Raw genomic sequence first — 144,179 nt, forward strand, 5'->3', positions numbered from 1 at the left:
GGAGATTGTCTTGACCGGGACCACACCCCTAAATGCATTGAAGCAACTGCCATGTGATTAGTTGATTAAATAACTGCATTAATGAGAAATTGAACAGGTGTTCCTAATAATCCTTTAGGTGAGTGTATATACAACTGACACACTACAGCAAAAGATAAATATAATTGACTTAAAACCTTTCTTTATTTAGCTAGGGAAAATACTAAGGTTCTAATAATTTTGGCCACCACTATATAATCTCTTTCCTTTCAGGTTTCTAGATAGCTCATCGGAAGAATCAGGAAGGCAGATGTAAAATAGTTTTAAACGTCTGCTGTAAGTACTTTATTACAACTTTGAAAATAATCAAGTTCTACTTTCCCAAGAATATTCACTCAAGATTTAATTATTTATACCATAGGTGAAATTTTCACACCAATAAAAAATAACAAATGCAACTAGGTTGAGCAATGCAGATACCGTATGTAGGTCTGTAGTTTGAGAAGAAGCCTTTTTGTAGACAGTCCATTAGACTTGTAGTGTAAGACCGTAGTATTTCTGTTTGGCAAGAGGTCCTGGTTGCCTGCAAAATTCCCTCATGGCATGATTATGTCTTCTAAAACATCAGATGCAAAACACATGCTTTTACAGAATCACCATCCCGCATTAAAGCAGCCCTGTGAGACATTGTACTGTCACATCTCTAAATCAAAACATTATATATATATATATATATATATATATATTTATTTATAATTACATTTATATATTTTTTTTCTCACTCCGGTCTACTAAGGATGTGCACCTCAATGCAACTCTTCATGTATTGGCTCATTTAATTTTAATTTTAATTGTTGAGCTGTACGGCCATTTGCCAAATTGTCCCCAGTGTCAAGGTCCTGAATTCAAACACTTCATCTAACTCATTTCTTTTGATCCACGTGGCTTGTGCTTATTAATTTCAAAAGAATCACTTTGAGGTGTCATTTCGCTGAATTGTTAATATCAATGTATTAATCTTTCCAGCTGAGAACCCCGATTTTAATCACGAATGGAATACCCTGTCATTGTGAGATGTAATCAAGGTTCACCTCTGGAGTAATCATAGGGTGCTCCCTGACACTGAGTGAAGGGAAAACCAACGTCTGCAGTGGATGAATGCTCAGAGACTTCAATGCATTCTATTTCAGTCCTGCACATAGCATCATTTGCAGCAGTACACATGAGAAGCCTGGGTAGTTAATTGTGTCTGCTTTGCCCTTTGACATTTTCTCTCAGGTTTAATTAGTTTAGAGTATACTTTTCAATCAGTCCCTGCCTTTCACTACTGAGAGTCAGTTAGAAAGCTTCTCTTCTCTTTCTCTTTCTTTTTCTGTTTTTATTTTTTTAAGCTTGCGTTTTTCTGATTAAAGTATTAAAGTCTCTCTGCTTAATTAACAAGATGTGCTGGTGTGTAGATTTGTGTGGACAGATCTAGCACAGTACTGATCCACTTGTTCTGGTCTTTTCACTATCCTTGAGTGCATGAGTCCAATCAACCGGAGGTCTTTTGTTAACCTCTGTGAATAAACAAATGCAAAACACCCATATTGTCCAGACATGCAGTATAATGTGCCCCATTTACATCAAAAATAGTGTAATCCACTAGGATTTGTGTTTGTCTTTGATGGCTGAGTTAAAAAGTAAGCCGACTTTCTCTGCAATAAGCAAATCACTAATTCACCCCTAATTCAGTGCAAGATTGTAAACATTTCAGCAAGTTATTTGTTTGTTTATTAGCTTCATCATTCTGGTCCAGTGCATTTGTCCGTGTCTAATACTTGTATTTTCAGAGTAAGTGTTTTTTTTTTTTATAACAACAGTAAATTCGCAACAAAGCCTAACACAGCAAAGTGCCACTTATAAAAGCTTAGACAGAAATAGTTTTAAGGCTAACCATATTCTAATCATCTTTTAATAAAGCAGATCTTTTCAGAACAATTCTACTTCCGTTTCAATCTGTCGTTTAGTGTGGTACAATATTTATGCTAGTCTGTTTCATTTCACCCTGTCTGCTCCTCCTGCTGTCCATCCACTCTCTCAGCTCTCAGACTGATTACTATTTTACTCATTGGCATTACACTGATCATGAAAAATGGATGGTACTATCAAAGAGAGTGCAGGGGATTGGGGGGGGGGGGGGTGGTGACATCTAAACAACACCTTAAGTTAATGCATCATCGCTGAATAAAGTGCTTACCTTGCACATTTGGAAACGGATGATAAAACATAGGCTAATATTTATGTATTATTTATTTGATTTAGCAAGTAATGAGTAAATGAGATTTTGAGGCTCTTCAGGAATGCACTCACCTCAGCCTTCTCTTTGCTTTCATATAAAGACATGCAATAAACTTCAATATGTGCTCTTAACATTGAACTTTGTTTCTGAAAGAAATCTCTTTCACTCATCACGACTGTATTTATTTGATCAAATACAGTATATTTTGAATTATTATAGTTTTCTATTTATATATGCTTTAAATTGTAATTTATTCCTTATACTGTGTATGTATGTATATGTATATATATATATATATATATATATATATATATATATATATATATATATATATATATATATACATATATATATATATACACACACACACACACATATTTGTTCTAGCGAATACATTCTTAGGGGATGCATTTGAATTGTGTGTGCGTGTGTATCTATATTCGATGTTTTTAATTTGTTTATTTCTTTGTTACAAAAAGGTGGGATGACGTACAGTAAACTGGGTAGTCGTCTAGAGTTATTGACCGACTGACTGTACATATGATCTTATTTAGTATATATAATATAAATAACCTAAGAACTGGTAAGTGCTTTATACTGGAAGTGCATGTTGTATTACGGTGGTATAATTCGTACTAATGTGGTTTCATACTACGCAGACAAGGATTCTGGTAAAGACTAACTGGGCTCTGGCTCAAAAAAGCATCTAGCACTCAATTCTTGGCATTTGGTCAATACCTAATTTGATCAGCTGTGGCTGGTCTCGGGAATGTTGTACTCTCTTTTTTCTTTGGATGTCTGCGAGAAGACTTAGTTGACACTAAGCTGACCCAACTTCCACAAAGGCAGAGATGTGAAATGGTTTGCGGTTGATTGTGCACCCTCGTCTTATCATTAACAGTGCCTGAGCTCTTGAAATGGGGTAGGTACTGTGGCGAAGAGCCTCTGACCAGAACTCATTGATTTTCTACATACGGCGCTTGCAAAAGAGGTTTTGCCTTCTATCTGATTCTCTGCAGGAGCACTAGCCTCGAAGTGCTTTCATATTTCTCTACTGCTGTATAATTCATCAGCTTGACATTTCTCGCCATCCAGAGCTGAGTTGTTGATGTTAATGGCTGTTTAGTCAGAGGACTGACCACAGCTTTGATCACTTCGTGTGATGTATTGTTCACTTGCAACGTTTGAAAAGTAACTTTCTCCTTGCAATATTTAATTGCAAAAATTATCCTGAGTAAACTAAAAGTAAAGTGTAAAACCAGCAAATAATAATTGCATTCTGGTGATAGACTTTTCCCAAAGATCGTTTTGTTGTTTATTGCCCACCATCAATGCCTGTCCTCATTCAGTCATGTCCATTTCATTTTCATCAGGGTTGCTTTAATTAGCACCATCAGGCCTATCTGAATTTCTGATGAATATGCATGAATATGCCATCAGTGCCTTACAGACCAGTAACGCCATTTTGTCACTTTAAATCATCATTCAGTTTTGACCTGGATAAATGTCCGTGATCCATCAAGAGTTACTGTGAACTTGCTATCACAAAGTGAAAAAAATAAATAAATCATCTCATGAATATGCTAAAAATATGAAGGAGATGATGTATACAAACCAGGACACTTGAAATGTGTCTGAGTCATATCCAAGGTCTCCCAAATGAAAGCTCATGTCTGTGGGAGGATGGAGATGAACTTAGAAAGTCCAAGGAAGATGTAGACAGAGAGAGAATTATGAAACATTTTTTTTTCTTGTCTGGAACTGGAACTAAATAAATTAGCTGCCAAACATGCAGCTCTTTTTAGAAATTTGCCAAACTTGAAGTTTAATTTGTTTTGGATTAGTGAAGTGACATTCGGCCAAGTATGGTGACCCATACTCAGAATTTGTGCTCTGCATTTAACCCATCCGAAGTGCACACACACAGAGCAGTGAACACACACACACACACACTGTGAGCACACACCCGGAGCAGTGGGCAGCCATTTATGCTGCGGCGCCCGGGAAGCAGTTGGGGGTTCGGTGCCTTGCTCAAGGGCACCTCAGTCGTGGTATTGAGGGTGGTGAGAGAACTGTACATGCACTCCCCCCACCCACAATTCCTGCCAGCCCGGGACTCAAACCCACAACCCTTCGATTGGGAGTCCAACTCTCTAACCACCAGGCCACGACTTCCCGAAGCAGATAACTAAATCAGACTTAGCAGATAACTAAACCTTGAAAAGGTTTTCATTTCTCAGTTTTCAGCAAGGAGGCAATTTATTAATACTAGAAAAATAGAGTTATAAATAGAATTGTATAATATTGTAACTTATGAAATGAATAAAAAAAAAGTTTGCAAAGTATTTTTGGTCATGGTACAGTTTGGTCATGGAAACATATGTGGAAGCATCGTTCTTCGTCCTCACATTTTCTGATATTGCTGGCACTTTTGAAACTTTTGCCATGAATCAGTAACTTAGATCAGCACATGGTTCAAAGACATTTTATGTAGGATCAGATGATAAATCCTCTGTGGCATATCAGAAGTTTGAAAGTTGTCAACAATATTAATACGCATGTCAGGGTGGTCATATGGTGCCTGTGTATTTCCACTGCTTCAGTGATCTGTGGGAGAGGCAGAGTAATGGCCCTTTCCAACTCGCTTGACTTCTATAAAGATGTCCTTTTAATGGGGACATATGCCATTTTCCAATTTATTACCTAGTCTGCATAGAAAATGCCAAGGATGAATCTGCAGAGAGTACATCCGAAGTCATACAGTATTACCCACTTAAATTAAATGATTTTTAATTGACCAGCCTGGTCCTCATGCACAGAACAGAAAATAGAGCAGAATTAAAACTGGAATGTGTGGACAGTTTGTACTTGTCTCTAACTTACTCTACTTTCTAACCTATAAAACTCAAATGTGGCTTCCCAGCAATTTAATATTTTTATTTTTATTTTTTTTTTACTACATACTTATCCCTCTCACTTTCTCTCCTTGCTAAATTCTCACTTAATAAATGGAAAGAGAGAGAGTGAGAGAGAGAGAGAGAGAGAGAGAGAGAAAGAGAGAGAGAAAGAGAGTACCTTCAACAGCCTGAGGTTCAGTGCCAGGCTTAAGGGAACAACAGTTAAAGCCACTAACCAAAATGTTGGTTGCACTTTATTTTACAGTACGTGTACTAACATGTACTTATAGTGTACTTACAGTGTATTTATCTAAGAAAGTTCTGGTAATACAAGGTAACTACATGGGGTAGGGTTAGGTTTAGGGGTAGGTTCAGGGTTAGTACCTAGTTATTACATAGTTATTGTAATCACTTTAATAAGTACATAGTATGTACATGAGGAACAGGACTGTAAAATAAAGTGCTACCAAAATTTGGAATGAATACCGCACCGTTATTTTTTTTCTTTTGATTCAGTTTTATTAAAAACTCATTAACCAAACAGTGCTTTTACGTATATGTATTTTCTTTTCTTTCCAGTAAATCTGTGTCTGAATCTACTTGAGGATTACAACAACATTCCAATATTGAGTTTGATGTTATAATTTTAACCCAGGGAATAAAAGTAAAAGAAGAAGAAGAATGCATACAAATAGGGTACAGATGAGTTGAGTTGAGCACAGTAATCTTGTATGGATGTGTTTTTTAGTTGTTTATAGTTTCAGTATAACAAATAATAAATCCACCCCAGCACAGTAATTGACAAGATCATGAGCTTTTTGTTATTCATGAAAACAATCTAATATCAGATAGGTTAGAGGATAAATTCAAATCTTTCAAAGGGAATAGAGAAAAGGGGGAGCGGATTATCATAAGCCTCCACTTTGTTAGAAAACACTGGAGGGGACCGATAATTAAAATCTATCAGCATCCCTCACAAAGGATTTCAGTCTGACAGTAAAGCTACTTTTTAATACATATACACATATACACACTTCCTTCATATATATATATATATATATATATATATATATATATATATATATATATATATATAGATATATATGAAGGAAGTAACTGATGCCAATCAAAAAAAAAAAGATTCAGAGACTGTATTAGGTCAAGGGATGAATGCAAGAAATATAGATCAATACAGGAAACTGGAGGTTTGGTACACAAAAGCACACGAGGCAATAAATGCATACATTTTTAGCACAATATTCCTAACTCTGGTATAAAGCTTATACTCAGTTGTTTTTATGTAGGGCTGTCAATGTAATATTACTTTTATACAGGCTATTATTTATAAAATAGATGCACAAAATGCAGCTTGCCTTGCCAAACCACACTTACCAAGAGTAGATAGGACAAAATGAGTAGGGAGCCAGTCAAACAGGACATGCCGCTGTCTTCAAAAACAGCTAAAAGGAGTGCAACTTGATGCAGTGTTTTAAGAACAAAGTGCTCATGGCATGAGATGCTTAAAATAACCCAGCTAGAATGGGCAAAAAAGCTTGTTTAGTGTTTTCATAGTCAACAATTGCAAAATTACAACACATTCTGAGTGAATGTCTAGGTTTACCTTAAAAAAACGGACAAACTAGATTGCATTGAATACTGCTAGCTGTAGAAGGTGATGGGATTATGTTCAATTAAACAGAAATCCAACAAACTCAAATTCAAGGCTTTGGTCGTCCTCCAGAAGAAAAATAAAAAAACAAAATAAAAAATAAATCTGTGAAAAATCTGTGAATTTGATGGGGTTTCTTAGAAAAAAAATATACATGTGCTTCATTTCGTTCATTATTCAGCATCTTGCATAATCAATTTGTTTGGTTTCAAATTCTTAACTGACAACCCCCAAATGGGAGAATAGTTTTTAATAAAAGCAAAAAAAAGCAAGAAAGAGATCTCAAGTACAGGGATCAGGACCCGTGACATACTTGGCTTAAGAAATGTTACACCCACAAGTATTTATAAAAATATATTTCACAAAGTAGGAAACAATACATGGATATCTTAGAGTACAATACAGAGAGTAGCTAATTAAACATACAAGTGTATGAGCATTAAAGCACAGTAGAAAATATGATTTGCATGAAAGACTATTTTATATTTTCGTATGTCTGTCCAAGAGAACTGCCACTTATCGCATCAATACAAACAGAATATGCACGTAGCTTCAGTGCCAGATTCCCATGTGCAATAGCTAACGTGCATAAACATAACCTATCACTTCAAAGAAAAGCTAAGAGAATCAGCAATGACTATGTACAACCTTTTTTTTTTTTTTTTTTTTTGCTCTAATATCATACAGTGCAGCACAATACGCATGTCTGATTCTGTATTTCTTTACTCGATGGATTCAGATTTTTTGATTTTAAAAATGGCAGGGGTCAAATATAAACATGGACTAGATGTTCTCAACTATTGTGCTTAGAATGATCACTGATATCACTGGGTATAGTATGTGAATATATACACACACACACACACACACGCGCGCGCACACACACACACACACACACACACACATACCTACTTAACCACAATGTGAGGACGTATGACTGGAAACCCTACCTTTAGGGACACCCCTTTCTGAAGGGTCTAGAGACTAAAGAAAGATATGACTGCACTTCTGGAGAAGCTGTCATCACAAATATCACTTGATTTTATCAATAAAAGCCTTCCTTAAAGACCTGACATTTTACCTTCACTTTAGGGACATTATTTTATATGTCCATTTTGGGGACATTAAACACAAACTCTGATCAAGTCATACTTTGAGGACCATGGTGATACACAAACTCTGGTTAAGGTATACTTTCAGGACATTGTTGAGATGGTATATATTATTTATCCTAAGAAGACAGAAGTAGAATATTACAATTCACAGTTCCAATACTGGACAGTGAAATCAAGCTAGTGCAAAGATACAGGTGTGAGAGAGTAAACTGGGTTTCTTCTTTTCAGCAAGATCACTGTAAATGGGTAGCCTACATGTTTTGTCTGATTTGTAGCTTGAGATCAAGTGCCTTTGGCTGCTCAGTTGGGGAATGACAATTAACATTCAGAAATATTATTGATTTGACTGATTGACTATCAGAAGCAAAAGATGAACAGAATTGAGCTGAATAATAACACTATTGTCTTTAATTTCAACTGCAAAACAGCTCTACATTAGTCATTTCATAATTGTTGACATTTGCAAGTTATTTTATGTGTGTGAAGCTCCTTTGAAACCATCTGTATTGTATCATGCGCTATAGAAATAAAACGGACTTCACTTCATGGCAGAGAACCTTTCACTGACCGAATCTGCATCCCTCCCATAGTTAATTTGGCATCGACTGTAAACTAATCATTATCACAAAAACATCTTAAGGAGTTTTCCTCACCAGAGTCATCTTTGGCTACACACTGGGGTTATAAGACATTAGGCATGTTCTTCTGTAGTAATTGTCAAAAAAAACTCTATACAAATAAAAATAGTGATACACACACTCCGCTTAAATGACCCTTTGGGGACTCGAGTGACACACACACTCCGATTAAATGACTCTTTGGGGACTCGAGTGACACACACACTCCGCTTAAATGACCCTTTGGGGACTCGAGTGACACACACACTCCGCTTAAATGACCCTTTGGGGACTCGAGTGACACACACACTCCGCTTAAATGACCCTTTGGGGACTCGAGTGACACACACACTCCGCTTAAATGACCCTTTGGGGACTCGAGTGACACACACACTCCGATTAAATGACTCTTTGGGGACTCGAGTGACACACACACTCCGATTAAATGACTCTTTGGGGACTCAAGTGACACACACTCCGATTAAATGCCTCTTTGGGGACTCAAGTGACACACACACACACTCCAATTGAACGACTCTATGGGGACTCAGGTGACACACACTCCGATTAAATGACTCTTTAATATTAACAGTCTTGGACACATTGTGTTGAAAGTGCACATTGCAGTTAATGACAGAACTTCAAAAAAAAAATTTTTTAAAGAACAACAATGAAAAATCAATTAACTTGGAGGTGGGAATGATTCTCAGTGCCCAACTATCCTCTGTACTTCCTCCATCCACCCTTCTTCAAAATCTCTCTACTTCCTCCTTTACATTCTCTCCTCCCTCTTTAACTCTACTCATCCCTCTTTTTACCCTCTTTACTCCTCCCTCTCTTTATCCTCTTTAACTCTACTCCTCACTCTTTTTACCCTCTTTACTCCTCCCTCTCTTTATCCTCTTTAACTCTACTCCTCACTCTTTTTACCCGCTTACACCTCCCTCTTTTCATCCTCTTTACTTTTACTCCCTCTATTCATCCCTTATATTAGCTGTGCTGGACATGGGCTGTGGCTGGATGTAACCGATTGGTGAGAGTTGCCGTGTGCAGACGAGAGAAGCTGAAAACTGAGATGTGATGTCAGACACTTTCTGCTTCCTGTAGTGACGCTCAGGCTAAGTTTTCATACTTTACCACAGCTGAAGTGGAATAAACGCATTATTTTCCAAATACAGATATTTCAGAGACATTTTCATTCAATACATGCACTACTGTTTGTACAAGAATAAAGTTCAAAGTAAGCCTAAATACCAGTGAAGTGGGGTCTACATTGTTTTATTTTGATAAACATTTATCGCAACTACATGAAAAGAGCTTTTACTGTTATAAAGAACAGATGTGATCCTTAGTGGAACTGAAGGTGTGAGAAGAAACATGAAACACACGTGATCGTTGTCAAGCGGTGTACTCTGCCAATCGTGGATTAGCTGTGTCATCATCAGAGCTTGTGAGTCGCTCTAGAGAATCTGCTCTGGCTGAGTCCTCCTGCTCTCCAATCACTCTAGTTGTACTCTGTTGCCTTATGGCACAGTCACGGGCGTCGCTGTCTGAAGTCGGACACAAGTTCTAACCGTCAAGAACTGCTCAAGTTAGCCGCTGATCGTTCTGCAGCGCTGCATGAAGTCCAACAAGCCTAATGCTCTCCTCCCCTCCCTCTTTACCTCCCCTTTACATTCTCTCCTCCCTCTTTACCTCCCCTTTACATTCTCTCCTCCCTCTTTACGTCCCCTTTACATTCTCTCCTCCCTCTTTACGTCCCCTTTACATTCTCTCCTCCCTCTTTACGCCCCCTTTACATTCTCTCCTCCCTCTTTATGTCCCCTTTACATTCTCTCCTCCCTCTTTATGTCCCCTTTACATTCTCTCCTCCCTCTTTACGTCCCCTTTACATTCTCTCCTCCCTCTTTACGTCCCCTTTACATTCTCTCCTCCCGCTTTACGCCCCCTTTACATTCTCTCCTCCCGCTTTACGTCGCCTTTACATTCTCTCCTCCCTCTTTACGTCCCCTTTACATTCTCTCCTCCCTCTTTACGCCCCCTTTACATTCTCTCCTCCCGCTTTACGTCGCCTTTACATTCTCTCCTCCCTCTTTACGTCCCCTTTACATTCTCTCCTCCCTCTTTACGTCCCCTTTACATACTCTCCTACTTTACGTCCTTTACGTCCCCCTTTACATGCTCTCCTCCCTCTTTACGTCCCCTTTACATTCTCTCCCTCTTTACGTCCCCTTTACATTCTCTCCTCCCTCTTTACGTCCCCGTTAAATTCTCTCCTCCCTCTTTACGTCCCCTTTACATACTCTCCTCCCTCTTTAAGTCCCCTTTACATACTCTCCTCCCTCTTTACGTCCCCTTTACATTCTCTCCTCCCTCTTTACGTCCCCTTTACATTCTCTCCTCCCTCTTTACGTCCCCTTTACATTCTCTCCTCCCTCTTTACGTCCCCTTTACATTCTCTCCTCCCTCTTTACGTCCCCTTTACATTCTCTCCTCCCTCTTTACGTCCCCTTTACATTCTCTCCTCCCTCTTTACGTCCCCTTTACATACTCTCCTACTTTATGTCCTTTACGTCCCCCTTTACATGCTCTCCTCCCTCTTTACGTCCCCTTTACATTCTCTCCTCCCTCTTTACGTCCCCTTTACATTCTCTCCTCCCTCTTTACGTCCCCTTTACATTCTCTCCTCCCTCTTTACGTCCCCTTTACATTCTCTCCTCCCTCTTTACGTCCCCATTACATTCTCTTCTCCCTCTTTACGTCCCCGTTACATTCTCTCCTCCCTCTTTACGTCCCCTTTACATGCTCCTACTTTACGTCCCCCTTTACATTCTCTCCTCCCTCTTTACGTCCCCTTTACATTCTCTCCTCCCTCTTTACGTCCCCTTTACATGCTCTCCTACTTTACGTCCTTTACGTCCCCTTTACATTCTCTCCTCCCTCTTTACGTTGGTATTTAGGCTTATGTTGAACTTTATTCTTGTACAAACAGACACTGTATTAAGCAGTGCATGTATTGAATGAAAATGTCTCTGAAATATCTGTGTATTTGGAAAATAATGCATTTTTTCTACTTCAGCTGTGGTAAAGTATGCAAACAGCGCGAGCGTCTCTTAATTTTAATGTCTACACCTTTATCTTCATTTCTTTTAATTTAGCTCAATTTCTTACGAAAAGAGCATAATGTGCAAAGTGTTGAAGTGTTTGTGTCTCCCTACAAACCACCCTTTCTTTTAAGAGTCGTGATCCTGTTCCGCACGTAATTTTTCACACCAGTCCATGTTTGCTGCTTCAAAGCTTCTGGCTCTGCATCACTACGGGAAGCAGAAAGTGTCTGACATCACATCTCAGTTTTTAGCTTCTCTCGTCTGCACACGGCAACTCTCACCAATCGGTTACATCCAGCCACAGCTATTCACTCTTCCCTTTTTATCATCTTTACATTCTCCCCTCCCTCTATGACAGAAATATCAAAAAGTTTAACATGACATTTCATCCAACTTCATTGAAACTGAACAAAGAAAATTGACTCTTACTATCCTCTACTTCTTCATTAGCCTTCTTATACTCTTACTTTTCACTTTATATTCTGTTTCATTCCATCCACAAAATATTTCTACACCTTTATCCTCATTTCTTTTAATTTAGCTCCATTTCCTACAAAAAGAGCATAATGTGCAAAGTGTTGAAGTGTTTGTGCCTCCCTACAAACCACCCTTTCTTTTAAGAGTCGTGATCTTGTTCCGCACATAATTTTTCACACCAGTCCATGTTCGCTGCTTCAAAGCTTCTGGCTCTGCGTGAATGCATCTTTCACAGTCTTGCTTACCAGGAACTTTGCATGTCTTGATGAAACTCATCATGTGTCTCTCTACTGCTTTTACCTCACTGTCCTCCCATTTCTTTTTTGGAGCATTTGAAGAACCTATGAAATAATTAAAAAGTAAATTCTCATTACACATTCTCATTACAACTAAATCGGTGAGTAAAGAGCAAATCAAGACTGTCCTAATGCATAACTTTTTTTTTAATTTGTCTGGATATTGCTGCATGGAGCTAATTCATGTTTATTTGATTATTGTTGTTTGTGCAATGTAGAGATTTTTCTTACCTTGATCCTCCTGTGAAACAGCTTGATCAGATTGAACGGGTTGATCAGTCTTTACTGGTGCTGTTGACTGAGATAGGTCACTGGAATCCTCCTCATCACTTGACATGGAATCACCTTGGGCCTCAAGTTGCTCTTAATAATTAATTAACAAAAAATGAACACTTTATTGCTTATACCTAGTATCTGTGACATGAATATATACATTGTTTTGCAAATATGTACAGCAGAGATACACACAGAGCAAGTATACTCATACCATTTGGGTCGATTTCAATGTCATCAAGTTTCTTTCCTTTGTAGTCAGACAGTGTTCCTTTCTCCATGGCCATTAGGACTTTACTCATTTTTGCCAGCTGCAGTGTTCCCTCTGGTAACCGATAATACTGTCTGTGGATTCTGATATCATGACCAAGGAAATCAGCCAGTTGGTCTGCTTCATTCTCATTAAGGTTTAGAATTTTAGACATGGTTGCTATGTGTTTCCTGAGCCTAGTTGATGACAGTGCTTCAGGGTTCTTTATGCCACATTCGCAAGCAGCTTTGTTGATGCACTCTCCTCCTCTGTAGGCAGACATTGCTCCACACCTAGCAAACATAAAGGGATTCTCTGCTGGAACACAACAAAGCTCACGCGTTTCAACAAGCAGCTCCATGGCAGAAACCATGGAAGGCTTGAGGAGCACAGGAACCTTTCTCCCTCGTTTACCACGGATCTCAACTCTTGAGAAGTGCAGACACAGCTTCCTCTCAAACTCAGACAGACAGATGGCAATGTCTTCGTGTAGCTCAGAAGTATCCCTGCTTTTAAAAGCTGACAAAAGCATCCGGGATACCTCACCTTCTCTCCTTCGGTTGAACAGGATGACCTGGGACAGCGTGACCTTGGCTAGAGCAGCGTAGCTGTCAGCAGAAGGGCAAGATCTGAGCTTACTTAGGAGCTCATTGTGTTTCTTTTCAAGATGTGTGTGCAGGACTTTGACATCCTGAGTGAAAGGAATGATCTGTGGTGTGTTCCACTTGGCTTCTTTCAATGTAGTTATAGCACCAGCAGAAATGTACTCATTCCACCTTGCCTGGTGTATTTTCCTGAAGTCTCGGGCACACTCAGCACGCTCATGATCTCCATACATCATGGCATTGCTCTCAACAATGCTAGATATCTTGTTTAAAGAATGCCCAAGTTTGAGAGCTAAAGAAGGAATGCGGTAGGAGTTTTTCTCTTCATCATAGCCAGATACAACTTTAACAGCTGCTATGACATGTTTGAAGTTAGTTGGTATGATGAAGTCTACCATTGTTCTCAGTGGGGTAATCTTCCTTGCTTCAAGAAGAAGTCTGCCTACTTCTCTCATCTTCTGTCTGATGTAGTCATGTTTGGTCACATCAGACCCCATCCTGTTGAACATGTGCTCCCCCAGCTGCATGATGCATCTGTCAGTATGAACTACACGCGAAACTTCATCATAGTTCATAAAGGAGAGTACTTTCTTAAATCCTTTGCTCACTTCTAAGCCGACTGGTGTGTTTAGAGCACACAGGGATCGAACTCTTTTCCTGCCCTGGGCATCCTCATTTTTTGGTTTCAGGGGACAGTTTTTGATATGTTTCCAAAGGCTACGCTTGTTATAAAGCCCTTGGCAGTAAATGCAGTGAATAAATTCATTGGCTCTTTGTCTATTTTTTGGACGGTAGCAGGCAATCATCTCCCCATGTCCTTGTCTCACCACATCGGTGTTGTGGGCAAAGTTGCCCCTTTTTCTAAGGAGGTTTAACTGGACTCGTCTTTCTTTGGAATGTTTTGGAAATGCTACTGCCTTTACAACCCCCACTTCATTGCGATGGACAAATTCAAGGTGTCTGGCCATTTTTGAATATGGCTTAAAGCAATAAAGGCAATACTGCTTTTTGTTGTACGTCTTGTGTTCCTGCTTTGGTGATGGCATTGACTGAATAAAAGTCTTTGTCTCTTTAGATTGGCATTTCATCTTTTTAGGTGATGGTGTGGTCATACATTGATCAGATAAACTGCCTGCCTCTTTGGGAGATGTTGGATGTATCAAAGCACTTTTGACCATGTCATGTCCAGAAGAACTACCATCCGAATCATCTGAGCTGATTTTTGGTATGTAGTCAACATCGCTGTAGTCTGTGACATCGCTGTAGTCTGTATCACAGACGGCACTTCCTGAATACTGAATGAGAGAATTTAACACTTACTCAAATAGTACAAAATGGTTTGGTTTTTTTTCAATTATATATTTTAGTGATCACACGAGTACACCACTGCCAGAATCTAATAGAACAGGTAGTATTTGGGCATAGTGGGTATGGCAGTGGATCATGTAACATTACGTTTCATCATTTGCCGATACTGGCAAGCAAAGCCATAATTATGCAAAAAATAGAGCGTATAAGTGATCACATGGCAAGTCACATACCTGTCTTTTTCTTGATGGCCTTAAAGAGGATATCTGGAAGAGGAGAAATACAAACAAATATAAATAATATATAATTTCATATAATTTATTGTAAGATCTACCAGTCCAAAAATGAATCTACCCACCTCCCTTAATGAGAGGGTCTCAGACGCCTGTGATGAATGAACCACAGGTGTTGATGCAGCACAGGGTGAAGATAAGGGTGGAGCAGGAGAAGATGAGGACGATGAGGGCTGCGCATGAGAAGGTGATGAGGGCTGCACAGGCGAGGATGATGAGGGCTGCACAGGCGACGATGATGAGGGCTGCACAGGCGAGGATGATGAGGGCTGCACATGAGAAGGTGATGAGGGCTGCACAGGCGAGGATGATGAGGGCTGCACATGAGAAGGCGATGAGGGCTGCACAGACGACGATGATGAGGGCTGCACAGGCGAGGATGATGAGGGCTGCACAGGCGAGGATGATGAGGGCTGCACATGAGAAGGCGATGAGGGCTGCACAGGCGAGGATGATGAGGGCTGCACAGGCGAGGATGATGAGGGCTGCACATGAGAAGGCGATGAGGGCTGCACAGGCGAGGATGATGAGGGCTGCACATGAGAAGGCGATGAGGGCTGCACAGACGACGATGATGAGGGCTGCACAGGCGAGGATGATGAGGGCTGCACAGACGACGATGATGAGGGCTGCACAGGCGAGGATGATGAGGGCTGCACAGGCGAGGATGATGAGGGCTGCACATGAGAAGGCGATGAGGGCTGCACAGGCGAGGATGATGAGGGCTGCACAGGCGACGATGATGAGGGCTGCACAGGCGAGGATGATGAGGGCTGCACATGAGAAGGCGATGAGGGCTGCACAGGCGACGATGATGAGGGCTGCACAGGCGAGGTTGAAGGTGACGTGGGTGGCGCAGGAGGTGTTGACGGTGATGAGGACAGGGCAGGAGGGCATGAGGTTGATAAGGCCATTATAGAGGTGAACAAAGCACAGGGTGCCGATGAAGAGGGTGCATCAGATGTGGATGCGACTGAGGATGACTGTAACAGTCTTGATTGAAACTGCTTCTGCAGATATAATAAGAGGAATTTAGCTTAAACAAGAATAAAATGTACTTTAACAATATTGAAAACTGTGGCATCCATATAAGACAAGAACAAACACACTGTAGGGGTGATCAAAAAATAAAAAAACGTTCTGCACATTTCAAAGCAAAGATCATTAATAAAATAAAAAAACTCTAACCAAACATTTATACAAACTTTACATACAAATTGTGACAAAAGTCACATTAATAGTTACATTGGTTCAGACATTAAAACACTGAACCAATAACTAGTTAAAGGATTAGTTCACTTCATAATTAATTTCCTGATAGTTTACTCTCCTCCACGTCAACCAAGATGTTCATGTCTGTCTCTCTTTAGCGGAAAGGAAATTAAGATTTTTGAGTAAAACATTCCAGGATTTTTCACCATATAGTGACTTCAATGGGGTCCAACGGGTCGAAGGTCCAAATGTGAGTTTTAGTGCAGCTTCAAAGTCTCGAAACGATCCCAGTGGGGTGGGTAGTAAGGTGCTAAATTTATTCCATATCATTTAAAGCTGCTTTCCATAACTTTTTTGGGTTAAAAATGATCCAAAATGAATGTTTGAGCAAATACATAACCAGCCAGTGTTCAAAACTATCTGCTTGCCTTAGCTCGATTCAAAACAGTAAGCATGTAATAATATTTTTAATTCCAGTGGTACTGGTGGATTTCCGCGGGAATTTCAAGCATTTTTTGCGTCATTACGTCACTTCTGTACACATAGAGGAGGAGTTTCGGCTTGTTGGATATATTGCATGTGAGGATGTTGGAGGTGGAGATTTATATCCATTTCTCACAGCACTTGATATAATTAAACGTATTAATTTGATGGTAGATCCAGAAAGGTTCAATCCCTAACTGAGATTCACCCGTTGTAAAATGCAAAAGACTTGGACTTTGGAGTGGCTACAGAAAAAAAGAGACTGGCCGCCTGGCCCACACGAAAACAAGGATAAATATCTGAAGGGCCTTAAATGTAGTCACACAATGCTGATGTTGTTAACATTAACAATTTGAGAACAAAGTATAGTTTGCATGGTTTGATGTGATATGATAATATGATAATAAGAAAGTGATTGTTAGATTAAAGGTGGGGTTTGTAATTCTCTTTTTTGTCCATTTTTTCAAAATCACTTGAAATCCTATTCCTAACCCACTTACAGCCACTGAGTTAGAGGCACTGAAATGAAAATTAAGCAATTTAATCATCTGTGGAACGGGCAGGACTCGAAAAACTCCAGCCAATCATTTCCAAGACCACCTAGAATCATTAGACAGTAACTGCGTCAATCAAACGGTTGTACCATACCCCCTCCCCCATCATGTCCATGTTCTTCGAATGGGTGGAGTCAAAGGAAAGAAGGTAAGACCATTTGAGTTGTGTATTTTCAAAATCTGCCGGCCGTTTTGCAAATCACATACCCCACCTTTAATCAGCGCGATTTACTGCAATGCTTTTTTTTCCCTTAGTTGGTCAGAACAAAAGTGGATGTTACTTGTTCAGGTGTCATTTTCCGGTGAACATTCTTCTGTTGGTCATGACTCATACTTCCAAAAAGTATAATCTGTGATTGCAAATGACAGTATCCACACCGACGCGATGTGATTGACAGCAGCGCGTTCTCCTCAAAACATTGGATTCATTCGCGCTGTGCCGTGTCAAAGCACAACCCATGTAAAGTTGATAATTCCACGAATGACTGCAATTGCAGATTTCGAACAGAAATGGCGACAAAGACGAAAAACTAGGACTGCAGCTTTAAATAATTTCTTGTTTGTTTTTTTAATTGTGAGTACATTTAAGTGTGGGTACATAAATACATTTCAAATGACACGGATGCTGGATGAAGTGGATATGCACCTACAAATCAACTAAAACCAAACCATTCTATGGTTTGCCAGCAATAAAGAAATTTTTTATTTGAACACCTGAGCACCAGCTAATAGTGGTTGACTGTGTTGCGTGTTCATTATTTTGGGGGCGGAGCAATGAAGGGAGGGGTGTGTTTGTTTGGGTGTCGATTTCAAATATTAAGTGTTTCTCAGAAATCACTTACTGCATTTTTAACTAGCTGGCAGTAAACATCAGTAGATAGTTGCTGCATGTTTAAGATGGTTACCGTTTTATTCCTTGATGTTCTTGCTTTGCCTGACTGCTTATGAGGACCATTGCTGTTTACCTTGTCCAGTTCCGGAGAGGAAACAGAAGCTGCACAATGGGACTAGATGTCAGAAAAGAAACCAGTGAATATCAAAATATCAGAATATTTGTAAAGGACAAAAAAACTTGTTAATGTTCATTCCTCTAGCTGTCCTATACTTTATATATCATTCCACACACAACTCTATGCTGAGAGAGTCAATAATATAGAATAATGATACAGATGTTTTAAAGTGGACTTACGGATTTATGCAGGCGCAAACTGCTGGCTGGCTTTTTATCAGTGGATTCTGCTGATGCTTTATTCAAAGGCTTGAGAAATATGAGACCACAATCACATGGTAACTAATCAGAATTAGAGTAAAAAATTATCATGAATTACTGATCAATCTCTTTAGCATTTTATTGGTAGTACCTTGACTCGCCATGGCCAATCTGAGTCTCCATAATTGTAAGTGATTTCCTCTCCTGGTAGAATGTCTCGTACAGCAAACAGACACAGGTGAGGTTTTCTGCTCACTTCAACGGTTCTCATTTTGCAAGTAGGATTTCTGGTCTCATCGTTTGCAAGTCTTCCCAAAGACGAGTCTTCTTTAGATGCATCCATGCTATAAAACATAAAATGAACACTCAATACTTATAATCTTGTGAAAATATGCTAGACATGTAGAGTTATTTTTACAAGTGGTTCTGAACCCCAGTCCTGGGAACCCACCGCTCTGCATATGCTGTATGTCTCGTGTTTTAATCCACCTGATTGAGATGAGGAGTTCATCATCAGAACATGGCTCTATGAACTCATCTGAGTGCATCAGGTGAAGGAGACATACAGAATCTGCAGAGGAGGGTCTCAGAACCACTGATCTATATGATAGTGTACTGCAACATCCTCTCAGCTCTCAGATAAAAGCATCTAAAAGTTACCATGTTGTTCTCTTTAGGGAATACAGGGGGAATTTTTTTTGATGACTCAAAGAAACTACACTCCGTACTCTATGTCAGTTCATGGTGAATTTGAAGTATTAGGGTGTGTTCACATCTGGCATGTTTTTTAGACTGTTTAGAATGTGGTTCATTTGAATAAATGTGAAAGCTGCCATTTGAAACCTGGTGCGACCAAACAAGCAGACTGAGACGCTGAAAAGAAGGGTCTCAGTTGGCTTCCAAATGAACTCTGGTGCAGTTCAAATGAAATAGGAACATAACATGGACCAGAGTCATGTAAATCAACCAAAAACAGGAAGATGTGACCCTAAAAAGGACAGACTGGTCAAGCATAACTTAGGTTCAACGATAGAAATGCCAATCTGAACACTAAGCGTATCCGGACCAAAAGAAACGAGCGAACAGAACTACAGGCATGAACTAAGTATCTTACAGTTCCAGATATTTTAGCATACCTACTACATCAATCCAACAGTTCTGTACTCACCACCAATTTTTGCCATGCCACTGAAAATCAAACAGGAACGTGTTCTCAGCTTCAGTGTAGTGTTCAGTTCGGTCCAGACTCTCCTGTGAACTCAGAAGTTCACCTCTGTATTCAAGAACAAAATCACCTCTGAAAAAAGCTCCAGTGGTGAAAACTCCACGCCCTGAAGAGGAGAAATACATTAGCTTCAGTTTCTTTAATGTCAAATATTATTTTGATTATTACTAAAAGTTCTCTACCATATGATGTACATTATATGATGTAGAAGGGAAATTACTGAAGGAAAATAGTCAGCCAGGCTAATCTCAAAGCATGCTTTGCTTTTCATACTTTTAAGTCTTAAAATTATACAGTTAAAATTACATACATTTTCTTACACAAACAATATTATCATGGCTATATATTGTTTAGAACAAAGTGCCGCAGTGATGATGTATTTTTGCAGGCCAACCCGGTAGTTCACCTCACCTAGTTCCCTCCACAAAAACCTTATAGGATTTTAGAACCCTATAGAAAATCCATATCCTTGTGTAATATATATAATGTTTCTACATTCTTGTAATGTATGTTTGACTGATTGTGTGCCATGTACATCCCTAAGGCCGTGTGTCCACCAAAGCGTTTTAGCCAGCTGAAAATGCTAGGCACTCTGCTGAAAACGCCTAGCTGTGGGCGCTTGAGCATTTTGGCAGCACAGCGTTTTATTCAGTTGAGACGCTTCATTGCTATGATACAGAATATCCACGGCATAGTTTACTTGTAACTGATTTCACAGATAATATGTTCGGAGACCAGCAATATAAATTTTTCATCCATTTTGTTCGATTAGCTTTGCTGGTTGATGTTGTGCAGAAAGAATGTTGTGACAGTTGGCCAGTGTGGTATTAGTCCCGCCGCTCCTCCACTGTGATTGACGGTTGGGTAAAAAGTGACAAAAAAAAAAAATAACATTCTTCAACTCTCGTTGACCAGTAAAAAAAAAAAATGGCAGGTGCTCAGCGCTTCAGAGTGAAAAAAAACACTCAGCACCTCGTACACTCATGGCGTTACTTACTTAGTTACCACCCCCTTAGTTACTCTCACTATGTCCGACAAGCTACGCTGCTCTCACGCTCACGCATGCTCTTATGCCACATGTCGACTAATCGATAAAATAATCGCCAGACTAATCGTTTAATTAATAATCGTTTACCCCAGCCCTACTAACCATGGACCTTATTTCAGGATTTTAACCAAAACCCATTGATCATGTCTACATGCACACCGATAACAAAAATGATCTGATAACCTTATTGAAATAATCCATTGTCCTGGTTTACATGCAAACCAATAACCACGTAAACCACTAGACTTTATAAGTAAATCAGGTTAATGACGTCAAAACCAAACCATATGTGTATCTGACTTTGTGTATTTCATATGTCATGTCAGTTGTGATGTTAAATAAAGCCCAAGAAAATTCCAGAATATCAGTGGGAAACTTACAGACTCATTCTCCTCTCATCCAGTATCGGATGCAGGATTTTGACTGTACGACCTCTGCATGAGATGAGAACACATTTTAAGAGTTTCTTGGGTAGAGAAAACGCTTGCTCTCTCTGGATGTGCTTAAATCCACAATAAGGACACTTTCCTGTCACACATCACACATGCTCACTTCAATAAGCCACAGGACACAGGTTAAAGGGATAGTTCACCCAAAAATGAAATTTCTGTCAGTAATTACTCACCCTCATGTTGTTCCAAACCCGTAAGACCTTCGTTCATCTTCGGAATACAAATTAAGATATTTTTGATGAAATCTGAGAGCTGTCTCACTCCTCCATACGCTTCCAAGGGACTGAAACTTGTTGGCCCAGAAAAGTTATTAAAGAGATCGTTAATATAGTCCAAGTGACTACAGTGGCTCAATCTTAAGTTTATCAAGCGACGAGAATACTTTTTGTGCGCAAAAAATAAATAAAAATTATGACTTTATTCCACTATTCATTTCCTTCTCTCTGGGCCTAGAGTGAGTTCACGTAGTAAAACTGTGCAGTGCGTCTGTGTTGCACGTCACACGCATCACACACATGACCAGCGTCGGCCAATAGTGAGCCTACGTGGTGACGTGTAACACAGACCCACTGCGCCACTTCTCTCTGGGCCACTGAAAAAACTTGTGGCCCAGAGAGAAGGAAATGAATAGTGGAATAAAGTCGTTATTTTTGTTGTTTTTTGCGCACAAAAAGTATTCTCGTCGCTTGATAAACTTAAGATTGAGCCACTGTAGTCACTTGGACTATATTAACGATCTCTTTTATAACTTTTCTGGGACAACAAGTTTCAGTCCCTTGGAAGCGTATGGAGGAGTGAGACAGCTCTCAGATTTCATAAAAAATATCCTAATTTGTGTTCCGAAGATGAACGAAGGTCTTACGCGGTTGGAACAACATGAGGGTGAGTAATTACTGAAAGAAGTTTCATTTTTGGGTGAACTAACCCTTTAATGTGTTTACATGCCGGGCAAATCTGGAATAAGGGGCAAAAATCTAGCTGTGTCGATTGGTTTATGCTTATGCCGTTTATGATTACCTTAGTCTGCGTTTACATGACCACAAGAACTGTCGGCTTATTATGCATAATTGGGTTATGTATGTGCAAATAAACACTGACTTTGGTTTGATGGAACCAGAAGTGCAAAAATGCAATTGCTTTGTTTTACTGTACGACGTACACACCTCCGCCGACTTGAGCTTCCAAAGTTACCGGAACTCATTCATTTTCAATGGAAGCTGGCTTCTCTCAGCTGCAAGGAGCATCAAATTCCTTGGCATGGCGTTTTGAGCGACTAGAGCGTCAATCTGAAAGTTGAAAGTAGCTCAACTTTATGGTAATGAGCTATGTTCAGCGGCAAGCAGCAGCAAAGCGTCAGCAACCAATCGGAATATAGACGTCCTTCGCGCTGGCTGATTCCGGAGAAACATACGATGTAAACTTTCGTTCCTACCAAAACATTAGTTCTATCAACACGCTATCAAACTGTGTCCAGCCTGAAGTTCCGCTGGACGTACCTCTCGTCATCGAGCCGCAGCTGCTGCACCAGCCGGTGATACTCTCTGAATTGATAACGGTCCTGGAGGGTGTCATGAACCCGAAATCTCCGAGTCCGACGTCTTCTCAAGCAGCACCAAACACAACAACTTCGCGATTATCCGACAGTGATACACATTTGAGAATGAGCTCAACTTTTATTTGAAATATTTACGAGCGCTCGTTTTAAGCGGGAATGCAATTTGCTCACAGTAACACCAATTTGACCAATTACATTAATGTAAATATAATATTAATATAATAATAATAGCTAATTATTATTTTTTTCCCAACCAAATGTGACCACAACGTTTATAATAATGCTGTCATTATAAAAGGTTTCTTCAGTGTATTGCTTGTTTTTTCTGTTTATTACATTTTATGTTGTGACACTTCTCTTCTTCGTGCTACGTCAGAGCGGCCAAAGCGTCAACAAGCTTCCCCGTACTTTTTGACAAGCGTCCTTGACCGGGCGGCCAGAGCTTCTTTGCAGCTCAAGTCGGCGGCGGTGTGTACGTAAAGTTAGGGCTCATGCCAGCAGAACTCTATTCAGGAATCTGGACTGCATAATAAAAAATATATATATTTATAAAGTACTGTTTAACTTGTGGCCTAACAACCATATGACTTGCCTTACATTAAATTCTCAGTTTTGTAGATTAACATTATTACTAGGGCTGGGCGATAAAATGATAATGATAATTATTACAATATAATTTCTCGATTAAACGATATCCAGAGTTCGATAAATATTCGATAATGTTTATGCGCCAAAAGCGGAACCAAACTCATTTGACCCGCGCGCCACACGGACCCGTTTATCCGCTCGGCTCAAAGTCCAAACGGCAGCGCAGCATGACTCGCGAGCTCACTAGAGCAGATGCGTTTACTCTGATCGGTCTCGGTCATCAGATCCAGTGAGAAGTGCTTGAATTCAGCGAAGAACACACGTCTCAGTGATTTAAACCAGTTTAAAGGCCGATTAAACCGCGCTGACAAACAGGAGAAACACTGTGGTCAGTCAGAAGGCTTCTTTGTCTACAAATTCCCACCATTTACCACGGATTTACTGTAACGTTAGCCTAATAATATTAACTGCACCATGAAATGTGGGATATACATATTAAATTGTTTTATGTTATTAATGTAGACAATGTATTAAAGGACTAATGAAATAGTTACAGTATTTGGTTTTGTGGTTATCATGATCTAAATGCATGATACTGGATGACCAATGGTTAATTTTAATAAAACTCAAACAGTCAGAATATTACATTTTACCAAATAAAATTGAGGTCGTTTTAAAAGATGTTACTGTTTTTGTTAATGAACATAAATTTTACATAGTAAATCTGCTCCTAACTGAATCTAATACTACTGCAAATCATTGTCAAATATGCATTTCGAGACAAAATATATCTAATATTAATATTGCTGCCTGCACTGTAAACTGTGCTGAAGATCTGTGCCATCAAAGTCAGGCAACACAAACCTGTTTCAAGACTTGAAACAATATCCCCCATTAGCACATGCAGGAACTAAGAAATACATTTTCCAATAAATATATTTATTTTGTTAAGGAAAAATGACAAATGTTTGAATGTTCTACCTCAGATTTGTGAAATGTTCACCTGTTTGGCAAGTGTTTGTCATGATATGTTCTGACAATAAAGAGTAGTTTAAAACCACAATTAATGCTCTGGTTTCTACAACTTTCACTTAGGAGCAAAAATCTGCCTTTAAACTTGAAAGAAATAAAGATTTGACATTTATCGTGATAATTATCGATATCGACTAATATAAAACAATTACCGTGATAATTTTTTTTGCCATATCCCCCAGCCCTAGTTATTAGTTACTAAACTGCTTAGTCATTTATACTTGCCTTTATATTTGCTGATGAACTGCTCTCGAAGCCCAGGCTTGTCAGTTTTACAGGTAATGTGATGCTCAGCGTCCTGCAGAGGTTTCCTCCGTCTTTTATTTCCCAGCATGGCGACTTTCTTTCTTGAAATGACTGGAAAAAATAAATATAAGGTGAATGAAATAAACAAGCATATTTTAAAAAATCCTGTTGATCTTACTGGAATTGTTCACCAAAAACACACATAATTATCATACTAACCCTCATGTCCAAACCTGTGTTGTGTTTTTCTGTGGAACACATCTTTATATTATATTATAGATTTTTTTTAAAAAATGGAAATGTCATTGATGCCAATAACCATTGGTTCTTGTGTGTCTTGTAACCACAATTAATGTCAATCTATATTTTATTTAAGAGCTAAAGTATATGGGAGATTTTCAGTCAATAACCAGCTAGATTTATATGGACTATTTTTAATGTGCTTTTTGTCTGCTTTGGAGCTTGAAACAAAATAAAAATATTATAAAGTATCAATGCATGGTCAGTGTGCAAAAAAATCTCTGTGAAGATAAATTATTAAAATAAAACATTCCACAAAAAAAAAAAACAATTCGGGGGCAAATAATGTAATAATGTATTACATAAAATATAATATATAAAATAATGATATTAAAAAAAAGAGAATGAATTATTTCAAATTACTGTTGATATTTTACAACACTTTTGAGAAAAACAATGATTTAGTAAACTACCATTGGCTCGGTTGTTTTGATTAATTTGTAGAACCTAAAGTACCATTATATGAAAAATAACAAAATTATATTTAATAGTCAATTTTATATATAAAATTAGTTTTCATTATAGCAACAAATCATCAAGTGAGACAGGCTAAGACGCAAACTCAAATACAATCGAGAAGTAAATAAAACCCTATAACAAAAAATAATTAAACCACTAAAATAAACATACATCTTACTATATTTCATATTACACAATGTATTTAGTTATCATGCATTTTCAGGACAAGTCTTGATCTCACCTTTCCTCGTGGTGGGTTATTGGTCGTCTGTTTCGCGTTCCATCGTCACGTGTCTGCATTTCCCGGGAAAACACCACGGTCGCTGACTTGCGTAAATGACGTAGTTACGTATTTGGATTTCACGTTGAAATTGTGACTACATTTATTTGGCCTAATAGAAAATTATCTGATGGCAAGGATATTTGTTTTAACCACAGTACTGTTTCTTCAAACTTAAAAAAAATGTGGTGAAGTTAGTCTTTCTAGTGGACAGAGCACATGATCACTTTTTAACGAGCACCCGCCTCAAACTACGAACCAGTGCGCATGTCCGTACAAGCACTGGTTTAAAAGAGCAAAAAGTACCCGATGTGCACTTATTTTTATAAAATAACACCACATCATAAAGCTTTTAAGAGGATTACAAATAAGGATATTCAAAACGTGCAGGTCTGCTGTAAACAAAAGCTCACAAGACAGTCAATTGAAGTCTGCAAACCCACAGCAGGGCTGATATGCAAGCTGGTATATGTCTCCATTTCTGCACGAGTCTGTGTTGTCGTGTTTCATCTCATCTGCATCGAGTCAGTCAGAGACAATGCTGTGGGGGAAGGGCGCGCGCGCGATCAGAGAGTGCTGTGGGGGAGGGGCGGCTGATCACAGTATGAGCAGCAGAAGCAGATCTCAGCTAGGGCTATAGTTTAAAATCAAAGTAAGAACAAATAGATCTGTAAACAAACATTTAAACGTGCCAGCTTAATTCATGATTCTTTTAAACACTTTTTGTATGACTATAACTGCTCTCTCTCTCTCTCTATATATATATATATATATAGAGAGAGAGAGAGAGATACATAGATATATAATTTCTTGAATCATTCTTAAGATTTGCAAACCAGTAAGTGCACTGGTTTGTAAAAGAGCAAAAAGTACCCGATGTGCACTTAATTTTCTGAAATAACACCACATCATAAAGCTTTTAAGAGGATTACAAATACGAATATTCAAAACGTGCAGGTCTGCTGTAAACAAGAGCTCACAACTGTCTAAATTAGCAACCTAGATCTCTTGAACAGACATCTTATTTTCTATTAATAGCATTTATTAATCAAAACAGTCAATTGAAGTCTGCAAACCCACAGCAGGGCTGATATGCAAGCTGGTATATGTCTCTATTTCTGCACGAGTCTGTGTTGTCGTCTTTTTTTATCAGTGTCCCACAACTACTTCAGAATTTAAGGCAAATATTTGAGTTAAGATGGGAGGGGTGTGGCTTGTTTTGAGGCTCTAAATTAAACTTTAACATGTACATTAACAGCATTATCTATATAGTGGTATTTTACATTAAATATAGTGAAAGACGTGACATTCAGCCAAGTATGGTGACCCATACTCAGAATTTGTGCTCTGCATTTAACCCATCCAAAGTGCACAAACACAGAGCAGTGAACACACACACACACAAACTGTGAACACACACCCGGAGCAGTGGGCAGCCATTTATGCTGCGGCACCCAGGGAGCAGTTGGGGGTTCAATGCCTTGCTCAAGGGCACCTAAGTCGTGGTATTGAGGGTGGAGAGAGAACTGTACATGCACTCCCCCCACCCACAATTCCTGCCAGCCCGGGACTCGAACTCACAACCTTTCGATTGGGAGTCTGACTCTCTAACCATTAGGCCACGACTTCCCCATAATATAAAGGGCGGATAACCTGCTAGACCTTGTTAAGGTTCTTTAAAAAACACATAACCACAATAGATTTACATCTTTTCAGTAGCACTTCTGATTACATCTCTATGTCATTCATCAGCCTGTTAGTTCATTCATCTCTTGGTTCTGTGTCTTTTCCTGCAGCAAGATTCTTTTGGTCTTCTTTATTTGGTGATATCGCTTGGGTTAAAGCATGGAAATTACCAAATAAGTTTTGTGTCAATAACAAAATTAAAGAAGTGTCTTACAAAATACAAAAAAACTGCTAAGCATGTTTTGGATTCAAGCTTAATATTTTCATATACTTGTGAATTTTGTGCACTAGAGAAAAGAAACGATTTTGCATATGTTTATTCACTGCATTTACTCAAAATTATTTTGGAAAGATTTAGAAACCTTTATTAATAGGAAACTGAAGTGTACGATGGAAATTTGTGTTTTTGATGTGCTTTTTTATACTCAGAAAGACAATTTGGAATGTAAAGAACAGCATATTATACCGTTTTTTATTTTATTAGGAAAATATCATATTCATAAAAAGAAGTGGGCTCAAGATAAACCAAATTTTCCACATTTTATAAATGACTTTAAATTATATGTACATCTTTTGGAACAAACTAAAAACAAAAAAGCAATGAAAACACGTAATGCTTTGAAAGCACTGGATTTTATGTAAAAAATATATATTTTATTGTATTTTTTTCTGACAGTTAATGTATGTAATATTGTGAACATGTGATACCTCTTGTTCTTGTGGCATTAAAAAAAGTTCATTCATCTCATCTGCAGTGAGTCAGTCAGACTCAGAGACAATGCTGTGGGGGAAGGGCGCGCGCGCGATCAGAGAGTGCTGTGGGGGAAGGGCGGCTGATCACAGTATGAGCAGCAGAAGCAGATCTCAGCTAGGGCTAGGGCTATAAAATCAAAGTAAGAACAAATAAATATGTTAACAAACATTTAAACGTGCCAGCTTAATTCATGATTCTTTTAAAAACTTTTTGTTCTTTTGTATGACTATAACTGCTCTCTCTCTCTCTCTCTCTCTCTCTCTATATATATATATATATATATATATATATATATATATCATTTCATGAATAATTCTTAAGATTTGCAAACCAGTAAGTGCATTTTTTCAAAACAATTCGTACAAACAGCAAAACACAAGATCAAAAGCCTGTAACTTGCTCAATATCCTTAGTACAATATCAATGAACATCAGTGCCATCAGAATGACAAGCCCTTGTGTCATTGTTTACAAACATGATAGTCAAAATGCTTTGTCATGTTGTCAATATAACAGTGAACTATCAGTATACTGAAGTAACCTTTGGCTACGATTTTGATGACAATGATTGAAAATACAAAATACTGCACTTTATCTGTATGACATATAGGCCTACACATTTCAACAGTACACATGTACGCATTACTCGACACTGGACAGGATTTACTGTGAGTGTTTTGTACATTTACATTTATGCATTTTGGCAGACGCTTTTATCCAAAGCGACTTACATTGCATTTCAAGGTACACATTTTACATTCTTATCAGTTCTTGCTTTCCCTGGGAATCAAACCCCGAAATTATTTGAATTATGTTTCAAATAATGCCAGTACAATTTCATTCATTTTATCCATCAGGATTTAATTGGATTGTATTTGGAGTGGACATATTAGTATATAATTATCATTCCGATATAAAGAAAAAGACAAGACACACACACAATGTGAATTTTTGAATTCCATTCAAAAAGTGAAACTTGTATAAGTGAGTGAGTGAGTAAGTGAGTGAAGTGACATTCAGCCAAGTACGGTGACCCATACTCAGAATTTGTGCTCTGCATTTAACCCATCCGAAATGCACACACACAGAGCAGTGAACACACACACACACTGTGAGCACACACCCGGAGCAGTGGGCAGCCATTTATGCTGCGGCGCCCGGGGAGCAGTTGGGGGTTCGATGCCTTGCTCAAGGGCACCTAAGTCGTGGTATTGAAGGTGGAGAGAGAACTGTACATGCACTCCCCCCACCCACAATTCCTGCCAGCCCGGGACTCGAACTCACAACCTTTCGATTGGGAGTCCGACTCTCTAACCATTAGGCCACGACTTCCCATGGAAATATATTATATTCATTCATTACAACACAGACTGATATATTTCAAATATGTTTCTTTTAATTTTGATGATTATAACTGACAACTACGTAAAATCCCAAATTCACTATCTCAGAAAATTTGAATATTACTTAAGACCAATACAAAGAAAGGATTTTGAGAAATGCTGGCCAACTGAAAGGTATGAGCATGAAAAGTATGAGCATGTACAACACTCAATACTTAGTTGAGGCTCCTTTTGCCTGAATTACTGCAGCAATGCGGCGTGGCATGGAGTCGATCAGTCTGTGGCACTGCTCAGGTGTTATGAGAGCACAGGTTGCTCTGATAGTGGCCTTCAGCTCTTCTGCATTGTTGGGTCTGGGATATCACATCTTCCTCTTCACAATACCCCATAGAAGGCAAGTTTGCTGGCCAATTAAGAACAGGGATACAATGGTCCTTAAACCAGGTACTGGTTGCTTTGGAAGTGTGTGCAGGTGCCACATCCTGTTGGAAAATGAAATCTGCATCTCCATAAAGTTGGTCAGCAGCAGGAAGCATGAAGTGCTCTAAAACTTCCTGGTATACGGCTGCATTGACCTTGGACCTCCGAAAACACAGTGGACCAACACCAGCAGATGACATGGCACCCCAAACAATCACTGACTGTGGAAACTACACTGGACTTCAAGCAACGTGGATTGTGTGCCTCTCCATTCTTCCTCCAGACTCTGGGACCTTGGTTTCCAAAGGAAATGCAAAAGTTACTTTCATTAGAGAACATAACTTTGGACCACTCAGCAGCAGTCCAGTCCTTTTTGTCTTTAGCCCAGGCGAGACGCTTCTGACGCTGTGTCTTGTTCAAGAGTGGCTTGACACAAGGAGTGCGACAGCTGAAACCCATGTCTTGCATACGTCTGTGCGTGGTGGTTCTTGAAGCACTGACTCCAGCTGCAGTCCACTCTTTGTGGATCTCCCCCATAGTTTTGAATGGGTTTTGTTTCACTATCCTCTCCAGGATGTGGTTATCCCTATAGAGCTGGTAAGTCCCGCCCCCTCCGTAAAACCCCGCTGGACCTCAAAGTTGAAAAACCGTCAATGCAAGTGAATGGGAGAAAATAATTATTTTCTGGTCCCCTTTGAATTGTGCCATGAATGTGAACATATGTTGTCTGTGAATTTTTTATATAATCTTTCGTGTGAAGAATGCTACAATTTAGCTTGTAGAAGTTTGATAGGGGTAGACTTTTTGTGACAGCACTTTGTGGACTACAACTCTTCGCTGCTTTCGATGCTTTCGACGTCAACAACACTAGCACACGGCTCTAGCTCACAGATCCCACTAAACATGGCTGTGTCTTTGGTGCACTTCACCACCTTCTTTCAGGGAGAGGACAAAAAATCGTTGAGGTTGGCGAAAACCACGGGTAAGTCAACTTTATGGGGTGACGTCACATAGGCGACATGTAGTCTTTCTCGTTATGTCTTTTCCACAACTGCTAGCTGACGAATCATACCATATACTGTCAAACTGGAGGGCCACTGTCCTGCAGAGTTGAGCTCCATCCCTAATTAAACACACATGAACAAGGCAATCAATGTTTTCAGGATTACTAGATATATATAGGCAGGTGAGTTTTTATCTGGGCTGGAGCTAAACTCTGCAGGACAGTGGCCCTCCAGGACCGGAGTTGCCAATGTAAAATGCAAGTAGACTGCTGTAATATATAATGTAAATATGCTGTATTGCACGACTACAGTATAGTGAACACTGTGTGATTGCACACCTGTTCAAGGACTATGCATTAATTGTGACAGGAGAGAAACAGTAGAGCATATATTAATAGAATGTGAAGCATACAGAACAGAACGAATCATACTGTTAGAACAAGTTAAAGAATTACGTTACACACATTTATCAGTAGAGGGTTTACTTTCCTTTTCTGCATCAAAACCATCAGCATGGCCAGCATGAGATACCTTAAAGAAACAGACTTATTTGATCGAATTTAAGAATAACCAAGAATATATATATCATTATTATTATTATTATTATTATTTTTTTTTAAATACATGTTAGTAGAAATCCGCATTGAAGCTCCACACCCCAAACAGTTGGTGGCGGTAATGCACCAAATTGGTATGCCAACCACCAATAAAAGAAGAAGAAGAAGCACACCTGTTCAAATGTTTGAATGACTGAGGACACACACGGTTGTTCTCCCAACATTCGGCTCACCTTTTCACCCGCCTCGGCCATAAGGTCATGATATTGAGAACATGATAGTTGCCCTTATTTCTTCAGAATCTTGTCCTCTTCTACCTCTTCCTCTGTTTTACCTCTGTATTCTTCCACCACACATACTTACTTCTTCTTCCATGCTGTTCACCCTGTTTGTACCTTGTTGTTCTTTCATTGCCAGAGTATGTAACACTGTGTTGTGTTGTCTTGTGTTGTGTTGTGCTCTGTCTGTATGCTTCCCAGATGAAGCTTAATGAGATGCACTCTGAGCTATTTTAGAGAACTGGTGGATTATTGGTTGATCGAATGCTTTACATTCCCTTATATTAGTGAAAATCTAAATTCACCTCTGCAATTCAACAATTCAGGACAAAAAATGTCTAATAAAAGTGTATAGAAAATTTGCTTGACAGTTTATGACAACTACTATTCTGCATTTAATGACTTACGGAATTAATACCTAGATGTTTTGGGGAGTAAGACTTGGGAGTATTCAGCAGAGAACCATACATTTTGATCAACATGGCATAAGCAATTGATAATGTAAGAAACAGATAACACTTGTACATAATCAATTGCATTTGTAATTTGTTCAAATGATGAGAAATTGCTTTTATGAGGTGCACAAGTAACTAGATAATGTGGAGGTTGAATAAGAATTTTAGTCGTGATCTGAGAAATGCCCCAAGTCGACTAAGAAAAACTTCAAATATAATTAATAGAATATAAAATAAAAAGATGTTTGCTGTAACTTCTTTCCTCTATATAAAAATATAATATAAAGTAATATAATGCAATGTAATGTCATATAATATAATTATATAATAAATTAATGAATATAATGTAATGTAATATAATAATATATTATTAAATAACATAAAGAGAATGTTTGCTTGTTTGCTGTAAGTGAATGTGTTGCTCTGGTTACAGACGCGCGTGCTCTGGGTGGGGGAGGGGCCTGGCTGCGGCTGTCAGGGAAATGGCAGGACGCAAAGTTGGAGAAAACACTTAAAACAAATAATATCCCTTATAAAAGCAAGCGAATATGCCTGTTTTCACATCTTTTAATTGCTTGTATATTTTTTATTGAATAAACTCAGATGTATATCACCACACCCACAATAACAGATTTAAACAGTTGCCCCTCCGCTTTTGGAAGGAAATATGTTACTTTTCAAATTCACATGATGTAATGTGTCTGTCCCTTCCCGCGTCAAACTCGTTCCTACAGCATTAATAAAATCCGATGTAAGTCCTGTAGTCACGGTGACGCGGGGCAGCGCGATCTTTACACACACACACAGAGCAGACTCTGATGCCAGAGAAAAACGCGAGGATTAAAAGTTTTAAAACATGCTAATATGAATCGCGAGAGCTCCTGCTGCTCAATGCACATTGGTCTAATCTTATTTAATACTAATTATTGGGAATTTATCTGTAATTTAATGTGGATTATCTGTCAATTCATTCACAATCAACATGTTTTTTCCTCCGCCATCTTTATTGATGACGTATTGGCCTCTGATTGGTCAGATCACCAAGTCCCGCTCCCATAGCGGCTTCCTGCGCTCTGATTGGCCAGAATCCCCAAAGTGTGTATCTTTTCCGGAAGTGCAGTACTCCTAGAGGGCGCTGTGTTATACACACTTTAGTGGGGGGGCATACACACTTCAGGTACACAAATCAGTTAAAAGTGATTTTTTGGGACAAGTTAGATTTTAAGCCTGGACACCATTTTAGAGCATGCTGAATGCCACTGTATAGTCAAACAAATGAGGACATACAAAATGTCCTAAATTTTTTGGGTGGTCCTCAGTTTACTGGTGTGTATTCTGGTGAATGTACCCAAAAGCGATATAAGTAAGTGCACACACGCACAAACACACACGCACACACACACACACACACACACACACACACACACACACACATGCACACAGTGTCAATAAAATATTGACTTATCTTTCCTGGTCAAGAACAAATCTTTTGTGGATTTCACAGTTCAGTGTAATTAACAAATCTCACTTTGTGAATTTCAGAAAATATTTCAAAAATGAAAATGAAATAAAATAATTAATAATTATAATAATAATAATAATAATAATAATAATAAAATAAAAAATGTGATGCTCCAAAATATAACTAAGCTGAAGAAGAAAAGCTTGAAACGTTACATTAAAAATAAATAAATAAAAAGTACATATATACTCAAACCTGCAGCACAAAACAGACGACTGGCGATGAATATTTATAGATTTATATAAAACATACACAATGAAGAAACACCGTCAATGTTCCAAAAAAACATTGGAATACAACTGTATTTAATGCTTGCTTTTGAAGAACGAAGGCCTCATTGTTTCCACAATTCTCTTGTTGTCCTCAACGCAGTCTTACACAGTCTAATCATCTTAGCGTGTGAACCACACATAAAGCATATGAATACAAAGGGTTGTATAAAGCAAGCCTCAAGGCTTTTCCAGTTTACTCAAGAAATCTGGCCACGAAGTATCAAAGGGTCAAACGTTATCTCAGCAGGCAGATCCTAAAGCCAGTGTGACGTATTTTCATTGCGCTCGCATTTGTTAAACCACACATACATTCATAATTAATGTAGACAACATATTGCTATTTAGTTTACCTTCTTTTTTAAATGTTCCTTTATCTGATTGGCTCAATGACGGCAAGAGATCTGTTGTCGCTGGGGAGCGGTGTCATTTTGAGTTCTCTGCAGTCCTTTTTCTCCTGCCAAGCACAGCGGGCTACAAGGTGTCCGAAAGTCCTCTTTTCATCCAGTCCTTTCAAGCGACTACCAAGAATCAAGGTTCTGATGCCTCTGGTGGTCACAGTGAACAACAAATACCCAAAATACTGCTAGACACTCAGTGACGGTAATCTAAACTCACACTCCACAAGAATCATTGACCTCCTACTATAGACACTGGTAAGTTCTGAAGTTACGATGCACTCTGATGTGGTAGATGACTAATGCTATTAGGTCTCTCTAAGAAGATTTAAAAAAGGTGCCCCCACCCCCTTTTAAACAGCCGTGTGTCTAACATCCCCGTAGCATAATACACAAGTTATGTGGACAGAAGCAAAAGGTCCGTAGCGCTTGGAGGTCAAGTCTCTTTGTCGCTCTCGCCCACAGAATAGAGCTCGCCCAGTCTTCTGAAGCGCGGCCCCCACTCTCTAAGGTAGTCATAGTTCTGGTCCGAGTCCGAGGAGGCCGTTTCGAGGGAACTCAGGGAGCCCGCGATGGAGCCCCTGCCCTCGTAGCCATAGATTTGGATGGAGTCGTACGGTGGAGCCGTGGGGTCGTTGTCTGCCTCATGAAGCCGTACGTTGATGAATTCATCCACGTCTACTCCGTTCGGACCCGAGTGCTGACCCTGTCTGGGCATGAACTGCAGGTCAGGCTTGATGTCCTTCCTGGGCAGATACCCGTTGATGCCATCTGGGTTCTGCAGGGTGGCGATGTCAAAGGCCTCCGTATCCTCCTCCCCGCCTCCCTCGTCATCGTAACGGATGATGTTCTCCCTCACGTCCTCGTCGTCTTTGATGATTAGAGGCTCATTCTTGTGTCTCCTCAGTGTCACAAACAAGACCAAGATAACTGAAAGGCACAAGAACATCCACTTAGTGAGCTCTACCTTGGCCTTGTGCAGTTCAAAGTTAGGATTTTTCATTCGTTTACCTAAGTGCCTTTTCGATTCACATTTTACATGCACATCGCAAAGTGGATTTTAAATCTTTAAAAAATGAGTAAGGACTAACAGAGGCAGCTGAAATGACCTACCGAGAAGTAGAATTATACAAGCTAGAATAGCAATCAGAGCTCCCATGCTGAGACCAATGGGTAGAACAAAAGCCTCGACGTTACACGACTGCACAATGCCGTCCCTGCTGCAGCCGCACACCCGGATAGTTAAAGTGTTCGTGCTGCTCATTGGAGGCTCGCCGTCGTCAGTCACGATGATGGGAAGGAGGTACGTCTCCTGTTTCTGTCGCCGAAAGGAATCGTGCTTGGCAAGAACGCTGATTGAGTTATCTGGGGAGAGATAAAGTTTGGCTGTGATGTATGAAATCAAAGACAATTCATGCAAGTAAATGGTAGGGAAATGACACGCTATTAAATTTGCGACAAGACAATGTCTATTCCGCCGATAAATAAATAGATGGATATAAATAGGTTCATCTCTGCAGTCAATCTTTTGCAAAGCAACGGGAGTAGTGGAAGCATCTCAGGGAGGCAGACAAAGAAACCGAGCAAAGTATTGGAGCTTCCACTGGAGCCTCTTTTCAGAAGTTATAACTTCATTATCTGCCCCCTCATACCCCAAGCATATGTTGAGGCTCTCCAGTGTCTCAAGGAGCTCTTTCGGTTGATACGCTGCACAATGTGTCCCTTAAAGCCTTCAATTTTTATTTCAAGAAAATAAATAAATAAATAAAATCAGCTACTGAGTGAAAGGTTTAGATAATACCTCAAGACGGATACAACAGAATAGTTACGGGAAAAGCTTTATCACTTAATAGAGTCCAGGGAGAAACCAAGGCAATGTTAATGTATATATGTATTTATTCATTGCTTCTCATGAGGGTGAACAGGAAGTTCATCATTTAAAACTATGGAATAAAAGGACATCACTAAACTCACTGGAACAAATAATGGCAAACTAAACAGGGACGGGGTTCAATTTCCGCTCATAAACATGCTAATGAAAAATGTAAACATGGCTTTCTTTTTGTTTCCCTGAGATCACAAAGCAATCATCTGCAAAAGTTGTGAGCTGATTTATCAATGTAATTAAAGTTCCATATTTGTTATGTGTCATTATGTGTAAAGTAGATTCTCCTTAACTTATGTATCTTATTAATTCGCAGGGGTATATTTGTAGCAATAGCCAAAAGAAAAAACAAAAAAAAACACTTGTATGGGTCACAATTATCGACTTTTCTTTTATGCCAAAAATCATTAGGATATTAAGTAAAGATCATGGTCCATGAAGATATTTTATAAATTCCCTACAGTAATAATATCAGAGAGTGAGAAAAAATATATATTTGTAGTTTATATATATATATATATATATATATATATATATATATATATATATATATATATATATATATATAACTATATATAACTATCTTCTGCTGAGATCTTGAGACATTTAATGTCTTCTTTTATTTCAGTTGATTTAATCTTTGCCTGTGGCTGAAGTCAGATGTAGTTCTTGTGTTTCTCTGTCATTCTGTGATTCTGCTTGTTAACAGCAGGTTCATCATTAATGGTTAATTATCACTTAATTATCTTCTTAACTCCAACACTGCTTCAATGCTACTTTAAATTTAGAAAGAAACATTTATTTTATTTATTTATTTATTATTATTATTTATTAGATTTTTTTTAGTCTAGCTGAGGAAATTCTGTCAGTTCCTAGCTGGCAATTACAGTTACCATCAAAAAACAAACCTCCTCAGATATTTATATATATATATATATATATATATATATATATATATATATATATATATATATATATATATATATATATATTATTTATTTTATTTTATTTTTTTTATGGGCAAAAAACGTTTTTTCAAAAAAATCTTGTGTTTCACAAAGTCAAGAAAGGCATAAAGGTTTGGAATGACATGAGGCTGAGTAAATGATGACAGCATTTTCATATTTGAGTGAACTCTCTTTTTAAGGGATTCTAACAATACACTACACTGCACTTTTTAATCATGAATCACAAGTAACAACACATACTATGATGAAAAGCACTAGGATATAGCACAACTTTGGACATGCTGTCAAATTGCGGCACACGTTTTGATGCCAAGCGCGATCAAACACACATGCACGCTCACTCACACACACACACACACTCATACACACACAGCAGAAGAGATGAGAAAGCGGCCTTAGTGCACCAGACGCCTCAGGCTGTGCATCAAAGCCTGGTGTCCTTACAGAGCTTTCTCCTGTCTCCGTGATGGAGTGGCCATCTTTAACCTGAACTCACTCAGGCTGACTCATAATACATGCTGCCTCTCAAGATATCACTGAGATTGTCACTAATGACATTCCGCCTGTCTGCTTCATCTTACAGTTCTCAAGGTCTGTCTTTGTCTTAGTAGTCCATTGTACAACACTTTTCCTATCAGTATTGTTTCATCTTTCTTTTTTCTTTTTCTTTTTGAAACAGCTTTTTATATATATATATATATATATATATATATATATATATATATATCGATCCTCTTTGTGGGTTTCTTGTTCATTGTATTAACAGATATAAAACTGTATAGTTAGAACTAGCTACAACATTACTGAAATTACTAAAGACAGTGAACACATTTAAGAAATATTTATGAGCTCAACAGCATTGTTTATTATATATTTTCTTTTACTACTTTCAATTTATTTTATAATAATGTACTGATAATTTATTTTTTTATTTATCTACATAATGTAAAGAGGAAGAATTTTATAATATTATAAAAGCCAGTACATTCATACTAGACATATTTGAAAATTGTGCATTTGATCACTTTATTCAACCCAGCAAATGCAATTGTATATCAACAACAGAAAAAAATTCTCCCTATCATAAACCTGTTTTATGTTTATGTTATCATTACCGTCTACCTTTTATCACAGCACATAAACAGAGAGAAGACTAAACAATTAAAAAAATACCACAATAATCCGCTTTGTATATTAACATTCATTTTAATCACAACTTCTTTAGCACAATTGATACTAGTTCTTTGATGTGCTACTCTTGAATTCTGAAATTCCTATTTCATACCTGGAACTATGGTTTTCTTTTAAAAAACAAAAATAAAGTATAGTTAAAAGTGTACAATTGTTATTTTTTAAACACTGTTTTCTCTTCAGTCTTTTGAGGCTATGTTTTTATGTTTAAATTAAACCTATGGTGGTAAAAAAAAATACTTAGAAACTGCTAGTAACTTTTAACAAATAATTACAGGGAAAAAGAAAATAGCAAACACATGGAATTAAACATGGCATTTTTATGTAAAATTAAAATTTACTTAAATTATCTTATTTTTATTTAACTTAATATTTACATAATGCATAGCACTAACAATAAAATAATATTTGTTATTATTATGATTGTTTTTTTATCTATTTTTTTTTCTTTAGATTTACGTATTGGCTTTCATGGCCACTCTTTACAGAGACTAGGGGGATACACAATTTCTTTCCCTTTCACACGCTTCCTTACTCTTATATTAACTTAAATCATGACTGTCCCTTGGAAGGCAGAGCTCTTTTGAAATAACGTCTGGTTCAAAAATATCACGTTTCCTCTTTTTGGTGAGCAGCCAAAACAACAGCTCCTTCAACGGTCAGCCATACGACCACATGCCAAATGGAACTAGATCAATACAGTTCTCCCTCAAGTCTTCGAAAGCATAGTGCAATACTAGGCTGTGCAGCGGGAACAGCAGGAGCGCAGTGTGAAAAAGAAGGTCGGATAGGTTATACAAAAAAGAAAGAAAAAAAAAATCAGTGTATTTAGCAAACAAATTTAGAACCATCTGCTGCACAGCCTCAGCTTTGAGTAAGTCACCCTACATCGAGTTGCATCGCTAAACCTCGGCTTGGATTCTGTTCATTTGCTTTCTTTCAAAATGCACTGGGGAGTACAAAATAGCTGATGTCCAGACAATTGTGCATCTGCTAACTTTTGGGTACACTAATTCCACCAGATTTCCCCTTCAAATGCATGCCTCCGGACTGCGCTTGACACACAATGTTTGCGTGTACAGATGCCTCTCTCTCATTCTTAATTCACTGCTGTGTTCCATAGTCATATTTCAGTCTTACCTAAATGTTATTATTATATTTTATTTAATTTAAAAAAAAAAAAAATTTAATTTAAAAAAAAAAAAAAAATTTTTGGGGGGGGGGGATGCAAAATATGCAAAAATATGCACCAAAACTATTTACAACAACATCAGAGTTTAAAAGATATACAACCGAAGACATGGTAAATACAGTTTCCAATAATATTTTGTAATTTGTGAATTTCTTTCCAAAGAACTTAATGATTGCCCAATCCCAATATGTGTGCATCACAGTACTGGTGGCTAAAACATTAAATTGGGAGAAAAGATAAACATACCTAAATTGTTTTTGATGGTGAAATTGGGATTGTTGAGCATCTCCAGGCGGTAGTGGAAAGTGTGTCCCTGGGAAGGATTGTCTTTGTCCACAGCGCTGATGGTTTGAATCACCTGTGGACACAGACACAAAGACATGACCAGCCATCCATTACTCTACTTTTGACATCATATGAGGCCAGACACTGACAGCAGCCAACACGGGATGAAAAATCTGTCCCATTCACTCATAAAAGTAGAGACCCTAAGCTAAGGGGGCACAGGCTTTGGCAGCCCACTTTTCTGTACCAAGTCCATCTATATATCTGCCACCCCTGTTCAAGACATGTTCTTTTTCTTTATGATTTACAACTAGCTGAAAAGCAGGACCCAGCCGTCCCGGTCATTTTTCCCCCACATGGATGGAGAATGTTCTTGCAGTGACTGTGTTAGAGGGCGGAGGGTGAGGAAGTACATACTGATACTGTTAGTCACAGACACTGCATGTCGGCTAGAGAGATGCAGGCTCTGACTGAGCCTGAATGGATCTGATTGTTTTCATTTTCTGCAGAGGGAGAGAGAGAGAGAGAGTGAGTGGCTAAAAAAGGCCACCCAGGTGTCTCTTACTTCTCTCTCTTAAATCAATTGGCTGTAATTTACCGCGGCTGATCGTTACGGAGGAGCTGTGAGAGGGAGATGCTGCTGGCGGGTCTGATTCATGCCCTCTTACCTGTCCAGGTTTGCCGTTTTCACAAAGGAATGCTTCGTATTCGGTGGCAAACTCAGGGGCGTTGTCGTTTATGTCCAGCACTTTGATCGCCACTATTGCTCTGGAAATCTGGCTGTGGTTTCCTAATATGAAAAGAGACAAGCTATTAAAACACTGAAAACAGAAGTGCAGTGGCCAAATATAGAAGGGAGCTATTGCAAATCCCAGGTAAATACAATGACCCAGTTATTTTCGGTCTCTTTCTGCCTCACAACTATTCCGTTTTCTCTCTTCCTCTCCCATTTTCTCTCCTCTGGGTTGATGGAGAGACAGATGAGACGCAGCATCAGTCTGAGCTTTAGACATTATCAAGTATGCAAAACAGGATTACGGTGAGAGAGAGAGAGAGAGAGAAAAAAACACATTCAAAGTGCTTTTGAAATCCTCTGTACAGGTGCATGTTTTATACATGAAGTTTAAAAAAATGAATATTAATAAAATGGTGGCAGCTGAAGTCTTGAAGACAATAAAGGCCAATTTAATTAGATTAACTTTTCATTGGAATTATTCACTGGCGGTAATTCACAGTCCCTTTTGAGGACCCATGTAAATGATTGTATTTAATTAGGGTTGCAACCGCTGACTTTTAAAACAATTATCTATTCGTTTGGCTTTAGCACATGACATGGTACCTTAACATCGTACGGGTAATTCAGGGCATACTTCTGTAATGTGTGACACTTAGAACAGCAAACAGCATTTGAAATGCATTTGACCTGTCAGTTGATTTTGCTCTTTGATCGCCTTACTTAAAAGCTTATGAGCCTTGACCAGACGTTTCAACATAATGAAATAGCACAGACTCATATCCATAGCCATGCTGTACAGATATTTCTGTTCAAATTCTCTCTCACCAGAGGCATCAGCCAAAAACACACAAAAAAAAAAATCCAGGTTTGTTGGTCATCGTATTAAAACACTGAGAAAGATGAACATTTTGCACGCTTAACTTCACATGCAATGTTGCTATGTGAGGAGCCCTTAAGTAATTCAGTTTATTCAGCTCTTTGAGCTCAGAGACATCTTATGTTAATTGTATATGACAATATCAGTATTTTTTCCTCCTCCAGGGAAAGATTTTTGGCTCCAGTATCTGAAAAATGTAGCTGTACATGCCAATCAAAATGAATCTCGAGGTTTATGGATGGCTTGTGCAATGTTTATTTCTGGTCCACAGCTTGTGTTTAATAAGTTCTTTATCCAGTCAACAGATGTTCTTTTATCTGTTATGTACAGCAAACAGCTCTGGCGTGAGTAGAAATTACTCATTATATGTCCATGAAATTAACTGCTGAGCTGTTAAATTCAGTACAATTTCTGTCTTCAGTTTCTGAGAGGAAACTTTAGCACTTTAAAATCTGTTGATGGTAAATTAATACCTGAGGTGTAAGGTAAAGCTTCTATTACATTAGCTGTTATGGTTCATTTCTAGTTTTTGGCCTTTTTATCTTAGTGCCTTTATGAACCTGCATTTGTTTCTCCATTGTAAATCCTGTTACATAATTAACAAAGATGTTAACTGTGATGTGAATTTTTTATTGGTCTGAAGTGCCTCTACACAGATTTTAATGATCTCTTTGCACATTACTATAACAACCTCTTTGATATTGTTATACAATCATTTTAAAACATAAAACATTTAATGTTTCAATTGAGAAGAGGAAGAAAGGGAAATAGTACTTACGAACTTCGGTGGCTGTCACTGTGATATTGTGCCACATATCCGTCTCTCTATCCAGAGGTTTAGCTAATGTGATCTTCCCGTCATCAACATTAATGTTAAACTGCCTCTCTAAATCTGTGTGTCTATCAATAAAATACCTGTAGAGGAAAAACAAAGAGAGAAAGAGAGAGAGAGAGAGAGAGAGAGAGAGAGAGAGAGAGACAGAATAAAACCATTTTAGTACAAGAGGTAAAATGGTACAAAAGGTTATCTGTTGAGACTGTAGAGGAAAAACAAAGAAATAGAGAGAAATTCTTTAGAAACACGAAATAAAATAATTATATATATATATATATATATATATATATATATATATATATATATGCACACACACACACACACACACACACACACACTGTATACGGAAGTTAGTGGCTGATATAAAAAAAATAGTTTCAATTATTTTTCTGAAGACATACTTTTGATCATAGTTTAGAAAATCTGGCATTCCACACAGAAATGTATAACATTTATATTCAACCTAGTTTATATGCACCTATAATTTACTAATCTTGGAATAACCAGGGTAAAGTCTACTTGGGCATTCTCAAACATGAGTGTGAAGTATAACATGTAAGAAGGCCCCAGTGGATGAGGAATGAGTTGTAAAATAAATTAATAAATAAAGTAAAAAAAAAAAAAAACAAAGCAAGGAAATGAAAGGAAATAATTAATTGGCCAGGATAGTGAACGTGAGGAACATTTTCAGCCATAGTAGAGATCCTGAGACTGAGGGTGGAAGTCCAGGAGGAGTGCTCTACTGCTGTGCAGGCAGCCAGACAGAATTCCCTCCTGGGACAGTCTCCAGGAGGCTGAGTGGATTTCAGTCAAGCTCTGACAGCTCCACGTACCACAGAGAGACAGACCCTGAAATGTTCTGCTATGTGTCAATCAAACTGACAAAGTTACAGTGGGGAATGTAGTAAGAGAAAAAAAAAAGGAAGAAAAAAAACCGAAACAAACAATCAAATCTGTAATTAATTATTCCATGGGATTTTTTCACAGTGATAAATACAACTCACATCTGAAAAAAAAAAAAAAAAAAAAAAAAATATATATATATATATATATATATATATATATATATATATATATATATATATATATATATATATATATATATATATATATATATATATATATATATATTATAGGCTGATTAAAATACCTTGTTTTCATAGACACATTCCTGAATAACAAACATATATTGTTATTTTTGCATTTATTATGTTTATATGAAGTGTATGTTGTCGATTAGTATTACTCAGCAGCCCTATTTGCTTATGCAATTATACTGCAACCTGTGGACTCTAATGTAAAGTGTTACCATTTCATTAAATTACATAAGAAATGAAAATGACTGAAGAAGAAGAAGAAGAAGAAGAAGAAGAAGAAGAAGAAGAAGAAGAAGAATTAGCATGATCTTTGTGATGGCATTAGTTTCTAATAATACTATTTTTAATTAGAAAATCTTTTTTTCACACAAAAAAGCACAGGATAGAACATGTTCCCTAGGCCTTTTGCCATGTAGTTATTATGTCGGGTAAAAGAGTAATTAAGAGGACTTTCACAGAAACTACTGTACCAAATATTTTCCAGTAGGCTGCACCCTGTAAATGTACAGTAACCAAATCAAATGTCTATGCCTCCTCTATAAGTACAGTGTACATCGGTATAAAACAATTGCCTTCAAGAGCAGGCACCATGTATTAGCATATGTTAGATATCAGGTGCCATAACAAGATCTGGAGCCAGAGGGACTTCTGTCAGAGAAGGTTAAAAGATCTCCACTGATTACACCCACACTTTGTTTGACAGATAGACAATACTTCTAACAGGGCTAATTTGAACTTGGACACAGCTTGGCACCATTTGATGCACGTCAGTTTCACAATAACTAGAGAAATCCTGCAATCTTAAAAGTGGAGAGAGAGAGAGAGAGAGAGAGAGAGAGAGATGGCAAGGCTGAAGGTAGGAATGGTCTGAGAGGTCAGACTGATGTGAAACAATGTTTATGTGTATTACTGTTTCCATGTCGAGCTGCGATTTAAACTGACATTTTCATTTAACCAGAGTCCTTTAAAAGCCCCAGTTACACCATTTTTTTTTTTATTCTTGCCCGTTACACCTTGATTGCTAGTCATATTGATGTGACAACCACACCGATATGCACAATTAGCTGTATTCAAGCAGAAATTTTGTCATTTGAGGTGAGGTCTGGTTGTCTTATTTCTCTATGTAATTCTGCATGGGCTATTGGCTAAATAAAGTCAGTCATCTTTTTTTTTTTTTTTTTTTTTTTAATCTGGTTTCTCATTTCCTAAGAGGCTTTTAGCTTTTAAAACTACTTCAACCCTTCAGCTCTGCTTAGGAAGACATGCAACTTTACCACTTTATGGTTCAAAATTCAGCAAAAAGTCAAACAACCAAAAATCATTTGATCACATTAAAAAAGATCATTCATCTCTTAATGCTTAAAACAACCTTGTGTTGCTTAGCTTTACACAATCTACTCAATGGCCTCAGGATAGAAGTAATTCATCTTTCACATAACACAAACGCATCAAAACGAAAAGCCTGCATGTCAGACCAGTCAGATCAATCCAGTTAGGATATAAGAAAGAAGTAAAAAACAACAACAAAATCTCACCTTGGCAACAGCAAATGCCAAATATTTTCTTCCTAATATGTCACAGCTTGGAACATTTAAATCACTCCTAAATGATTATATCTCATATTTTCAAAGCGACAGTTAAAGAAATTACTATGCAATATAAAACAACATACACAAGTACACTACAATGTAGAACAAACAGTATTGCGCAAAAGAGAGACATTAACTTTTGAGGACATAATCGACAGTATATAAAATAAGAATGATTAAAATCAAACATACTCGTAATGCTAACCATCCTTTTAGGGCTGAACAATTTGGGAAGCAATTGGGTGTTCACACTCTTTACAGTTTGATACTGGGTTTATCACAAGCCACATTACCACTATTTTGATCCATTCAATATGAATATAAATCAAATGTTGCAGATCAGCATTTACTGTGAACTGAGCTGGTCTGAGATGCTAAAACACACAGAATCATGAGTTGCTTATATATAAAATAACATAGCGGCAAACTTCACTCTGAAACACACAGTGCATACCTGTATATTTAATTAAAACATTTGCAATTAAAAAATAAAAATAAATAATAATAATAAAAATCCCACTAAGCCATTTCAATTTTATTTTGATATATTGCACAGCCTTGGAATAAATATATCACACACGAGAATGCTCACTTGGTGTAAACTCCATTGCAGCGTTGAAACCCAATCTCTGATTTCTCCCCTGCTCCCAGTTCCCCGTGTAATTACACAACCTGTTGCATGTTGTCCCTAAAACATCGTTTCGAGTCACTGGAGAATTAATGAAATGCTAGGTTGGACTGAGAGAAATTGGCTGTATAACCTATACTGAAGGTGCCCTTGTAATTTTCAAGTAGGAAGTCACAGAAGTGAAATACATCAGTGAGAGGAAGGGGAGGAATCTTATTGTGCCACTGTCCTATCTCTCTCCCTCTCTCTTTTCCCAGTACAACCAATTCTGTGGAGGTGAGAGCTCCATTTAGTCTGAATGCAAATGCACCTCTACAGGCAATTTCAGCGGCAGCATTTAATGGCTGGTAGGATGCAGTGGTGAAGGAGAACTTGGATATTAGATTGATGCAGAAGCTTGAGCTTGAACTTCTCTTGGCTTAATGAAGAAGTTTTTTTTTTTTGGCCTAATTTCGCCAAGGAGGACAACAGAGTCGACGTGGGCTATAAATGATTGCCTTTACCTGACTTGGCTGTGTGTGGCGTCCTGGTCTCTCGCCGTTACCGCTCCTATGACTGTGTTGATTGCAGCATTTTCATGCACATCGAAGAGATAAGCAGACTTTGTGAACACAGGGGGTTCATCTGCATCCTCAACGGTGATTTTGACAGTGGCCTGGTCCATGTAGGGCCCACCCGTAACCGAATCGGCACGTATGTTGGTCGCCACCACTGTTAGATTGTAGGATTTTTTGGACTCAAAGTCCAGAGGCTGGGAAACATAGAAAAAGGGATGAAAGAGGGATGTTTATTATTAATGGGCACAAAACAAAGACAAACGGTTTCCTGGTTTTAGCGGACTTGCAGGACTGACTGTAATTGCACCGACTTCCTCCCACCTTGCAACGGATAAGATTTAAGCTGCTGCGAGCCCACTAGCAGGGTGAACAAAAATAATATTTAGTAGCAATAACCACACTTTCACCTGGAGCGTGGGATGTGTTATTAATTTGTGGCGGAGACAGCATGTGTTTGGGATTTAAATGAGGCTGCAAATAAGGTTAATCTAATGGAAACACAAGGACTGCATTGGAAATTGTTAAGAAATCATGAAAAATACAATTTGTGTGTTTGTGTTGTCTGAAAACAAAATTAATCCTTGCCCACAATACCATGACGTTAACATTGTTAATGTATTCTCCGAGGCAATTATCCAATGGTAAGGTATTATTGAAGTAGCAGATAAAATACAATTTGGGAATTATTTGTACTCCAGGATAAATATTTGTGATTTCAGTGTATGAAGAAAGGCCCCATGTTCACCCCACCTGAGTACGTACATGCCACAGTGAAGAGAACTTGACACAGAGCGCAGTTTTATATTTTCATCTAGAAAAAAAATCATGGTTTTTCCATTGTGTTCTGAATCACATCTCTCCCTACCTTATTTGAAGTCGAAAAAGGGCTCAAGTCCCCCCTTTGCTCTTTTATTGACAGAAACTAAACTAGACCTGACTGCTGAAGTACACATGAAAAGAAACAGGCTATAGGAATGAGCTGAAGTAGTAGAATGAAGAATTTGCTTATGTTATCAAAAAAAAAAAAAGCCTCCGTCCCATAAGGGAGGTCAGGCGGACACTGGAGCCGGGCCGAGAGCAGCCCCAGCTGGGAGAGAAGAGCAGCTGGAGTTCCTCTATCAGCACACTTTGAAGTCAATGTGGCTGACAGCAGGGCACCCGGATGAGAACAGCCCATGTACTTCTGTCTACTGTTAAAAGAAAGCCATTTATTTAAAATATAAATATTTTGAAATACTACTGATATCTTTACCGTTTTATATATATATATAAAAAATCTTTAAAAATCAGATTTTTTTTTTTCCCTCATCTCGTTGCTTTCACTATTATTAGGCTTTCTGGCAAACTCCAGATGTGCTTTCACAAAGTACTTCTTTTTTGTCATCCTCTCGTACACTACAGCATAATACAGAACTCTTGATATGGTTGACTGGTGCCCCTTTACTTCATTCTCTACTCCTTAGCTCCGTCAAAGCTATTCACAAAGAATTCTGAAACAGTATGACCCTTCGCATCAGTCCTCTCTATTCCAATAGATTCCTGTCTTTTTTTCATTACTATTTCTAATATAAATGTAAATGTAAATATATATAGCAATTAAAACTTATCTTTTTTTTTTTTTTTATACCAAAAAAAAAAAAAAAAAAAAAAGTTAGGTTGTGCAAAAAACCAGGGGGTAAACATCTTTTTTTTCAGCCTGGTTCTTATATGAGAACCTGGAGATTTTGTTTGGTTCTCACAAGGCATGTAGTGTGACGCATCAAATATAACTATGAAAAATAAATTAATAATAGCAATATTATTATTCCAATTTATTTAGTTATTATGTATTTATTTATAAAACAATAAACTAAAAAGGGAGTATTAAATACAAATAAAATAATTTTATTGTAAACTTTAAAATAAAATGCTATTATTATTATTATTTTATTTGAACTTTCATCATTTTCAAACTGAAAATCAGCAAGCTTTTATTTGGCGGCAAGTAAGTATATGCATCTGTAGAGCGTCAGTGAATGAAATGTCACAATTTTGCACTGTGCTTTGAAAACGGTAGCGGGTAACCTAGATTTATGCTTTCAGTTCAAACAGAAATCTTATACAGTACAGTTTGTCGATCTAAAATGGTAATTGTGCATTAACAGCCATGTCGGTACGCAAATGTGCGCTCTGAACTTATTTACACAACGCATTTCTTATTTTGGTCGCTCATGGGGACCTGCAGTCCACTTATGTGCACCCCTGCAAATAGCACTGCACCATTCAGTAGGACTTCACAAGCAGAACTTTCCCTATGATGTAAAAATCAGAAGAAGCTGCAGTCTGGCACCTTGCTTGCTTTTGAAAAGGTCAGTGCTGTTTGGGACTATTGAATTTTGGTGACAGTTCATAGAGTTTTATGTCTTAAATATATATAAAAATGGCTAAATAAAACAGCATATACAAAAAGGAAGAAAGAAAGAAAAGTTATCTCTTTTACCATTCAACATGCTTGAAATGTTACCATTTAAATGTAGCTGAGATTTTTGAGAACACCATTCAAATGCAGCTTTGCATATTGGCAAGACTGAAACTAGCTCCTCTCATCTCAGACACTGCGAATCTGTTCCATCTAAAAATACCATGCCAACACCTCATTCTTTTTGTAGTCATGCATGCCATTTGACTCTCTACAGTGAGATTGGCACTTCTGCATCCCTCTGGGTATCGCTTTTGGCACTCATTGTGCGGAAAGGCCTGAATATGACTACGGCTGTCAATTGACCTCCGTCATTTCCAGATGATGCAATTCAGGCTTTCATGTGGCCTGAACGCACACTGAACCGCATGGCTGTGACTGATTTCCCCACATATATATGTGCCTGTTTGAAAGCACCTAGCATGGTGTGAGGGTGTATGTATACAGGGACATTTAGAAGCATCAAAGATCAGCAGTGGGGGAGCTACAGCAACCCTCACCACCACCAGCACAGCGTAAAGCATGCATCCTTTTACAACAAAGCAGTATCTTGACTGTCTGAGCCTGTGGCATCTCACTCAGATTAATGTTTAACCTCGCTACAAAGGCTCTTTGGTCATGACCATTCAATATTTAGCAGAAATTAAATACAATTTTAATTGTTGGTGAGGGCTGCATCGGACAACTTGCTGCGCATAATAGTTGGCGCACGTCGGCTCAGCACCAATGCCTGGGGAAAATGTGTATCTGTTCACAGTGGCAGGTGCAAAAGATTGAAGAAAAATAAGGGTTGTGTGCTTTACAAGCTTGTTCTGCTCTCTTGAACTCAGGCACCGTCTGGAGGTATAGAGGTTAGCGGGGAGTGGGCTGTTGATTGCCTGTTTTTCTCATGCAATACCATCCATCATGCTATTAGTAATGCAGACAACAGATTCCAGGCCAAGTGCTATGGGATGAGAAGACGAGGAAAAACAGGCATGCCATTACGCATTCAGCTGTGAGAAACCTGGGACAAACCAAATGACTGCTTTTTTTATTTCTCGCTTTGTCTCTACATTTTCTTCCCTTTCTTCCATGTTAAAATTTTGATATTGAAGAGGACTTTACTATTAGGGGTGTAATGGTACACATTTTTGGGATGGGTCTTCCAGTTCAGTATGCATGTGTACCGGATAAATGCAGCATTGTTTTAACCACTACATGTGCACAAGTACCGTATGAAATTAACTTAGAATTTCTTTTGGTAAAGTATATACATTTTTAAATACATTTATGCATTTAGCAGACGCTTTTATCCAAAGCGACTTACAGTGCATTCAGGCTATCAATTTTTACCTATCATGTGTTCCCGGGGAATCGAACCCCCAACCTTATGCTTGATAAAGCAATGCTCTACCACTTGAGCTACAGGAACACATATATCAACAGGTATACCAATATATTTTCAAATGAGATTTAGATCAATACATTTCATTTTGACATACTTTGATGTTGCAAATGCATCTGAAAATGAAAAGCAGGACATAGAGTAAGCTGCTCTGGGGAAAGAAAAAAAAATGCCTTATATAAAGCATTAGATATCACAGACTTCACTTAATGAGCTTAAATGAGCTATTCTGACTAAAATATAAGTTTTGCTAAAATATTTTGCATACAAAGCTCCAAATCTCCGCCATCTACGACAGCATAATAAACTTCAGCATGAAGAGTGTTGCAGCTGGTTGCAGCTGTAACAATAGAACATTACCAGTTTGTTCAGTAAACTACTTTCTTATATATATATATATATATATATATATATATATATATATATATATATATATATATATATATATATATATATATATATATATATATATACAGTGCCCTCAATAAGTATTGGAACAGTAAAGATAAAATTGCTTTCTCTGCTGTGGAGTCAAGACATTTGCAAATATGATTAAAAGATGAATATGCGACAAAACTACAGAATGTCACATTTTATTATTAGGTCTTTCGACACATACATGTTTTAGCAAATAAAAGGACAGCACTTTTAGAGTTCATCCCACTATTAGATTTGAGCATAAGTATCAGAACAGTTGAATTTAAGGCAGATGTAAAAGATTAAAAGCTAATATTTAGAGATCCCTTGCATGCAATCAGAGCAGTGAGTCTGCAACCCATAGACATCACCAGACTCTTGGTCTTATGCTTTGAAATGCTTTTCCCCAGCCTTTAATGCAGCCAATTCAACCTGTTGCTTGTTTTGGGGAGTTTCAGTCTTTAGTCTCCTCTTCAGCTGTTGAAATTAATGTTCAATCGAATTTAAATCTGGAGATTGATTTGGGCAATCTAAGTCTTTACATTTCTTTGCCCTGATAAAGTCCTTGACTGAACAGGCAGGGTGTTTTGGGTCATTGTTCTGATCCAATATTAAGTGCTTTCTAATGAGTTTGATGACATTTTCTGGAATATAGCCAAGATGATTGTGTACCCTTCCGAATTCATTCTGCTACAACCATCATACATTAAGTCATCATTAAAATGTAGAGGTCCTGTTCTAGAGACATGCATGTCCATGCCATGACACCACATCCACCAAGCTTTACAGTTGAGGCTGTATGCTTAGGATCATTTGCAGTTCTTTTTTTTTCTCCACACTTTTGCTTTCCAATCACTTATATAAAGGTTAATCTTTGTCTCATTGGTCCATCAACTCAGTTCCAAAACTCTACTGGCTCACGTTTGTGATGAATCTTGCCTTTCTATTTTTGGTGCTGATCAGAGGTTTGCATCTTGCTGTGTATCATCTGTAATTCTGTGTCAAATTCTCCTGCATACTGTAGACTGACAGAGCATCACCCCAGTTTTCTGGAGGTTGTTGGTGATTTTACAGACATGTATTTTAGGATTAATTTTCACAGCTTTTATGATTTGTCTGTCATCAACTACCATTGTTTTTCTCAGCCGATCAGGTCATCGTTGGTTGCTGATGGTTCTCTGATGGAGAACTGTGGCTGAGGATGATGTATCAAACTGTTGAACAATGCAGATTATTTAAGGCAGCTCATTTGTTTAATCCTGGTATAATTCTTCATATTAATAGAGATCATGCCCAAATCCTCGAGACTATTTCCCAGATGACACTCATTATGTTGTTCACGTCATAATATGCATAGCATTGTCATCATTTACACTTTTAACATGGTATATGTTAGATATGTCATGGAAAATAAATGACAAATTTATCATGTACGTACATATTCCCATATATTTGTCTCATTGTTTGTGCAGAATTGTTGCTGCACAGTTGCACATGTAGATGTTCCTGTAAGATAAAAGGGCTTCATTGTCCTCTCATCCACTATGAAGGGTTCTTCATTTGCATACAATGGCCATTCCATATGCAAATATACACTGCTACACAAGAGCTGAGAATTGAGCACAGAAAGTCAAGGGGCTCAGACTTACAGTAGTTCTCAAACCTCAGAACACCTGGACTGCAGTTTTACTTCCAATTTCAGGTGTATAAGGAATCTTAAGTGTGGATTTTCAGCAGTTGTAAAAAAAACAAAAAAACTATATATATATATATATATATATATATATATATATATTCCAGGGTCCGAGGATTATTAGACGACCCGCACATCACTACTACACAATACTTCCTATTCACTACACAAAGCAGAATGCCTGTGACTCTAACAACTATCTAATTATGCAAAAAGATGCACTCAGCTACACCACAAAATAATGTAGCCATCCTTAAAAAAAAGAGTAAAACCCTGAACACTAAGGTGATAATTTGCATAATTAATTAATTTGCATGATTAATTCTTTCTTTTTGGAGGGTATGATTTAAAATGGCACACCGTGTCAAATAGGTTTCTGACCCCTGCAATACATACTGAGAGGTTCTGTCTCTGCAATATTAACAGCCATTTGTCATCAGTAATGAGCCACTTTTCATATTTTTCACAATATGCAGACCTGTGACAATCCTGTAGCAGACAGTTTACTGTTACAGAGTCCCTATTGCGCATCAAGCCTACTTTTCTGGTCTTACCTTCTTGAGTCTGAGGATTCCCTCCTGTGTCTGAGCATCAGTGACAATCTCAAAGACATCCCTCTCGTCTCCACCTATGATGCTGTAAGCTGATTTAGCATTTTCCCCGATGTCTCTGTCATTCGCTTTCACTCTTCCTCCAGGTTTCCCGATGCCAAGATCCTCAGGAATAGTGAACTCATAAGAGCCTTTAGATATGAAGTACAAAAAGATCTGGTCTATCAGGTGAAAAATAGAACTCAGAGAAAAAACAAAATAGCTTAAATACTAGACAACAAATGGTAAGCAATTATTTTAAGTTTGGGGTCAGTAATTTCAGTCTACAGTGTCAAACGATCCATCAGGAATCAAAAAAAAAAAATTCTGATATCATATAATTATTAGAGTGGGGAAAAAAAAGTGCTGCTTAATATATATAGCCATTGTTTTTTTATTTTATTTTTTCAGAACTTTTGATTTAAATAATGCATCATTTAATGTTTTTAACAACAACTAAGACTAATAAAGGCTTTAGAACTATTTTTCATTGCTAGTTCATGTTGACCAATGTAGTTAACTAATGCTAACAAATGGAACCTTATTTTAAAATGTTACAGACATTTTTGATAACATTTATTAAATAAGTAAATAAATCTTACTGACCACAAACTTTTGAACTGTAGTATAAAGTATTTCATATAGTCAGTAAAAGAGCGACTTCCTTACCCTTTGAGAACTTTGGTGGGTTATCGTTGATATCAGTAAGAGTGACTGTCACAGTGGTGGTTCCTGACAACCCACCCATGTGACCTCCCATGTCTTTTGCTTGAATGACAACAAGATACTCTTCCCTCATCTCACGATCCATCCCTGCCAGAGCCACCCTAATGATTGCTATAGCAATAACAATAAATACATGGATTTACATATAATAATTCAAAATTATAAAGAACAAAACAACAAAAGAATGCATTGAAATTATCTCTCATTTAATTATTTTTGATATGAAAAATAAATACATAAAAATATGCTATTCAAAATGAACATGGTCTAAATAAACATGCCATTGTACATTCCGAGGTTTATAGTTTGCAAAATCTGTTAGCTCTTCCCTTGTCCTTGACCCCCCGACCAGTTTAGTGTGTGCCACGCATTGCCTGGGCTGCTTTCATTTGGCATTTCAAAGTAGCTTGTTTGTTTGCTGAGGACTTGACCCAGCACCTGGAGTCATTTATATTCCGACTGAATGCGAATTATGCTGTCTGTCTCTTATAATCTTTAATACTGTATGCACCATCATTGATTTATAAATATATATATTCCTGGGAAATCACCTTCATCCTGATGAAGTCACTTGGACAAGTGACAAAAGACATGCGATAGAACAATATGCTACACTGTACATTCTATGAGACATTTTTACAATCAACTGGATGACTGAGAATCTTCACAGACATGTAATCTTACACAATCAAAGATATTTTTGTATAAAGAAATGGAAACTGTAATAAGAAGCAACTACATTAAAGAGATTGGCAAATAATAGACGTAAAGAACTAAGGAAACAAAGGCATTCTACGGGAAGAAAGGTAAGAGTGTTGTAGGGCCAGCTCCGGTTCCATTACGCATGAATAATTCACAGCGTGCATGCATTGTCTGCTAGACTTTTTTATGCTGCACTTACATGTCTTTGTTTCTTGTTCTGTTGTGGAGACCAACCGACCACGATAATTTCACTGAACTAAGGAGGTGCATTTTTAGAGGTGAAGTGCTCTGATTGTCAATAGGAATACAGAAGCGCAGGCCTCCCTGAGTGCTGGATGCAGCTGCGTGTGTGTGCGCCATATGCAGTGCAACGCTGAATCTGATGCACACTGCAATACTCATTCTATTGTCATCCTGATTTATCATTATCTATTCAAATGAATTCCTGATGATCACAGAAGCGAGGCAACACAAACATTCATTTCCATAGGTATTTGGAGGTTTACTTTCCTTTCATTTATTTATTTTGTTTTTGCTCTTTGCAAGCCATTAGCCAAGTAATGAATTGGTGCATGATGTTTACTTATTTATCAAGTGTGTCTTATTTCCTACGAGGTGTTGGAAGTGTCAAATGGTTTCTAATGGTTGTTTTCCCTTTACCTCTTATTTTTCATTAACATTCATTAAAACATCTGGCTCACTTGAATAAGCCATCTGCATGTGTTCAGTAATCATGCAAACCACGCACGCAGCACCTCAATTTGGGCTTTCACACCTTCTCTCGACCATTTGCATTCTTAAGACAAAGCTGACAGTGAGTGATTGAAATGCAAGGGGTTATGAAGTGCAAAAGGTGTTCTCATAAGCACAACAACAACAAAAAAATATATTTAAAGACTGTTCATTTAATATGCACATACAATTTGGACGGATACAGGACTTGTTTATTGTCTGTTGTTTTTCCAAATTACGCGCTGTTCATTTCCATCTCATTGCTTATTAATGTAATTTCACCATTATTTAATCATGTTGCTTACAGACACACTGTTAACAAGTCAGCTGAAAATGCAATTAGGGAAAAAACAAAGTCAAGGTTGAAAAGGAAGCAGAATGCAGATGGAATTCAAAGATAGCCCTGTCATTTAAATCAGAAGCCGCAAATTGCTTTGTGCGCTATTACAGAACAAAATCAGCATCTGCATGTGTCCTTCAGGTAAAATGATCTTGTTTATTTGGTCTTTCTCTAATATTTATTTCCTGCCTCCCGTAATGATGATCATAATAACAATGATTGCAAAAATGATAAATGATCTAACACCTAAAACTCGTCTTGGTTCATGAAGGGACATTCATCTTACACCTATTTCTTAGCATAATAATAAGCTTGTTGAATCATTTGAATGATTCATGACCATCTGGACATTGTGGATTGATTGACTTACCAGTGGTTTGGTCGATGGAGAAATAAGGTTGGCCCTCCAGAATGCTGTAGACCAGTCTGGCACTGTTTCCATAAACTGGATCATCGGCGTCAGTTGCGGTTACTTTCGTTACTGATGTACCTGTGGAGCAGAAGAGAAAACAATCTTCTTCAATAAACAAAAACGACTTGCAATGAACAAATAAATCAATTATTTCCATTTACCGCACCACTGTGTCCACGTTCTGAACTTGTTTTCTTTGAGAACAAACATTTTTTTTTTTCTCCCTACCGATGTTTCAATAATACCTCTGGCCATGGTGTAAGAGCTTCTCTGGAATAAACTCATAAAAGTGTGTTTTGTTGTTCAGATGTGCACAAGCGCTCGCTCACGCTGTGAGACTTCCACGATGAAAAAACATCACAGCTCCCGGCCTTAACAAGATCAAAACGAAGAAAGTCAGACAAACAAACAATCCATGCTGCTCTCCTAACCTCCTCTTCATTAACCCATGGCTTGGATGAATTGAAAAGAAAGAGGAAAAATAAGATGCACAAAAAAGAGAGAGATGCACAAAGAGAGAGGGAGAGTGGGAGAGAAACTGAGACGCTAATGCTAAACAGCTCACTGACAGTGCAGATGGTGTGGTAATTGTTTGTAAAGCATGTTCCACAGCACTCTGACAGCTTGGTTAGCGTCTGACCAGCAAGCATGCCTGTGCTGCAGCTGCAGGTATCTGGAGCTGTCGGAAACAGCAAGAAAAACGTTCACTGCGAGGACCGGGATGTTCACGGCTTGATTTAGGCCGAAGTGAAGGTGCATCCCTAACTCTCCCCAATGCAACACAAAGTGAAGCCCTCATGACTCGACTCCATAGTGGAATATGAGGTACCACAACTGTCCTTGAGAGAAACCAGCAAAAAAAGCAAATGTTAAAAATACTTACACTAGGGGATAAAAGACTGAGGTCAAGCAACAAGGATTTTGTGGGGAAGTCGTGGTTGTGGGGAAGTCGTGGCCTAATGGTTAGAGAGTCGGACTCCCAATCGAAAGGTTGTGAGTTCGAGTCCCGGGCCGGCAGGAATTGTGGGTGGGGGGAGTGCATGTACAGTTCTCTCTCCACCTTCAATACCACGACTTAGGTGCCCTTGAGCAAGACATCGAACCCCCAACTGCTCCCCGGGCGCCGCAGCATAAATGGCTGCCCACTGCTCCGGGTGTATGCTCACAGTGTGTGTGTGTGTTCACTGCTCTGTGTGTGTGTGCATTTTCGGATGGGTTAAATGCAGAGCACAAATTCTGAGTATGGGTCACCATACTTGGCTGAATGTCACTTCACTTCACTTCACTTCACTTCATTTTCTGACAACAGATGTCGATATCTCAGAGAGCAGTTTAGCCGATATTATGCAGTATAACATTTTTTATAAACAAATTGACAAGTATGAAAAATGTTATTGTATATTACATGCTAATATAATATAATTATATATTAAATGGTATATATATATATATATATTATATATATATATATATATATATATATATATATATATATATATATATATATATATATATATATATATATATATATATATATATATATTACATAGCAACGTTTTATCCTATTATTGTTGTTATTATTATTATTATCCAAAAAGAAAAAAAAATATATATATATATTTTTTTTTCAGGTTACAGCTGCAGAAATCTTTTAAGTGTGTGCACTTGGAGCCATATTTTCCCCAAAAATGACCAGGTTACGCTAATTTATATACAATACACAGTGAATATGGAATATGAATATGAATATGAAAGTGAATATGAATACAATAACAGACAACTAGATATAGTGCAGCCTAGCTGGACATCAAGGACTTAAATATTGTCAATCATGTCTACATCCAATTTGCATAGACAGAGTACACACATTTTATGCAGGCTACAATGCCCACTTCAGTAGATCAGAACAGCTGGATTTACAAGGTTTGTGAAATTAAATATTGATGCAATAAAGCTTTTTTCACTGTTTAGTTTTTTTTTCTACATTTTAATCTAAAACATAAACTAACAAAGACAATAATGGGATCAGTCCAAAAAACAAAAAAAAAAAACTAACAAAAAAAACATAACTATATACAATGCAAATAATTAAAGGTACACTAAGTAACCTTTGGAGCTCTAGCAGTTAATAAACAAAACTACATGTATTTTGCCGATGAAGACTGTAGTCAGAGCTACTTTTCTCTATTTATGGGCATGACAAGTCTAAAATAATCCTAATATAAACACTTATTATAGACATACCACAGTGATTCAGGGCAGGAGAAAAACATTGTTTGAAAGAGGGATTCATCATGTATTTGCTTATTATATACATTATATAAATTTTGAGCAAAACAAGTTACATAGTGGAAAGTTAAATAATAAAAATTTGCTACAATATGTCACCAACACCGAAATGATAAATATTTTCATATAATGGATGATAACTGAAATAAACACTCAAACTAAAATGATGACTTTGTAGGGTCCATGTGACAACTTCTGCCAGTGGATAGAGATGTATGTGTCAGAAACTTTGTGTCAGACACATTAAGATCAACATTGGATGAGGTGTCCTCGATGACTGATAACTGTAATTGTATGTCCTTGAGTGCGTACGCATGCGGGCGATACGTGTGAAACATGACCAGTGAAATATGAGCGATTCACCCTGCAGGATATCTGTTACTTGAAACACACTACTTTCTTTCACTCAGCAGGGTCTTGACATACTGCACTGTGCTATCAAATGCTTTAATTACATTACCCATGAATATCAGTTTTTGTGTTCTCAGAATGCATGTGTATGGAGATGGCACAATAGTCTCCTTATCTCAATCCCAAACGCTGCTAACAGTATATGATCTCTTTCTCCGTACGGCCCAGGGGAGGTACTCTAAGGTTCCCTTTTGCATAAGACAGCTGATTCATGTTTAGATAAAAAGCAATCCCTTTATCTTTATCTAGGACTGGAAATATTTCTCTTTATTTACTCAGTGTTTCCTCTCAAAGCTGCCTTAGAGGCAGAAAGATTAATAAAGACATTACTGTTAACTTGTGGAGCGCTGGAAACTGATTGATATCGCAGTTGTCTCTTTCTCTTGCTACTATAGTATGTAGAGGACAGCCAGGTCTCTGAACCGGTTCGAGGAATGAAAACAAAAACTGGACACAAACTAAATTTTGACAGGACCACCACCTGACTGTGCTATATAATAAATAATATTTTAACATCCAAATACGTCACAAATATGCAAACATTTCGATTCGTGCCGAATGAGAGATGTATCCATTTCACCTTAAATTTGTTTATTTTTGGATTTACATTTTTTATAGCCTAAATGCATAGCCTTAACTTTGGAGGATTTGTTGTGGAGAGGAAATAATAACTGTTTATAATGTCTGTAAACATTTTGCTTTACCAGCATTTTAGCCTACACTATTTCTGAATGGAATAATAAAATGCACATTAGCCTAGCCAATGCGACTTTTTTTTCTCTTTTTTTTTCATTATTATTATTTTTTTTTTTAGCATACAAGTAGCATGTTTTATGCAATGCAACATTTTTAATCTTAAAAAATATGTAATAATTAAAAAAAAAAAAAAAAACTTATAAAATTGTTGTATTGGCTGTGACTAAGCGCACCAGGTTAAGATTTTTGATTTTAGATTTTTGAGTAAAAAAACAAAACAAAAAACACTGTACTTTATTATTATTATTATTATTATTATTATTATTATTATTATTATTATTATTATTATTATTATTATTATTATGATCTTGTTATAGACAAAGAAAAAAAAATGTTTTTACAAAATAACATTATTAACAGGTATGTCTTCTCGAATCAGTTTCGGAATGGTAATAATACAGAGGAACACAGGTACAGAGACGTCAATATATCCATTCTGCTCAGAGTGAATCAATTAAATTATTTTATTTTCATTTTCAAGCCCCGTGGACAGCTGTTTAAAACCTCAAAGTATGAACATCAAGAGCACCTTCCGAACAGGCACATACAGTCTTTAATATGTTTAACCACTGTAAAGCGGCAGAGGCGGCCCACATTCTGTTTTGCTGTGAGTAGGAGGCCAGCTGAAAACAATGTAATGCAATTTTGTAATGAATGCTTTTACATTGCAATGCATATAAATGGATGAATGCTGCATTAATAAGTTTAATGACTTCCTTTTCCAGGAAAGAGCAACGGTGTTAACACAGGACAACTAAGGGCCAATGTGCTAATTGGCAAAGGTGTCTTTACAGTATCTCCCCACCTCTACCAGCAAAAAAAACACACACAAAAAAAACACATATACAGCAAGTTTTTCACAGAATGCAGCTATGCAGCATATAAAATAAGTGCTAAAAAAAGAGAGGAAAGACAACCATTCTAAAAAAACAGTGGAGTCATTGAGGCATGAAATAGCTCCTTTTCCCCTCTTGTGCAGAAGTGAAATTTGCCTCCCCTCCTCTGATAAAAAGAATGAGGGATTAGAGGAGGCTTCCACTGGCTGAGCTCCAAATCACTACAGATTAGCCCGTCCTTGCAATGTACTGCACTGAAAAGTCAGAGACTCGTGGGTACAGGTTGGTGACACCCTTGGGTGGTGGACATGGCTGCAACTTGATTTCAAAACGTCAATAGTGCTATGAAAGATAAGACTAAAATGTTTTTAAAAAGTAGTAGTAGTATGAAACTTCATAAGGGTCCCTGACAAACCTATAAAGGCTGGTGATCGGGATGACCCAGTCAGAGATGATGCTTAGCTTGCTTGATGCATTTCTGCAGCACAATAATCTAAATATGATGACTTTTCTTCCATCGCATTTGGGAAATCAAGAGTGCTTCATTGCCATTCCAGCCATGGGAGTTGTTCGGAGGTCTCAAACAGAACAGCCATAACAATCATATTTGTGTCTAGAGTATTGTCAACTGCATGCTTGTAACACTGCACCAGGGCACTGGGCCTAATGAAAAAAATAAAGGGAAACTGCTTTTTGTACTTACTGCATACATGGATGCAGTGAAAGAAAATCAATACCATACCTCCTTATGAACTGAGCTTTTGGTGGGTGGTGGATAAACACTGAAGTGCAGTAATGTCAGCTGCATTATGGCAGAGATTTGGGAGGCCAGGATTGTCTTTGTTAGATAGGTGTCGGTGAATCATGAACTCGGAGACGAGCCACCCTCCCCTGTGTGACTGGGATTTCATGAACATTCATGAATCTACTGAGGAATATGGGGGAAAGCATCACCCTGAGCAGGCCACTGCATGTCCCGGGGCCAGGCCACTTCCAAGCTGTTTACATCTCAGTGCTTTTGCTCCTATAGCCCTGGGCCATGCTGTGCTTCTCTGTGGTTCTGTCTGCAGTGGCATCATTATCCGCTGGCATATCCACAGTATCTTTAGCACGATCACACTCTGTGCCAGCAGTTACCGAATGGTGTGAATCAATTCGAAGTAGGAAAATTATATTATACTTGTCAGGTCATTTATTTCTATTGAGTGAAGGTCTTTACATGTTGTGGTCTCTACATGATATAGCTCAAAGCATGCATATATCATTATCTGGTCTTTAGCCGTGACTGAATATTCAGAATTTTGCATGATAAGGAGTTTACTGCCACTAAATGAGGATGTGCCAAGCACTGTTGTAGTTGTGTGGCTAATGCTAAGTTATATTCAAATCACTGTTTAAGGTATAGTAATGAAAATCCTGTTATTATTTACTGTTGTTTATTCACAAAATATGCTTGGAACATTTGGAACCAAACAACAATGAATCCCAGTGACTTTGATAGTATGGACAAACACACACAAACATGGACTCAAGATATCATCTTTTATGTACCACAGATGAAAGAAATTTCACAGAGAAAATTTGGAATGGCATGAGGGCAAGTAAATTATAAATTTTAAACTTAATCTGAACTGTATTTAAACTAAGCAGAAGTCTGATTTATATACTTCATTATCAGAGGTGGGTAGAGTACCCAAAAACTGTACTCAAGTAAAAGTAAAAGTACTTCTAGAAATATTTACTCAAGTAAAAGTAAAAGTACTAGTCTTGAATAGTTACTTGAGTAAGAGAAAAAGAGTATCGGATAAAAAAAATCTACTCAAGTAGTTAGTTACTAGTTACTTTGGGTCATATATACTGAGCCTATTTTTATTTAGATATATAGATAAAATGTATGTAATGTATGTGTGTGTGTATAAATAAATATATTTCATCAGCCTTTACTCCAATTTATGTAATTTATTATAAAACCTTGTCTGTTTACTTAAATAACAGATATAGGTGTCATGCCATAACATATTTTTAATACGACTGACTATATATTAAATGTGAATTTAACATTGAAAGTTAATGTGATATAAATATTGCTACTAATCTTTCATTGTTCAGAAAGAGAGCAAATAACATTTACATTATTAAAGATCATTTTCACTGAGAGTCTAGATTTCAATGACTCACAGAAACTCCCATTAAAATCACTGAAACTGTTAACACTGTGAAATCAATATCTTAATTAAAGATTCGTACACACACATCTGCACTTTGTTGTTTCTGACGAGAGAATTCGCCAGAAAGAGGTATTCAGTCAGTCAGCGAGTGAAGGAAGCACTGGCATTTCAGCGATGACTCATCTGAACGCCTCTGATTGGCCAATGCTTTAATAAGCCCCAAAAAAAATCATGTGTGATTGGTTATAATGCGCAGTGCTGTAAAAACACATCTATCTCTGGCTCAGCGCCAGCAAGCAATCACAGATCTGAATTTAGCAGCTGATGATATGACTTGCTGAACGTACTCGCACCGGTGTGATTGTATTAAAATTAATAAAATCTTAATCGGCTATTTTTTGTCTTTTGGAAGCTGCATTCAACTTGACTCCCCTCTGTTATAAGCCACACATGTACAACAAACTAATGTCACAGTGGTATCGTGTACTGTAATCGAATGTAGCCCAAGTTATTACCTGTTGAACAGTAGACAGCACACGCAGTGTTCATCTAATAAGGATCTCCATCGCTAGCAAATAATAGCCTTTGCATATTTGCTTTCAATTCAGTGCAGTTCCATAGCAACGTTTTCAACGCTGCTGATGTTAAACGTTACAACTCTGAGTAAACCGCTTTAGACGCTCAGCGCGTGTGGCAGGGAACTGAACGACTCATTCAAACTGATTCATGAATCAATTCACTTGTTTGCCAATTGATTTGATCAAGCCTTTGAACAGAATTGACTCAAAAGAATGAATCATTCGCGAATGGGCATCGTTCATTGCCCAGACAAAAGTAGACGGCGCGTTTGGAATAAACTGAAGCAGTTATAACATTTATTGCATTAAGATAAAGTAACGAGAGGAGCGTCGCCCACAGTAACGAAGTAAAAGTACAGATTTTTCCCCAAAAATGTACTCAAGTAAGAGTATAAAGTACCCATCTTTAAATATACTCCGAAAAGTATTAGTTACCCCAAAAAATTACTCAAGTAAATGTAACGAAGTAAATGTAACTCGTTACTACCCACCTCTGTTCATTATATGTACATTTATATACTGAAATCCTGGGCAAAACTAAACGCACATACTGTAATATATATATATATATATATATATATATATATATATATATATATATATATATATATATATATATATATATATATATTATGGCTAACATTTTAATTAATTAGTTATGAAAAATAACACAATTTTAATGTATTTCATACAGTTGACTGTTGACAAATATGATGCAGAACAACAACTCAAACCCAGTTATGCCCTTAAATTAAAAATACTTGTGCAAAAATATGCATGTTTTTTTTTTTTTTTTTTTTTTTTTTTTTTTTTTATCAGCAGCGTTTGTGTCCAAAACCTGACTTAAAATAACCTAACAAATCAACCGGGGCTAAAGCGGTTCCATTAATGACAAATTAGATTTACACAATCTCACTAATTTGTGTATGCTTATTCTTAAGCAGACCTTAATGTCGATAATTTCAATTGGACCTTAAAATCGATCCACCATGACAAACAGCAAATATAGCTGTGCTGTTTAATGCATTTGAGATGCTGAGTTTTTCTCAGTGCATAACTGACATGTACTAGGTATATTTAAAAAAAATGCAAACATATCAATTTTGCTGTCAGGAGTGGGCAAGGCACGCGAGAGTAATGAGCACTCCTGCGCCTTAAACAGAAGGAGCATAATCGAATAGGAGTGCAATAAGTCTGAGTAAAATATAGATTTTGTTTAAAAAAAAATAATAATTTGGGACATTAATGTGTCTTGCAGAATTTTGAACCTACATATAAAGAGTATTTTTATGATAGCAGTAACTGTAAGTTGACTATTGTAATATGTAAATCAAATGTAAGCTAGTAGGCTACAGTACTAAGCTCAAATTAGTTATTTAGTTTTTCTTATAGCATTTAAAAATCAGTCAATTATTTATTTTCATTTTTAATTCAGTGATTTTAACTTTTAATTGAGTTATTTTAATTCTATAAAGAGCGGTTTTAGATTGTAATGTTCTGCTGTCTGTTCTTCAAAGTATAAAAGGTACAGCTGTAATAAAACCAGGGAGAAAGGCTGCATGGCTAGATATCATTATGTTCATATTTGGTCTGTAGAGGAGCTTAGCTTTGCCTGACAGTTAACCTGCTTTAGACCAGGTTAGTTTCCCGGCAGTTGCCCAGCAAGTTGCCACAGTTACTAAACTTGATTTAGGATTATGTTAAATTTGCTCTATGGAACCAAATAATTTGACAATGAGTCAGACTAATTTAAATAAGCCTGGATTATTTTGTTAACTTGTTTTATGAAACAGGCCTCGGGACATTAAAAGTGATCATACTTTATCCATTGCATCATATTGCATCAAATCGCATTGTGTTGAATCGAATTGAATCGAAATCAGATTGCACTGCATCATAATAGAGGTAAATCGTATTATATCTTATTGCATCGGTTGCTGCTTCATATGTATCTTTAATGTATCGTATCATTGGTTATGCATCGAGATGCATATCGTATCGGCCTGAGTCATGAGATGCAGATCCCTAATGGGCAGGACACTTGAGAATGCATTTTCATTGTGATACTGTGTGATAACTGTAGCAATATGCAGTGTGAATTTCAAATTGCATTCTGAGCCAAATGTGCACCAAAATGGAGATTTACATGTCTTTTATTTTTCTTAAATGCATTGACACTTACACTTAAGACGTTTCAATTGCATTTTTATTAAATATCCTGCAATAATGTAGTTTAAGGCCCTATCCACACAAACGCAGGTATTTTCAAAACTGTAGGTTTTTCTACGCGGATTGACTGTACTGGAAACTTTTTTCAGGCTTCAGATTGGCCAACATGGCTTTAAAGTTGAGAATATATCGCCACCTTTTAAACGGAAGAAGAAAAGTAATTTATAAAAATTCCCGTGTATGTGTGGACAAGGCTCAAGTCAATGGTGAATTGGAAAATGCATTCCGAGCTGATTACCCCCCAACCTGTCAATCATTATATCAAGGCAGAGCTGGGCAACAATATGCACAATAGGTCATTATTCCCCATTAACCAAATGCTTTTCACCTGCCTCAACATATGACCTCACTGTTTTACACTCTGACTGATGCACATTTAGATCCAGGGCATTTAAAATGGCATTTAAATGATAATTTTGCTACAGTTTTTGCTTGGACATGTAAAACATATCTGATCAATTTGGTTAATAAAATCTCATTTTAATTTGGTAACTTATAAAGCGTTAACAAAAGGTTTTTTTTTTTTTTTTTACATATTAAAACTAGTTTAGAAAGTGGGAAATTCATATTATTTAACTGAATTTTCATTTTGCACTAAATGTTGCATATACCTTATGTATGGGAATACACAGAATTTTTTTCCATTTTACATATTGCATTGTTATTTTTTACATATTGAATTTCAAAGAGAGAGCAGTATTACATAAGTGCTTTTTGTTCCAAATATTATGAGTTTAAATGTGATTTTATTCAACGGTTCAGTAATAAAAGTTGATATTGTGTTGTATTTTAAACACAATATGATGTGTTTTTGCTCAAGTTTTTGCATAGAACATATAACCTTTAAAGCCACAGCAGAACTGAATGACTTGCAATGATCCAAGATGGCAGAAGATCCACACACAGCGGCTTCTCTCTCTCTCTAACTGCTAACCCACACAAGCCAGCTATCCCCTCCCCCATCATACTAGCTATCGTACACTCTTTGGACAATAAACTGGATTACATCTGACTACTATACCCAACTCAGAGGACTGTAAGAGATTATTGTGTTTTGTGTTCACTGAAAACACTGCTCACCCCATGCAGAGTTTATTATTATCAAGTGCCGTCCGTTCTATCTACTGAGGGAATACACAGCAATACTGCTATTTCAATACTGCTATTTAACAACAGCAACAGGAAAGAAGCACTAAATCAACTGTACCAGCACATTGGTGAGCAGCAGACAGTCTACCCTGATGCTTTTCTCATCTTAGCCGGGGATTTCAACCCCACAGACTTTTTTTTTTATTCCAAAAATAAACCAACACACCAACGACTTTCCAACATGGGGTAACAACACTCTGGACTTTGTTTACACCACACACCCTCCCCCACCTTGGTTCCTCAGACCACATCAGTGTCATGCTAATGGATGCATACAGGCCATTCATTAAAGTCGCCAAACCAGTTCACAAACAAATACAAGTGTGGCCGGAAGGGTCGTCAGATGCTCTTCAAGACTGCTTGGACACCACTGAATATGTTTAAGCAGGCTGCCACATACAATAACACCACAGACATCCAAGAGTACTCCGAGATTGTCACTGCCTACATCACCAAGTGTATTGATGATGTAACAGTCACAAAGACCAACATTGTCTAGGCCAACCAGAAGCCATGGATGACAGGGGAGGTCTACAGGCTCCTGAAGGCTCAGAATGCTGCCTTCAGAGCTGGAGATGATGTCGGCCTGACGACAGCTAGGGCCACCCTATCCCACGGCATCATAGAGGCTAAGAGAACGTACTCCAGGAGGATAGTCCATCAATTCAGTGACAGCAGAGACAGTCAAATCCTGTGGCAGGGGATGTAGACCATTGTGGACTACAAGACCCTAACACGGACCTGTGACAGCACCATCTCCCTGCTGAATGAGCTGAAAACTTTCTTCACTCACTTTGAGGAACAAAAGAGCACCACTGCACAGAAGACTATACTTCCTCCTGGTGACCAGGTTATGACACTGTCCCCAGACAGCATGAGGAGATCCTTCAGCAGGATCAACGCACACAAAACTCTGAGTCCTGACAACATTCCTGGGTGTGTACTGAAAGACTACTGTGCAGTGGAACTCACTGATGTCTTCACAGACATTTTCAACATCTCACTAAGTCAGGCTGTTGTCCCCACATGCTGCAAATCTACCACCATCATTCCAGTGCCAACGAATCTGTCTTCATCCTGCTTCAATCACTACGATCCAGTTGCACTTACTGTACTCCTATTCTCACAAAGTGCTTTGAACGGCTAGTCATGCACCATATCAAGTCTGCCCTCCCCCCTCCCTGGACCCCTTCCAGTTTGCATATCGGTCCAACCGCTCGACTGATGATGCCACTGCCACTGCCATCCACTCAGCACTCACACATATAGAGAAAAAAAGATTAATATGTCAGAATGCTGTTCATAAACTACAGTTCAGCATTCAACACAATCATCCCTCAACAGTTCATTAACAAACTGGTCCAGCTTCGCTGTGCAGCTGGCTGTTGGACTTTCTGACTGGAAGACCTCAGGCAGTATGGGTCAGCAGCAACACATCCAGCACCATCACACTGAACACTGGGTCCCCCCAAGGATGTGTGCTGAGCCCCCTCCTCTTCACTCTGCTGACACATGACTGCACACCGTCACACAACTCCAAGCTCTTCATTAAGTTTGCAGATGACACAACTGTAGTGGGTCTCATTAGCAACAGAGATGAGACAAACTACATGAGTGAGGTGAGCCTCCTGGCCAAGTGGTACAGTGACAACAATCTCTCTCTGAATGTGGAGAAGATGAAGGAGATTGTTGTTGACTTCAGGAGAGTGCACATTCAACATGTTCCTCTGACCATCAATGGTACAACTGTGGAGAGAGTGAGCAGCACCAAGTTCCTGGGTGTGCACATCCAAGAGGACATCTCCTGGACTGACAACACCGCAGCACTGGCCAAGAAAGCACAGTAGCATTTCCTCCACAAACTGAGAAGAGCCAGAGGTCCAGCCCCCATCATGTGCACCTTCTACAGAGGCACCATCAAGAGCATCCTGACGAGCTGCATCACTGTGTGGTATGGCGCCTGCAGTGCATCACTTTAATGCAGTATCTCTCTCCAATCCCTCCAGGACATTTATGGAACCCATTTCACCCATAAATCCCTCTGCATCACAGGTGATCCCACTCTCCCATCACACAACTTCTCCAGTCTGCTGCCATCAGGGAGGAGACTGCGGAGTCTCCAGGCCAGGACTGAAGGACAGCTTCATTCATCAGACATGTTAGGAAGCTGAACCCCCCCCCCCCCCCCCAACTCCCACATCCCCAGGTCCTTCCACTACCCCCTCCCACTAACAAACTTTGATCTGCACCAGTCATTTTGTGCAGTATTGGTCTCCTCACTACCTCATTCAACTACCTCTTCAGTCAGTTTAAAAAAAGAACTGCTCTCTGAGCTTTTTGTCACTTTAAATCAGTCTGAATAAGCTCTTTTGCACTACAGTCATTTTATCTGCACTGTTTGTTTACTTCACTGGTTTGCAATCTATCTGCCATGTGCCTTGTGCTGCTTTATTGAACTGTATTTTTTTTTAAAAATGCCCTTATTTGTATAGTTGTATTTTATATTTAATATGTATCTATCTGTATTTTTTGTGAGAGTAATGCAGTTTCAATTCTCTGTATGTATGTGCTGTATATGTGGAAGATTGGCAATAAAGCAGACTTTACTTGACTTGATCTTTTGTGGAACATGAAGGTATTTTGAAGACTGTTGGTAACAAAGCTGTTTTGGTTACCAAAAATTAATATAAAAAAAATTAAATACTGGGCTGTTTCGTAAATTATCTTTTTTTTTTTCTTCTGTTCCATAGTTTATGTTAGGCCATTTTAGCTTAAATGTTTATGTGTAATACATTTTATTTTGAATCAAAGTTTTTCTAAAGCATCAGTTTGTAATGTCTTCTTGATACTGTCTCATTTAACACAAAACTAGCTTTAAACATTCTTTTGTGGGTATTTTCACAGTCAAATTTATTTTGTGTTTTATTGCGGTTAATTTGATTAATTTATCGAAACATCAAGTAATTAATTAGATTAAAAATTATAATCGACTGACAGCCCTAATATATATATATATATTATCAATTAAGTTGTGGGTATCATAACAATACCCATATTTATCTTGCTATGGTTAAATAATTCAATAAAATGAGATATAAATGAATTTTTGCGCAAAGGCTAAACTTGGCTCTTGTAAACCAATTTAAGTGTACACCAGAAATAATAAGTTTCATAAAAACAATTGAAGTTTCAATTGTTTTTAAATAAATGATAACCAACCATCTTATGCAATACAGCAAGACCCATCAGTCCAGCCCTTTTCCCTTGTTCACTTCGACAGAAATTGCCTGACCTATATGTAAAGCAGATAATAATTTAGGAAGAGGTTTGTGGATGGATGATGGCACTATAATTGACAGGTACAGACACAAACTATGATTCAGAAAGCACAGGCAAAATTACATAAAATATATGTACTGTATAGCCTACCCTGTCATTTACAAAATAAATACTTGTATTTTGACCCTGGTATCTTGTAAACATGATTTTGTTTCCAGACGGAAACAAACAAACAAACACCTGTTTGTCCTTACTCCAGAAAAATCAGCCAATCAGATTAGAGCTTGCCAGTTTTGTGTGCATCAGACAGTCAGTGAATGACTGCTTGAGGTCCATAGGCATACTGTCTGAGACTGATACTATCAGTGCAGGAACTGAATGTGATGAAGCTGGCAAGAGCCCATGTCAGTCTTCAGAGGTTTCTTGTCTTTGACTTGAGCACTTGGAATGCGGTCCAACACCAACATAGGGACCCCTGGCCAATATCTATCTGATCAATAAACACACAGACCCTTAAAATTCAAATAGCATATGTTTCATGGCGCACTTTTCCCATATCCACAGAAATTCTTCACAGCTTCCGTCATTTCAAAGCAATGTCGGGGAACGAGATCTGGGATAATGAGTGGTTCTATGACTTAAATGGGCTTGTTTTGGGTGTGCAGCTGAGCTAGGCAGGAGCCGTGGCTGGAAAAATGGCTATCCCATCATGATACCACTCAGCTTCCTGCTGAAAGCTATTTACTCGTGTCATCTGCCGAATCCATGGTATCTGGAATAGCTGCACAATTGGAACTTTCAAAACAAAAATAGCTTCAGAATTTGGCACCAAAATACTAAAATTACATACTAAAAGATATAGTACTGTAAGATGTAACTTTAAGTTTAAAATAGAGATGTATCAGTCGACCAGATTAGCTGATTTACCACATGACCAGCCCGGAACGGTCAGTCTGTTAATTCTGAGGCGGTCTGTTTTGATATCACACTTATACACTTCTAATAATGTATTTATGTAGTGTCAGATGAGGCTTGCGAAGCATGAGTGAGTGTGTGAGAGAGACTCAACAGCACACAGAGAGAGTTATAGACGCATACTGCAATAGTAAAAGAAATATAATAATAATTTATAGGTACGCAACATTGCATGACCAAAATGTTTCAGCACGATTGAAATGTGATTTTATACAATAGAAGTCAAATAAACAAGAAGTTACTATTAAGTGCCTTACATTTTAGACACAATATTGACTGTTTTTGCTCAGTTTTGCTAATGAAAATAGTTCTAATCAAAGCCACAGCAGAACTGTTTTGTGTCTCAGAGTGTTTTGTTACTGAATGAATTCCATAGATTGTATAAAAACATGGACGTAGTGTCCGTGACGTCACCCGTAGACTCCTGAAGAGAGTTTTTGAAGCCTAAAGTGTGTAGAGCGGGCCGTTGCCATCTTGGCAGCGCGTCACCGCGCGACTCTCCCGGACAATCAAAAATGGGCAAAAAGGCGGGAGCTAGTTGCTGTAGCCACACCCACCTAGCACGACGGCAGTGTCAGCAGCGGCAATCCACCTGTCACTCAAGTGGCTACGCCCTTAATTATGCAGAACTTTAAGTCTTAATATAATTTAAACGGATGAGTTATAAAAAAATTCACCCCCCTCACAGTTGTCATGAAGGGCAAAATTAGCTATTTAGAGAAAAATCATTTTTTGAACCAGGCTGTAAACATGTTTTTTCCTGCTGTAAAGTTGGGCATTTTAACATGGGGAGTCTATGGGACTGACTCTCTTTTGCAGCCAGCCTCAAGCGGCCAGTCGATGAATTGCAATTTTAGTCACTTCATTATTGCCCTTACGAGAGAGAGAGCGGGAGGTTAGCGCTCGATGAATTCACATTTTTGAACAAATCAAGTGAGTCAATGATTCAAAATGAAAATCTGTTTTGTTATATACAGCAACTCTTTTCAGTTAAGTGTTATTTCTTCCTCTTTTCTAGTCACAGAGCACTTTATTTTGAAAGTAAAGTGGAAGAACATCTTTAACTCTGTCCACATTATTCTTATTATATATATATATATATATATATATATATATATATATATATATATATATATATATATATATATATATATTCACTAAGTTTTATTCTCATACAAGAATAGTAAACAGTAATGTAGTGAACAGCTCAAACATGTTACTAATACTACTAAAATGCTGCACTGACCAACATCCAAAACTATATAATTATAAGTATGTATTTATGCAATATCATTGTTAGTTGCACTTGCAACACAACAATGTGACTGTTATTACTGGTTTCTTTTAATTTTTCATTTTAATGGACCCCCTGCCAGTGCGACCATCTGTAGAACATGGGGCATCAGTGTTAGTCTGGAGCCCTGTTAATTATTATTTAATTATTTAGATTTTAATGCACTATTTAAAAGGACACGATTCTGGGAAAAGTTTATAAAGAACCAAAGAGTCAGTTTGACCCAAAACTGGAATGTGAGCATTACTATAACAGTGCCGTACTATCAGCTGGAGCGATGGGAGTCAAGTTGACCCTCTTGATTGAAATGCATTGGTCAGACATGTATTACCAGCCTTGAAGGCTCTCATCAAAGAGTCATCATTCTCCACCAATTGCGGCCTAAACCAACAGCCAGGGATAATAGGCTAGGCTCAAAACTGTGAATCACGGTACAGCAGTCAAGTCAAAATGTCCACTAGAGTCCGCTGAAACATGCTGGATTGAGGCCAATTTACGCTCATAACAGCAATGCTTGTCTCGTTGTCCATACAGGTGGACGTTTACGACAAATGCTAAAAGCTATCAGCAGGAGAAGGATATCAAGGTGTGTGCTCCCCTGCCTGTCATATGGAAGGGTGTAATTTTCAGGCCGCCACTCATTCCTGCATGATTTACAGCTGGAGGTATAATTGAAAAGGGTGTTTCCTCTGTGTTGTTTATCAAGGGACATGAATGTTGCTGACAGGCTTAGTGAGGGAGACTATAAATAATAAAAATATTCTCATCTACCACTCCATCCTCCTGATTTGTCCTCATAACGGCTGTTCATTCACATTCACACTCAAAACACTTGATTTTGTGAAGGTGAAAGTAATGGCTAAATCAGATTTAACCAAATACTGTATTCTGTTCATCTTATGACAACTAAAGGAATGACCAGTTGTTTAAATGACCAGTAAGGGAGGCCTGAGAGGCTGTCAATGTTTTGAAATCTGCTTCCACATGGAAAAGAGGCCTCGGGCTGATGTAGTATAAGTGACCATCGCTTTGGTGCCACAATTAATGGCCTTTGATGAGACAGCAAGACAACCAACACTTAACGCAACATGCTACCAGCCTGGGGTGAGTTGATGTGGCAGTGGGGCGGCAAGGGTTGTAAAGTATGTGTTTGTGAAAGGCATTTGAGGCAGAGAAGAGAAAAAAAACACTTGCGTAACATGGATGGTTGAGTGCAGTCCTTGACAAGCTGTTTACAAGAACCACAGGAACAAAACAATTAAGAGTGTCCTTTGCTTGCTGCTGATGGCTTTGACATATGCTTCCATTTTGAAGTGGTATGTCATTGATTCATTTTAATTAGTTCTTAGGAAATGTGTGCAGGATTTTTGGAGGATGCTGTCAAGTAAATTCAAGACAAATTGCTACACTTCACATATTTAATTGTCCCCTAGATAGTCAGAACTAAATGAAACAAGACAGAGTAAGTTACACTGGTTACACTTAGAGCAACAATAAGTCAAGAGGGCATCATGAGAGTGGATCTTTTTTTCCATGTTTCAAGCACCATTTGCAATAAACAAGTCAAATAAAAAAAAAAGTTTATCTAGCTGGAATGGAAATATGTAACAACAAGTGAGACATGATGCCTGTCAGAATTGACGCTTGACACACTGGGTGTATTCCAGCTCCATATTTGGCTGTGTCTAGAGTGAGATAAGTATTGGAGCACTCAGGAGAATAAATGACACATCGAAGTGATTGTGATCATCACAAAGCACGCCAGCCAAGTCTGCTCCCCCTCACCAGAAAAAGTGAAAAGAGGAAAGGATAGGCGATAAACGGTGGCACTGAGCAGATGGGAGTGTGTATGTGTCTCTGTGTGTATGGTGTGAAGGTGAGGCAATGAGCTAACGCTGTGCCTGACTTCCTGTAAGGATCATGGGACCATCAAAGTTGACATATAACTATAACCGTGCGCACAGAACAGTCAGACAGCGATGAAAAGCTTCATGGTCAAAGGAGTGGGGAAGATATGGGAGTGTATGGAGGCATTGATCTCCCTGCCACGGTAACGGCACCACCTCTGACATGACAATTGCACACGATATGGACGCAAAGATGGCTTGACTGGTAGTATGAGCCAAAAGGGAATCACACAAACCAAACCTTTAGCCTCAGACAAAATGGTCTGGGTGAAAAGGGTTAACACATTTGCTGAGAGCTTCTGAAAGGTAAAACCAAACCCAGCGAACGTGACTGGTGAGTAAATGTTTCAGACAGCCAAAGGAAGCGCTCCTGGTGCCTTCTGACAAGCAATCCATCAAAAGGAACACACATACTCTCATATACACAAGTATACACACCTGCACACACATATACCTAGAGGGATTTGTTAAAATAAATGATGGATAAAAAAGAAAGGAAAAGCTGAAAGAAAATAAATGAGGTTTCTTAAGTATCTGATCAAGTGTGGCATTTAAAAAAGGTTTCTCTTCACCATAGGTGTTTCCAATTAGCCAGAAGGCCTGATGTGACACCGCAGCTCTTGCAAGAGCCCAAGTGATGTCAAAGATTGAGATACACCCAATGAAAAAACTGAATTCTTCAACAAAACTGAATGATGCAAACCAAAACTAGTTTGCAAATGTTTGAGTGTAGCTATTTGGGACAGTAGGGGGGAGATGATAGCGCTTCTCATACGTGGAGGAGATGTTCACTGGAGCAGAGGCCTGCTTTAATGGGCCAGTCCCCTGTGAGAACCACAAAGACTCCATGCAGCAGAGATTTACCGTTTGATCTCTCCATCTTATCTGTTTCTTTTTCAAATGACCTTGCGGTACAGACTTTTATGCTCAGCCTTTTATTCTGAGCCATGATTGGATGCTCCTCTAAGCTTAGATGTGCGCAGTGTGATGGATGCGTTTCCCTCACATTTATGTCCCCCCACCAACCCAGACAGCCACCAATGAATCTTCTTTGGTGCGACCCCTGCGAGAAGACCTTTCATGAAGACCTTTCCTCAAACGTTTTTTTTTTTGTTTTTTTTTTTTTTTCGCACATCATCCCGGTTAGCCCGAGCAACACAAAGGCATTTTGGCTCCTGGTGTCCTTCGCTTGAAAAGGCTTATGTGTAATGGCACAATGCGAGAGCTTGATCACATGCTTTTCTGCAGTTGAGCATTTACTCTGCTCATTAGAATATAGACTAATAAACGGACTATAAAGAGCAAATAAAAACACATTGCCCACAGGATGTAATCAGCGCTTTTTATTTGGAAGGGCACTGCTGAATGCCTATGGGAAGTGCATACTGCTGCTATGCTGCTGCCTAATAATTGCATAAAGAGAGAGAGGCAGACAGAAGATACAGTGGATTCACTGTCGTATTTGGAGGATGATGGAAATTAAGAGTAAAACATAGAGACAAGTAGAAATAGAAGCACACTGAAATGAGGTCCTAGGGTGAGGAGCGAAAGAGAAAGCCTTGACGCAACATTAAATATCCACACTGTGTCTCTTGCATAATTAATAGATGAAGGAGATTTTGAACAGAGGGCCGTCTGTGAGAAAGCGGCCAGGCGTCATATCAGATATAAATAAGCAGTGCCAAAGGCAAGAGTGTAGATTAGAACACTCAAGCATTCACCGAAATCTCAGCTGTCCTCTACAGAATGCTGCTCGTGTAAGACAGTCTCCCGCAATTGTGCTGAAAACCGATCTATGGAGGTGCAGCAGTGCACAGACAAGTTATGAATATTTTGAATTGTTTAAATATACAAACACATAAGCAATATTTTATATCAAATTAAATACTTAATATTTATATTATAATATTATAATTTCACACAAAATCTAATTAATACATGATTTATTATAAGACACTTAAAGATCACAAATCAAATAAGCAATTTTGTGACCATGCAGACTTCACATTTCCCTTTTCCGTGTTTTTTATTCTTTTTCTTTTCATGTTATTTATGCAAATAAAATTAATATAACAAATCAGAAAAGTTAATAAATTAATAAAGATAAATATTTTTAATGGAAAATATATAAAACATTTCAACTGCTTAGTAATCAGTTCAACTTAATAAATTGTGTAGAAACCATTTTCTCTAAGAAATTGAAAGTACAATTGTAATTGTAATTACAATTACTTACAGTTAATCACAATTACTTACAGTAAATCACAATTAATTACAAAGAAACCGCAAAGGACAGTGAATGTTAGAAAGAGTAACATAATCCATGCAAGTTCATAAAAAAAAATTACTTTACTGTGTGTGCAGAGGTAAGAAAAAAAGATATATTATTTCTATGCGATGTGAAACAAATAAACAAGTAAACCTGATGCAGTTGAGTTAATTCAGTCATACTGAATGTATATTTACAGTGTGTAAGCATGTAATATGTTTGTCTTCAGAGAAACAGAAACACACACATTACACAAATAATTGTAGAGATGAATTAGTACACATTTCTGCAGACCACTACTTTCCCAATGCAATTGTAAAACAGTAGGGTCTCACACATTTGGATCCCACATACATTTCAGGAAGACTTTTCAAGAACATGTTTGCACTAAAAGTCAAATAGTTAATTGTATAGCCTAAGTGATTCAACAACTGAATATAAACTACTGCAAATATGTTAAACTTTAACAGTTTTTGAAGGTGCTTTGCTGCATTTCATGGCTTTTGTTCAGAGCTAATTTCCAATCTGCCGTATATCAGCTCAATTAGGCCTTCTGAAATGGCAATGACTGCACCATCTCATATTGAAGCATTGAATAATAGCGTGTATCTAGCATTCAGCTCACGTTTAGGATCAGGGAGATAGGTCTGAGTGATGTGAGGTTAGCTTCACCTCCATGCTTTCCCTTATCATGAGAGACAGATAATGTCAGTGTCCACCTCAGCGCTGATTACCCTGTCATATGGCATCAGTGTCACTCTCTAAGCCAACACAATACCCCCCTGGGCCCATTAGTGCTGGCCTGGGCTATTTATGGGCTCTCCTCATCACCCAACTGCAAAAACACTCTCTCCTCTCTTTCATCACTTGTTGTCTATTTCCATCCCTACGCCTTTCTGCTGTTCTCCTCTATGAAAGGGATAACTTATGAAAAGCATATACTGTATAAAAAAAAAAAAAAAAAAACTTGTCAAGCCCAAAATAATCACTCGGTTTGCTTTTATGCTGAATACAGTGAGTGGCATCATTTCCTGTGCTTGTGTGGTCTTGTTTCTGTGTCCTCAATCATTTTGAGGTATTAGACTAAAACCAGTGTAGTTCTCTTTCACTAGAGCGAAAAGTAAGCATTTTTTGATTGACAGAAAGTTAAAAGCTAAAAGCTGTATTCACTTTAAACCTTGAACAAAAAAGTGCACCTTTTTATCTCAGGGTTAAAATGTTATTTTAAGTATAAACTGTAAATACCTATGTCTCCATCCACCTATTTTTATGCACATTTTGGATTATCGCATATATATATATATATATATATATATATATATATATATATATATATATATAAAACTACATAAGCTACAATGGAAACTTATTTACCGAATAAATTCCACCGTGCACACTGAAAAATGAATGTGACTTTGTGCTAAGAGATGGGATAAGTTGACTAACTAGTGGACTGAGCTCGTTTACAGCATCTATATACGCGTTACGTCTGCTCTCTCTGTAGCCCAAGTAATGTATTACATATGAAAATTATAATATTCAGTGGCTTCTCCTTGTTTCCTAGAGATATTTAGTGGCAGTTTAACAGTAAGTGATTTTGTTCTCTTTGACTCGTTGGATGGAAAGAGTGCTTTATTCACAAATGTTTCAAACAATATTCTAGTTTTGTGCATAATTTAAATTTGCATCTTTGGATGGAGACATAGCTAATGACAGTAAAAAATCTAGTGAATTATTATATGTATGTGTAACGTAGGAGGCCTGCCAAAAGAGTGGAGATTCATTTTCACGCTTTATTAAAAGAGAGCGAGATCAAAACAGGCAGGGTCCAGAAACGGCAAACAGTAACAGCAGAGACAAGGCAAAAGAGTAATCCAGATATACAAGCAATGGTCAGGGCAGGCAGCAAACGATCAAAAACAAAGAAATAGTCCAGGATCAAAACACGGTTATCAGGAACCACGGAAGGCAAGACAACTGGAGGCTAAACATTCAATCCCCAGCAAAGTCAGAGAGTGTGTGTGCTAAGTCATTCTAATGTGAGACAACTGTGAACTGATGATGAGATCTGGTGGACAACAGGTGATTGCAATTTATGATGTGTCCAGGCAGAGGATTATTGGAAATTAAATCCGGGGTGAGTGTTAAAAAGTGTACAGGATGGAACGCCCTCTAGCGGAACTCACAGGCACTCCAGCTAGAGATCATGACAATATGCTTAAAAAAAAAATAAAAAATGGAAGGACGCTGATAGTGTTAGCTTTTTGCACAGACCTGATATTCATCAAAATAACCAAGGATAAAAATGGGATAAAAAGAGTATAAAAGAATAAAAAAAAGACTCAACTATACAAAAGGAGAGCTGATGGAAATGTATTATATTGTCTATTGAAGTTTCATCTCTTTTCATGAGCAGTTGAACATGACTGCGGTAGGATAAGGGGCAGAGGCAGTGTAGTGGAGTAGGATCATTTTGTAAGCTCTTTCTTTGTGATTCACATTTTATGTATGGCACTGATGTCCAGGCAGCGAGAGAGGTGGTTTCAAAGAAAACGTGCTGAAACAAGTACCACAGTAGCACGTTCACAGCGAGAATTGCTTATATCCTATTCACTAAGGCCATTTCAACTGAAAATTTCACACCTGTTGGAAAACCTGTGGATTTAAAAGTCTGTAATATAAATCTAAAGTAGGCTTAGCAGAGAGAGACAGTCAAGCTTTACATGCAAAAAGCCCAACTCGTAATTGTAATGGTTCTTTACACGATATAATAGGAAACAAGAAAAAAATATATATATTCTGACCCCCCAAAAGATATATATATATATATATATATATATATATATATATATATATATATATATATATATTTTTTTTTTACTGATGAAGAATTATTATAACAATATATTTGCATGTATACACACAAGGAGATATTTCTAACTCGATTGATCCGAATCACATAAGCTGTGAATGCTCTGCATATTCAAGCCATTTAAAATTAGGGTGTGTGTTTTTTTCAAGAACGCTTTAGAAAACCGAGTCGGACTGAGTACCAAAACAGACTTGAAGCAAATCCACACTAAGGGGCGTGTCTACTGTTCTTAGTTCTGTGAAACAAAGCAAAACCAATATTACTTAACTTTCTAGAAGAAACAAAGCAACCTCAGTGTCAGATCGCATGCCTACTCATGATGTGAAGGAGCGAGCGCTCAGTGAGTGCACAGTACAGATATTAGCTGAGCAGAGCAAAGACAGAAAGATAGAGATGGCGAAAAAAAAAGAGGAAGAAGTCTGAGGAACAAAATAAGTCTTATGATAAGGCAAGAAGTAGGACCCGTGTAAACATCAGATCAGCTTTCCTGCGCTGGAGAGAACTCAAGGAGCGGGAAGGCCTGCAATCAGACACCGAGGTTCCTTTGTTTCTTCTTGAAAGTTGAGCAATATTGGTTTTGCTTTGTTTCACAGAACTAATATATGCTGGCTTTTGCTTGAATATGCTCGTGTGTCATGTTCACTTGTGTGTACATCTGCAATCATATTGTCGTTCCCTTCAGCTATGATAAAGACACATTTATTTCCTCACCCTATAAGCCTGGAGCGTCTAAATCTCCTCCACTGTCTGTTTCAAGCATCAGCACCCAAAGTGTGTCCGAAAAGTAAGATCAATCAAAAGGGTTACATAATAAGATGTTGGGAATACGTATGCAACAGTCCATAAATTATTTATTTGCTAAACAACAATAACTGTCTGCAAATCTATGCCAGAAGAGATTCAGGTGAGATGATCCATAGTAGCTTTTGAGCCTATACTCTGTTGTCATGAATCACCATTATTGTCCCCCCTACTCATCGGTTTGTTCGCATGTGAGTGATTTAATGTGCAAGGAAAGCTGTCAGAAAATTGCTTGTCTAAATAGAAAAATCGGCTAGTTTTCTGCCAGATAACGATTACTGAAAATCACATTTTATTTAATGACTAAATTGATTGATTCGTATTCTGTGTATTTTTATTGTCTCATACTTGGCATGTGTGACGTATATATATATATATATATATATATATATATATATATATATATATATATATATATATATATATATATATATATATATATACGTCACACATGCCAAGTATGAGACAATATGTGTGTGTGTGTGTAGGCATGTGGGAAGGCTCTGACACCTAATGGCTATTCCTAGCAACATTCATACTTGTAAATCGACACCTGCTATGTTGTTTCTTATTTGTCATTTCAGATATATTATTTAATTTAAGTTCATTTAGTCATATTAAATGCATATTTACAGTTTAAGTTCAGTGAAGCACACATACAGTTTCAAAGTAGAGGCAGTACACGTTTCTGCTGACCACTACCTCCAGATATTTTCTAAAGTTAGCTGGACATGATTTGGCTGCAGTGGGTTAACTCCCTGACCCTCAAATCCAGCTGAGGCCATGGGCAAACCTCAGTGTGGAGTCTGACCAGCAGATGTGCTTCTGCAGTGGCCCAGCTGCACACCATGTTAAAGGCCCAGCACCCCCTACTTCCTCCTCCATCTGCCACTGCCACACACCAGATAACACACTCAAGTATGGTATATAACCGTAAACCCTCAGAATCTATCTGAGAAATATGCACCATATTTCAACTGCTAACAAGGATAAGAAAGTCTTTTCTAGATGGTTATTGGCCTTTACCCTTAATGCCAAAATGAGCCTACCACCAAATATAGTCTACATCTGTCATGACATATTCAACAAAGCAGAACTTATCTAAAATTACTTTATCTAGCCAAACATACATGCATTGTCATGCTTTTGTCAGGAACAAAGTCATTAGAGATACTTACAGCAAAACAGAATAATCAAGAAGCTGGTAATTACTGTACAAAGATCTATGTACTGCCTATGGCTCTGACAATTTCATGTGAAAGGATTCTCTAATGTTAAGACGTGATACTGAAAGTAAAGCATGTACCCTTGAGTAATTAGATTACAACTCAAGCTGCCCTACAGTGTTAAAGAGAAGCTACACAAAGTGGATGACTTTATCTGTGGAATGTTTAAACTATCAAAGCAGGGCAAACTTGGATACAGTTTTAATAAAATAAGCCACTGACAGGTTAGCCTGTACATTTCTGATAGCAAGCCTTGTTATAGTTATTTGTTCAACAGTATTTGAGCAAACACTTTACGATCACCTTACTTCAAGGCTCAACTAATACTAAAGCTATATTTCTTGGAGAGATTTGAGCATATCTAGAAACATTTGATCCAGACATAAAAGTCTGTTAGCTGCCGGGTTGGCATTTGAGGGCGTCAGCACTGAGAGGCACTAATTTGTCAAATGCAGTGGTGAACATAATTCAAAATGTATATGTTTAAATTATGAGCTTCACCCATTAAAATCTGCACTTTCAAGTATTGTACCAGAGTTAAGAATTAAAGGAATATTCCAGGTTTAACTTAACACTCAATACTTACCACAAAAATCAAGATGATGAAAAAGAAGGAGGAGGAGGAAGTGAATGAGACTAAACTGTAATTATATTACATTTATATTCATTAAATATGTACCTTGATTTTAGTGAAAACACAAAAAATATATATATATATATATATATTTATTTATATGTCTATTATTATAATCTTCACATTTCTGCTTTCAAATCTAATAACAAATTACTTCCACTGTAAGGTCCTCACTGTAAACTTGATATATGTACGGAACCTGGAATAATTCCCTAAAATGGCTACTAACCAGTACTGCAATTTGTTTGGTTGTATTTATAATTCATTAAAGGATATGTTTATTACAGACTTATTTTCAGACAGCACAAAAAAAAAAGACTTTTAAATAAATTTAAAATAAACCCTTTCCAAATTATTCCAATAATTTTTATCATATTTAAAGCAGTGTGCAGACTGTAAATCTACATGGGCTGATAGCTTAAAATGTGCGAGCGGTGTGCTGGATACGTGTTATCTATTTCCATAAATATGTCTCAGAAAATAGCTTCCAAATCATTGTCAAAAATCCCCCTGACAAGACCTTATTTATTTTTTACCTGCCAGGAATATGGCGTGCATAATCAGAAATGTTATTAGAAGAACAGACCCCTCGCCTGTTAGCCCTGTTACCGGAGCTCGTAATAACTCTGAAAATGCAAATGAACTCTGGGTAATCTATTAACGTCACTTCAATTTTATATCAGCACTCCAATTTAGCAGATCCTGACACATTCCTGCGCACTGTGTCTCCGTACTCGGGTTCATTTTGCCAGGAGAGAGCGGGCACACAGCAAGCAGGGTGGAGGAACCTTGTGCCATCTGTCTCTTCCTGACTTTATTACCTGACTCTATAATGAAGCCCCCGTCGCCGAGGCCTCACACACGCTCGACTTTCAGATGACAAAAACAACTTTCCCGGCTTTATATTTCCTTGTAGCAATTATTGTCATTCACACCTTCCTCCGTGGAAGGGAGGCGGTATGGACGACTCAATGTTAATTACTCCAATGGTCACTTCAAGTAGACTTGCTAATTTCAACATTGTAACAACCCTTTTGTCTGCAGCAGAAGGCAGAGAGCTTTGTAATGCCAGCATATGGTTTGAAGACCTGATGGGGGAATTCGCCTGCTTGTATTGGTCTTAGAGTCAAAGACCCCATTAGTGAAAAAACAGAACCAGTAATCCAATGAGATTTGTCCAATCCATGCAAATGAGTTATCACTGACCATTGTGGGCAGACCGATGCAAACAAGTAACACTCTTCAATTATTCAAAATTAAATTGAAATATCAGATAATCTCATGAATATACATATAAAAATCCTTGGGGAAAATTTTGCATCCATGAGCTTTCATCTGAAAAGGTTTTGTCTCGCCGCACATGGCCTTTCCAATCATTTATTCTTTGGTCTCTCATGGCTTTGGTGATCTGAGGATTTTAGAGATTGCCGATGGCGTTACACAACAGTCCAGTAGCATCTGAGCATTATTCCCCCCACTGACATAAAATATTTTTAGCTATTTTCCTCTTTTTTTTTTTTTTTTAGTGGGATGCTTTTCTTGGTTTTTACTTAACACCTAATTATACAGAATTTAGTCATTACCCAACTAAACACAACTTCAGCAAGCAATAGTTTGCGCAACTAACGCGTTACCATTGGTTTATCTTTCTCTTCAAATGGGTTTATTATTATTATTGTTATAAAATTAAGTCACTATTACATACTAGTCAAATTCTAACACTTAAATACATCACTACTTTAATACAACTGCACTTTAAATAATATTTCATAATTATAATTATTTACAGAAGTAAAATTACAAAACTATTTCGTTATATACTTTTTTTTTTCTTTACACGCAAGACTTAAAAGGTTACTTAATCCAAAAATGAAAATTCTGTCATTAATTACTCACCCTCATGTTGTTCCACATCCGTAAAATCTTTGTAGCTTCATAAAATTATGGTTGAACCACTGATGTCACATGACTATTTTACAGATGTCCTTACTACGTTTCGGGGTCCGGGACATTTCAGTTGCATTGCTCTCTAGGGTCAGAAAGCACTGGAATTCAACAAAAATATCACTACTTGTGTTCCGAAGATGGAGGGAGGTCTTACGGGTTTGTAATGACATGAGGGTGAGAAATTAATGAGAGAATTTTAATTTTTTTTGAGGGTGAACTTTCCCTTTAAACCTTCAAGCTTTTATTTTGGTGGAAACGTTTTAAGTTTCTGTGATAACAGGTTTACAAAAGCTTCTCATTAAAAATCTACTGAAACGTTGGAAATGATGTGAAAAACGTAAAGAACACATAAATCACGCACAATGCTTTCCCAAATGCACACTGAACTTACAGCACATCCAGATATGGAGTTTACAGCTGTACGTGTGTAAATGATCACAATGCCACACACTACTTTGTATGTCAAACTCACTGTCAGACAGAAACGAAAGCAAAATAACTATAAACGGTGTATTGATACTGTGAAAAACGAGCATTGAGCCATGAACCTAAATATTCAGACTTGGTATGCATCGAAATATCTACATTTTTGACAATAATGTCTGTGGTGCTAACCAAAGTAATAAACTAGCTGTTTATATACCTATACTAACTAATTCCATCATCAACAGCCAGCTGTAATCTACAACGCAAATAAATGAATACCAATTGGTTTGGTTTCTCTACTTCTTCACAACTTTCTCACAAAACTTATTTTCAGGCCATTAGTAGAAAACAAAACATGCTACATCAGCATGAGAGGTAAACTTCTCTGATTTGTGTACATGAGACGGGAAATAAAAGAGGCTTCCTCATTTGTCTGTTTGTTGTTTTTCTCTCCCAGCCAAAGAGCTTTTGATTCCCTCTATGAGTGTCTCCCACAACATAAATACTTTATAAGACCAAAACAAGTCACTGAGAATGCCTTTCAAGCAAACAAGAGAACATCAGCTAATGTTTAATTGATCAGCAGTGACAAAAGGAAAGAACAATCGTGAAAGAAGTCAACTTCAGGCATCTTTTGCAATATCCCCCTTCCTGCCCACCTCCACCACAGTGTTCATCACCCCCACCGTCTGCTGTATCCCACACTTCACTGTCAAACCCCACGGAAAACTACACTGAGGATTTCAATTTAGTGCATCAGTCTGAAAGCAGAAGAAAGACTTTCACATACAGCTCCAGTTCTGTATGCTCTAAGTGCACAACAAAATATGACAAAGAACAAACGCTGAGGAGAAAATGCCCATGTGAAGAAGCCAAGGTTTTAAAGGAAACAAGGAAACTCTGTGTTACACATGAATGGGTTGTAATGTACCTGGAGAAGAGCACTATTCCCCTAACTGCATTCTACACGTCAAAAGTGAGCCTTGGGTCAGGAGTAGAAAAACACTTGAAGCACCGGGGTGATTTAATGCTGTTTTACTGCTCAAATTGACATCAATCATTTTATTAATGGCACTTCCTGTAACTCAGAGTACTCTCATCTTTAATCTATATTAATGAATATAGTTATCCTCTCTGCATTACATCATTTCATGTTGTGTATAAACCATCAACGGCAAAAACAAAACAAGTGATGAGATTAGACATTTCAACTATTCCCCAGCGCAAGAGTTGAAAATACACAGCAGATTCCTTTACACTTTTCTTAAAAAAGGGAATTTCACTACACTGCAGCACAACAGGGCTTTTAGAATGTCATGAGGGTTACAATGAATCCCTTAAGTGGCACTATTATGAGATTCCCTTCACCGACTAACTCGTATTCAAAATCCATCTCAAGGTCAGGCTCAGGATTGTACGGGGAAATGTCAAGCAGGCTTTGTAGACTAACTATGAGCTCTATTTAAAGCAAGTTTTAAGGAGACATTCATTAAAATGCATGGCTACAAATGCTCGAGAACTTATGAATACATTATGTGACTTGAAAAACAAAAAGCTTTTTTTTTTTTTTATGGTCATACTGGACAATCTCAGTGCAGACCCCAATCATGCTTTAATGCTGAACTATGTCCATTGGATTCTGAGGTTACAACATGACTATGGACACCACTATGCATGTTGTGCAATGTTGCATCAATCTCCAGACATACTAATGAGAAATTCCTGTCACCTCCTATGTCTTTGTCTATTCTTAGATCTCTATTACTTGTATATTTTGTCAGAGCTTTTGTCTGCCTCATGTCATTATTCAGCTGAGACAACCGGAGATGATAAAAGGAGATCACTCACCCACTTGGGACATCTCTGGCACTGAACCTTTGTAAGGCCCCTCAATGAACTGTGGGGGGTTGTCATTGATGTCTTGCACTTTGATGACGAACTCTGACGGCGGTTCCAGAGGTTGGTTGGTGTCTCTGTCGATGACCTGTGCCGTGAGCGTGTACTCGGCCTTCTCCTCCCTGTCTAGCCTTTTCATGGCGTGAATGTCCCCCGTCCTCTCGTTGATGGCGAAGATGGTGCCCGCCCCTTCCCCTGCCAGCACATACTTGATGTTCTTAGTCCCCATGTCCAAATCCGTATGGAGCTAAAAAGAGAAACAGAGGAGGGGGATTGAGGCTACTTCCAGTTGCAGCTAAGACAACTCGAGCATGACCAGATTAGTGGCGTCCACACTGGACCTATCGGCAATCAATCACGTAAAAGAATTAAAGCCCACAGACAAGTGCAGAGCTGCATAGTCTCTTCAAAATTCTAGAGTTTCACTGCAAGGGCTGAATTGCTCAATCTCACAGACAAAAAAGGGGAAAAGGGCAGGCTAAGTCCTGGATTTCAAGGTAATTTTTGGGTTGTGTATCCCATCTATCTGTCATTCACCTCTTCATACATCGCTAGTAGAGGGTGGAGGTCAAAGCAGAGGCGTAGCCATCTTTTCAGAAGTGAGGGGGACAGAAATCACACACACACACACACACACACACACACATATATATATATATATATATATATATATATATATATATATATATATATGTCTGTGTGTGTGTGTGTGTGTGTGTGTGTGTGTGTGTGTGTAATTTCATTATAATATAACATTTTTGTAATCTATATAGCCTAATAGTCAACAGTTTTTTAACAGTACGATTTTTAATGTTTTGAAAGAAGTCCCTTCTGCTCACCAAGCCTGCCTTTATTTGATCCAAATTACAGCAAAAGCAGTAATATTGTGAAATATTTATACTATTTAAAATAACTGTTTTCCATCTTAGTATATTTTAAATCTAATGTGTTCCTGTGATCAAAGGTGAATTTTCAGCATCATTTCTCCAGTCTTCAGTGTCACATCCTTCAGAAATCATTCGTAATATGCTGATTTGCTGATTATCAATATTTAAAACAGATGAGTACATTTTCTTCAGCATTCTTTGATGAACAGAAGGATCCACCGATCAGCATTTATGTGAAATAGAAAGCTTTCTCAACATTATACACCATATAATTCAAATATATATATATATATATATATATATATATATATATATATATATATATATATATATATATATATATATATATATATATATATATATATATATATATTGTTAAATAAATTATAGAAATTAATACTTTTATTTAGCAAGGATTCTTTAAATTGATCAAAAGTGATGATAAAGACATAATTTTACAAGAGATTTCTATTTCAGATAAATGATGCTCTTCTGAACTGTCTATTCATCAAAGAAACTTGAAAAAATTCTACTTAGCTGTTTTCAAAATTATCATAATAAGAGTTTTTTTTTTCTTTTTTTGCAGTAAATCAGTATATCAGAATTATTTCTGAAGGATCGTGTGACTGGAGTAATGATGCAAAAAAATAAAAAATAAAGCTTTGAAATCTCAATAAATGACATTTTGAAATATACATAAATAGAAAACAGCTATTTTAAATAGGCTAGTAAAAATATTTCAAAATTTCACTGATTTGCAGAACTCGGATCAAATAAATGCAGGCTTGGAGAACAGAAGAGAATTAAAAAAACATAAACAAAGCTTACTGTTCAAAAACTTTTGACTGGTAGTGGATACTAAAGGCAACTATTTTTTTCTAATTTCCAGCTTTTCTTTTTTTTGGCTTAGAAATCTATAACTGCTGGACAATAACAAATATAATAATGATTTGTTTATATACTACAAACACTTTTTTTCACATAATAAGGCAGAATAGTTTTTATACTGTAATAAATGCTATGTCAATTAGCACTGCATTGTTCTTATACTTTATTTATCACCTGCTGGAGATTTTTTTGGACTTGAAAATACAAGACAAAACAACTGTTTTCATGCAGCGATAGCTGGATGCTGTTGCCCATTCGCCTTCTCGGTCAGAAAAAACAGCAGGTCATGCGCAGACTATCCTGTCTCTTTGAGTTTAAATCTATATTTATTATACCAGCTCTTGAAAACCTCTATATAAACACACTTCCCCGAAAAAGTGCGGGGGACAAAGTTCCGTGATATTAAAAGTGGGGGGGGGGCACGTCCCCCGCGTAATCTATGCCCCTGGGTCAAAGCGTTCTGCTCACATCTGCCTCAGGGTTCCTGTTACCAACTTGAAACCAGTCACCAGGCCACAGCTCCAGAACGAGAAGGCAATTGGGTTGTGTGTGAAAAAAAAAAAAAAAGCAAAGAGAAAGAAAATGAATAAAGGCCAAGACTATCCTTGACTGCTTCTGAAAGGGGACAATAGACAGACATCTGCCAAACAAAAGAGAAAGAGGCGCAAAACAGCTAATCTATCTATCTATCTATCTATCTATCTATCTATCTATCTATCTATCTGCTCACACCTTATTTTAAGGTCCAATTATCGCCATTAACAAACCATTAATTACAATGTTTACCTCAATATATTACTAATTTGCTGATACTATTAATAGTTAGAAAGGAAGTTGTTAAGTTTAGGTATTGTGAAGAATTAGGGATGTAGAATAGGGTTATGAAGAACTGTTTTAAAAAATGTATTATCATTATTATTAGTAGTATTAATAATTTGGATAATATTAATACAAAATAATAATTTGGCTTTTTCTGAAAATTTCTGAAATGGCATTAAAAAAAAAAAAAAAACATAACTCCAATCAGTTCGGTAGCTATATCATGTACAGCGACTTCAGTTCCATTTCTTGAGGCGGTAATATATACAGCCTGGTGCGAGTACACTTGAGACTGCAGTAACAAGGACAGTGTGAGCTTTGAAATGCGGACTTCAAAAAAAAGCAATTGCTTTATAACTATGGTCTTATGCATATGTTGTCTCAGAGGTGCCGTTTCCAGACACTGACAAAGCACACACACTTAAATTGTCACACCTTGCACTTTTGTTCTCCTAATTGTCCTATCATTCCACATGAAAGATCTATCTCATTAACACATCAGCTTCACAACAGTCTTCTCGCTACGAAAACCCCCTAAATGAGCCAAAATTAATGATGTGCTTTTTCTGATAGAAAACTTTTTTTTTCTCTTTCCTGAGATTCTCATGTATTCGAGAAAATCTGCAATAGTATGTATTATTATAATACAATACAATACAATATATGAACAAAATGTCACAGCTGCAAAACTTCACTTCCTCCGTTTGTTCATCCCTATGCACTATGTGTACAGACAACATTTCAAGGTTGTGCTCACACCAGTCTCATTCTGACGAGTGATCGCTTAATCTCAATGTGCAAACAATCGACTGAAAGTGTGGCTGTGGGAGGGAGGCAGTCTGTCATTATCTGGGTTGCCAGGGCAACTCCAGTGCTCTAACATCTGACAGCATCCGCATTTCCCCAACTCTCTTAACACACATAATGGAAAGAGGTCTGGTAGTTGTTCATTTTTATTTTTAATTTATTTTTTCACCGTTTTGTTTCAATACTGTCAAATAAGGAACAAGTAAATGATCACTCGAAAGAAGTTACAAAGGATAAAGAAGGTCAAAGAAAACAACAAAATCACAATGTTAAGATATTTTAATTATACATTTGATTAAAAACAAGACACTGTTTAGTACAAGAGTACAAGACACTGAGAAACACAGAGCTAAAGAGTAACGGCAACAGTGGGAAATGTAAAATCCCAGGCAGTCTTAAATCTGCCGGCACACTGGTGTGGATTAGCATTCAGAGCTGCCTGACTGGAGCTGAACAGGAACAACAGTGGGTTTTTACACCCGACTCTCTCTGTACCACTGCTGTTGAATACAGTTTTTATTGTCAGTCGTGAAGAAAAAAATATTTCAGTGGCTGCTAGAGATGAACCTTTATAGTAGCCTAAGGAACAATCAGCGGCTCCGTAATGAGGACCCCTCTATCCCTCTACGCCTGCCGACTGCACACTAAAGCGCACGTTAAGCCCGACATTGCAAATTAATGATTTTGCCTCATGTCAGGGCAAGTGGCAGAGAAGACGTGAGTAGAGAGGAGAAGATTCACATCACCTACAGAGATGATGTGTCACACATTTCAAAAATGTCAGCGGAGCCCCAACCCAAGGACCGTCTCAACGGTCAATTAAGCATTGTATAAGAATAGGGCTCTGCTTGGACTAAGTGAATTGTACCATGTGCTACTGCGGGCCTTCAAGGTCACCGTAGTTTCTGCATGGTGCCTGCTGAAAGGTTCCATGGTGATCAGGCATGTTGCAAGAGCAAATTCCTGTAATGGATTCCGAGGCTTTTAAGAAGCAATGCCATTTATATTTGAACAGCCACTAATGAAATTAACTGAGTTCTCCTCCTCATCATCAGAAGCATCACTATAATTCATGTCAAATGCTATATTGGCAAAACATTGTTAACACGGCTTTCATACTATGCTATCTTTTCATTTTGCTCATCTAGATGAAGTTGTAGCCATTGTGGTTGGCATGTGGTGCTCATGTGGGAGATGTAGGTTCAGATTTGGCTGTGTGTCACATCCAATATTCATTTCCCTCTTCCCCTATTATTTCAAAACTCTCTACGTTCACCATCTGCTATGTAATTTCCAACTGAAACTACTAATAACTGCAAAAAAAAAATAAAAAATGTTGTATTATTCAAAAACAGTATTTTGTTTGCAATCAATCTCTTTGTTTAGCATTATTTTATATGAAAGCAAGTGCTTTTATACATACAGTACATACATACATACATACATACATACATATATATATATATATATATATATATATATATATATATATATACATACATACACACACACACTCACACACTGACTCTCATATATAAATAATTATGTTTCAGATATTGAAAATGGGCTTTATGGAAAATAAGCTATGTGTATATGTGCATAATGAATGCCTCTAAATATAAATACTTTCTTCATGAGAAAAAGATTGCATTGCCGCCTGATAAGCCTATTGTTAAATTATTGCAGTACCCACTGAGAATTGTTTTATTAAATGGGATGTCACCTTCACTCCCTTACTAATAAATATTGTTTACATGTTGTCTTTAAGAGATTCCCCCAAACAGAATGTGCAATTGAATAGTGTATGTGATAAAATGAATAGGCTATATATGAAAGTAATGATTGTTATTTTTACCAGCTCACCCTATATTTGACACTGCATGTATTCAATAAAACAGGATTCCTACCTTCAGAGAAAATAATAAATGCCCTAATGAAAAACAACAAGAATAAGCATGTGATGCATGCTTGACTAATGAATATCACACGGTGCCTTGAATTTGAGTGGCTTTCTCAGTAACCTTCCCAGGTACATGATTAGCCTTCCTGTGCTCCTGGTTTATTCCTACTGTGCTGAGAAGGAACCAAACAGAGCAATTGTTATTGCTATACAAAGCAAATGTAATCAAATCAAAAACAGATAGATTTTCATGAAGCAGACCCAACTACATATTCAGATACAAAACACTGCTACAAAAGAGCTTTATGTGTGGCCAGATAATATAAACTGAGAATCTAATTTCATATTTTAGAATAGTGGTGTTTTTTTGTTTTTTTTAACCTGGTGCTTTATTTACTGAGTGGCTGAATGGACTGTGGACTGCTACATGATGTGATTACCAATTCTCCTGTTAAAACATGCATTGATTTCACACAAGTAACACCATCACAAGCAACACGTCAGGTCTGGGCCGGGACTGGTCCTGTTTAAGACTGGCTGTGACTCTAAACTTCTGTTGTGCTAAAATCTAATTAGATACACAACAATCTTTCAATCTAGAAACCACTAACATGGGAACAAATCATAATAATAATATGAAATAAGTTAAATATGAAAATAAAATCTCAACTATAAAACTATACCATTTAAAAGTTAGGGGTCAATAAGATGTTCTTTTCTTTCTTTCTTGAAATAAATTAATGCTTGATCAAAATCAGCATATCAGAATGATTTCTGAAGGATAATATGACACTGAAGACAATTAATGACTGTCGAAAATAGCTCTGCTCTGCAATCACATGAATAAACGTCATTTTAAAATAAATTAAAATAGACAAGGGTTTTTTGATGTGTGTGTTTGTGTGTGTGTGCTGGGCAACGATTAATCACATCCAAAACAAAAGTTTTTTGTGTACATAATATATGTGTGTGAACTGTGTATATTTATTATGTATATATATAGACTTTTTAATATATTAGAAATAAAAAAATTCTAATATTAAAAGAGAGAATTAGAATATTTAATATATAAACTTAACATTTTTCTTAAATATATACATGCATGTGTGTGCATTTATATATACATAATAAATATATAAGTACACTTATATATATATATATATTTCACTCCCCATTGTAACGTGCTGCTTTTGCAAGGTTCCATGAAAAAAAGTTTCAGCTTTTATTTTACTTTATGCCACGCAGAAGATGCGGGTTCATCAAGTTCGTCAAAATGATCCATCCTCGATCGTTTTTAGTCAGCTTTGACGAAACTACTCTCAGCTAGTGTGTCTTTTCAAAATGAAAGCAGTCTTGTGACCTGACCTGAATACAACACTCTGATTCGCTAAAATGGACTTATCGGCTTCTGTTCACAACAAGGGTGCTTGTCGGTTTAGGCAGTAAACCATGAAGTTGCGATGCCTTGAAAGTGGATACATATACATGTCTTTAATCTTTATCAAACTGAACTGAAAATGACATTAAACTATGTCATGTTCATTTTTATTTTCAAGTGGTTCCCTAAGGCCATGATGGTATTATACAGTGCCATTAGACATGCAAATAACTCATCCATCTCTCCTTGGCAGAGACCAATGGACTGATAGGGGCTGCAATTATCATGTTCTTTTCTTTGAAGTGTCTATTGGCTGTCCCCACAAAAGGCTTCAGGGACAGAGGGGGGTTCAATGCTCAGGCAGCACTATCTATGCTCGCTGTCTGTTCTAATGTGGAATTACAGAGAACTCTGTTTTAACATGTCACATCACGGCAGAGTAGACGCGGCAACAAGCAGTTCCTTTGTCTCACATACTGAAGACTGCATGCAAACTCAATGTGTGTGTGTGTCTGTTTGTGTCCATGTGCACATGTGCTTATAAGTGACTATATGGCTCCGAAGTCTGCAGATTAGAAAACCAGCAGGCAAGAGCTAAGGGGTAGGGTTTCATTCACAGGAACACAAAGGGTGAGCATCCTTTCTTGTTTCCCCCTGAAGGTGTACTGTACATTTCATGAAAGCCATACTGAGTGATGAAAGCATTTTACAAATTTCACAGGTCCCACAACATCATTGTTTTGCTGCACTGTTTTAGCACCTTTACTTCTAGCATTTCTTTTTTTACTTTGTGCCAAGGGCAAAATGAACAGTTTACCCAACAAATAAATTCCCACAGCAGATATTTATTTTACTTTCATCTTTTTTTCTTTGGGAAGATAAATACAGAGGTCTTCTCAGTCTTTTGAATTACTTTTGAACCCATCTTTATTTTTAAACAGAAAATTGGTATGACCTCAAATGTATTAAAACCAAGCAAAAATAAAGAGACGGTTTAACATCAATTGTGTAGAAACAATTCCTTAACGTAACAACTGCAATTTCATGGAAGTTCAGCTGCACCTGCTGACAAAATAAAGTGCTTGTTGATGGAGGGAAGACATCAAAACATATAAAAATGGACCCTTCAAAATGAACATGGTCAAATTACTCATCTGTTTTTATTCTCTGTCTGAAATGCCCATCAGTAATGTCAACAGAGATTTCACGCACCCCTGCAGGCACATCAGCCGACGGAGACATTTCCCCCTTACCTGCAATTTACATCAGAACACATGCATAGTGAGATTAGCGGCATTGGTGAATGGCCTGCTCTGACTGAACGCTCTAACAATGTGTCATCCACTCACCACTGTGAGGAACATTCAATGCTGTCCTGCTTTTAGACCAAGCACCATGAACACAAGTCAGTCTGACCATTTAAAAACTCCCGATGTGAGGAATAAAACAGCAGGGTGGATCCGAGTCTTTGTTGCTTCTTCTGAAGGATATAAATTCATCAAGAAAGGTTCCTGATTTGAACTTGACTGTACTTGTAATAATGTAAAACCTCTCTTCAATAAAGCCAGCTTGGTCAATTTCTTAGCTTCCAAGTATGGACTATCAACAGGGTAAATTGAACAGGGTAATCTTTGTAGCTTCATAGACCTTAAATGGTTACACACAATTTATGTTTTCTGTCATTCATGTTAAACAAACAACAAAAGAAAGACATTCTCCAACTCTTCAGATACTGTAGATAGATAGATAGATGACAGAGTGATAAAATTAGCATATAACAGTATTGAAAATCCCTGCTCTCATCAAAAGTCTTAACCTTGAAGGCCACTTGAACACATGGGGCCCTTCTTGCCAATAGAGGCCAACTAGAAATAGGACGGTAGGGGGTGTCCCTGTATGCATGCCCCCTTCCTGTCAACCCAGACTGGGAGATGGATGCCGGCTGTCACACTCGCCTGCTTTTGTGCTTGCCAGACGCGAAGGGGTCTCGATGAAAGTGCCCAAACACTCATCAATCTCACTTTTGCCCTCTGCTCCTGCCTGTGCTCTTACATGTCCCAATAACAATTTAGTCACAACATGAGGAAAAATGCTTCCATCCACAGAACCAGGACACTAATCCGGTGACCTGAGAACATAGAAAAGCAGCTAAGAAAGTGAGAGTGAGAGAGTAATAGCCCTGAAAAAGAAATAACAAAGAACTTTGTACAGGCACTTCTATGGCACTGATCTACTGTCGGGCTGTGAAAAGATTAAATAATGAAAATGAGCGATATCATGAGACCTTTTTTTCACGCGCCTCATTCCTCATCATTTGTTCTCTCACACAAAAAATAAAATAAATAAAATTAAAAAAATAATAATAAAAATAAAACAATTTACCCAAGGAATGTTGTTTTTCTCTTTTCGTCTCGGTTCTCTTTTGGAATAGAAAAATCATAACATGCAGTTTCCCACAAATATTTAATTACAGAAAAACATGATGTCATCAAATTCCCCTCTGCATTCGTTCACTTTGATTGTGTCACTCATACTGTGATGTTTTTTGATTTGTGTCACTGTAACCCAGCACACTTACATTCACAGTCACCAAGCCTTATTAATATAGTTTAGAAAAGCTCTTATAGCCATCTTGAAAAAATGGGTCAATAAATGGTCCTCAAACCACCTTGCCATTCGAGTGGTCTCAAACCTATAATCTTTTTCCCAGCAACACAACACAAGTGACATGTACTGAAGCAAAATGGATGTCAACTGAACAACGAGGGAAAAAAATAAAAATATAATAATATTAATAATAATAATAATAATAAGAAGAAGAACAACAACAACAACAACAATAATAATAATAATAAAAAAGAAAAAATTTTAATTGCATGGACTGTCATCTGGCAGTAAGATTAGTATTGATGAACTTCGGCATACATCTGATTTGTAATTTTGTGAAGCATGTTCAAGCATTTAAAATTATTAAACGTATCATTAGAAGAAATTTCACTTTCGTTTGCTTGAACGGAAATTAGGGAGCAAAAGTGCAAGGGCAAATGTTAGAACACATTATACATTCAGAAAAGTGTTGGGGATAATCTTGGACATCTATGAAGAATGAACAGGTCACTTGGAATGACATGTACAGAAGTTCATCTGTGCTTTGCATGAAGACTGGAGTTTGCTCCTAGACCACACGCACACACACACACACACACACACACACACACACACACACACACACACACACACACACACACACACACACACACACACACCCACACAAACCTAGTAAAATGTGTAAGTGCAAGTTATCTACAGGCATCTCCTCATAGACTTAAACCAGAAATCTAAATGTGGCTGAAATACAAAACATTGTAAGCACTCCTTGGGGCAGCAGGTTTATCCATTTACTTGAGTTCCAGAATTTATTTCTCTTTCCATATGGAATCATGATCTACTACTCTGACCTTTAGCATACGCATTCAATCTCATGGAGTAAGTCATTTAGTGGGGGCCAGCCTGGGCAAGCAGTAAATGTGATGATCCCAGATGGCCCACCCCCACCGAACGTAAATTAGCGAAGGAGCCGTGAAGGGAAGTCACAAGCAGAGTCTGTCTTCACTGTCTAAAAAAATTGGGAAGACACTCTGTAGCAAGTCATCCGTCTGTTGTGACACTGATGCCATAAAATGTGTCCTCGGGCAAGGATTCGGAATGCACAACTAGCTTTTTTTGTTCTTCGGGTGGGGGGGTGGGCTTACTTTTCTCTCTCGCCATCTTGCAATCATCCACTTGCTTAGTGATGCACAGACAATGTGAAATCTATGAAGTTGAAGGTGTTGACTCTATGAGCTGTCAGTCAAGACATCTATGGCATGTCATGCAAAGAAAAAAAATACAGAGAGTGAGTGCAAGGCTCTGTAGGACAGGGACTCGTGTTGAGTATCCATTTATGTGGTTTCTAGAATTTTTAGCAAGCCAGACTTTAAATTTGGCATGAAACAGTAAATGCAACCATCTTTTCTTCCCTATTATGATGTATATCTGAATGAACAAGATCTCCAATGAGAAAAAATGCAGGATGAGACTTGATTTTGTCCATCGAGAGTTGATTCGATCTTTGTCATTTCCTAATTGCTGTGATGTCATGTGAGTGACAGGTTTCTGGAGAAGAGAAATTACTGTCTAGCCCTCGCGCCAATGCACACGTCATCAGTGTCAGAGAAGAGATGTGATTTCAAGGGAGAGAAAGTGATTTTGATTTAAGTATAACTATATTTCATGAAAAGAAAAAAATAAAAGAGTTTTGAATTCATGGTGACTTTAAAATGAATTTTTAATGCAACACAAAATAAGACCTGAAAAAAAAAAGTAGGGAAAAGGAAAATCTGTTAATGCATAAGTCTGATGCCAAACCATTGAGATACATCAGTCCAAGGGCTCGTACAAAAAGGACTCGAGTCCTACTTTTTGCATTTTGCAATTGCAAAATTGCATTTTGAAGTTGCAAGCCAGTCTGTGAGAGAAATGAGGTGAAGGAGCAAAAATCTCAATACTGTATGCTGTTAATAATGCAGAAGATCAATAATGCATTTAAAATTGCAGCCTAAAATAGTACTACAAGCACATCACAAGTGATTCTGTTCACTAGATGCTCTGTAAAGCACACACAACATGGCAAATATGGCCCCCAAGACAATATGTAACTCAAGATTTTTGTGAAAAATAAATATTAAATAAATAAATAAATAAATAAAAATTAAAAAAAAAATTGGGAAAGAAAAAATATTGCCTGGAGAATTCCAGATTTGCTAATTCAACACAAGATGTCAAATCAAAGTTTGCCACCATTTTGATATTGTACAGGTATCGGGGGGGGGGGGGCTGGGGGGGGGGGGGTGTTTGTCTATCTTTCCCTTTGAGCCTGGCACTTAAAAAAAAATAAAACCCTAAAATTAAGCTGGCACTAAAACACAGCTCCATTGTATGCAAATGAAGATTTTCCCCCTTTGTTGGGATGAAATAAAGAAAATGGCACCACCATTTCTAAGCAGTCATACAGTATATCATACTGTTTACAAATCACTTTAATGCTTTTGGTGAAATCTCAGAGCTCTCGTAAATTCTTTAAGTCCATCTCTCTGCCTCGTAGTCGTAGACCAGCCAATACTTTTCAATTTGGGAAAAAAGAAGCACTGAGGTAAAAGGCGCTGCTCAAGACGATTACATCTATTCTACCTCATTACTTGCCTTTTGGGAGACAGAGGAGGGCAGAGAGGCAGTTTGCTATCTGTTTACATTTACTGTACAAGACTATCGGAATTATAATTGTGTTCTTCTTTCAGCGCGTGGCTCTGTTTAAAGGTCCTGTGGTCCCAGGGAGATGAAGAAAAATGAAATCCCTTAAAGGGATTCCACTGCACAGGCAAACATGCTGCAACACAACTTTTATTTCTTTTTCCATCTCTTTTTTCCACCTCTTATTTTCTTTCTACATTTGGGGGACTTTCCAACTCAGGAAGATAAAAAAAAGAAAAATCGAGGAGAGAGAGATAGAGGGCAATTCATATTCTGAGGAAATATTTTTTCACTTGATACTGTCTCAAAGGAAATATCACATAGTAAGGTTGGGATTCCAAATGAGATCAGCGAGGGCCATTTGTAGGGGGTAGAGATCTACAGGACAGCGAGACGTAGACTCATATAGAGGAATACTTCCGCTCATAATGAAAATTCTGGTATCATTCACACCCTCACTTATGACTTTTTCTTGAGGCATAAGGTTGAGTAAATCAGGCATTATATTCATTTGAGTGAACTATCCACATAAATGAATTGGTACTTTTGGATTGAAAGAATAAACAGCTGATAAAAAAGCTAAATAATTAACACTAACCCATACCCTGAAAGATGACCACAGGGGCCACTGGAGGAAGCATTTTTATTGGATTATTCAATCATAATTTGGCTAGAAGCAATGGTTAAAATGCTTGAATGATGAATTTGTTTATAACAAACATGCAGGTTCTCATTTAAAAGACATTAAATTAAGTTACTTGTAGATTATTGGGTTGTTTTTTTGTACAGGACCCATTCACTGCTGAGAATCCTTTGGTGGGCAAGTGATATGATGCAAAATTTATCTAAATCTGTTCTGATAAACAAACAAACAAAAAAACAAACAAACTCATTGATGGTCAATTTTTGGTTGAACTATTCCCTTACTTTCTCAGATCCAATTTAAAACAAGAGGTTATGATATTTATACCACACCCAGGTTGTGTTTAATTTCTTAATGCTTTCCATTCCTGATTAGAGCATGATCCACATGAGTCCAGAAGGGGCAAATTCAGTGATGAATGCAATGTCATGTACATGTTGAAGGATCACTGTACAGATAACCTCATAACTCAAAACACTGTCTGTATTACTTGATAATGATGAGGCTATATTCCAAAAGACTAATTCCAAATAGCACTTCCGACATATCTGAAGTACTACAGAGGCATTCATTTTACCATTTTCTGGCATGTTTGTATCCAACGCATGGTTGAGAGCATAGACATAAAGATGTAGTGCAATAAACCGCCTGCTGTCTTTTCATTCAGTACAAGGCTACATATTTACAATACATCTGCTGGTTTATTATTCGCACATGTACAGCAGGAGATGCATCATCACATGGGTCTGCTTCAATTTGTCTTTTCCTTGAATAATTATGGGCTTTGTGTATATCTATGAGCCAATCTGAGATATTTGTTTAACGAGGACTCTCGACTAATATACAGTGTTTGTTCAACAGGATCTCACAGATCGGTTTATATGGCAATCGCTGATTATTGCCTTATGTCTTTTTTTAAGAAGTAATAAATCATAAATAAGCATTAAAGAGTACAAATATTGAATCATCAATAAATGTCTCATAAGTTACCTGCGGTGCATGTGACGTTCAAGATTATTCATCATCCACCCACTTTCATCTCTCAATCTCCATCATTCCGCTTGGCCTGAAATTGAATGTGAGTTTACCCAGTAAACACGATTACATGGTTTATGCTAAACCTACGCCATTAGCATACCAGAGACGAGAGAACATGTCCAGGCGTGTATGACATGGTCTTATCCCTCCCAGCCCTTGTCCAATTATGGATTAATCTGAACACATCAAACGTGGCCCTGCTTGCACCTCATGCGATCATTTCAGCGATACTGCTCCGTCAACAACTAATTGCCTTGGCTGCAATTTCCTTCGCAAGAGGCCAAATCCAAGAGGAAAGATCCATACATAGGGTTTATTTACATGTGCAAATAAACAAGACTAGTGAGAAAAGCAGCATGAGGAAAGGGATGTGTGTGGTGTTTGGGTTGGGATGGGAAGGTGGCTCTATCTGATTTCTGTACAGTAAATGGTTCCGTATATGCGGCTCACATTAGCTCAGGATGAACTCTGCGCTGCTCCATTAGTCTTCCCCAGATTATGCTACACTTCTCAGTCCCGTTTACTTAACATGCTGGATCCGGCCTCCATGATTTGCACTAATCAACTGATAAGGCGAAAGCCCTTTCACCAATCCCTGGAGGGTGAAAACTGAACTCCTAATGGTCATTAGTAGTAATTATGTTCCCTAACACACACATCCAACCCAGCCCCTCTCACTCGTAAGTAGTTAGTTCCCATCGCCTTCCATCCACCCGCTTTAGGTCCAGATTGCACTCCCGCACACAGGATGTGCCCTTATCACCGAGCACTGCTGCCACTCACAAATATGATAAAATAAAAGTTAGCATTCCATTATAAAGAGCGGCTATATAATATAATGAAGGGAGCAGTAAAATAATATGACTGAAATTCTCTCCCTCTCGCTCTCTGCTTTCCTAGCCTCGATTCTTTCAGATCAAACCTCAGTGACCTATTCTCCAGAGTCTGACCTACAGAGTGTGATATGTATTGACAAGGACAAAACTACTGGCAAGGGATCCCAAAAAATTCAATAACATGTGTACAGGCCCTTCCAACAGCCTTAGCATCAACTGTGTAATCTCCTTTTCCTCCTTGTCATTTCGCCATCATATTCACCTTATTACGGATTCAAGCCAAGGCAAGGACAGATAGAGTGATGCTGCAGTGGTGTCCCATAATGACACAAAGAGTAAGAGAAAAACATAATTCAATGCAAACAAAACGATTCTAAACAAAAATGCCTCTCCTTCATTCATCTAACAAAAGAGTTTTACATTCCGCTAAGAAATATTTCACATTTTATGTAGGGAAATAAATGAATACAACTTTTCTTTTCTTGGTAAAAACTGAAAATGTTTGAAAACAAGCCTGGACATTCAGGGCTAATTTAGTTCTTCATAACGCATGAACAAATCATACAAATTCATAAATTCCTGTTCCTGTGTGAATGCAAAATGTCTATTGTGTTACTGCTCTTGTACAGCATCCTTGAGCTTGGGAAAATGCTATATAAATGAAACATTATTATTATAATTATTATTATTATTATTATTATTATTATTATTATAAATGACATTAATGTATCTCATGCATTAATATCAAGTATGTTAAGTTCTTATAAACCTTTGGATGGATTCAAGAGGTACATTAATATATTTTCCGTGTTCAAAAGTTTATACCTCTGGATTAATTGGAGCTTGTGCCCACAGGTAGTCAGACACCATAAATACCTTTTAATAGAGGCTTAGATACAAATATAATGCAGATCATTTGTATTAATCCGCAATAAAACACTTACAGTATTTATTTTATTTGTTTAACTAAAAAGTTTGAGGTCAGTAAGATTCTTTAATGTTATATATATATATATATATATATAGGTGTCAGCGAGCATCTGATTAATTTCAGGTCATGAACGAGAGAGGCAGGGGGAGTAAGTTTTCTTGGCACTGTAGCGGTGTAGCTGACGAGACAGCCCATTGTCAGGAAACTAATAAAGAGGCCGGGTGTGCAGGAGCGTAGTAATTATCAAACCTGCGATATCAGCACTGTATTTATGAAAACACTACGCGTTAACAAAAGAAAAAGGTCATGTGCATGGGCGGCCCGTCTCTGAGATAGATTTCTGGCAGCAGATGCGGCACATGTCCACAACCGAGTGATAAGCAAAACTTGCATTACCATTTCACTGCAATCTGGAGGAAAAACAACAACACACTGACACCGGGATGCCTTCTTGAACTGAAGAAACATGCCCTGGAACGTTTCTAAAAGTATCTTGAGACACAGACAAATGGGCTTAAACATGGCAATGTGAGATTGCATCGATCCGCAGGAGTGCAATTGGCTAGCCTGGTCATCCCCTTTGACTAAGTGTGCTTTGTACCAGGATTCTTGAAAATATTGAGCCATAAAGCTAGGCGAGCATGAGAAAAGCCACCTGACATGTTTTCAGCTTCCTCTACGTGGATAAAAATACACAGCGGCAGTAAGACAGTGACCTTGCATTTGTAAAGTACGCACCTGTAATGTTTGGCATGACATCACGGATCTGTTATTGGCCAAGAATTTCCGGTGCACCGTCTGTCTCTGCTTATGTGTTCATGTTCCTGTGTGATTGCACGTCAGGCTTTACGTATCTGTTTGTTTTTGCCTGAGAGCGTGCTATAATAAAAAATAAATGCTGTCAATGTTCACTCTGAACAGATATGAATTTCCTGTAGCAAGGACACACAACAGATATCCAATATCATTTTGAAAATGCCGATAGCTCTCTAGCACTTTGAGGAAATCATACACCATCTGGAGAAATAACACAGTGTGTCTCAACACCCTGTGTGTGTGTGTGTTCTTGCAGAAAACTGTTTTTGTTACATGTTGCAACCAATCAATTTGGCAGCTCAATAGCAAATGTGATTCTTAGAAAGCATTAAATAGTAATTATAAATACTAATGATTTAGACATCTCTCTTTTTTGACACAGTAATAAAGGAGGTGAGAGAGAGAGCATGTCCTTTATTTCCTTTATTTCCTTTCCTTTTCACACCATCATACATGTCCACTCCATCAGCACAATCTAATACACTTTAATACACAAACCAATATGTGTGGAGTTCATTTTCACACTTATTCTGACTCTTTTTCCTTCATCTTTGTACCATGCAGGTGTAAGCTCATGCCTGTATGAGAAGCACCACACAGACTCTTGTTCCTCACACTGCAAACACACACACACACCAAGACACAGGCAACTGGCCCAGTACAGAGAAGGTCATCATTCTTTGAGTGTAATTCCAGGGGCCGGCCTATACAGACCTGATAGCCATTAAGGATTCATGATTCATCTGGATCTCATATTATAACGGCTTGAATTTTTCATGCAACCCCTCAATGCCAAGAAGAGGAAAGGAGGAATTGAAATTAGATGAAATGTTGTCTGCAAAACCCACCCGGCACATTAGCATGTTAAAACATTGTACTATTACAACAGGGCCTGTGACGAGATTTGCTTCATTTTATTAGATATAATCAGCATTTTTAGGATATCTGGACAAGAATGGATCGTGTTTGGACATTGTCGAGACGGAGATGTGAGAAAAGTCATTTGCAACTGATATGTGTGTGAGCGAGTGTGTGTATATGTGTATAATGGCATACAGACTGATTCTATGCAGCATTATGAGACTATTTTATGGTCAAATTTGCCCAGAATTTACATCAGTGGTTCTCAGCCTTTTTGACTCCAAGGTCCCAAATTATGCACCACAATATATGGGCCCCTAGACCTAGTTTTATTTTTTTATTTTTTTATTTTTTTACTTTGCTGTTTAGTTTAAGGATGCACATAAAAACAACAAAAATAGTTACATCTCTGGCATTTTAATGGCTGAATGTTTTACAGGGTGATTACTCTTTTTAACCAATCAATTTATAATTTATATATATATTATTAATAATAAGGACCCCTAAATATATTATTTATTATTACATTCTTGGGTTAAACATTTTCATCTAATAAAATATTTTAGAGCTTTTTAGACAAAGTGAAATATGTATTAATTAAAAATATTTGAAATAATTCACTGAAATAAAATAAATAAAATATTTCAAAGTTAAATATTATTTAAAATACTCTACAAGAAAACACTTCAATTCTTCTTTTTATTAAATTTAATAAATTTTATAAATTAATTCAATGTGTTACTTGCTAATTCCTCATTTCCTTATTAAATGTTTATATAAATAAAATGACAATTATTTCTACACTAAATTTTTCTACACTAGGTGTTTTTTTTTAGCATTTCTACACTAGATTTTTGCACTGTTTAAAGTTATCTTGGATGGCTTGCTGAGGCCTCCAAGTGGGTCCCGACCCCCGGTTGAGATGCATTGATCTACATATACAACCCGCACCAAAGAAGGCAAATATACTGTTTGTGTAGACTTTCTAATGCTGCATAAAGATGGCCTAAATGTATTTGCACAGAATCACAATGGCATGAAACAATGCATCACATGCTCGAATGCTGATTATTGATTCACGTGCACAAGAGTGTCACACAAGGCTTTGCTCTCTCTCTCTCTCTCTGAGTTATTCTTTTTTATTCTTACTCTCTCAAGCTGCATTATTAGACAAAAACAGCTCATTTGCAATAAAGGTCAGTGCCACACTTCGCTGGCTCTCAGACAATTTTACAGGTGTGTCACTGAGACAACCGGGGCAATCGATTCTCCATGGCTACTTTTTGTTCTTCTCAAAATGGCTGCCAAGCAGCAACAGATACCAACAACAGGAGGTGCCACAATGCTAGAAAGCACCGGAAGCGAGGGTTTACTTCCTCATTTTGTTGTTATTCTGGAGCTTGGGCAGAAGGCAGCAGTGAATGGTGGCTGATCTTTAAGATCTCAAAATAGGCCTTTCCTCCCACCAGCTCTCATTGTCTACACCTCGCCTACCCACGTTTGCTCTCAGTTAACCACGCCGCCAACTACACATCAAAAAGCACAATAGCGACATTCATTCTCGACAAGATTACTCTATCCTCCCAGTTTGGCTCCTGGGCTTTCATGGGTTGAGGGAGCTTGGGATAAGCCCTTCTGCCTGCAGTTCCCCTGACGCAGGGTGCTGTCTGCAGAAGAGAACTGCTTAGCCCTGCCAAGCATCCACTGACTCACTGGATGATGACTTAGCAGCCCACAATGACTATACCAGTGAGCAATTAGAAGGTTTAAATAATTATAATCAAGTGTTTAAGTATTCAGGATTGAATAATTGCAATCCAAAATGATGGAGAAATTAGCCTAGCTGCCAGAGCTTAAACTAAACCACGTGCTCTTGCATCAAGTCTCTCAGCAAGTCAGCAAATTTGGCTTTCTTTTGGTCAGTTACAATTAACCAGAACTGGAGGGAGAGGAAAAAGAGAAAGAAGAACATTATTACTGAATGAAAGCTATATAAAGATATATATATATATTATTATTATTTTTTAAATCAATGGAAAGGGCTCTTAAAATATAATCACTATTTCGTTAAGTGCTACTTATTAATTATAGTCAATTCTATTCTGACAGGAATTGAATATAATTTTAGTAGATGAAAATAACATTTTGGCAGACAATAATGGGCTGTAACAGATCAAGCTTGACTTTTTTATGTTCAAACATTTAAAATATGTATAAAACACACAAAAGATATGTAAACAAACTGAACCCAACCTGTATAAATTGGCCCTAAAAAACTTTCCTACTGAAGTTAAATGGATACTGTTATTCTAATGCAATAACACATCCATTACATTACGTGATTACATTACATATTGTGATTAGCACTTAACTCAAATTCACCTGTACATTTGCGCCATTCGGTTTTAAAGTAAGTTCCAGTTGCATTCTGTTTCATTCAGCTCATTCCAACAAATATTTAATTAAAAACATCACTATGCCTCTTTATTATCAAAAATGAGATTTCAACAAACACATTTGTTAGTAGTTCCACTGACAAGATTAAGTCTACTATGCAGTATTTCAAGCACAGGCATTCAAAATGCTCATTCCAGCAACAACCTCTCAAGGTAAGCGGAGAAAGAAATGAATAAGAACAAACAAAATAAATAATGGCTCTTGATACCTTCAGTCACAGTTTGTACAGCGAGTTGACTACAGTATACACGGTGTGATTCAGAGGCTCTAGTAGCACTAAGTGAAAGGGCCATATAACACGCTTTAGCAGTGAAAGATCGAGCCCAGGCGACACAGTAAAGGTTAACTGCTTAATTCCAGTGATTAGTCCACGCAGAGTTCAAGGCTCTCTGCCAAAAGCCTTCATTTAGCAGCTACATGCACCACCTCCACAAGCTCTCCAATGGCCAAAACCCAGAAACTGCTGGCAAACAAAGGTAACATCAGGTATGTGACGTGCCCAGGTTTATCTCTACCATTCTGTTCAAGGCCAGACCATGATCGGTTTCTTCTGTAAATAAGGCCATAATACTTGACCTAAGCAGTTTCGTTCAAACCTGAGCATGCTCAAACTTGATCAAACAGCAGAAATGAGATAGAATACACCACAGCCTCTGAGGTTACAGTCAAGGCTCAAAAGGCATGTGACTATCTGGCCCACAGAGAAGGATGGTTATAAAAGCTTTGTCGATGTATGGATTTTCTTCCTTGCCTGTAAGAAGCAAGGTGGGCAGCCTTTTTACAGATGATATCGTTTCATTTAACGAACAGAGATGAGTAGAAAAGATGACTGTGGATATTCAGTACTGTGCTGCCATTACCTGACAGCGTGAATGAAATTGTCTTTGTGTACAGTTGGTTTCGTCTGACTTTTTTCCGCCAGCGTAATCGTTCTCTTCCTCATTGACTTGACTCCTACCTCATCCATGCCACATGAAATAGTTTATAAATCGTTCATTGTGGATTCCCACAAAGTTCTGAGGAGAACCAATGAGGACCGCATGCAGATTTCTCATCACGAGCAACGGTGTCACTTCGGCAGAGGATTCAGAGCGCAGGGACAAAGTGTGCCTGTGTTTGTTTATGTTCTTGTTACCACCAAGGGATGTGGGATTTACACCTCAAACAACTCTCGCCAGCGACCAGACCCTATAAGTCACCACAAAGGTGCACTGCTGTTGTCACACCTCTGCCACACTGGCTCATTACGCCTGCTGGAGCTGTATATCATGTCTTGTCCTGTGTGTGTGTGTGTGTGTGTGTGTGTGTGTGTGTGTAAAAGGAATGAGTGGAGAGATGCTGCGAAGGGTATGAAGATGTGACGATCGGAGAGAGGAATAAAATGCCAGCAGTTATTTATTTAAATGCTGGGCTGTATACATATTTAATGATTCAAGCACACCTGGTGAAAGGCAGATGGAGCCGTGCTTTTGTCTGTAATTGCGGTTGTACCATGACCCTGCTGTTGTAATGGAAATATGCTTGGCTCAAGAAATGCTCTTATGTCAAGTTAAGACTCTTTTCACACATGTAACATCCACACGCACACATAGGCAGACCTTGTTCATGGGAACAAAGACAACAACACGGAGCTATAGACATGCTGTCCGGCTGGTCCGCGAGGTGTTAATGTGATCCCACAGCTCAGCTGGACACTGTGCAGGGTCCTGGTGTTTTATTACAGCACTGTGGAGAGAGAGAGAGAGAGAGAGAGAGAGAGAGAGAGAGAGAGAGGTGAGAGAGAGAGAGAGAGAGAGAGAGAGAGAGAGAACGAGACAGACAGAGAGACAACAGATTGTGCTCACCTAGCAATGATATAATGGCTTTAAAGGCCTGCAAGACCCACAGCTTCTGGGTGAAATACACTGAATAGGAGTCATGAAATAGAAAGAAAGCAACAAAGGATGCTGAATTTAATGGTGACACAACGAGAACAAGTGGGGCACTGATTCGACTTTTTGGATGCTTACTGATAATCTTGCAGTGCCACAGTACCACCTCCACTTCGTGATAACTCACTTTAATATTAGTAAAAAACTTAAGTTGGATCTATGGGATAGTGTTGTTTTTGGCAGCCTGTTTTCATTTTAGTTTTAGTCTAGACTTTGTGTGAAGCTGTCATTTTAGTTTTTATTAGTTTAGTCGCGTTCATACTCTTTTTAGTCTAGTCTAGTTTTAGCTGACGGAAAATTATTACATTTTAGTCTAGTTTTTAGTCGACGAAAACTGATGAAATTTAGTCTAGTTTTATTCTACAAAAACTGATGACATTTAGTCCATAGTTTTAGTCAATGAAAATGCATTTTAGTCTCTTTTTAGTAATAGCATTTTATTTAACACAGTCAATATAGTACAAGTACCTAGTAGTATAGACAAAACCAAAATTATATTTTAGCCAAACCCATTTCAAACAAGGTTATCTTATTTTACTATTGTTACCTTATAGACTCAAGAATGCATCCATTCCAGACACGGAAGACTCTCTGTTCTGAATTTACAACATTTATTTTACCAAACAAACATGTTAGAAGTACACACACATTATTAAAATAAAAGAATAATAATAATAATAATAATAATAAAGTTTGAATAGTTTGTCCAAGGCTTGTTATTTGAAGTACATTTTATTTTATTGTATAAAATAGAATAAGAATTCATTTAGATATTAATTATACACTATTTGCTTACAGTTGTCTTGTGTTTGATGTGAAATTCAGCCAATAGTTTAAGATTGTTTTAAGTTTGTACATAAAGAAATTATTAATTCATCAACTCATCATCACAAGACTTGTACTGGCAAATGTCTTCTTCCCACCGGTGATTCCTGACAGTTTTAGAGGACAATTACTCCTCGTCTCCAACGGTGAACACGACGAGTATAAAAGCCTTGTCCTTTTGGGAAGGTGCGCTCAGTCAGTGGAGCCAGGCGAAAGTATAAATCGTACTTAACTTAGTTTGTTGTCATCTTCTAAATAATGCTGTGAGTGGGGCTTGAGGAAGTGACATCGCCTGTGTCTGCGCAGTGCGACCTGATGCAGCCCATGAAGTGAGACAAAGGAAACAGAAATACTGCTAAATATTAACAATAACGCGACTAAACAAGACGAAATAACATTATAACATTTTGTTTCATCTCATTTTGGTTACATTTGGACATTTTAGCATAGATTTTATTTTGTAAACCACATTTAGTCTCGTTTTTATTCATCAACAATATTGCATTATACATTTAATTATAGTCATCGTCACATGACCAGCATTTATGTTGCGTCTCGTCTCGTTTTTGTCACGTGATAAATGTTCGTTGACAACAATATTTAGTCATAATATTCGTTGACGAAAGCAACCCTATGGGACAGCAGTTGAGCTCTCGCAAGCAGTGAGCAATGTGGATTTGTCTAGATTTGTATTTCATCGTCGTCCAATCCTGTTGCCCCTAATTATTATCAGCCTGGGTTTCCCGATAACGATTGATCTTAGCGCTTAAGAACATTTTAATGTAATTTTATGATCGTTCGTTATTGTTTCACATACGTTTCCCAACAATGCGTGTAAAGCAATCGCATGCTTTATTTAGTTATTTTTTTGAAAATTCAGCTTTGCCACCCCTGGAATAAATTAAATTTTAAAATACAGTATATTAAAATATAAAACAGTTACATGCATTTTAAATGATTATTATATTTCATAATATTATTTTAAATGTGTTTTAAGCAAATAAATCCAGCATTGGTAAACAAAAAAACTACCAAAAAATGAAATAAAAAAAAATGATCCGTAGATAAATGTACAGTGACAACAAATCATAATATACTATTACCAAATTGTTATACTTTATGTAGATTTAAAAATGTTACATTACTTATAACATTTGTACTTCTCAGAAGTGCAAACTTCATCCTTCATACATAAAATGCTAACATAAAATGCAATTTTACATGCTGTCAGTGTTAATGATTACAATTCAGTGTATATGCAAACACAGCTGAGATTACTAATGAGATCATATTGTCATTTGCTGTTCTGTCTTTGCCAGCTTTAACCATAAAAAAGTTAAAAGTTCAAATAAGACAACAGTTTATTCATCTCTCTTTCTGCATCACCAGTGGCACAGTACCAATCACAGGTCAGATCAGGAGCTGCAGATGGATGCAGTGGCCAGTGGTGATCATCAGCATCTCATTACTTGGGTTACTGATAAGTCCACTAATACCCTTGTTAGTGCCCACTCGCTGGCCCTTCAATCACACGCAACAGCTCGATATCCATTAGAACCTGCACTGCATCCCTCCTAACCTGAGCAGATGCAGATTAATGCACAAGACCGTCTCAGATCAGAGTGTGCGTTGGCAGGGGTAAACCGTGAGGGGATCAGAAGGTGGACCTTTGATCTGCTAAAAATCCCCTCGTCAGATAGCAGCAAGGAACGAAGCTGCGTGACGCACCATAAGCGTGTGATGGAATTAAAGGTCACAGCAGTACCTTAGACACACGCATTGTAATCTTGCTATGTACGTAATTACATGAAAAATAAATTACAATAAAAATTAAAACCTGCAAGTACAAACACTTCACATTCACGCATCACATTCTTACATGGATATTTCACCCAAAAATTGAAACATTATTATCATTTAATCATCCTCATGTGGTTTCATACAGCTTGACATCATGAAATAACATGAGGGTGAAAAAATGATGTGACGATTTCTTGTTTTGAGGTGTTTTTTTTTTTTTTTTTTTTTTTTTTTTTTTTTTTGGTGGTGGTGGGGCGGGGTGGGAGTGAACTATCCTTTTAATAAAAAAAAATAATATAAAAGGTGAAAGTTAGTCAGACCTTTTACTAAACATAAAGCAGCTCATTCTTGCCAAGGACCAACAACTGAGGAAAAAAAGTTAGCACACGCATATACACACACACAAATTATAAAAAAAAATGTAAGGATAAATAAATAATGCTGTGGTATTTTTTTGCAAATGACTGTGCAGAAAACACTCAAAGGGAGTATATTATTACTAGTTGTTGTTATTTATTTTTGCATGTTCACAATGAAAACTCCAAAAAGAAAAAGTGCACTTCAAATATACAGCTTATGCATTTCATCACTCACCACCCCCCCCCCCTCCCACTCCCCCAAAAAAAATTCATACACTAGACAGTAGAGTACATTGAATTATGTAAGTGCATAGAAAATTATTTGGGAAAAACTCATCTCATACTACATTATAAAACAAACCAGAATATAGTTTTTACTTTAAATTGCCATACACAAAGCTCTCAAAGTTTCAAACAAGCAAATCAAATCCAAAGAATATTTCATCTTCAAAAGCACCAGCTGTATTTGTACATATGTGTTCCCAGTGGAACTGATTAAAAGCACGCACCTCTGTGACCTGAATCTTACAAGTTATGTAAAATCACCCAATCAGTTTCGAATTCACTATATTGATAAAGTGCTTTCCAAATTTTTATTCAACACATATCAGATGGTTAATGCACGGCCTGTGGGCGGTTTGTAACCAAACAGTCTGGTATGCAGGTCTAGTTACCTGAAAAAGAGAGGCTGTAGCATTTTTAAGAGCAACAGAAACATGCAGCAAAACAGCTGAGAGTTAGAGCTATAACTCTCCAGAGTGGATCAGTGGGAGGAATATAGATAATTCATGAGGTGTCAAGAAGGTTGAACAGGGCAAGTACTTCTCTGTGGTCTTATTCACACCACTCAGTACAGACCATGACCAGGAGCGACTGAACAACAAAAATGTTTATTGTGTGCATATATTACCATAGTAGTAATATACAAGGTCGAGGTTGTTGTGATCAACCCTAGCTTCGTCCAGAAATCCTCTGAAACAATCATCATGGTATTGTCTTCCACAGAGATACTCTCATAGAAAAAGAAAGGAGGTTTTGCTACACCACTGTCTGAAAGCAAAATGCTTCCTCAGTAGAATAGTTGGGACAGTTTCAGTGGATTTCCAGCAATGTGTCATGGTCGCAAAAAAACAAAAAACAAAGTGGCAGTTAACAGCAAATCCCATCACAGGCAGCACAGAAGAACATGAATCGATTGTCCATTTCAGGGATTCAGTGCTTCTTACATTCAAACTGTCACAATATTTTTCTTTTCCCCTTAGTTATAGGGCACACTTCCAAATGCTACTTAAGTGTTTTTAGACACCAGCATTTCTACGACATCCCTCGACTGTAAAACAGGGTATTTTATTCTGGAATTGGAGTAGTGTAGCTTTAACGCCCGACTGACGTTAGATTTATATCCCTTCTCAGCTCCAGTCATTGTGCTCAGTGAAACTAATCCACTCTGGCTTTCATTACAAAATGACAGAGCGCTACTAATTAATATTTGATAGCAAAGTTATTCATATTTAATATTGTAATGTCATTAATAATAACATAATGAATATTTCAAGGTTAAGTTGTAGGCTCGAATTTAATGAAGCGCCAGAGAATAATACTGAGCTCACACGCTTATTTACATGGATGCATTATTGCTTAATTTGTGCTGAATGAAAATATGAGAGATAATGATATGGGTTTAAACCCAAAATGGAGTCATGCCTTTATGTAGGCCAGATCTGTACTGGTAGATGTCCCTTTAATTTCCTCCCCTCCCCCTTAAACAAATAGCTTCCAAAAGCATAGAATGAGCAGTTATTTTGGCTTTAATGCTGAAATCAGCTTCACAGTACACTGGACATCAGCATAAAAGGGACATGCATCAAATCAACTGGTGTTTGCTTGAGCAAAACACAATTTCTTGATATAGAAAAAAAAAAAAAACTTTCCATAATAAAAGAAAGAGGGAATCATTCGCAGCTTGGCTGATGGCTTTCCAGCTCATACACGCTATCTATCAAGTGTTGTCACGCCCCCTGTAAGGCAAACAAATGTTCGCAGACACGTATCCATGTTCTTTTGTGAATAAATAATCAATGGCGTTCTCTTGTATTCAAACTGACATCCCCAGTGATCTTGTTCTTAAGCTCGGATTGCTAAATATGAATAACGTATTATCAATGCTCTTTTTGCTACAAACACACATAATCCCATCACAGATAAGAGCACATTATGGTAAGAAAAGGCATCACACAGCAGTGCTATTAATTTGTGCAGAATACATCTGCACTCCAAAGAAAAGAATGGTGTCCATTGTGATTAGGCTCCACAACAGGCTCCAGCCTAAAGAAGGGGAACAAAGCCATGTGCAAGATAGAATCTAACTGACATATGTTGTGATAAAATAATGTTTTAAGTAAACACGCCTAAATTGCTCTTTGTTGGGCAAAGACTTCAATGTGTTCTTTTCTGCCCCCTCACTGTTATGAGTGTTATATAAAGGTATCATGCATTTAAGTCGAATGCAACTAGTACTTAGTTAGAAATCTCATGTGCAATCCACATATTTGGGATATAAGCCAGTAATGGATTTAGAGTTCAGTGATGAAGACATACAGTGTGGTTATTTTGGTGGCAAGTCCGAACACTTCTCATGGATAAATCATTTATCTGTGGTAAGAGCTAATGGATGCAAAACTAGCAAACATATTTGTGAGAATGTATCATACTGTATGAGAGACAGGGGTGCAGTGCACACACACACACACACACACACACACACACACACACACACACACAAATAATTGCAGACTTTTGTATTTATTTTAGAAATTAAAAAAATCGTACTGAAACCAAACAGTATCGCATATGTCTACGCACAAACGGACTTTCAAACAGAAACCTCCCCTTAAAAAATTCACTAGAGTAAGAAGTGTGACAACTAGCCCTAGACTCCCCTATAACTCCACAGCCACCTAAAACAAGCTCAGTCATGTTAAAGGAGCACAAGCTGTGCCGTGTTTGACGCACCTTTCAGAACCAGGTGACGGTGAGCTGCCCTGCCAACCCAGTGAGTCAGACCACTGAGACCACAAAACCATGCGAAACAGTGAGACGCCTGCTGTCATGTACCATAGCTAACTTTTCTTCTCCCTTCCTCTGTGGCTCTCTCTCTCTGCTGTCTCTCTTAGCCCTGCCATGCCCACTTCTACACGTATGTTAATCGTCTGCTCCGACTGGCAGCTGGTGCTCAAGGGGAGTACGGGCACTGACAAGACAGGAGCCGGGTGTATAATTAAACATCAGACCGGCACGTAATAAAAGCTAAAGGATGAAATGAGTGTAATCTTGGCCTGAGGTTCCTCGATAATCAGCCCACAACCACATGCCTGGCAGAGATGGCAGGAAAAGAAAAAAAAAAAAAAAAAACATGCTGATTTGAATGACCCATTTGAATCACACACCTCCCACTCTTTATTTGATTCATTTTTTTAATTAGAGAGACAGAGTGAGGGAGGACTGCAGATCTTAGGTGATGGAGTGAGACGCTGAAAAAGAGGGTGAGAGGGAGAGGAGCGGTGTTCAATCTCTTCCAACAGCATGGCTTCCTATCTTGCTGCAACATGGAACTTATCTGAGCTCTGCAAGCCATGCTCATGAGCACTTACTGTAACCCTGTGGTTTGTTAAGGGGGAAAAAAAACAGCAGAAAATTGAAAGCCAATCAATGCTAGCCCACCAAGGAAGCCGAGTACAATCCGTACGCCATATGTCCACCCATTCACCTCCACTCTCCACGCATTGTCCTCCTACAGACAATCATTCTGCTCCCCGGCAGAAATACTTCATGGCGTTAAATAAAGCAATACACATTAGAGAGGAGCAGAATGGCACATCACAGTCTGAGCACTCCCAGCTGTCTCCATCACGCACAGAGAGCCCTATAGCATTGTGAATGTTTCAGCCTGAAAGCGTCATACTCATTTGCCCTTCTACCTTGGAGATCATCACGGGGAGCCCATTTGTTGTGTTTGTTTATGCATTTCTGCTGATCAAAAGCTAAGGCAGAATCCAACAAAGGCTGTTTAATTGCAGCTCTTGAAAAATTGATGCAGTTCTTAAGGACTTTGTTGTGTCACGCATATATTGGGAAAACACAGGTGTAAAGGCCGCATGAGAGCACATGTTTTATTCACATGCCCGAGAGACGGAAGGAGGTAAGCAGCAGCAGTGGGGAATTCAAGTGAGAGGCCTTAATTAGCAAAGACCCTGCCAAATTTTGGACACACAAAAGATGTCATTTTCCACCTCACTGATGGTGAGGATAGTGTTCCGTCAGTGCAGTGAAGTTTAAGTGACTTTGCAGTAAAAAATGTTCTGTAAATTGTCGTAAAAAATATATATTTGCATAATTTAAAAAGTATTGATAGAAATATTTATAAATTACATGTGTGTGTTTATATTATATATATATATATATATATATATATATATATATATATATATATATATATATATATATATATATATAAAATGAACCTCATAAAAATAGTTGTTTATAAAAGGTTTTAATATACTATTGATACAAAATGAGTAAGGAACTTTTACCTTGTTAAATAATAAAAAAAATAAAACAGCGTGAGGAACGAGCAGATATTGTTGGCGACTGGACAAACATAGTGCCAGGTTGGGCTCCTGAGGTTCACGCTTGCAGTGATCTGTGAACAAGCTGCATTGGCCTGCTCATACTATAGTCCTCTTAGGACGCAGAGCTCTCTGCACAGGTCCGGTGCCAGGTCACTCTCCTATCCTGTAATTATCTCCATATCATCTCACCTCTCTACATAAACACATATGCATGGGGCAAAATGCACACTACACCTGTAAAATTAATTTCGAGTTTCTCTTCATTCTGTATTCGTTGCAGAACTTTCCCAGAACCTGTGAAATAAAACACCATGTATAAATTAGCATCCAGAGCTGTATTTTTCCTCGGCCTAATTGAACTGTTAAAGATGGAAACTATGCAAGAGTCAGCGATGCCAACCTTGCCCTCTTCTTCACGGCAATTATTGCTCCTTCACAAAATGTCAAACAAAAAAATGGCATTGAGGCAGCAGAATTAATGTTTCCACATGATAAGTAAGCTTAATATTCAGCTGACAATTAGACTACTCACCCTGCCAACCAGAATTGGATCGGGTCCAGAGAACTCCTCCAACACAAACATTTGATTCCAAACCCATCCTCTCTTGGCACGACTGAGGATTCTTTGTCCTTCGCTTGGCCGGTTTCGCGGGATCATGGCTGATGCCGTTTGTAAACTTTGTGACTGATTGTTTAACGGAGCCATGGAAGAGTACGGCACACAAGTAATCCATACTAGCAGGAGAGAAGTCCATAGATCTCGCTGCATCTCCTCTCCACGTTTTAGCATCTTTGTAACTTTTTGTCTTTGCTTTGTTTTTGCTTTCCCTCCGAAAAGCAGGGGTCGACAGCTGGACAGCTGGATGGTTACTCTTTTGTTCTAAGTATCTCCCAGCTTGAGTTCATGTTGCGAAGAGGGTCACGGATGCACTTTGATCTGTGTCCAGAACACAGAGATGAGAGATGCGCAGAGAGATGCGACATCCATTAGTTGGTTCATCAATGTAAGAGATCTAGAGGGGAGAGACAAATGCAGACTTACTGGAAGTGCATGTAAATAAAACTGACAAGCTTGAGGAGTGAAGTCTCAAGGTCAGTTGTATATGACATCAGAAATCAAGTCAGAGCAAATCTGTCTTCTGTAGAAGTATATAGTACAGCACAGAAAATGTGTTTTTACTCTCTCAGCAATTGGAAAACATTTAGGAAATATAAAATCAAGCAGATTACAGTTTCAGATTGCAATTATTGTGGTGCCAACATTCCTGGCACACACCAATATTCGTGAGAACCAATATTTAACACCAATAACACACACACAACACAAGTTAACATCCTTTAATGAAAAATGTATAAATATATAAAAATACTATATAAACATATTGCAATCAATATCTAAAAAATTGGATATGATTATGAATGAAGACCTACAGCAATTTTGAGGACCAAAGAGTAGATAAAAACACCATATTTTCAACATATAACTGCAGCATAGACTACAAATGCTGTAAACTTGAAAATCACAGAGAAGAGAATAATGAAAAACAGCAGTATCTCCTCATGCTCATGCGCTGATTTCATTTCCCTGAATCAACTGCTTTCAATGTCCTTGACATATTACAATGTTATGGTGTAATTTAGAGTTTGCAGGATGACTATATATATTTATCTAGGATTTTTATATCAGAAAATATAAGCCAGACATTTTTTTTTTTTTAAGATTATGTACTTACACTATTTGTTTTGCAATTTGTCCACGCACTTGATTTCAATTCACATACCAGTAGCATTTTTTTTTCTCTCTATCTGGTTGACCATGCAACAATCATACGCTGTATTTCTCTAAACCAGATTATTTAGCTGAATAGTTTAAAGCATCATCCTCTGGAGAACTCTGTTATGTATTATTTCATACATTTCAAGCATCAATAGGCAGAAGAAATGTGGCTTAAGATAAATTCTGACTTTCTATCTTTGAATGCAATACATATTTTTTTTTTTTTTTTTTTTTTTGTTAGTTGGGCATACAATTAATTCAATTGCTCTGTAGACTAGTAAGCAAGCCACACATTGGAAACATTCACAGCTTAGTCTTCCGTCCACAGTGTAACTTCAGTGAGCAGTAAACACCACTCTTAACACCACATACAGACTCGGTGAGCAGAGGCGATGCTTGAATTACTGGCGAATTTCAGCACCAGCATAAGTGGACAGCTCCTAACCAAAAAAAGTCGTTTACTACGCTCGCTTTCTGGCTCTTTAGAACAAGCAAGAACTGCAGAATTTCGATACTTAAAAGCAGGAAAGGATACTCTAGAGAAGCAGTATAGAGCACTGCATAAAACACACGGCACAGCGAGTTGACTAAGTTGATTAACCAAGACGTGCCCAGACCACGTTCTGGCGTAAAGTGAACACAAATTCGATGCACGACATTCCTGAACAATATGCAAAACAAATAATGGACAATGCGTATTTACGGTTTGGTCTGCAGTCTGTCAATCTGTCTCGCTGTCGGATCAATCACTGTAGCGCAAACAGCATCAAACGGAAAATCCAGTATTTCAGTCGAGCAAAAAGGCACGCGCCTCCCGCCAAACCACATATCTGTGCTTGTTAATGAGTATTTAGTACTTACTGTATCTCATCCGGAAGTCCATTCCATGTCATTCACAGAAGATAACAAAAATATCAGAGAAGGGGGAAAAATACGTGACTTGTTTCGCAATACTGCAGGCACTTGTCTTTCTGTCAATTTTCTGTCAATTTTCTGTTCTGAAAATGAACAAGAACAAAATAAGAAAATAAGTTGACAGACGCGGTTGGGAACAATTACTATCCGTACAGTTTAGTGGCTTGGCGTTGACAGGGTGTCGGAGAGCTCCGGCAAGCCCGCTCGCTGAGTGGAGGAGTGTGGAGAGATGGACGAGAGGTGTTTGGTGGGAAGAGCCTCCCCTCTGCCGCGCTCATTGGGCTGATAAAGAGGCAGGTCCTCAACCTTGGCAATGAATGCACGCGCCCTATACTGGGAATACTGAACTTTTATGTCAGTGCGCTGGTGTTTTTTACCTGCGTTTTTTTTTTTTTTTTTGAACGCATTCTGCTAACAAAGCATCTGTACATGTGCCACGTCTTGGCACTTCTTCGACGGTCCCCTGGCTTCCCGTCTCATTTAGGCTCGTGATTTAAATGCAAATAGATTTTAGATACATGATCAGGACGCAATTGTGATATGTGGTGCTGTTTAAGCATCTCAGCGGCAGACTTGCTTTTTCGCCAAGTGTGTCATGTAAATTGGGACACTTTTGCCTTGAGATGCCTGGGGAAAATGTCCCAATTAACCTCAATTCACCCCTATACAATTTCCTTTAAAATGTACATATATATATATATATATATATATATATATATATATATATATATAAATTAGTTAATGATAAGTTCATAATACACAGTCTTGCTTGATCGACATACTGCCAGAAAGCACGTGATCGCTGTTGTTATGGTTACCTCAAGCCAGCTCAACATCGATCATTAATTACCTACTTTATTGACTTGTTCTCTAATTTCATTAATGAATCGTTTGAGAATAAATAAATAAATAAACAAAATAAATAAATAAAAGATCTTGCCACATATTCATATTTATATAAACAGAACAGACATATTCTTATCACGATTTCAGTTTTAGACTTTCATTTGAGACTTTGCAAGAGTCATGTGGTGACGAGGGATGACATTTAAAGCATTCTAGCGCAGCTCATATCAGAATGTATTGAAGGCAGGCTATCTCTAAAAGTATATAAATGAGTCGACAGATTTGTAACTGTACAGCTAAATGTTCTGATCGCGCTGGATACCCAACAACAACTTTAGTATCTTCACACGACTCTGAAATGACGCTGTGAGCAGCTGCACTATTCAATATCGTTTGCAAACATTCAGCCCATTCATTATACTTTTCAATGAGGAAATGCACTGCAATAAACCCACCAGCTTTTCAGCGTTCATTAGTGCACGTGACATTTATCTTGACACGTTTCTTGTCCACATGCACTGACGACTCTCAAGGTAAAGATACATACGAAGCTCCGATTCAACTGGCTCCCTCTAGCGGCCACACATCAAGCAGACATCAGGAGTGTTCTGAACTGTGTGGTCAGTCAACCCTCCGTGCTTAAACCTTGCAGATACAGGTGTTTAATAAATTATTAGCCTCACTGCAAGATACCGAGAACTCTGTATTCAAAATAATACCAATACAAAATAAATTGTACACCTGTTAGTCACAGAAGCCTTCACAGATACAGTAGTTAAAATATTGATCAAAATATTGATAAAAAATGTAAATGCTAATTTATGAACATAGGTTGAAGATCAAGTTTGCCAATCAGAATTGTTTTTATCTAGATATCTTAATATTAATCACATGTGTTCTAGTATTGCTAAGCTATCCTTATTCATTTTAAGCTTGAAGAGAGCTGCTTTGTTACAAATTGCCAGTCTTTTTTTAACATTATTCTTGCCCACACGAACAATCAAGTCATATGACACGGAATTAGAATTATGAATCACAATCCTAACAATGTGATTTATATATCTGCTTTTTGTTTATTGATATGTTTAGTTATACTTGTGATTGTCACCTCAGAAAATGATAATGGAAACAAAGCAGCTCACATTTTGCATCCTGCTCAACATCTTCTTTAACTCTATTTCGGTTCAGCTGTGCAGTTTGTCAAGCTGCTCTCCAGTGGTTCTTTCTCTCTGTCATTGATTAATTCCACTGACACAGCCTTTACCGGTGATCAAAATATCAGACGTCTTCTGAAAAAGGCAAAGTAAGTGAAGGGGAAACGGTCTTTACAGCCCAAGCTTCCTCAATCGATCATTGGTTACTACATTGTCAGCGGAATTAATCACAGGCCTGGTGCACCGTGAACTGCTGGCACCCTTCTCCACACACCTCAGCCCTGTCATTTGCAAATGGCGACAACAGCCTCGGCAAACAAACAGGAAACAAGCCGTGATTTATTCATTTGTCTCTGCATTTACATCAAATCATTTAGAGAGGCAATTACTTGGGGATTTTCCCAGCTGTTTCACATAGATGTGAGGCTATGTCTTAAACAATCGTCTTTCTTATTGAAGACTTGTACCTGCTGTGAATTCCAATCTCTTGTGATTCATAAATCATAGTGTTGGCATGTCTCAATACTACTGTATAGTGTATGCAATCTCATCTCATTTCTTCCAAAATTGCACAATCATGGCCGCACACTGTCCCGCAATGCATAGTACTTTTCAAAGAAGCTAAAAATGCAATTTAGTCCATAAATATGTGTATACATTAATTCAAACATGCTGTGCTGAAAATCCTTAATCTAATTTAGTGATCCTGTTCAGAAATGTCCAGTTCTTTTTTTTTCTTGTTTTATTTAAATTAGAACAGGTTTTGTATTTCCTTTTGGATCTGATTCATCAGAGGCATCATTGATCTGAGCGTACGCACCGCAGTTTGTGAGTGAATCATTTTGGCAATGTTTACTCAAAACCTGAAGTGAATAAGCTTGAATAAATCAATGATAAATCAAAAGTTGTGCTAATTGAAAGAAAACAACTTGATACAAAGATTTAATTTAATATTTGAAGAGTTCAGATACAAAAGCTTCTTAATGCCATCTGAAATTGTTTAATCTAAATTTAGCAGTTTTATCAGGCTGTTATGTTTAGGTTCATAATGAGAAATATATGAGCAATTTTTGGTAGGCCAGTCTTTTTTGATTAATAAAAATATAAAAGTTATTATTATTATTATTGTTATAACTTGTTAGTCCTTGTGTGAGCAAGGTTTAGTACAATGCGATAAGATTAACTATAATATTCAGAGAAAAGAAAATCCCCTCCAGGTCAGAAGGACTAGAACTGAACATGTGGGATACACATATAAAATGCATGTAAAAATGCATGTTTAATATGCCTGTTCTCATTTCTGAGGCCTATGTTTAAGCATGTACAATATTTAATATCAGAGCATCGGTATATCCAATTGTCCAGCTATTAAGTCTAACACATTTATGCACCTGGTGGAGAATGAGGTTCCCTGTTGGACTCTTCATTCAGAACACAATTCAACAAGACAAGAAGATAATGGACTGTGTTTATCGATTTCACCTCAACCAAAGCAAGAAAGAGATACTATTCTTTAAAGAGCAGCCTCAACTGTATAATAACAGTTTCAGGTGGATGACTCTCCCTCCATTCCTGCAAAGTGAGTGCTCATCCAGCGTAATAGAATCTCTGTGACACAAATAACAAATAAAGTTCTGCCATCTGACGCGAGAACGAACCTACAGCAACCTATTTCCTTCTCCATCTTAACTTCTGTAAGGGGATGAGTAAAACTAGATTTGCATTTCCTGAAGGAAATGCAAGAGCTTGCAAAGCAGCGTAAGATTAGTGTTCGAGTTTTAGGTAAGATTAAATTTCATTGGCTTTGGTTCTGTGTAAATGAAATGCTGCATCAGAGCTGCTTTGTCATTGTCATGATACTAAGCAACTAAGTCTTGTTTACAGTCAGCTGTGCACAGAACCAACTGCTTAAACGCAAATTTTAAATAGTTAATACAAGCAAGGAAGACAAGACCAATCATAATTCAATATGCAAATATTAGAGTGATATCATGGCTGTCAGTTTAGGGGCAGTCACATTAGGCTTAGAAAATGCAGAATTAATAAATATTTCAATCTGTGATTGATTATTGATTAAATATTTTCTTGGCTATGAAAATACATCAGGTCAGGGATGTACAGTGGCCGAGACAGCTCAAAACACTGCAACTTAAGAACACACATGCAATTTGAAAAAACTTCAGCTAGTGAAGAAAACATCTTCATCAGTTTGACAACACAAGTGTTGCAAATCATCACAACACATGCATATAACAAAACACGTTGCAAATCCTTCACAACACGTGCATACAACGAAACGCGCTGCAAATCATCACAACCAGGCCGGCATTTCAACGTTGATTCAACGTTGAAACAACGTCAGGTACCAGGGTTGAATCAACGTTGAATTACTTTTCGATTTTGCAAATTGGATCAACATTGAAATCACGAGGTTGATTCACCGTTGAAATCGCGACGTTGATGCACGGTTGAAATCACGACGTTGATTCACCGTTGAAATCACGACGTTGATTCACTGTTGAAATCGCGATGCTGTTTCACCTTCTTACCTTCATCACGGGTGAATTACGGTTGTTCTGGAGACCTTGGATTAACTTTGAATGAGGTGTTGATTTTGAAAAGTTCATCAACGTGGATAACACGATGTTGTTTCACCGTCGTACCTTGCACCAGGTATAAATACACAATTGTATGTTCAATGAGATCCTAGTTTGCATTTAGATCAACAGTACATGATAAAGGCTAACAATCAAATGACTGGCAGCAATGGCTTTACAATCAACTTCAATAAACTACCACATGCTCAAAATTGTATAACAGCAGTTTTATGTTGGAAACATACTGTATAAAAAAGATTAACAAAAATATACCCAAACTTTATTTTTGCAGAGTATGCATAGATGTATTGTTAAAAACATGTAGTAGAACAATCCAAATACAATAATATTTAAAGGTTTTTGTAAAATAATTTGGCATATAAATGCATATTTTTTGCAGCACTTGCAAGAGAAACCCTTGTACATTTATGACTGAAACCAGTTGATCTTTTATTTTGGAGGAAAACTACAGTTTCGGGGGGGCGGGGGGGGGGGGGGTTCTAACCGGACTGTGTCTTCTTTACCGTGGGGAATGCAGAATGAGATTTCTACCAAAGGGGACTCAAAAATTTTCGAATCAACAGCCTCGTGCATACAGTGTGGTTGTGCTTTGGGTGATCCTTGAAAGAGTCCCAGCGTGAGGTCCATTCTGATGCCATCCCCTCCACTCTCTCCCACTTGTGCACTTTCTGTACCGTCCTGTATAAACATTTACATTTAATCATTTAACAGACGATTTTATCCAAAGCGACTTACAAATGAGAACAATAGAAGCAGTCAGGTCAACAAGAGAACAACAACAGTATACAAGTGCCATGACAAGTCTCAGTTAATCTAGTACAGAACGCATAGCCAGGATTTTTTTTTTTAAATATGAAAGACAAGAAAAGAAGGAAAAATGCTAGTATTAGCTGGTTAAGTGCTGGCGAAAAAGATGGGTCTTTAGATGTTTCTTGAAAATGAGTAAAGAGATTGGGAGGTCATTCCACCAGCTGGGCACAGTCCAGGAAAAGATCCTTGAGAGTGATTTTGAACTTCTTTGGGGTGGCACCACAAGGCATCGTTCAGTTGCAGAGCGCAAACTTCTGGAGGGCACATAAGATTTAACCAGTGAGTTTAGGTATGTTCACAATGTTTCACAATAACTTTGATATTGTGTAATATATTTAACTGAAAACTGAATGCAAAATAAATCACACAATATTTTAACTTTACACTTCAGTAACAGTGGAGTTGGAAACAAAGTGGACAACACTATTCATTAAACACTTATTTAATGTATTCAGATGAAAGTTTACAATTCACAAATTATTCACAAGCAGTGTTTTTTAGAGCCCCCAGTTACACTATCAGAACACTAGCATTACAGTATAGTAAAACAAGTAAAATCTAATTCAGTAATTTTTTATTAAACTAAGCACAATCAAAACCTATCACAAAAGGTCAAAGCATCTCTACCAGAAGTGACAGTGCAATGTAGCAGATGAACAAATTTCTTACCAATGTTTCAAGGACAAGCTGGATCCTTGATGACTCTACAAGGGGAAAGAAGAAATGGTTTACTGAAAAGTTCTTAAAAAGCAAGATTTCATTTTATACCATTTCTTTAAACCATTGGTTCTCAAACTTTTTATACCAAGTACCACTTCAGAAAATATTTGTTATTAAATATTAAGTTCCACCATAATGACCAACATTAAAATTTCAGCAGCGTAGTAGGCCTAACTATTCAGCTACAGCTCTACAGTTAAAAATGAGGTAGTTTTATTCTAATAAGAATATTTATTATTGTCAGCCACTTTACCATGGTAAATACAGTTTGAACATTAACACTACACTGTGCTTACATACAGGTAAATTAAAACTTAAAGTTTAAATTAAAATAAGTTATAACAAAAGTTACATAACTTTACTGTACATTAACTGTACTTAAATGTAAAAAAAAAAACCTTACTCAAAGATTAAATTCAAATTTATTAACATTAATATTTAATTTAGTGATTCACCTGCGTAACCACTAGAATTTTTAAGTTCATTTTCATTAATTAATTTAAATTGTACCGACATTTGCACTTTTATGTTTCAGAAAACATTTTGAAACTATTATTAGAATAAAATCATATATAACACACGTAAATCATGGGATTCATATCAGGAAAATGTGGAAAAATCTCTAAAAGACAGACATTAACACATAACTTACCAGCAACACAGTAGGTGAGCATCTAACTTGATCATCTGTGATAAAGCAATGCAAAAATACACAAACGGGTATTTATTTATCTTCTGCAGGTTACATGTCCTTTAAGCTACCCATTTGTAAACTCTGGTTATACTTTACTATTTTCAAAAGATAATAAAGATAGCGATTTTCTTACCTCATTTTGCCAGGATGTTTGCAGGACCTCGCAGAACACATCTGACCCTTCTTGTGTTGACAGTTTTTGTTCTCCTTTGACAAGTCACGACTCAAATTCGCTCAAAATAAAAAAAAAAATTAACAGGCAAATATTAAATAATTCGGGACCGACCAAGCAATCAGTTATAACGAGCAGCAGCTCACAGTTAGCCGCCTCAGTCACTCACAGAAAGACGACAATAATGGTCATATTTTTAAATGTAGAAAGGCGCAAACCGATTCATTGTCCAGTTTCCTGAATGACAGCCAGATTAGCCAATAATGATCAAAGTAATAAAACAAAACTAACAATAGGCGTTGTTTCAGTGTGATAAAGCAGCGAAATGTACCCAGCAAACATTGGTCCGAAAAATCGCGGTAGGACGGCATAAATCGGTAGAAATATGTAACATAGAACATTTCCTAAAAATGCATTCAGATATGTTTGTACATGTCTATAGTTCTATGGGGTTTCATGTATAATTGTTTCTTTGACTTTTAGCTACGTGTAGTTCAATATTTACCCGTGTTGTGAATCGGTTGTGAGAGGACGTCACTATGTGACGTCTTTTACACGTGCTTTACACCTCCATCGTGACCCTCTATGAAATCCTTGTGGAATATGCAAAAGCTGTGCTTACACCTTGATTAATACTGCAATAATTAATTTAAGTGCACCAAGTAGTTTTTAAGAGGTTTTAAAGAGGTTGTGAATAGACGACCACTGATGTCTTTTACACGTCTTGTCACGGTTGTGAAAAGACATCCAAGCAAGACTAGCAGGAAAAAATGTTTTGTATACAAAGTAAATAAATTTACTTTATCTTGTTTAAATAAATTATAATCACAAACTGCCCAGTGTGGTTAAGTGATTTCAAAGCCATGCTGCAATTTAGTCATTATTTCAACCTGCTTTATGTATTCGTTGTTATTATTTTTATGGAATCTATGCATATACATGTAAAACAGATATATACCCGGTCACAATTTCGGTCTGAGTTGGATGTAATTGCCAAAACGGTGCTGCCAAGATGTAGACACAAAACATACTAATATATTTCATGATATTACAAAATCCCGCGATATGATAGATTATCTCGCGAGATCTTGCTTTTTTCCGGATCAGGCAACCACGAGGAGAGGACTCGAAGAGGACTCTTTGAGGGAGATGTATCGATATATATTATATAAAATCTACTGTTGGGTAAGTACATTTTGTATTATTTGATTAACGTGCTTGAGTTTTACTTGTTTGGCACGAAGGAACTGAGAGAAATGATGCCCACATTTTCAACTGAAATTCACTGAGTATGGCTAAAATTAGCTAACGTTAGTAGGCTAAAAGTTACTTATATTGATGTAATTTATATTGGTACGCTTTAATTTATTATTCAGGGGACATCACATCCCACCTGTCTTATCAGAAGTGTCCTGTTCACTTTCTCACAGTTACACAGCTAGTTAAGGGTCTTTCTCAAGGGCGTCACATTAAAGCGTAACATCTTTTATACAATAAAAATACAATCTAATGTTGATTACCTTTTTCTAATGTTTCATTCATGATTCATTCATCTTGTTCCAAGTTTTTTTTTTTTTAGCTGTAGACCATAAAGATATTTTGAAAATAAGTGCATGTCATTTATCTCAAAATTTTTATTTTATTTATTTTAAAAAGAAATATATTCTCTTCCCTCAGCTGCTGTGAAGAGGTGGAGACTCTGAAGTGGATGCAGCAATGGCAGAACACCTGAAGCTCGCTCCAGGAAGAGATGGGGGTGGAGGTTACAAGAAATGAGCCAAACAACTGTGATGTGTTTAAGGGATAGTTCACCCAAACATGAAAATAGTCATAATTTTCTCACCCTCATATTACGATCATAATAATTTTTCCTACAATGACAGTTAATGGATTGTGAGATCTGCTTGGTTATAAACATTCTTCCAAATATCTTTGTTTATAAGACAACTGTGTAAGTCAATGACAAGATTAATAAAGACATATGAAAAAAAACATCTTTTAACATTCTAGTAGAAAACATGTGAACGCATTCTCAGAAATGTAATATTTGAATTCATGTCGGTTCTATACAGTTTAAAATAATTTACACTACTTTGATTTTATAAATAGCAATGATTTCAAACATATTTTATGAAGAGGGTCTTATGTTTTATGATTTTCCTGTCACATAACAACAATGGCTCCCGCAAAGTGTTTATGCCACTTGACAACTCCATACAACTCCACTGACCAGTAACCACTGCACGATAAAATAATTCAAGTCGGGTCCGACACTTTGAGGTCTCCTTGAAACATTTCCATTGTGGTCAGTGCTATTTGCAGCGTGTTTGTTAATTACAGGTGTTGTGATGATTTGCAGCGTTTCGTTATATGCGTGTGTTGTGGTGATTTGCAGTTCGTTTCATTATATGCACGTGTTGTGAAGGATTTGCAGCGTGTTTCGTTATATGCATGTGTTGTGATGATTTGCAAGACTTGTGTTGTCAAACTGATGAAGATGCTTTCTTCATTTGCTGATGTTTTTTCAATTCGCATGTGTTTTCTTAAGTTGCAGCGTGTTGAGCTGTCTCGGCCACATTAGGGGATGCTACAAAAACAAAACTTTTGCATATGTGCTCGTTTCTCAAATGCGGAAACAGAACGAAATGTCAAGTAGGAATACACCACACATTTTTTTTAAATGCTGAATAATCTATAAATTTAATAAAAGTTACCCTGTCATCTTTCCTTACATTTTTATAGAGTTTATAAAAAAACAAATTATAGATAGCGCAATAGGCTGAAATTATTTACATAACACTGTTTAAATGGAGTCTGTATTTCAAGCATTTTGGGCTAAAACGTCAGAGAAATATGGCATTGCAAGTGCATTGCAATGTATTGCAAGTACTGTAATCACTTTTTTGTCATAAAAGTGCCACAATATGTTGACTGTTCACATCTCCGTGTTATTTTGCAAAATCTAGTCATACAGCCATCTCCAGCCACTCAACAGCTGCTCAACCGAATTCCAAAGGTCGCTCACTAATGTAGCAAAGGAATTAAACAGTCAAAGTTCACTCCAAATGCATGAATAATGATTTACAAATTTATGACAAGACTTTCCACCATCATACCCCCATCTTTCTGTGCCGGCACACACAAACACACACAAGCACGCTTCCATTCATGGCCTCGGGGGCTTGCAATGTGTAAACAGTTTCTAGCATAGGTTTAGTGCCATGATTAGCATATTAACGCTTCTAAAAGTCAAATTTTAATTGGTAGCAAATTAAAGTTAATTGGTTTTTACGTTGATGATTTTAAAGCTCTGCAGATAATTAAGTGAAGTGTTCAGAATTTTGATATGTTGACATTTTGAGAATGAACAACCTGGATCCTAAATGAACAACACAACTAAGATCTTAATCATGCAAATTGAAAAAAAAAAAAACATAGCAGATTTGATTATCATGGGTTTCATATGGGCCCCCTATTAATTACACTTAACTTATTTATTTATTTACATCCACTTATACGTACTGAGTGTATTTCCAAATTGCAGTAATTATTGTTCTCCAATAAAACCTACTGTAGATTCAAAAGCACATAAATGTAGTCGTGTCAAATAGGTTGCTGGGAATATCAGGTGCAAAACATACATTTTACACATGCTAATATCCTGGCAGTGAGCTTTCACACTAAGAGTGTAGGATGTGAATGGAATTAGCGAGGGCATCTGGTGGGCCACAAGCCTCACTCACATTTAGCTGAGAGCCAAGAGCTCATTCTTTGGCAACGAGATTCATAAACTGTCATGCGGCTCAATGAAGCACTCCTCGGGGCAAAGTGGCTCTGTCTACCTGTCTTAATAAGTTGTACAAGTTGATTAGAATAGGATACAGTATAGCAGACCTCCCATCACGAGAGGAAGCAACTAGACATGAAAAAACGTTTAGCAGAATCCATTTTGAGCTGGGCTTCTAAAAGTAGACGCTGATGGTTGCCATAAATAACAGACGTGGCGTAATAATGGTGCAAGTTACCTTTAATAGCGCTCATTAAGACTGACACCTTCTTCATTTGGGAGGAGATGAGAGGAGGCTCATTATGATCGCGCCGCATGCACAACTCACAGTAAAGAACGTGTGTGTATGTAAGTGTATATTTGTTTGAGCAGGTATTGTAAGACATCATTGAAGATGTTTGCAGTGCCATTTGTTGAGGAATACACTTGAAATTGTGACTCAAGTTTATGGAATGGAATAGGAATTAGCAGAGACTAATTTTAGATCTGACATTCATTCACGCATGCCATTAAAAGCGGCAAGGTTTAAGAAATATGCACTTCTCCTTAGATGAAACGAGAAGGATTTATATAACTGAAGTCAATCAATACATGTTATTATTAATCAAACCATTTTAGCAACAATAGCCAGATGCACAAACAAAATTGCATTGTGGAACTATACAATATTAAAGCAGAATTAAAAAAGGATAATTATCTCTGTGTGTACTGATAAAATTATATATATATATATATATATATATATTATTTTTATTTTATTAAAGAAAAAAAATCTCCTTACGTTGCACAGTACAGTAAGGTTAAATCCTTTAATGTACATTAACGCATTAAGCAAACTAAGCATGGAAAACTATTTATAGCCGTTTTTCATTTAATTAAGATAATCTAATTTGGATTTAATGTGAACTGATACAACTTGATGTTAAAAAAGGTTTATGTAGACATTACCATTAACCATGGATTAATACACATTTATTAAATATTATACCTAATGCAATTTATATCAATTAAAAGACATACTGTTAAAAATAAATTATAACCATTTAAAGTTGAAGATAAAACAAAGACTATTTCAGCATGTTTTACAGGAAAACTGCTGTTTTTCTACTTCAGAATGTTATATTTAATTAAATGTTTTAATTGCCATTTCTCTGCAATTATTTGTGAAATTTACAAGTAACTTCAGAATAAAAATTGTTTCAAACAACATATTCTAAAGGCACTCACACTGTTAAGTGTAAAAGGCCTTTAATAAATTGGGCTAAATCATTAAAACAATTGTTGAACATGTTTCATCTTGATACACCGTACTTAGACTATTCACTATAATGCCCACATTCAAATTCCAGCTTATAAATTACACAGTATTTTGCAGTAAAAACAAAAAAAACAAAAACACAATTTTTTTTATTACATTTTAAACATTTTCTATATTTCTTTTTTTTTTTTTTTTTTTTTTTTGTCAATTGGAGGAAACCAAAGCATCAAATATTGAAACAGCTATCTGAAAACAAGGAAACAAGGTACTGTAAAACTGGCTGAGAGTGGAGGTGCTGGAAAAGACCAATACATCCTGGAGCGACTCTGACAGCTGACTAACCTTGATTTTTATTTAGATCTAACCATACAAACGTACCTTCCTGCTGATGAAATAAAACCTGGGTTGGTTTAGTGGGTAATTTTTAGATGTGGAGAATGTAATCATTGTGACAATGTGGTAAAAAAATAAAAACTTGCTCTTCTGTGTTTTCTTGTAAAATGTCTCCACTTAGGACTTTCATGAATTAAAATTCCTTCTATGTGATTTATAAGCTAAATAATGTGAATGAGGGCATTTTTATCAGACAAAAAAGAAGCTGAGATTGAGATTGAATCCATTCCATGTACAATAAGAGCTAGGAACTGACTGAAAAGTCTTCTACAATGTAAAGACTTTTCTGGATATATTTTAAGGGAAGTGGTAACTAGGTTAATTGTTAAACTTTGAATGTGATTTAATGTTTTATTGGTATGTGAGTGGGTTGTTTTCACAACTCCTACTTATTAACCCACAGTTATTATAATTAATATAATTATAATTCTAATAATAATTATTAGTAGTAGTATTTATTTAATTTTACTGATTGCAAATAGTTAAAAGAAAGCTTTCGTGGACAATGGATGTGCATCCTGAAGAAGGCTGTGTCAAGCCAACATGTGCTGATCAACAATTTTAGCCTCGAGGCCACATGAGTGTCTTGGAATATTTAGTTGTTTTCAATTGATATTTACCTCTCACACATATCCAGTGAGATCCAGTGTCTATATAGTTGTTTATACCTTGTAGAACACCCAGGCTTTTTTGAAGATTGTTCAAGGGTAATTCTTTTGTGTGTGTGTGTGTGTGTGTGTGTGTGTATGGGTGTGTGTGTGTGTGTGTGTGTGTTGAATCTTAAGTATAGACAGACCTGATTTTAATTACTATTGTAAAAAGCACATTTATTTTAGCACAAGCTCATTTTTATCAAATCATGTCATTGTTTGGCTGAATCCATAAACACGTCAAGCTGACACACTCAAAGACAGGCATTCGTCTGACAGTGTAAACAGTATTGTCGCCTCCTGCTCGTGTCTCTTTGGGTTTGTTTTTTGGAAGTTTTATTTTTTTGACAGTCTCCGACTATGAGCTGATGTTTTGTAACAGAGACTGAAGTCGATCTATCAATCTTTCTCTGTGCTGAATATTAACATATTTAGATCAATTCTGCTGGACGGCTCAGGCATGTATAAGCATTCCAGCTTAAAAAAAGAAAAGAAAAAAAGAACATGAGACATGAGACATGCACTGTGGGACAACAGATTTGCAGAAAACAAATGTCTACCTAAGAAACACTGCAGTTGCACCATTTTGAATATCTTATCCTCTATGACAGTCACCCTGAGAATATTACCCTGTGAACCCCCCACACTGAGGATTCAGCCATGTGCGGAGATCACTTGCTGTGCTTACACAAAGCTTTAAGCAGGACGTTCCTCTGCAGATGGGGATTGAGGCTCCTCTCATGTTCACTGAGAAAAGTCCACAGTGGGATTTCTATCTTCTAATTAATAAGTGGTTTATGTGGTCTAAACCCAATAAGATCGGTACAAAAGACATTAGAACAGCCCTTCTAACATTATAACAAAGGATCTCGGAACGCCTCTGGGAATGCACCACTGCTCCAAAAGCATTTTTTTCCTTTTTTTTTTTTTGAAATTTAATTGCACAATCTACAGACTTGTTCCTGTGAGTATAACATAATAAGTACAACATAATGACTCAGTTCGAACATGAAATTAAAAGGAAAGGACTTTTCTATGAGCTGAGATAATCTTAATGAAACAATATTATTGTCAAGCAAGGAGTCCTGTTCAGAACTGAAGATCATTGCAATTGTTTGGTGATTAAAACTACCGTTGGTCTAAATTGTCACAGATATAGTTCAACACTTCCAGATACTAGATTTGTTTAGTAACACCATCCATAGGGGATTCTATAAACCTTTCTATCTCTCTCTCTCTCTGAAGGACAGTGTAGGCCGTTTTGCAGAGACAACCAATTTCGTTTACACTATGTGGGATGACCATCCAGAAGTGTGATACGTTTCTATTTTTGATGTACAATTGCTGACTGTTTACATGCATAGATTGTTCTTCCATCTGAATAAATTCAATCCATTTGCAGATTTCAAAAGCACACTCTATGTTCATCCTAAATTCCACAATCAGACGAAAACAGTTTATGTGCGTCACATACATTCCGAACGCAATTTCAGCGCATGAAATGAACAGCATTACGTTACCATAACAACTGTCCTCTCAAAGAAAGCGGTCTATTAGTTAGTCAACAGAAAAAAAACATGTCTTTAAAAAGATGAGAATTAGTAGCAGCATGAATGAGAGTACAGTATGTGTCGAAAATAAAAAATAAAAAGTTTCATGACAGAAACTCATGGATTCGTAATGGGTATTTTATGGAAGAAAACAGTACAGTATGAAATAAAACCATGATAAAGAAAAACAAGACAACAATACACTAAGGGCCACTCTTTCTAAATTGCCATTGGGTTTAAAATTCCTTTATTCTTCAAAGAAGACACAGCACAATATGGAAGGTATTTCTGAATCTGATTGTGAAATTAATCAGAAAATCTGTTTATATTATTAGACTGCATGAAAACAGTTATTGTGTTAATTCGAAAAACATTGTAATCTAACCCCACATCAGCCCAAACCCTTCATTTAATAAGGATAAGGAAGAGGTCATAATTAGTATGTGCTAACCATTGAAATGCACTTGTTCCTCTCAACCTCAGTGACAGCCTCAATTGCATAATAAAATGGTAAGAGTATATGCTGTGGATTATCACAAAGAGACAAAGTTAGAGAGCAAGAAAATGAGAGACGGCGAGCTAAGAGAAAGACAGATAAGCAGAAAGAGAGTGAGTGAGGAATATAAAGCACTGGGACAAACAAATGTGAGTTATTGATTTATTGGTAGGAATAGTCTATGTGACAGGTGCAAGATTGATCAAATGGAAGGTTATCCTTACTCACAAAAGCAAGCTGTTTGCCAATATCCATCAGTGCAGATTCAAAATGCCTGCAACAACCCTTGACATTCAAACACAGTGCAACAATTTGTGTGAAAGGCCACATAACAAGATGAGAGGCTTATGTTAAAAGGAGGTAAAGTTTGATTTATGTCAGTGGGCATGAGAAGCACTACTAGTCAAGTGAGGTTGCCATAGTTATTGGTTGTATAGCATGGCCGTCACTGTTATTTCTTCAAAATTTGTCTCAGCTAATATATTGCCCCCTTTATTTTAGTAATACTGAAGGGGAATTACATTTATGTTATTGCAAAAGGTTTAGTCAGCTGAGTAGTCTATATAAGTGACAAAATCAGAATGCATTTCAGTGTGGGATGAGGTTTCAAATGACAAAATACCAAATATTAAAATATCTGCTGCTTTAGTCTCTTTAGAACTCTTCAACTCCTTAGTCTCTTTAGATACAAATCCTTTGCCAAGGTTCAAGGTGGAGATTTTCTGCATTATAGTCACCTAATAAAACTATTTAACCCTTATAAACCTTTAAATGCATTATTTTAGCAGATGCCTTTATCTGAAGCAACTTACAAAAGTGGAACATAACAACACAAGCACTTCTGTCTGAAGATTTTATAACACTATAGAAGAGCTTCGAAAAAAGTCAAATGTACTACAGTATGTGACAAAGTAACACTAAAGTAGTTTTTCTAACGGTAATGAATGTATTAAAGGAGCACTCCTCTATTTTTTTTTTTTTTTTTTAAATAGGCTCATTTTCCAACTCCCCTAGAGTTATATAGTCAAGTGTTACCCTTTTCGAATCCATTCAGCCAATCTCCTAGTCTGGTGGTAGCACTTTTAACTTAGCTTAGCATAGATCATTGAATCTGATTAGACCGTTAAGCAGCTCACTGACCAAAGAGTTTCTATATATTTCCTATTTAAAACTTGACTCTTCTGTGGTTACATTGTGTACTAAGACCGACGGAAAATGAAAAGTTGTGATTTTCTAGACCAATATGGCTAGGAACTATACTCTCATTCCGGCGTAGTAATCAAGGAACTTTGCTGCTGTACCATGGGTGCAGCAGGCACAGTGATATTACACAGCACCTGAAAATAGTCCCAGCTAGTTTGTGTAATCGCAGCAATAGCAGAGTTGCTGGGGACTATTTTCAGGCGCTGCGTAAAATCACTGAGAGGACAGACCGGGTCATGTTGACGCACTACACAGGTGGCAGACAGGTCTGCTTGAATATGTACAGGTGATAGGAGAGTAGATCGCACCACTTAAAGGGTTTCAGCAAACGAGAGCTGGGCAGTTTCCATGAAATGGCCAATTCTGTGTCCCGATTGTTTGTCATCCAGCAGGTTGTTCTGAGAAAGAAAAGGAGAGACCTGACTAACAACAACTCAAGTGTTTTTGCCAGGAACAGGAGGATTCTGGTCCGTAATCTTCCACTAGTGGAGAGTAAAGAGTGTTTTGAGCAGTGAGGTTAGTTCAGCCTGCCTAAATGCACTGGGAAGGATGCCAAGGGCAAGTGATGTGTTGATGATTTGTGCGAATGCAGGGGGGACCGTTGGCTTTTAGAAGATGGGAGTCGATATGGGTAGAAATGAAGGATCTTGAAGACATATATAACTTTGGTGGATGTGTGAAAAGTGGCTGCTGTTTGTTACCACCATATCACCTTAAAAGTTCTTAGCAGTCGGCGAGGTGATGGTGGAGGAGGGCATAGGAGAGAAGTGAATGTCTTGAACAGGTAGTGGGAGTTCAAAGTCATGTTGATCTTGTCATAGTGCGACGTTGGCAGTGGCAAAGTTGGCAGAGACAAAGCGCAGAGACTGATACATACTCAAGTCAACAGCATCTTTAGATTTGCCCTATTTCCTATTAGCTGCCCTGAGGCTTGGCAACTTTTAACTTTGAATGCATCTGTGTGTAGGTATGCTATGCAACTATATTTTTATATTTTTGTATAGACATATATATTATAATTTATTGTATTGAATCAGTAACTTTAAACATGTTTAAATAAATACATTTTTGGTCCCACTTTATATTAGGTGGCATTCACTAATATTAATATATATATATATATATATATATATATATATATATATATATATATATATATATATATATATATATATATATATACATATAAACATTACAGAAATATTTGCATGCATGTATTTAAGTACAATGTAAAAGCCTTTATGTACACAATAAATGCATTGTCTCAAATTAGTCATTTAAATGTAAGTTCATAATAGTTAAGGCCATGTAATATAAAGTGGGACCTTGATAACACAATACACAATGATTCAAGCTTTTGACAGCAGTACCAGGCAGGGACTGACTGCTTTAGTCAGGGATAGAATTCTGTCAGCCTATAAAGTTTAAAATAAGTGGAAAAATAGTGTAAAAAAACGAAAGAATAAAGAAGGTTTGAATGATAAAATAGCTCAAGTCAGCCAGAGCCTTTATCCATTTTCACCTACACCAAAAATGGTGACAGGATCCCGTAGGAATCTGACTTAATGGTCTATTAATTTCTCAGTGTCCTTGTTGACAAAAATCACCGCTAGCTTTATGTTGGGGTGGGGAATGATGGGAGACATAAAAATAAAAAAAAAGGCAGGGGATGCAATTAATCTCTGTGATCTGAAATCCCTTTCTCCCATTAATCTTTAACTGTAAATGAGAAGAGTATGTGAGGCTGTGGCGATCTGTCAGAAGTGGAGGATAGTGCCTGGGGGGATGTACTCCAGAGGCCATATTCTCTGATTTAGCATAACATATCTAACAGCCACAACTTATGCCTCATTATGACCTCCTACCTTTTTAAAATCCCTGTTGAGACCCGGTCAGCATGACTTGCATTTCTTTACTCAATACATCTGTGTGAAGAAACGTCAAAAGGAGTCTACTGTGCTATTTTCAACCAGGGCTCGTTGGAAAAACATGCCTGTAGCGACATAAAAATAAAGTTAGCTGTTTTGTTGCACTTTCAAAGTGAAATATCCAGTGAGTGACACTTAGGGTTGCCAGCTTCAGAGAAAAAAAAAAAAAAAAAACACACCAAGGACAGAAATAATTAGTGAAGAACTCATAGCTCAACAAAAAAACCATGAGAAAACATACTGAAGTGTGTAAACTTGCAACAGAACCCATTAATATTGTTATTTTAAATTTTATTATTCATAATTACGTTAGAGTGGTTTCCCTACAGTGGTTCAGGCTGTAGGATTGCTGAATGACTAAAGACGTTATCAGCATGATGGTATAAAACTGTACATTTCTAGTCTATTACCACCCACTGCCACTTATACCGACGACAAAAATAAGCACAGTTACAACAGTTAAATATGTGGGAGAGCGTTACTATTAAGTGATTATATTGTATTGCAATAGCTAGCACTTTAAAGTTAATATCGAATCAAGAATAGTTAGCACATAATAATTGAAATGGTTGTATAACAATATTTTGCTATGGTTAAACTTGAATTGATTACAAAACTGGTGGGGGGTGGGGTGCTCAAGAAGAGAGCTCCAGCGAAGAAAAAAGACAGCAAGGAGAAAGAGTCAGCAAAGATAAAGCGCCAGAGCAACAGTTAAGGCTGATTTATACTGCTGCATCGGGCCTGCGCCGTAGCCTTTACGCCATAGGCTAAGTGACAGTTTTCATTTATAATTCTGCATAGTTGTCCGCTTTGATGTGTAGTACACATGCAAACCCCTAGTCTGCAGTGTCCAAGGGCATGTTGCTGGTGTAACCAGCATTACCATGACAAAAGCTGAAGAAGAAGCGGCTTGTCGTAGAAGAATTGTAGCTGTGACAGCAGCAAATAAATATCAAGTCATTAAATTATTATTTAAAACTACAAAAGGAGACAACAACGGAACAAGAGAAGATGGCATTCTTTCCATCTCCACAAGGACTTGTACCATGGCAGATCAACATTGTTTGTCACGGACAACTGTTGTATAATGCTATTTAGTATAATAAATGATAAGACACTAGTTCTTTGATTTGCTTTATTTTTTACATGAAGGTGTAACATTAAAATACATTAAACTGTACATAAACAGACAGAAAAGTGAAGTACATACGGAGGGAGGGATTGTACCAGACCAATCACAGTGCTTGCTGTCCGCGTAGAATTGTTGCACTGTTAGATTTTTGGAGTGCACGTCAGTTGATGCCATACTACACATGCCTATGTCGTAGCTACACCGTAGGTTTGATGCAGAATTATAAATCAGCATTTACAGTCTTCTATTATCCCTTCTTTGACCATGTGACTAAAAACCAAATGTGAGACATTCAAACTGACCAATCAGCATATTACAGGTTCACCCACTGTGCAAAAGATGTGACAATTAGCAGACCCCCAAGGTATACACATGTTGGCCTACAGGCAGGGCCGTAGCTGGGGTTAGCGGGGCCCAGATGAAGGTTGTACCAGTGGGCCCTGTTTGAAATTGTTTAATTTATATGTTCATTCTATTTATTTATTTGTGCTTATTGCACAATGTTTAAGTTGTTTCATGTTTGTAGGTGTCCAGGTACAGAAAACAAATAATTAAATATAAAATAGCACTACATAGTCTTCACTGTAAAAATTAAATTAACAGTCAAACCAAAATGTATTCAGACACCTTCAACATTTCTTACATTATCACAGTTTATTTGCTTTAGTATATAAAATGGCAATAAAATATGACAAGATCTCAGAATTAAAGTGTGTCAGAACAAATTAATCTTGAAAATGTCAGATAACTTTGATAGAAAGGTGTGTAATGGATTACAATCAACGAAAACTTCAGACAGTTGTTAGTATGACAATATTTACACAACTATCAATACTTTGTTGAATAATTACCAAGCAATGCTTAATTTTGTTCAGTCTGTGGTGTGAAAAGGTTGCATTAGCAGTTCAGGAAAAAAAAAAAAAAATACACAAAACAAAGTGTCTGAATAATTTTTGGTCCCATTTTTTTCTATCAATTTCACTAGTACTCCACTGTATGAAGATTTTTTGGGTATGTCACAGCTCGCTTTATTTTGCTATACTCACTTACATTAATTATAGTGTCCTGAACCTACTATTAAAATGTAAAGAAAGACATTTTGGTTTGACTGTACACTCATTCTTGTTAAAACTATGAAGTAATTCAGTCAAGAGCAGTGAGTGATTTTCTCTCTTTCATTTTCTTGGATTAACATTACAGCAGCTGGTAGCTAAATTAGGGGCGGTCACTTTAAGAGACAATGAATGCATCCAATATAATAGGCTACACATCCGAATTTTTTTTTATCTCAACTGTTCACTTTCACTTGAGACATAACCGACAGTTTTTTTCTGACATACTTTCCAAGACGGGTACTTTGACATATTCTGTATGTTTTTGTCAGTACAAGAGCAAAAAGAGGCAAATTCGGTGTTCAAGTGTTTTGAGACGCCTCTCTCTGCTTGAGCCTGAACACCAGAACACCGCGGTGCTGAAATAGGCTCTTACACATCCTTTTTCCGTTTGTTTAAACTGCAATTTGTTTTTGTTCGTTCAGGTGCAGGAGGAAGTTCGGGGAGAACTTCGCAAAGGAGCTCGGTTTAGTGTCGCTCTCTGTCAGACTCGTCAAGTTCAGCTTTTCCGCGTCTTGTGTTTGAATGATTTAAACTCTTTTGAATGTTTAAATTGAAAAGTGGTCAGGCTTAAAAACACATGAAAACGATAAGCTTTTGTGACGACACGCAGCAGTATCCTGTCAACTGTCCTGATCGTCTTTTTAGGCTAGCCTCAGCCAGACGGTTGAGATCGCCGGGGGCCCCCCCTTGGCCATGGGCCCCTATAATCGTCACCACCTTTCACCCCACTTGCGACGGCCCTGCCTACAGGCATTGATCGATATCATCAACCCATCATCAACCCTGTGCCTTTAGGAATTTAAAATGGCCCTTTTGTTGCTCAAGATAATAGAGAAAACATAAGTCTTTATTTTTGACCCTACAATTATTAATTATTAGTATTTTTACACAGTTCTGCAGCTGTTACCTAGATGGGATGTTTATTTATTTATTTTAAATTAATTTGCTTATTAATTTATCTCATTAGAATCGCTATTAGTATTATAAACTTTGCAGTATATTGTTTGTTGATTCAACTATGTTAGCCTTTGTAAAACAGGCCTACGGGACAAATCACGTCCCATATTGATTTGATATGGGATGCATCTTTTTCACTTTAAATATGGGACAATTCCGTATTTTAAGGGACAGGTGGCAACCCTAGACTGACACGGTGTTAACAAAACAAACTTGAGATAAGAAAGCATTTTATGATGCATCCATTCCATTTTAGTTTTCTTCTAAAAAAAAATGTGTGCAGTCTTTGGGCTCGTCTTATGTCTCACAGGATTTGTATATATTTAAACCAGTGTTTAATTTTTTAGAGTGTACCTACGTTCTACTGTACATCAGAAAAACCATACATACAAAGCTGTTTATGTGTTGAAAACATCAAGATATATAATATATACATTTTATTTTATTTATTTATTTATTTTTATTATGTTATAAAATAATTAGTCTTGTTTAGTCTGACCTTAAGAGTGCAGAAGGCAACCAATCATGTTTCGTTTTGTGACGTGTCATGTATAACAGACTGATGTGTAAAACGCTTGGACATATTTTTAAGAGTCACTGTGAACATAAAATATTTCACATACTTTTGAAAATCTAGCATTAATTAATCCTAAAAAAAGCATTCATTGTTAACAGTTGTAAACATGGCGGCTTTCTTCTTCTGTGAGAGGGTTTGATGCTACCGCATCTTTGTTTCCAGGTGAAATGTTAAAGAACACTTCAGCCAACATTCGGTGGGTATGAAGTCTGGATGTCATAATCTTTATGAAAAATTATTAAAATTTTCCTTTCACTAGTGATAATTTGAGCTGGAAACTATTGTTAATTGTATGTTTAGTATGCAAAAATGTTGATGTGATGCTAATTTTAGTTCAGTAAGTTTGAAGTTTGTACCAGCTTCAAACAATCCTGAAAGTTTGATTCACATTGACACACGCAGAAAGCCTGTGGACAGAGAGTTCTTTATTAAGCCCTTGCTCCCTTTCTGTTGACTAAAATATAGGGGTACTTTGGGAATGAAGTTATTAATTTTACGTGGACTGATGTTACCATGCCAGTGTTTTTTTTCTTGGCCATTTTCTGGCTGTGTGACACCCGTTCTCAGGACAAATCTATATATTATTTTTTTTTTTTTAGCATGGCAGATAATGAATTCTGCCAGCTAGAGCAGAAAAACAAATGCTGGATACAACTGCAACAAATTGAGACAGAGGGCATGGTGTGTCCAAACATTTCTGAATTGCAAATTATTTCAGGGGAAGTTTATAAAAAAGCGGCACCAGCAGACTGTGTAACACGCTTAAAATGAGCCAGGACCAAACGGTAAAACTGACACCTTATATTATCCTACAGTTAAGCCGAGCACATAATGTCTCCAACCATCCGTCATAAAATGAAAGCACGGTCATAAAGCATTATTTCAGATGTTTTATTTTCTCCTCTTGTTTTGAAATCAGAAAAGCTTTACACCATTGTCCCCACTAGAATTTGACAGGAATGGCGCTGGCCTATTGGGAGACTAGTCAAGCATGTTTATTGGTCATTTTTATGGCTGTTTATTAAGTATTCCCTAAGGGTTCCCTACAACCCATAAAACAACCATCTGACTGAAGCTCTTGGGAATCCCATGACTCTGTCATAGATTGACTGCAAATATAGGGTATTTCTTCTGACTGATGTTTATTGTTTCATATTATGACCGCAGATCCTGAATGGAGGCAGACCTACACTCTATACAATAGGAGTACCACAAAACTAATTCATCAGGATAGGATCTGTTTTGGCCAGCAGCTTCATCGCATTGATAGCATGTGATGGGTGTAAAACAGAACTAAAATGGACATTGTATTCAGTGCTATGATAATATTGAGACTTCATGCAATCCAGCTCTAGAAATTCATGCTCTGATGAAGAGAGCTGTGCATCACAGCTTCATGGTCTGACTGGACTGGTGATTTATGTCCATAGTGATGGAGTGATATTAAACATGAGGGAGGTAGACAAACAGAGGGAGGGACAGAAGGTGCTGCCTGAACTCTTCTTGACTTCATAATGGTGTTGGCTTTTAAAATAAATGCATTGCAGGATCAGTTGTTTCAGTTCTATATACATATTCCTCCAAGCATAAATGTTTAAATGTTAAAGGTGATGTACTTTTTTTTTTCAAATGTTAAAATACTTTTTCCTTTCCCTGCTTAATGTGGGTAACAATAAGTGAGTCATTTTTGTAGGGAGGAGGAAGAGTTGTGACACAGGGTAGAGTTGTAACAACATCAGTTTAACAAATTAGAATGGAAAGAATTATTTTAAAGGGGTGGTTTACTTTTTTTCTAGGCTTGATTGTGTTTACGGGGTGCAGTCTAATGTGCTCATGCTTAGATATGTTATATTTTTTTACGCATTATTTTCACATTATTTACCTTTATTCCAGACTGATTGGTCTCATCTCTGACAAACGCCTTCGTTATTTCTTGCTATTATGAAATCCCTCCCTCAAAAATACGCGATGGGCTGAGATTGGTCAGCAGTGAATTATTTCAAAATGTAATAAAATAGAAAACAGTTATTTAAGGGATAATTTGGGGACTTTAGGAACAGTTCATACATTTTCAGATTCTTAATTATTATTATTTTTTCTTTCTTTAACTTTTTACTTGTAGAAACGTATTTTGAAGCAAACAAATGGAGGAAAATGCATGGTTTTCTACAGCAAAATCATTAATGTAGAGATGTACAACTGTTCATGTCAAAATCAAATTAACTATGAGTAATTTATATTATTCCATTTTCTTTACCAAATACTCCACCAAATACTTTTGTCCACATTAATACAACATGTCTGAGGATACATACAGCATATTTATTAGCAAATGCAGAAGAAGCAGGCTATAAACAAAGCTTTAATGTATATTTCAATAGCCTGCTGGAAGGTTTTCTATGAAATTAAGACAAGATCTGACAGGCATCACTGATTAAAGCATGGAATCCCATTGCCCACAAGCCGTAATGTAGGGAGACAGAGTGCTGTAACTTGCTGGTGATACAGATTTTTAATACCCAGTGCCCACGTTTATATGTTTTTGTATTCACTTTGGGCTCAGTCTTAAAAATCACCACTAATAATGTCTTGGTTATGTATGTAACCCTCTTTCCCTGAAGGAGGGAACAGAGGTGTCACGTCGGTGACCGACAAATTGGGATCTCACTTCGAGAGACCAATCTATTTCGACTGTAAACTAAATGAGCCATTGCACATTGGCATGCAATTATTGCATCCAGCTGCAGCTGATCACAGTGTGAGCATAAAAAAGCAGCAGGTGCAATCCATACCAGGTTTTTGCTGAGGAGCCAAGCTGGTGACCTGGCCACTCAGCAGGCCACTCCAAAGCAGGCCTCTCCAAACAAAATTGGAGGTGATTGTAACCCTTTTGGAAATGGCAGAAGTCTGCTGGGGAAACACAAGCTCTGCGGCTATACTGTGGACTTTACACATATGAGATCCACTTAGGTCTCACATATTTAACCCAACCTTCTACCGGTTCTGAAGGATTCATAGAGTGAAGGCCTGGTGCCAAAAATGTGTGCAGTTCCCCTTCCCTCTTGATGGAGGCCAGTGCATGCAGGAGCAGAGTTTTAAATGAAAGAAACTTTAGCTGAAATGACTGCAAAGCTCAAATGGGCCCGCTGTAGTGTTTTAAGCAATAGAGACAGGTCCAGAGAGTGTATGGACTTCCCTAAGGAACCTGGTAACCTGGTCATGCTTACCTACACACACCCCTTCCACGGGGTCATGGTTAGCACCAATCGCAGTGACATAGAATTTAAGGGTGGAGGGAGACAGTCTTCACTCCAGCCCTTGCTGCAAAAAGGAAAGCATGACCCTGATCGGGCATCTACGGGGGTCTTCTCGATGAGAACACCACTCGATGAACAGGTTCCACTTCAAGGCATATGTGTGTCTCATAGACGGTTCTCTCACTGAAGTCATGGTGTCCACTACCTCTTAGGGTAGGTCACCAAGAACCTCCATGTCCCATCCAGGGACCAGACATGAAGTTTCCAGAGGTCTGGATGCGGGTGCCACAGGGTGCCCCATCTGTGAGTAAGTAGATCCATCCTCAGAGGAATCCGCCGTCATGAGGAGCATTAATTCAGAGAACCAGGTCAGAGTGGGCCAATACGGCACCACAAGTAGGACCTGCTCCTCATCCTCCCTGACCTTGCACAGTGTTTGTGCGAGAAGGCTCGCTGGGTGAAACGCATACTTGCGAAGGCCCCGCAGCCAGCTTTGTGCCAGTACATCCGTGCCGAGTGTAGAACAACTGGTAGTGAGAGGTTTCTGGAGAGGCAAACAGGTCTACCTTAGCAGCTCCAAAACATCTCCAAATCAGCTGGACTGTCTGTGGATGGAGTCGCCACTCTACCGGGAGCGTAGCTCAAGACAGCTCGTCAGCCGTACGGTTGAGCAGACCCTGAATGGGAATTGCACGAAGTGACCTCAGAACCTTCCGACTCCAAAGGAGCTGGTGGCGAGTTGCAACATGTGACGGGAGTGCAGACCACCTTGTCGGTTGATGTACACAACAGTCGCTGTGTTGTTTGTTCGGACCAGCACATGCTTGCCTGTTAAGCGCCCTTTGAAATGGTACAAGGCAAGGCACACTGCTAACAACTCTATGCACTTGATATGCCAGTGCAGATGGGGGCCCATCCAAACCCCAGACACTGTGTGCCTGTTGTACTTGTCCCCCCCAGCAGGTGGTGGAGCCATCAGTGTAAACCACGGTATGTCTGAAAAGATGTTCAAGGGGCACTCCTGCCTGGAGAAATGTAAGATCTGACCACGGGTTAAAGGTTTGGCGACAGGCCAATGTAACTTGGACCCGGTGAGGGCCGTGCTGCCACCCCCACCTTGGTACTCGACCATGAAGCCAGTGCAGAAGGGCTTACATTTGCAATAGCTCTAGCGGTGTAAGTCCTGCTGCAGCTGCCATGTGCCCCAGGAGCCTCTGAATTAATTTCAGTGGGACCACAGTCCTGCCCTTGAATGAATTCAAGCAGGTCAGCACTGACTGCACATGTTCCTCTGTGAGGTGTGCTGTCTGTTCGACCGAATCCAACTCCATACTGAGAAAAG

The 144,179-nt window shown here is 37.6% G+C and overlaps 2 protein-coding genes and 1 long non-coding RNA gene across 4 annotated transcripts; all 3 read right to left on the bottom strand.

Annotated features, from left to right (window-relative positions):
• Positions 1 to 9,120: 9,120 nt before the first annotated feature.
• On the bottom strand, positions 9,121 to 11,958 carry LOC132123362 (uncharacterized). Its single transcript, XR_009426503.1, has 3 exons — positions 11,476 to 11,958; positions 9,424 to 10,253; positions 9,121 to 9,356 (listed from the first exon to the last, which is right to left on the bottom strand). It is a non-coding gene; the product is annotated as an uncharacterized LOC132123362 (long non-coding RNA).
• A 32-nt stretch (positions 11,959 to 11,990) lies between these two features.
• Positions 11,991 to 26,177, bottom strand: LOC132123366 (uncharacterized). Of its 2 annotated transcripts, XM_059533949.1 has the most exons (11): positions 25,773 to 26,177; positions 24,752 to 24,883; positions 19,795 to 19,957; positions 18,778 to 18,970; positions 18,606 to 18,674; positions 18,322 to 18,423; positions 15,997 to 16,177; positions 15,370 to 15,396; positions 12,926 to 13,237; positions 12,670 to 12,801; positions 11,991 to 12,483 (listed from the first exon to the last, which is right to left on the bottom strand). In XM_059533949.1, exons 2-11 carry the CDS (start codon positions 24,858 to 24,860, stop codon positions 12,263 to 12,265), a joined length of 1,509 nt encoding a protein of 502 aa, XP_059389932.1. In that variant the 5' UTR covers positions 24,861 to 24,883; positions 25,773 to 26,177; the 3' UTR covers positions 11,991 to 12,262. The 2 variants fall into 2 exon arrangements, with proteins under 2 accessions (XP_059389932.1, XP_059389923.1); XM_059533940.1 differs by lacking the exons at positions 15,370 to 15,396; positions 15,997 to 16,177; positions 18,322 to 18,423; ... (3 more) ...; positions 24,752 to 24,883; positions 25,773 to 26,177 and having other exon boundaries at positions 12,926 to 14,624.
• Positions 26,178 to 34,369: 8,192 nt separating this feature from the next.
• Positions 34,370 to 117,819, bottom strand: LOC132123376 (cadherin-8-like). Its single transcript, XM_059533961.1, has 12 exons — positions 117,467 to 117,819; positions 115,361 to 115,841; positions 85,688 to 85,982; positions 55,752 to 55,871; positions 53,551 to 53,718; positions 52,846 to 53,033; positions 46,283 to 46,530; positions 42,409 to 42,545; positions 40,686 to 40,807; positions 39,979 to 40,090; positions 35,610 to 35,861; positions 34,370 to 35,426 (listed from the first exon to the last, which is right to left on the bottom strand). Exons 2-12 carry the CDS (start codon positions 115,616 to 115,618, stop codon positions 34,933 to 34,935), a joined length of 2,394 nt encoding a protein of 797 aa, XP_059389944.1. The 5' UTR covers positions 115,619 to 115,841; positions 117,467 to 117,819; the 3' UTR covers positions 34,370 to 34,932.
• Between the last annotated feature and the right edge of the window lie 26,360 nt (positions 117,820 to 144,179).

Source organism: Carassius carassius, chromosome 3, assembly GCF_963082965.1.
Source record: "Carassius carassius chromosome 3, fCarCar2.1, whole genome shotgun sequence".
Taxonomy (NCBI): domain Eukaryota; kingdom Metazoa; phylum Chordata; class Actinopteri; order Cypriniformes; family Cyprinidae; genus Carassius; species Carassius carassius.

Coding starts and splice junctions, on each gene's coding strand:
- LOC132123366 (XM_059533940.1), bottom strand. CDS start 14,612: ATGCCATCACCAAAGCAGGAACACAAGACGTACAACAAAAAGCAGTAT. Junction 12,802..12,925: donor CATTGAAATCGACCCAAATG/GTATGAGTATAC, acceptor TTAATTATTAAG/AGCAACTTGAGGCCCAAGGT. Junction 12,484..12,669: donor TGTTTCACAGGAGGATCAAG/GTAAGAAAAATC, acceptor ATTATTTCATAG/GTTCTTCAAATGCTCCAAAA.
- LOC132123376 (XM_059533961.1), bottom strand. CDS start 115,618: ATGCTAAAACGTGGAGAGGAGATGCAGCGAGATCTATGGACTTCTCTC. Junction 53,034..53,550: donor CCCACCAAAGTTCTCAAAGG/GTAAGGAAGTCG, acceptor TCATATCTAAAG/GCTCTTATGAGTTCACTATT. Junction 35,427..35,609: donor TTGTATAATTCTACTTCTCG/GTAGGTCATTTC, acceptor TGTGCCTTTCAG/TTATCTTGGTCTTGTTTGTG.